General features: G+C 53.6%; 17 protein-coding genes across 18 annotated transcripts; 12 read left to right on the forward strand and 5 right to left on the reverse strand.

Annotated features, from left to right (window-relative positions):
• Window positions 1-29,888: 29,888 nt before the first annotated feature.
• On the forward strand, window positions 29,889-30,593 carry IUM83_04882 (putative secreted RxLR effector protein; the record flags this gene model as incomplete). Its single annotated transcript, XM_067928985.1, has 1 exon — window positions 29,889-30,593. The coding sequence occupies one exon, from the start codon at window positions 29,889-29,891 to the stop codon at window positions 30,591-30,593; it is 705 nt and encodes a 234-aa protein (XP_067796078.1).
• Window positions 30,594-30,724: 131 nt separating this feature from the next.
• IUM83_04883 (Selenoprotein O) lies at window positions 30,725-32,641 on the forward strand (the record flags this gene model as incomplete). Its single annotated transcript, XM_067928986.1, has 1 exon — window positions 30,725-32,641. One exon carries the CDS (start codon window positions 30,725-30,727, stop codon window positions 32,639-32,641), a length of 1,917 nt encoding a protein of 638 aa, XP_067796079.1.
• A 1,469-nt stretch (window positions 32,642-34,110) lies between these two features.
• On the forward strand, window positions 34,111-35,086 carry IUM83_04884 (Rhamnolipids biosynthesis 3-oxoacyl- reductase; the record flags this gene model as incomplete). Its single annotated transcript, XM_067928987.1, has 3 exons — window positions 34,111-34,314; window positions 34,384-34,522; window positions 34,590-35,086. The coding sequence occupies 3 exons, from the start codon at window positions 34,111-34,113 to the stop codon at window positions 35,084-35,086; spliced, it is 840 nt and encodes a 279-aa protein (XP_067796076.1).
• Window positions 35,087-37,151: 2,065 nt separating this feature from the next.
• On the reverse strand, window positions 37,152-37,562 carry IUM83_04885 (putative secreted RxLR effector protein; the record flags this gene model as incomplete). Its single annotated transcript, XM_067928988.1, has 1 exon — window positions 37,152-37,562. The coding sequence occupies one exon, from the start codon at window positions 37,560-37,562 to the stop codon at window positions 37,152-37,154; it is 411 nt and encodes a 136-aa protein (XP_067796077.1).
• Window positions 37,563-42,003: 4,441 nt separating this feature from the next.
• Window positions 42,004-42,972, forward strand: IUM83_04886 (Glycoside hydrolase; the record flags this gene model as incomplete). The annotated part of the gene is made up of 3 exons (XM_067928989.1): window positions 42,004-42,207; window positions 42,281-42,419; window positions 42,485-42,972. The coding sequence occupies 3 exons, from the start codon at window positions 42,004-42,006 to the stop codon at window positions 42,970-42,972; spliced, it is 831 nt and encodes a 276-aa protein (XP_067796074.1).
• A 24,178-nt stretch (window positions 42,973-67,150) lies between these two features.
• IUM83_04887 (putative thioredoxin) lies at window positions 67,151-67,419 on the forward strand (the record flags this gene model as incomplete). The annotated part of the gene is made up of 2 exons (XM_067928990.1): window positions 67,151-67,316; window positions 67,382-67,419. 2 exons carry the CDS (start codon window positions 67,151-67,153, stop codon window positions 67,417-67,419), a joined length of 204 nt encoding a protein of 67 aa, XP_067796075.1.
• A 404-nt stretch (window positions 67,420-67,823) lies between these two features.
• On the forward strand, window positions 67,824-68,798 carry IUM83_04888 (Glycoside hydrolase; the record flags this gene model as incomplete). The annotated part of the gene is made up of 3 exons (XM_067928991.1): window positions 67,824-68,027; window positions 68,097-68,235; window positions 68,302-68,798. The coding sequence occupies 3 exons, from the start codon at window positions 67,824-67,826 to the stop codon at window positions 68,796-68,798; spliced, it is 840 nt and encodes a 279-aa protein (XP_067796072.1).
• A 1,248-nt stretch (window positions 68,799-70,046) lies between these two features.
• IUM83_04889 (uncharacterized protein) lies at window positions 70,047-70,520 on the forward strand (the record flags this gene model as incomplete). Its single annotated transcript, XM_067928992.1, has 1 exon — window positions 70,047-70,520. The coding sequence occupies one exon, from the start codon at window positions 70,047-70,049 to the stop codon at window positions 70,518-70,520; it is 474 nt and encodes a 157-aa protein (XP_067796073.1).
• A 1,020-nt stretch (window positions 70,521-71,540) lies between these two features.
• IUM83_04890 (Kelch domain-containing protein 4) lies at window positions 71,541-71,957 on the reverse strand (the record flags this gene model as incomplete). Its single annotated transcript, XM_067928993.1, has 1 exon — window positions 71,541-71,957. The coding sequence occupies one exon, from the start codon at window positions 71,955-71,957 to the stop codon at window positions 71,541-71,543; it is 417 nt and encodes a 138-aa protein (XP_067796253.1).
• A 2,666-nt stretch (window positions 71,958-74,623) lies between these two features.
• Window positions 74,624-76,190, forward strand: IUM83_04891 (gdp-l-galactose phosphorylase 1-like; the record flags this gene model as incomplete). The annotated part of the gene is made up of 8 exons (XM_067928994.1): window positions 74,624-74,741; window positions 74,807-74,898; window positions 74,962-75,056; window positions 75,129-75,273; window positions 75,347-75,470; window positions 75,536-75,880; window positions 75,956-76,065; window positions 76,140-76,190. The coding sequence occupies 8 exons, from the start codon at window positions 74,624-74,626 to the stop codon at window positions 76,188-76,190; spliced, it is 1,080 nt and encodes a 359-aa protein (XP_067796252.1).
• A 222-nt stretch (window positions 76,191-76,412) lies between these two features.
• On the forward strand, window positions 76,413-77,540 carry IUM83_04892 (CILIATE-E2/CILIATE-E2-UNCLASSIFIED protein kinase; the record flags this gene model as incomplete). Its single annotated transcript, XM_067928995.1, has 1 exon — window positions 76,413-77,540. One exon carries the CDS (start codon window positions 76,413-76,415, stop codon window positions 77,538-77,540), a length of 1,128 nt encoding a protein of 375 aa, XP_067796254.1.
• Window positions 77,541-77,601: 61 nt separating this feature from the next.
• On the reverse strand, window positions 77,602-79,199 carry IUM83_04893 (Sirtuin family, catalytic core small domain; the record flags this gene model as incomplete). The annotated part of the gene is made up of 8 exons (XM_067928996.1): window positions 77,602-77,820; window positions 77,901-77,960; window positions 78,045-78,080; window positions 78,145-78,319; window positions 78,382-78,422; window positions 78,489-78,828; window positions 78,912-78,990; window positions 79,157-79,199. 8 exons carry the CDS (start codon window positions 79,197-79,199, stop codon window positions 77,602-77,604), a joined length of 993 nt encoding a protein of 330 aa, XP_067796204.1.
• A 14,818-nt stretch (window positions 79,200-94,017) lies between these two features.
• IUM83_04894 (Cyclin-like protein) lies at window positions 94,018-101,760 on the forward strand (the record flags this gene model as incomplete). 2 transcript variants are annotated; one of them, XM_067928997.1, is made up of 2 exons in its annotated part: window positions 94,018-94,389; window positions 100,558-101,760. In XM_067928997.1, the coding sequence occupies 2 exons, from the start codon at window positions 94,018-94,020 to the stop codon at window positions 101,758-101,760; spliced, it is 1,575 nt and encodes a 524-aa protein (XP_067796257.1). The 2 variants fall into 2 exon arrangements, with proteins under 2 accessions (XP_067796257.1, XP_067796256.1); XM_067928998.1 differs by lacking the exon at window positions 94,018-94,389 and having other exon boundaries at window positions 100,576-101,760.
• Window positions 101,761-101,917: 157 nt separating this feature from the next.
• IUM83_04895 (Transmembrane emp24 domain-containing protein 1) lies at window positions 101,918-102,907 on the reverse strand (the record flags this gene model as incomplete). The annotated part of the gene is made up of 4 exons (XM_067928999.1): window positions 101,918-102,054; window positions 102,130-102,237; window positions 102,311-102,414; window positions 102,501-102,907. The coding sequence occupies 4 exons, from the start codon at window positions 102,905-102,907 to the stop codon at window positions 101,918-101,920; spliced, it is 756 nt and encodes a 251-aa protein (XP_067796255.1).
• Window positions 102,908-103,039: 132 nt separating this feature from the next.
• Window positions 103,040-104,278, forward strand: IUM83_04896 (mitochondrial import inner membrane translocase subunit TIM50; the record flags this gene model as incomplete). The annotated part of the gene is made up of 2 exons (XM_067929000.1): window positions 103,040-103,594; window positions 103,676-104,278. The coding sequence occupies 2 exons, from the start codon at window positions 103,040-103,042 to the stop codon at window positions 104,276-104,278; spliced, it is 1,158 nt and encodes a 385-aa protein (XP_067796259.1).
• Window positions 104,279-105,043: 765 nt separating this feature from the next.
• On the reverse strand, window positions 105,044-106,390 carry IUM83_04897 (UPF0553 family protein; the record flags this gene model as incomplete). Its single annotated transcript, XM_067929001.1, has 6 exons — window positions 105,044-105,220; window positions 105,306-105,412; window positions 105,480-105,626; window positions 105,688-105,962; window positions 106,050-106,201; window positions 106,286-106,390. The coding sequence occupies 6 exons, from the start codon at window positions 106,388-106,390 to the stop codon at window positions 105,044-105,046; spliced, it is 963 nt and encodes a 320-aa protein (XP_067796258.1).
• A 4,377-nt stretch (window positions 106,391-110,767) lies between these two features.
• IUM83_04898 (Secreted RxLR effector peptide protein) lies at window positions 110,768-111,541 on the forward strand (the record flags this gene model as incomplete). The annotated part of the gene is made up of 1 exon (XM_067929002.1): window positions 110,768-111,541. The coding sequence occupies one exon, from the start codon at window positions 110,768-110,770 to the stop codon at window positions 111,539-111,541; it is 774 nt and encodes a 257-aa protein (XP_067796251.1).
• Between the last annotated feature and the right edge of the window lie 29,959 nt (window positions 111,542-141,500).

Here is a 141,500-nt window from a genome sequence, read left to right on the forward strand (position 1 = left end):
GAGAGCGCGGAAAACACGGGCACAGTCCTAAACCCGGTCTCGCATGGCGCGAGTCCGATGACATCCAACTCGATCTATCCCTAGACATTGGCGCAGATTCGGACATGTCAGAGCCTTCATCTCCGACAACCGAATTCCCAGGTGATACATTCGCACATCCGCCCAAGAGAATACAGAGCCGACGAAGTGGTTCACCACCAACGACGTCGTCACAATCCTGGAACTCACCCAACTTCTGGAGTCACCTCGATGAACTAGACCCGGAGTTGGAATGTTGTGTGTCGAATCCCGACGAAAATGGGGATTCGGGCTACCAAATCGTAGAAACCCGCATCAGACCGTCGGAACAGAGCACCAACAGCAACGAGTACACGTACTACTGTGGAGAAGCGAATTCCGGGAAATGGGTGATTGGGAGCAATCGGCAAAAAGATGGATCTTGACGGAGTCACTATACCGCGGAAGTGACACCCGAGAAGCCAGATCGAAGGAATCTGGTGATGCGGGTGGATCGAGGCTATCATATGTGTGTGGCGTCAAAGGGAGACTACTGGAAATACTACAAGATGACACATAAGACGTCTACATACGGCAGAGGGCCAGATCCGCACTATCGGAAGTGGTTGGATCCAGATCACATGTACCCATGTGGATCCAGACCCGGGTCACCTGTACCCAGGCGGATCTGAGCTTCTGTGGGATGACTAGGATACGCTAAGCGGTGGATGGAGCTTACGCCACCCAGATCAAGACAAATTAACCCAGATCAGGGACGGTGGGATCCGGATCACATGTACCCATGTGGATCCAGATCCAGATCACATGCACCCATACGGATCTGGGCCTCTGAGAGGTGGCAATGGCAAGTGAAGTGGAGAAAGGCGTTTGCGACGACCAAAGGACTCAAGATCAGCGAGGATCAGCGTGGATCCAGCGGATTTGGGAAAGGTGGATCCAGATCTCATGTACCCATGTGGATCTGGATCCGGATCCCGTACGCCAGAGCGGATCCAAGCCTCTGGTAGACGGCTAAGACGAGGAAAGTGAGGAAAGGAGGTCGCAACAGCACAGGGACCCCAGATCAACGCAGACCGACCCAGATCAAGGCACTTCGGAGATCAGCGGATCTGGATCTGAGAATCAGATCCGGATCTGGGAATCAGGTGGATCCGGATCTGGGGATCTGGGACTCAGTGGGTGATCTGGCGGCTACAGCTCAACGGAGGGAACAAGCGACGATGCAGTGAAGGTAGAGGTGGTCCGTAGAGCCGGCAGGTACAGATGGGAAGATAGTTCGGATTGGGTGATAGGATTTTGGGATAGGATTGGGCATAACCATAAATCAGAGTCGAATTTGCCTGGAAGTGCTCAAGTGGTCTGGACCCGCAGCGGGGAAACGCATATTGGCCCCGCTCGACGTACGCTGTGGAGATTGGATTTGGCTCCACACGCACCCCAAGATTACCAAGCGCCAGCAAGCGGCCCTCACCCCCCAAAGAGTCAAATTTGCCTTGGACAACGCAAGTGCCTTCGCCTTCGCCTGGAATCGGGATCGACATTGGCCCGCCAAGAAGCAGCAAGGTACTGGGTAGCAGATCTAGTGTTGGTTGAATAATCTGGATAATATATTGGCCAGATCAACCTTCCTAGTGAACTCCCTACAAGTGCAGATCAAGTAGTTAACGCCGGGTGATCCTTGATTCTCAACTACCCTGATCCCGCTATAGGAAGCGGTAAGTACGACAAAGGGCGACCTACCAAGTCGCAACAAGGGCCTACAACACACCACAAGGCGACCACTCGGCCGGATCCACATCCAGGCCGCCAGATCCAAGTCGGGAATCACTTGATCTGGACCAAGAACCGCGAGCAGAGTGAAGATTTCCGCGCTGCTCCACCGGATCCCCGCGTCTCGCCAAGACGTTCCTACGTCAACGCTTTGACTCTTCAGAAGTTACCAGAGGAGCAAGATCCAACCCTACCGACGGGTACACAAGGTGAGGAGTTCAGCACTGATCACGGATCATCGGAGTGCCCCCTCCGTTAGTCGGTGTCCGGGCGCTGTTGGGAAGTTGGATCTAGCATAATCGCAGATTTTGCTGATCCCGCTACACCACACTACCACGAAAAAAAGAAAAACAAGGTGAAACTATCGACGAACCCTATTACAGTCAGAGAATTGATTCCAGAGATGGCGGAAAACATCGTCAAATCAAAATTCTTTTTCGAACAAGAAAACAAAACCCTTCAGCAGGCATTAGAAGCAGAGGAAACGAAGGTTTTTTCGAGCGAAACGAGCTCCGAAAATGTGATGAAAGAGATTAACAAAAACCGTCTAGCTTTCTTGCTGAAAGCCGCACGGTGGATGCGCCAAAAATCAGATCTGATTGAAGAACTAGCGCGTGTGCACCTGTGGTTCCGCTGTGTGCACGGCTCAGTGACCAACGGCAACAAATTCACTACAAAATGGAAAAAACGGACTGGGCTTACTGCCCCGATATCCATACGGCGTTATTCAAAAGAACCGGAGAAATGCTGGTGAACATGACGGACGAGTCGAAACTATACGATATCTCTCTAGCACTGGCGCTGTTTGAACTGCTGTTGTATGCCGCAGCCCATGAGATCTTCAAAAACGACTTCTGGATCCAAACGTTAGCCTGCCACCTCAGACACCCGACTACTACACCCGAATGTACTAAGGGCTATCCTTCGCGCTGAGTGCGGACGGATCATTCTAGATCGAGTGACAAGCTCTGGGTGGACACACCCAATCCTGGCCACACTCATCCACCGGAGGAACAACCATGACTGGCTAGCAGAGGAAAAAGCGATGCTACAAATGCAAGTGCAGGATGGCAACATGCTGCTAGCAGCAGGCCCACTGTACATTGACTGCTAAGGGTTCGCTCTGGGAAAGCGTATCCATCTTGACCGTAAATACTAACGGTGTCAAGAAACATGGGTACAAACTGATTGACAAGACGATTTCTAACTACCACGTGACCTGCTTACAAGAGACGAAGTTTAGAGATGTTCATCATGCCAACAAATTTCAATTCCTTCTGAAAGCCACCTTCGACTGCAAATATTTCATATCAGACCGAAATGCCGTGCATACAACCACTCAGTTCTCTAGAAGTGGCGGAGTTGCAACCATAATCCATAACGATTTTCCTGGATTTGATTCAGCTGAAGAAATGGAAGATTGGACAATCCCCGGTCGTTACCTAGTAGTGCAAATACGGGTTCAAAACAAAGATCTATACATCCACAATGTGTATGCACCGGTCGACCCACAAGAAAATTATAACTTCTATGAGACCCTGTTGACACGGGACCTCAACCGTGGCGACGTACACTGGGTAATGGGAGACCTAAATGTGACCTTTAACCCACTTCTAGACTCGGCTACGGTGTCAGCTAGACATAACCAACCAAGACAGAGCGCTTTGGAGTGGATAGCTAGTCTAGGCGTATCTGATTGTTGGCGAATTCAACACCCAGAGCGCCGTGTCTTCACAGGACCACCACCCAGGAAAAACAGACTCGATTATTGCATTATGTCCGATACATTCATGTGGTATCGGGAAATGAAGCCAAGGCCAAAACCCAAAGGCGGGACGAGGGGCGAAGAAGACTCGAGGCGCCGGCGCTAACTGGCAAGTCACAACCCATCGCCAGTCATTGGACTAAACTCCCTGATCGCTGATTGGCCTAAATAGGCCGGTGACGATGACTCGTCGACGGTCCCAAGTCAAGCGCGGGCGGTTGCAGCTCGTTAAGTGCGGGGCGAACCTACTGGCAAGATCCGAACTTATGAGTCATCGGCGCCTGTCCCGAGTCGTCGGTGGCGTTTCAACGGCCGTTTGAGTCGTCGGTAACGCCGCCACGTCGCAGAGAAAGCGCCGAAGAGTCGTGAGTTACAACTGGCGGTCCAAAACGGACGCGTTTATACTTGATATTTGTATTGATCGATAGGAAACTTAAGAGAAGACAAGATAAGCCTTCGGGCAACAATAACAGAACAGCTTTTCCTCCCAACCACGCAAGGGCGACACCGGTGCCTGCAGTGAACGACCTGCAGCTCAAGGTAAACCTGGTAGGTAGGATTATGACTGTCGGTGGGCACATCTACTAGTGTAGCGTGTGTTCATTACTGGCAGGGCCAAGAGTTAGTGGCCGGTGTATTGATAGCGACGAGTCGTCGCCAGGAACTGGAGGAGCGAGAGCGCACTCCATTTATTTCTTCCCGCCGGAGTATAGCTCCGGCACCCTCGTATCACGCCGTAAAGGCCGGGACCCTTCCTTCTGAGGGCCTGCGAGGTATATTTTGTGTGTGAGAGCGTGCTAGCCTTTGCTCGTGGCTAGTGACGCTGAGTCTTCCGTCGGTCGACTAGCGGAAGCTCGGTGCACAGAGGAAACATCAACCCGGTGCAAGGGAAAGTTCCTGGGCCTTCAGGTTCTAACCCTAACAAGCCCATTGAGTCTTCGGTGACTCGGTGGGTGTTGTTGGTGGGGAAAGTGTGCCATATATAATTTAGCGCGTGTTCCTACACGACAACTGGTGCCGCGACCCGGGATTGGTGTGACCTTCTGTGTTTCGTGCTACTGCAGGTCGATCGACTTTACGAGCAACCAAGAAGAAGAAGAAGAACAAGAAAAGAAGAAAAAAGAGACGAAGAAAGAAGAAAATGGCGAAAGGATCACGTTCAGCGGTACCAGCAACTCCGATGAAGACTGGAGGAACGCGTGGCGACGACTCGACGGCGGCCCTGATCACGCCGCACCTCGACCCGATTGCTGAGCGGACCGTCAGCTTCGACGACTCGATGACTGGATCCGACGCCAAGGACGAAGAAATGGATGAAGACTACGACGATTACCTGGAGGAGAAGGCGCCTGCGCTAGCGGTGGTGACACCCGAGACTCCGGAAGATGCAGTGCTGTCTGCGGGACGCAGCGTGGGCACGCGCTCGTTGTCGCGAAACCTCGCGGTTGAGCTTGACGATGACACGCGTTCCGTGACGCGCAACCTCGCGGATGAACTGGATGATGTGGATGGCCCAGGGCCTGCATATGACGACTTGGAAGACTTTGAAGACGCCGCCGACGACTCGAGGTCACCAGTCCTGACGACTCAAGTGACCGAGCAAACCTCCGGTAACCGGCCGCCACTCAACGGTGACACGCCGGCGGCCAACAAGGTTCTCGGTCGACTATACGAAGAGATGAAGAAGAGCGACTGGGGTGAGCTATTCGAGCCAACGATGACTCGCCAGGCGGTTTGGGCCGATTTGTGTCACGAGTTGGCTCGCCCAGTGAGTTCGGTAACAATCGAACAAGTGGTGAAGGAAACCGAACGATTTCTGAAAGCATTGGGTCTTCGGCCTCTGGAGTACCCTTCGCCGTCGACTCTGGAGTGCTGGGTGCCGGCCGAAGCAGGCGCGGAGCTCTGGAAATGGAAGAAGCGACTCCGCACAGCCTTCGGCGTGAACTCGTTCACTCTGGACGACTCGCGGAAGACTCGTGCGACTCGCGAAGTGGTCGACCCGGCTAGCGTACCGCTGCCGACGACTCCGAAGAGGACAATCCGCGAAAACCCCAGCCGAAAACCCATCAGAGGGGTGTTTAGCGCGTCAGGAGAGCGATCCCCGTACTTTCAAGACTCCCACATGGTGACTCCACCAACTACGGGCTACTCAGACCGCGCTGGACGCACCACCGATGACTCAAAATCGGCCAGGGGCATGAAAAGCAACTCAAGACGGAGCACGAACCTCCGCAGCGGGCCCACCGACGACTCGTCGGACGAAGAAGCGGACTTTACCGGCGATGGAGGAGCGCAGATGGGCGAGTACCTGCGCCAAATCCGTGAGGTGACCGAATCCGAGTTGCTTAACGCGACTCCGAGGATCGAGGTGGCAACGCATCGCCCACTGGGGCAGATCAAGGCGTTTTCGGGCACCAGAAACAAGAGCGAGAACTCGATGCAATGGCTTCGCGCCTTTGTCTACGAGATGAAAGGAACACGAGCATCACCCAACGATTGGTGCATGCCTTTCGAGCTGAGTCTTCGGGACGGCGCTCTACATTGGTACCGACAACTACCCAAGAAGACCAAGCGAACGTGGAGCCTCTTAAGCGAAGCTTTCATCAAGTACTATTGCTCCCAGTTCAGCCAGTCAGCGGAGACTCGCTACTACTCAGCCAAGCGCGAAGACAAGGAACATGTTTGCGACTACCTAAACCGGCTCAATGGCTATACCAGGAACGCCGGAATTCGGTTTGAGAGCAACGGCCGCAAGGCACGCGACCACGTCAAGCGGTTCCTCGAGACTTGCGGCGACCGAGGACTCGAACGGCGCCTGTGCCACCTGCGCATCTCAGACATACATGAGTTGGAAGAGATGATCCAAGAGATACTGAAGATTGACGAGCGTAGTTCGTCCCGCGAGTCGTCGCTGCCTCACCCTCGAGCTCGGGATGCCTCCCGACGACGTGATGACAGACGTCGCGATGACTTGCGCCGCCACGAGCGCTCGGAGGACGCTCGCCGACGTGATGACCGCCGCCGCGACGACTCGCGGATGCTTACAACCGTCGCGACCGACGCGAACGAGATTATGAGCGTCGTCACGACGATTCACGCAATATGCCTCGCGTGAGCCTAGCTGAAGCATCTGTCGCTGACATCGTCGCCGAACTTCATGGACGGGACACGCGAGACACGCGGAGCGAGCTGCAGCAACAACGCCACAGATATGATGGCGACAGCAACAGCGAAGATGGAAGTGAACACGGCAGCGACGACTCACAACGTTTCGGCGAAGACTGGGGTGATAGCTATTCGTCAGACGAAAGCGACCACTACCTTGCGGCAGCCAATGACAACGAACGACGAGTTGCCGCCGAAGGCACGTACGCCCGGTCCGCCAACCGACAACCCTGGGGTGACTCAGCGGGGAGCAGCCAAGGCCGGGACAATCGGCTCCAGAACCGCAGTCACCGCGACGAGAGACCTCGCCAGTATGGACCGTGCGCGGCCTGCGGGGTCTCTATCACTCGGCGCACTACTGCCGACGTCGGTGCAAGCTGTGCAAACAAGTACACGACTCAGGAAAATGTGAAGTGTTCCAAGAAATCACCAAGATCATCAAGTCCAAGGTGGACAAGAAAGACCTCACACCCGAGCTCCAAGAACTCCTGTTTTCGGACCATTTAAACTAGGCAGCCCGCCAACTACGACTGGGTTGGCCCCAATCGGGCTGCCACAGTTAGCCGAGCCCGCAATTGAAGCCGAGTGCATCTTTGCATTTGTGGGCGAGTGCGAATGGACGAAGACTGAGCAAAACAACGACATGAAAACGACGGAATTGGAAAAGGAGAGAGGCGATTGCCTCGGTGGAGGTGTATGGTGTGAAGAAGACGACAACGAAGAGGTGGGAGATACCGCCGAAGACTGGCTGACAAGCGCAATACAGGAAGACTCGCGCCGACGACTCGTTCCAGAAGTGCGACTCTTAGCTGGAGAACGGATGGGATGGTGGTCGGCGCAGAAATTTGACAAGCGTGTAAGGATGCGGACACTGGTGAACGGAGCCGTGAACGACTCGCGCACGAGGATATTGCTGGACACCGGGGCAAACGTCAGTGTCATCTCGGAAAAACTTGCCAAGCGACTGAAACTCCGCGAAGTAGTGGGGCATGGACGTTGCATGGATGTACAAGGGATCACCAAGGGCAAGATGATGACGACTCGCCGAGCGAAGGTGAAAGTCACCCTTGGATGGGAGCGCGTTTATGTTTTGAAGTCTGGATAATGGATCACTGCGCCGGGGTAGAAGTGGTGCTTGGCACCGATTTTATGATCCCGGCCGGTATCCGACTGGACCTCCTAAACGCAACGGCCAAGCTCCCCGACGAGGTAATGATCCCGCTGATCAAGACTCAAAACATGATGGACGAGGCCGAAGGAAGCCACGTCGCGTACGGTCCGACGAAACCAATGCAAATACCGGGCCATGAATGGGACGAGTTCAAACTACAACGGCGACAACCCGAGCCGACGACTCACGTGCCGTGGATCCGCCGAACTGAGACGTTCATCCCGACTGTCACCAGGTTCTACAAGGGACGTCCGGTCAGGATTCGACTTACCAACGCCACGGATAGACTGGCGAGTTGTCCGGTACACTTCCCGGTGATAGTCTGGGTTCCAATTGGGTCGCTGCCGAAGACTGAAGGCTACGTGCGGCTAGAATCCGCAAAGTACAAGGAGTGGCAGGTACTCGCATACGCTGCCGCACGAGACAAGACACTACTCAAGTGGGAAGCTGAACTCTACCAACAATGGTTGGCCAAGCAGCCTCCAGCGGTGGAACAAGTGCGTTACCCGACACCCAAAGGTATCTTGCAGCGACCGGACAAAGACTCGGCCGAGAAACCACCCGTCAACAATGAACGTGACAGTGCCGACGACTCGTCGGTGACGGATGACTCAGAATGGATAGCGGAAGAACATCACCGACGACTCGACGCTACTGCCGGCAACTCGATGGGGGTGACGACGACTAACGATGAAGCCATGACTCCAGAAGCAGCTGGATCAGGACTGGAGACTGCTGAGTCGACGGTGCGCCGCGACGAAGACCGAGGACTAGAGTGCAGTCCGAAGAGGCATCCACCGATGACTCAGACTGCACCCAGCCGAGAAGCCGGAGACATCTCAACGACACTCGACCAGACGTTCATAGCAGTAATGCGTGTACTGGTCACGGAAGGTACCGTCGACAGTAACGACGAGACGGCGGAACACCCGGCAGCGGACATCGAACTGGAAGACTACGCGCATGAATTAGCGTTCCTCCCCGATTTATCGGAGCCAGAGCCGACTACACTCAACTACTCGGCGGCGAACGTCAAGAATCCCGAGTTGTCGGCAGACCAACAAGGGAGCCTGATCGAAGTACTCCGACGCCATGAAAGTATCATGATTGCAAGCGGGAATGCACTCCCACCGCCGGCATATGGCGTTGTCTGCGACATAGATGTGCAGGGCATGCGCCGATCAAACAGCGGGCCCGACGGATCCCATTCAAGCATCTCAAGAAATTGTACGAACTCCTCAAAGGACTGCTCAAGGCAGGGCTCATCGCGTTCTCGGACAGCCCGTGGGCCTCGCCAATCGTCATTGTCCTCAAGAAGAATGGCCAAGACATCCGCCTCTGCATCGACTACAAGATGGTCAACGCGGTAACGGCAATCCTGGATTACGCCATGCCGCTCGTCGACGACTTGCTCACAGACTTGGAGACTTATCTTTGGTTCTGCTCGCTCGACGCGGCCAGCGGATTCTGGGCCATCCTGATGACTCTACGTGCGCGCAAGATTTCGGCATTTGTGTGTCCTCTGGGGCATTTCGAGGTGGCTACGAATGCCTTTCGGCCTCAAGAACGCGCCGATGATCTACCAACGGATGATAGACAACGCATTGTGGGGATTTGTGCAACCTAAGGGCGGCTGGAACGCCTTTGCAGCGAAAATGAAGGCCGCCGAAGACTCGGCAGAACACTGCCGAGCGACTCGAGTCGTCGCCTCGCCTACCAGGCACTACAGCGACGACTCGAACCAAGTTTGCAGCTGCCCGCGATGACTCGAAGACAGCTGAACCCATTACTCGACTCATTAACAGCCCCGAAGCCGATATGTTTACGACCAACGAAGCCGACGAGTCGTCGCTGGTACCTGTGTTCGACCGGCGATCCTTCGTGGACGATATCTGTTTCGGTGGCGAAGACTTCGACAGTTGTTTGGCGACGCTGGATCGGCTCCTCAGTCGTTTTGAAGAGTGCCGGATCAGCGTCAGCTTTACCAAGAGTACTTTCGTGCAAGGACGCGTTGACTTTCTGTCCCATGAAGTGTCAAAAGACGGCATTCGGCCCGATCCGAAGAAGCTGGACGCGATAACTAAGCTGTCTTTCCCACGAACGAAGAAGGGAATGCAGTCTTTCCTAGGTGCGCTGAATTATTACAGCCGCTTCATCCAAGACTTCGCTGTCTACGGCGCGGCGCTGTACCAGCTGAAGGAAGACGATTTCGCGCCGGAGGGTGACCTCACAGTTGCCCGCCGGAGTTTCCAAGCTCTCCAAGACAAGGTTACGGCAGCGCCGATACTCCGCCACTTCGACCGCACCAGGACGTGCACATCATGCTGTTCGCAAACGAGTGGGCATTAAGCTCCACGCTGCTACAGCTGCATGATGACAAGTTGCACCCTGTCCGCTTCTGCGGACGTGTATTGAAGGAGGCCGAGATGAACTATCATGCGGCGGAAAAAGAGGTGCTAGCACTGTTGCTACTGCTGAAGACTTGCTACACTCAGTTGGCGGGACGGACAATACGGGTTTACACTCGCTTCTCCACCTTGGAGTGGATTACCAAGTCAAAGTCACTCTTTGGGAGAGCTGTACAATTCGCGGTATTGCTCTCCCGTGGCACCTGATCGTCCAACGAGTCAAGGAGAAGGACTGTGCCTTCACCCAGCTGCTCCAGTCGACGGTGACCAACTTCGTGGACCTCGATGACTCATTAGACCTGGTTGCCCCACCGACTAAAGGCTCACCGACGACTCGCATGGACCCAAACTTGCTCTATGCACGCCTACCGACGACTCATACAGGCTTCGTGGTCTCTTTCGATGGGTCAGCGAAGACTGAGAAGTACGGTGGTTACGGCAGTTGCTCATGGATCGTGTGGAGCCTTCCGGAGTGGAAAATAGTTATTGCAGCGAACGCTTACCTCGAGAAAACCACGGTCAATATCGCCGAGTACACCGGCATGAACAACGGCGTTCTCGCCGCGATCGAACACGGCGCCGAAGACTTAGTGATCGTGGGAGACTCGAGACTCGCGATCCAGCAATCCCTAGGGGTGATAGCTTGCCGGAAGGAATCACTGATGGCACAGCTGAATCATCACAAGGAGATCACAGCACGGTTGCGGTCAGTCAAATACCTGCACGTGGTACGCGGATACAATGCTGCCGCGGACTCGTTGGCAACAGAAGCCTTGGAGTCAAAAGTTTCCAAGGTCATTCTGAGTGAGACCCGGAAAGCAGAGTTGGCCGGACTCAATCGGATACAAGAAGTGATCTACGAGTCGCCGCCGCAAGGATCAGAAGCACAAAACCTGGTTCCAGGAGGCTCTCTTCAAACTCTGAGCGGCGTCTCGACCGTGAAACGCAAGACATTTGCTGATTTCGTACGTCCAGAACCTGGAATGCTACTGGCGATGACTCGGGCGCAGACCAAGAGCAAGAAAAAACATGTCCGATTCACACACGATAAGCCGAAGTCACCGCCGAAGACTCGACCTAACCGGAAACCTCCTGAAATTCAACCCCGGAAACGACCCAAGCTCCACCAGCAGCTCCTAACGCACAAGACATTGATCCTGTGGAAGTCCAAGAAGAAAGACGACGACGAATAGCTGCCGCTCAGGACGAAGAATTGCGATGGGCTAACCTGAAGACCCTGTTACGCGGAGAGGTGGAGAAACTTGGATACCGAGCCGCCAGAGATGCATGGAAAATCGCAGATAAGTTCGTATTGTCGGAAGACAATTTGCTACACTACATGGGAACGAGTCGTCGGCGTGAAGCTGAGTCGCAAGAGGAGATCTCGTTGCGTCTGGTGGTACCCACCACGATGATTCAAGAAGTGCTCCAGAATTGCCATGACTCGCTGGAAGGCGGCCATCAGGGTGTGGTGAGAACCTACCAGCGAGTCAAGCGAGATTACTACTGGTTGGGACTCTACACCGATGTGGAGAAGCACGTGAGATCGTGCCCCGATTGCAGCACCAGCAAGAGCCGCCCCCAACTGAAGGGATACTCTCCTGGCAACGTGCTGGCGGAACGACCTTTCCAGTTAGTGTCTATGGATTTTGTGATACCACTGCCGAAGACTCGGAGGGGCAACACAGCCTTGCTACTCTTCCAATGTTCCTTTACGGGTTTCATCATTGCGAAAGCCATGGCGGATACGAGCGCACTCAAGGTGGCACAAGCATTCGAAGAATGCATATACCGACGATTCGGTGCGCCATCACTTATCCGTCATGACCGCGACCCACGGTTCATGAGCGAAGTGTTCCAAGCGTTTGCAGAAATGATGCAGTCAAGGTCACGAGCAACGCTGAGTTACCGGCCGCAAGCCAACGGACAGCAAGAACGGTCAGTCAAGACTGTAATGCAATCCGTCAAGGTATACGCCGAAGACCCGCTCCAACAAGACTGGGATGAAATCGTGGAGCGCTTAGTCTTCGCCATCAACAACTCACAAGACACGACTCGGAAGGAAACACCATTCTACTTGGTGCACGGGTGGGATGCCCAGTCAACGCTGAAAGCCATGTCATCCTCGCTCCGACACGGCACGCCGAAGCAGTCAGACGCACTGGCGTGGCGCCGCGAAGTCAACAGACAACAGCAGATTGCTATGGAAATGGCCAAGGAATACCAGGCCACCGAGAAGACTCGCAGAGCCCGGGAACACAACGCCAAACTAAGTAGGAAAGAGAAGACAATACTGGCGAAGACTCGGGATCACGAGTCGTCGGCGGCGGCACAAGACCAACCGTCTACAGGACAAGACACCCCCGTCCCAAATCACCTGTCGCTCAAACCAAGTACGCATGTGCCACCGACGACTCGCGAGTCGTCGGCGGGTGCCCCGCACCAACCGTTTGTGGGACAGGGGGGGACATGTCTCTCGGGACAGGGTGGGTCCACCGAAGACTGGCGGAAATGAGCCGATTGCAGGCCGAAAATCAATGCTACCGGTCCCGTTCGATGTCGGCAGCAGGGTCTGGTTGTACATGGAGAGAGTCAAGCCCGGCCTTACCAAGAAACTGGCACACCGTTGGCATGGACCCTTCCGGATAAAAAAGAAGATCGAAGACTACGCCTTCGAACTCGAGTTACCGGACCGCAGTGGATACCGATTTTACCCAGTCGTCCATATATCCCGACTAAAGCTGGTTGATGAGTTTGGAGATCGACCGAAGACTCGCCTCGCGCCCGGACTCGTCGACGACACGCGACTAGACTTTGACGAAGAACTGCTCCCTGAAGATAGTTGGGAGCCAGACCACGTGGCAGGAGAGTATGAAGTTGAAGCCATCCTCGACGACCGTGTGCCGTTGTCCACGGGAACTGGAAAGAGCAGTGCGCGAGTTTAGAGTCAAATGGGTCGGCTACGATGAGCCGACGTGGGAGCCAGCCGCTAACCTTTCTTGCGGAGGGCTCCTCTATGATTACCTGCGGCGAAAACGAAGTGAACAGCGCCTGCAGATGGTTCAAGTTGCCGACGAAGACTAGGTGGCTATGAATCACCGCCATGACGACCTGTACTTGGGGCAACGCAGCCCAAGACCACAGACGAAAACAGCTACTGCAGTACTACTTTTTTGCATTTGAAAATTAAACGCTACCAAGATGGACAGCCAAACTCAACGGCAACTCAGAAGCGGAATTGGAAACGAAAACCAAATGGATAGAAGACGCTGCCGACGACTCGCTTGAACCCGACTTCAACTCAATCAGGATCGGAGGCAACGGCTGCCCGAGCCAAGACACCAAGCAAGCTCGAGTCATCGGAACCACCAGCAGCATCCAGAACTGGTCCTCCCGGAACAGACGCAGCAGTCGGCGAAGACTCAGACGCAGCAGGAACGCGAGCACCACCAAACTCGGCCACCCATTCTGAGCTCAATTCACCCGGCTGCAGCGACGAACTTGGAACAACTCGACGACCAACATCGACGCGCGAAGAACCAGCCGGGACAAAGAGCGGAGCCGACGGGTTGCATGGGACGAACGTGGTGTTGTAGGGTGCTGCTCCGGCACATCGATCCAGCCGTTCCGCCAAGGCTCCGCAGCATCCAGGGCAGCGACCTCGCTCAACCAGTCGGCAGTCTTGGGCTGCCAAGGCAAGTACTCCAGAGAATACCCAGGCATGGTCGGCTCAAGCATGAACTCGGGCTTCACCTCCGAGAAACTAGGATCCTGGCTGCTGCCCCACTTCCAGATGTAGGGGACCACCTTGGCGCGGAGACGGTCACTGCGTTTGTTGCGCTCGACCACGTACCTCGACCAGGCGGCTTTCAAAGTATCCAAGTCCTTCCTCGTCCGAGTCTTCCGCGCGGCAGTCCAGTCCATCATGTCCAAGTCAGCGGCAACTGCGGAGAACGTAGTCTCCACTGCCTTCGGAAGGATCCAGTGATCACGTTCCCAAAGCGAGAAGCCAAGGTCGACGTTGTCCGAGTCGCCGCTCCCACGAAAATTGCTCCAGTACCCCATCACTCGAGTCATCGGCGAAGCCCGCTGGGATACCTTGGAGTCGGGATCAAACTCTGAAGTGTCAAAAAGACACGCTTGAGACGGGAGTCGCCGGCGAAACTTCTGCCACGGATGATCAGGGTTTTGTAGTCCGCGAATGCCGCGATGCCTTCGGGACTGGAAATAATTCGGAGATCCCGGGGCACCGGTGCAGGCAACCGAGCATTTAGCATCTGGGTCCAGCACTTGAGAGCCCCAGGACGCGTAAAAGGCGGCTCGATGTACGGCACAGCCCACTTAGCCACTTGCTTGGAAAATCGGACGAGGGGTAACTGACCCCGCGCCGGCGACGGCACCATCGGATGACGCCGGGGGCTGGAATCTGACCCAGGGGTGGACGACGAAGTGGCGACGACTCGGCTGCTTCCGGAAGACGCAGACTGGCGTGGGACGGAAGAACGACGGGTTGTCGACGGTGACTCGTGTGAGTCTTCGGGGGGACAGGAGGTGTTTTCTTAGGCTCCACACCAGCACCTGAGATAGCTCCCGACGACTCAGAACCTGGGAGCTCCGAGAGAGAAGAGGATTGAGGGACGCCCACCGATAACTCAATCACTGATCCAACGACCAAATTCTCCGCCTCCGAACCAGTGTCCGGAAACCACTCGAGAGAAGCGCCAGAATCAACGTGAACTTGCTCGGAAGGAGGAGAAATAGTGCTCGACGAAACAGCATCTTCATCCGATGACTCCACCACACAAGACGGCTTGCGGGAAGGAACAACGGGTGAGCTGTCCGACGAAGACTTGGCAGCGACCCCGGAGAAGGCGGCACGAGCGGGCGAACCAGTAGATCGCTGAGAACGAGCCCATCGCCCCTGGGGTTTCCGCCTCGACTTGCCCTTGGACGACGAAACCCTGGAAGCACCCGGGGCTTGCACTGCCAACACGGGCGGAGACTCTGCGGCCGCAGGAACACTTCCGGAAGACTCGACAACCTCCACCTCCAATTCCAAGCGCTCACCATCTTGAGAAGGAGCCCGAGAACCACCAGGAGCTGTCACCGAAGACTCACGGCTACCACCTCGACGGGAAGAAGACGTACGAGAGCCACGGACAGCGGAAGCTGAGTCTTCGGCGGGGCAGCGAGGTCTCTTGCCCGGGCGACTGGCGGACGGACTGCGACGGAGTGACGAGGAACGAACCCGCTTTTGCGACGCCGGACGAGAAACAGAGCTTGACCGACGACGAACATGATGAGAACCGGCTTCCCTTTGCGAGGAACGCTTGCGTGAGCAACCAATCTGCGTAGCGCGCACAGCCCGGTCCGCTTCGATATCGGCAGCACGAGTTCCCGGCGTTGTCTTGTTCGCCTCAGCCGACCGCTCCTCCGACGACAACTCAACATGAGAGTCCGATTCCAGGAAAGCAGCACGGGCCAAGTCAACGGCAATGGCATCCTCGGTTCGAGACGGATCCGCATTGGCCAGCATGTCCTTGAGGACCCGCCGAGTCTCGTGGCTAATGTCCAGCAGGTCCCAGTTCAACTCGCCAGTCGACAAACCTGTAAAACATGAGTCATCGGCAGAATCAGAACACAAGCCAGCACATCCAGCAACACGACGACCGGTACGAACCTTCAGAGATCAGCACGAGGACGTCTGGATCCATGTCTTCAAACTTGACATGCGCCCGAAGAGTCCTGTTGGCGCGCGTGAGCCGCTTCACCTGCTCTTGAAGGTCTTCATTTCGGCGCTGGAGGCGAGTCGACGACGAGTCATCGCCGGCATCCAAGCGAGCCAGAAGATCGTGAAGACGCTTGCTCTGTGCAGTCGACGACGCCACAGCAGCCTTGAACACCGTCTGCTCGCGAGTGAGCTGTAGAGCCATGCGCTTGCACTCGTCGTCAGCAACTCTAACGCGGTTCTCCAAGCGGGCGGCCGTCTCGGTGTGCGCATCCACGGCTCCACGAAGACCCTCCATCTCCTGGAGGTAGTGAGCCTCCAGGACCCGCAGACGCTTGACCTCTTTCTTGGAGTGCTCGAGTTCCGCACGCGCTTGCTTGAGGAACACCATGGTGTTCTCGTGCTTGAACGACTCCTTCATCGCCGAGTTTTCGGCGGCAGCACGCGCAGCTTCAGCGGAGTGCAACTGACCTCGCATCACGGCCAAATCCAGATTGACGTCATCATGGACCCCCATGTTGGGCTGAGCCGCCGCCACCACGTCTTCCAGCGAGGCGAGCAGCGGCCAAGCGAGAGCCCACGTGGCGGTCCCCACGAATATTGGGACCCTGGTGCAGAGTGACATTGAGACGACCGATGAGATCCAACCGAGGACCCAACACCGCGATCACGCGCTCCGACGCCTCAGCACTGGCTTCCATGACGATTTGCTCAAGGGCCTCACGCGACACCGTGATCAGCGAGTCGTCGGTGGTGGAACGACTGGCCTCAGCGCTCAAAGTAGAGCACCGAGCAGCTAGCTCCGACGACTGGATCGAAACTGAGTCGCCGGCAGCACTACCAACAGGCACATCAACCAGGGAAGTATCCTGAGTGACAAGAAACGAAGGCAATAACTGTGAAGGTAAGCGAGAGCAGCTCAAGATCAAGGTGCCAGTCAACGAGACGTACCGAAGGAAGAGCCGGAGAGGTAGCCAGAGACGCGGACGACTCAGCAGAAGCGTCCAGCGAAGCTTGGCTCGGCGCATCGCCAACAGCGAGTGAGCCCAACTCCGGAGATGACAAGACAACCTGGGAAGCAGACGCACAAGCCGCCAGGCATCAGCATCCCACGTGAAGCTAACAAGAAAGCGTGAAGACGCCAGGAAACTCACCGTGGCCGAACTGGCCGTCGACTCAGCAGCGCTCTCATCCTCAGACACCGCCGACTGCGAGGGAGCAGGAGCAGCAGGCGAACCACCAGCACCAAGCGAGCTTCCTCGACCTGGCGAAGACTGACCAAGATACGAAGATCCGGGTTAGGAGTGAAGACGGCAAGAGAACAAGGAGAAGACGGCTTACCTGGAGCGAAGACCGAGATACACCGAGAGCCCTGAGGGCCGAGTTCACGGCGGACTGGGCAGCGCGCGAAGAACCAACCATGGCACAGGAGCACCCCGACGCTCACCAGCACGCGGCTCGAGTCGCAGTGGGGGCGGTTGTGGTATCGGGAAATGAAGCCAAGGCCAAAACCCAAAGGCGGGACGAGGGGCGAAGAAGACTCGAGGCGCCGGCGCTAACTGGCAAGTCACAACCCATCGCCAGTCATTGGACTAAACTCCCTGATCGCTGATTGGCCTAAATAGGCCGGTGACGATGACTCGTCGACGGTCCCAAGTCAAGCGCGGGCGGTTGCAGCTCGTTAAGTGCGGGGCGAACCTACTCGCAAGATCCGAACTTATGAGTCATCGGCGCCTGTCCCGAGTCGTCGGTGGCGTTTCAACGGCCGTTTGAGTCGTCGGTAACGCCGCCACGTCGCAGAGAAAGCGCCGAAGAGTCGTGAGTTACAACTGGCGGTCCAAAACGGACGCGTTTATACTTGATATTTGTATTGATCGATAGGAAACTTAAGAGAAGACAAGATAAGCCTTCGGGCAACAATAACAGAACAGCTTTTCCTCCCAACCACGCAAGGGCGACACCGGTGCCTGCAGTGAACGACCTGCAGCTCAAGGTAAACCTGGTAGGTAGGATTATGACTGTCGGTGGGCACATCTACTAGTGTAGCGTGTGTTCATCCCTGGCAGGGCCAAGAGTTAGTGGCCGGTGTATTGATAGCGACGAGTCGTCGCCAGGAACTGGAGGAGCGAGAGCGCACTCCATTTATTTCTTCCCGCCGGAGTATAGCTCCGGCACCCTCGTATCACGCCGTAAAAGGCCGGGACCCTTCCTTCTGAGGGCCTGCGAGGTATATTTTGTGTGTGAGAGCGTGCTAGCCTTTGCTCGTGGCTAGTGACGCTGAGTCTTCCGTCGGTCGACTAGCGGAAGCTCGGTGCACAGAGGAAACATCAACCCGGTGCAAGGGAAAGTTCCTGGGCCTTCAGGTTCTAACCCTAACAAGCCCATTGAGTCTTCGGTGACTCGGTGGGTGTTGTTGGTGGGGAAAGTGTGCCATATATAATTTAGCGCGTGTTCCTACACGACATTCACGACACGCTACTACGGATCATCACGCTACTTTCAAGTTCCTCACTCGGGTGATCATTTAGCACATAATGTCACCTTAAGGCAATGCCGCCAACCGCGAGGTAAAGGGTATTGGCGCCTCCCCACAAAAATGTTGGAATGTCCACTCATCAAAGAAGCAATCGAAACGAAGCAAAACTCCTCCTTCCAGACATACTTAACGCCAATAACCCTGGCTTAGTATGGGGAGGGTGGAAACGCCGAATGGCACACCAGTTAAAATCCCTGCAAGCAGTAATGGCGATCCAAGAAAATCAAGGCCTTCGAGCAGCGGAAAAATGCTTCGAACACAGCATGGAGAATTACGTCGATAATCCGTCACCCAGTGTCCATAACACTTATCAAGACGCAAAATCTGTCTATACAGAGTGGAAAGAACATGCGGCTCCACTCCAACAGGACTCTGCCTTTGATTTCCACGCGGGTAGCGTGGAGACATCAACCTCAGCATTTTTTCGACATCCTATTTCCCTACTGCGCCCTGTGCAGGTGACGTCAGTGAAATTAGAGTCGGGGGAAATATCCACCGACCCTCAAGAAGTGCAACAACGTTTTCGTTCCCACTGGGGGACAATTTTCGGAGACCCAACGAGTCCACTAGATGGAACTGTGATTGATGAAGAAAAGCGAGCGGCCTTGCTCGAGTCGATTAAATTGAAACTTTCAGGAGAAGATGTTGAAAAATTGGATAGTCCGATAACACCCGATGAACTCACAGCAGCTATCAAACACATGCGAAACAATTCTGCTCCAGGACTGGATGGGCTAACCCCAGCGTTTTACCAGACATCACCCGAGGTTTTTGGAAAAATACTATGCACAGTGTTTCAGTACCAACTAGACAGAAGGATTCTGCTACCTTCCCAACGAAAATCCTGTGTCACCCTTCTCTACAAGAAGGGAGACCGGAGCGATCCAGGCAACTACAGACCGATCGCACTTATGCCGGTAGACGTCAAAGTCCTATCGAAGGTGCTAACTTACCGCCTCAAAGAGGTTCTACCTACCATTACACACCCCGATCAAAAAGGATTTGTTTCTCGTAGATCACTACATCATCAACTACGCCTACTAAATGACCTCCAACATCATGCAACGAGGACTAACTCGGAAGCGATGGCTCTGTTCCTAGACTTCGAGAAGGCATATGACAGAGTGCTTTGGGAGTACCTCTTTTTTATTCTGGCAATCCTTGGCTTTGGCGAACGTTTTATCTCGTGGATTCGCCTCCTGTACAACAAACCTCTTGCATTGATTTTATTAAACGGGTTTCTACTACAACCTCTGCAAGTAACGCGAGGCGTGAAACAAGGCGATCCGCTGTCATCTCTTTTTTTCTTACTCTGTATTGAGCCACTTGGTAATCTTATCCGCCAACGCCAAGACCTTGGTGTACCGGTCAATGTACAAACCACGATAACTGGTCTATACTTTGCAGACGACTCGACATTGATAGCCACGAACCCGAATAGATTACGACAACAACTAGAACGGGTGCAAATCTAATGTCAAGGATCAGGAGCACGCCTCAACTTAAAAAAATCCGCGTTATTGCCACTAAACAAAAGGCAAACGTGTCCAATATCCCCCGAAGTTAAGTGTCTAGGCCTCAACGATTCAGTCAAATATTTAGGCATACCAATCGGCCAACACATATCGGATGACACAATAGTCGCTGAACTCAACAACAAATTCTACAGAGGGTTCGGAATATGGGGTCGGCGGGCGAGAACACTCCGGGGGCGGCTCCTACTAGTACACACTATGATACTCTCCGTACTTTGGCACTTCACCCCGCACACTACGATCCCAACTTCCTGCGTTCGGAGATGGCAGCGAATGTTGAATAAGTTTGTGCTGACCCGGAAAAATGAAGAGGACTCGACCTTCATTCAATTGGCTCCAACTGAGCGACTGTATCAACCGCGAAAGGCAGGCGGATTCCAACTTCCCCACCTGCAATCACAACTAAATGTACAACGACTCCAAATTCTCCAGCTGTTTCCGACGATGACAGAAGCTCCAGAGAAGGAAAACTGGCCATCCCTAGCAGCCACGTTCTTCGAGACGCTAACTCCATCCGTACCAGTAAACCACCCGCTAGACTTCCTGGACATCTCGCCTTCCAAGTTCAAGTGCCTGCTACGTATGGAGGCTCTGCCCCATTGGTGGACCGATACATGGAAGCTATGGCACAAGATCGAATGGCCCGCGAAAGGAGGACAGAACCGCCCTGTAAAAGCACTACTATGTGCCCCACCCTGGATATCAAAAACCCTCTCCTCCATTACACAACTCCACAAGGGCACAAACGAAACATTGCCACAATTGCGGAGCCGAAAAGGAGTTTCAGACTCCAGGTAGCCTAAAATCTACAATACGCTTGTATGAAAGATATTATTGACGACATTGGCAAACATCCATCAATTTCCACATTCCTAAGGAAAACCCTGGATCCTAGTAATACTAGTGTCCCTTTACAGACTCAGAAAAAGTGGCTCCGAAGTCTCCATAAAGAGATCATGCAAGTTATTTCCCAAGTGGAAGCAACACTAGGCAACTTGGAACTTCAAACAGACCAAGCGACGACTTTCCTTCCCAACTTAGGAGTCAAAACAGCCGCAAAAATATTCGCATTTCCTCACATACACCGGGACAAGGTGAAACAACTACTACAACCACAGCTGCTAAACCCCACCCAACATCCTATCTGCCAAGATCTATCTGCCACAACGTTAGAAGATGTTTCCGCCTTTGTGAGATTTGGACGGCAACACAGATCGTGTAGTAGGTCTAACTTGACTCACTACTTTAGCTTACACGTTGCGCAACGTGTATGAGGAAGCGTAAGTACTTAGTAATTACTTAGGTTAATTATATTTGAATACACAAATATAAGTTAAGTAAAAGGATTCCAAGTGACTTTGATTAGGTAAAATGAGAACTGTATTGTTTGTAAATTGATCTTCCTCTAAAATCTGCTAAAAACTGTTTATCATCTATGAAAGGGTTGGCAGCGGCTGGCTGTCAGAGCCCCGCTAATATGCATGTCTCTGATTGGTAGAAAGATGCTGCTTTCTACCAATAGGATCTTTGGGTATGTGTGGACCACTTACTGTGGTGGTCCACTTCAATGTATCCATCGGTGTGTCTTACACCAATGTGAGGAAGTATCCAAAACGTTTAACAGATAACCTATCTGTTAAATTCACAAGTGGCTTGCAGCCACTTGTACGTGTAACCCCGTTACAGATCGGAACTCCTGCCAATTTACGATGATCTATGTGGTGTCGAGAAATGCAGCCGAGACTGGGTGCGCAGAAGACTTGAGGCGCCGGCGCCAACTGGCAAGTCACAACCCATCGCCAGTCATTGGACCAAACTCCCCGATCGCTGATTGGCCTAAATAGGCCGGTGACAATGACTCGTCGACGGTCCCAAGTCAAGAGCGGGCGGTTGCAGCTCGCTAAGTACGGTGCGAACCTACTCGCAAGATCCGAACTTATGAGTCGTCGGCGCCTGTCCCGAGTCGTCGGTGGCGTTTCAGCGGCCGTTTGAGTCGTCGGTAATGCCACCACGTCGCAGGGAAAGCGCCGAAGAGTCATGAGTTACAACTGGCGGTCCAAAACGGACGCGTTTATACTTGATATTTGTATTGATCGATAGGAAACTTAAGAGAAGACAAGATAAGCCTTCGGGCAACAATAACAGAACAGCTTTTCCTCCCAACCACGCAAGGGCGACACCGGTGCCTGCAGTGAACGACCTGCAGCTCAAGGTAAACCTGGTAGGTAGGATTATGACTGTCGGTGGGCACATCTACTAGTGTAGCGTGTGTTCATCCCTGGCAGGGCCAAGAGTTAGTGGCCGGTGTATTGATAGCGACGAGTCGTCGCCAGGAACTGGAGGAGCGAGAGCGCACTCCATTTATTTCTTCCCGCCGGAGTATAGCTCCGGCACCCTCGTATCACGCCGTAAAAGGCCGGGACCCTTCCTTCTGAGGGCCTGCGAGGTATATTTTGTGTGTGAGAGCGTGCTAGCCTTTGCTCGTGGCTAGTGACGCTGAGTCTTCCGTCGGTCGACTAGCGGAAGCTCGGTGCACAGAGGAAACACCAACCCGGTGCAAGGGAAAGTTCCTGGGCCTTCAGGTTCTAACCCTAACAAGCCCATTGAGTCTTCGGTGACTTGGTGGGTGTTGTTGGTGGGGAAAGTGTGCCAATATATAATTCAGCGCGTGTCCCTACACGACAACTGGTGCCGCGACCTGGGATTGGTGTGACCTTCTGTGTTTCGTGCAACGGCAGGTCGATCGACTTTACGAGCAATAACCAAGAGGAGAAAGGAAGAATAAAAGAAGACGAGAAGAAGAATGGCGAAAGAATCACGTTCAGCGGCACCAGCAACCCCAATGAAGACTGGCGGAACGCGTGGCGACGACTCGACTGCGGCCCTGATCACGCCGCACCTCGACTCGATTGCTGAGCGGACCGTCAGCTTCGACGACTCGATGACTGGATCCGACGCCAAGGACGAAGACATGGATGATGACTACGACGACTACCTGGAGGAGACGGCGCCTGCGCCAGCGGTGGTGACACCCGAGACTCCGGAAGATGCAGTGCTGTCCGCAGGACGCAGCGTGGGCACGCGTTCGTCGTCGCGAAAATTCGCGGTTGAGCTTGACGATGACGCGCGCTCCGTTACGCGCAACCTCGCGAACGAACTGGATGATATGGATGGCCCTGGGCCAGTGTATGATGACTTGGAAGACTTTGAGGACGCCGCCGACGACTCAAGGTCACCGGTCCTGACGACTCAAATGACCGAGCAAACCTCCGGTAACCGCCGCTACACAACGGTGACACGCCAGCGGCCAACAAGGTTCTCGTTCGACTTTACGAAGAGATGAAGAAGAGCGACTGGGGTGAGCTATTCGAGCCAACGATGACTCGCCAAGCAGTTTGGGCCAATTTGTGTCACGAGTTGGCTCGCTCCGTGAGCTTCGTGACCATTGAACAAGTGGCGAAAGACACGGAGCGGTTCCTGAATGCATTGAGGCTTCGGCCCTCGCAACACCCCTCAGCGTCGACGCTAGCGTGCTGGGTGCCAGCTGAAGCAGGTGCGGAGCCCTGGAAGTGGAAGAAGCGGCTCCGCACAGCCTTTGGCGTGATCTCGTTCACGCTGGACGACTCACAGACGTCTCGTGCGACCCGCGAAGTCGTCGACCAGGCTAGCGTACTCCTGCCGACGACTCCAAAAAGGACAAACCTCGAAAACCGAAGCCAAAAACCCATTGGGTGGGTGTTCAGCGCGTCTGGGGAGCGATCCCCGTACTTTCGAGACCCCCACATGGTGACTCCACCACCTACGGGCAACTCGGACCGCGCTAGACGCACCACCGATGACTCAAAATCGGCCAGGAGCACGAGAAGCAGTTCAGGACGGAGCAGGGGCCGCCGCTACGAGCCCACCGACGACTCGTCGGACGAAGAAGCGGATTTTACCGGTGATGGAAGAGCGCAGATGGGCGAACACCTGCGTCAAATCCATGAAATGACCGAATTCGAGTTGCTGAACGCAACCCCAAGGATCGAAGTGGCAACACATCGATCACTGGGGCAGATCACAGCGTTCTCGGGCACCAGGAACAAGAGCGACAAGTCGATGCAATGGCTTCGCGCCTTTGTCTACGAGATGAAAGGGACGCGAGCATCACCCAATGAGTGGTGCATGCCTTTCGAGCTGAGTCTTCGGGACGGCGCTCTACATTGGTATCGACAACTGCCCAAGTAGACCAAGCGAACGTGGAGCCTCTTAAGCGAAGCTTTCATCAAATACTATTGCTCCCAGTTCAGCCAGTCAGCAGAGACTCGCTACTACTCAGCCAAGCGCGAAGACAAGGAACATGTTTGCGACTAGCTAAACCGGCTCAATGGCTATGCCAGGAACGCCGGAATTCGGTTTGAGAGCAACGGCCGCAAGGCACGCGACCACGTCAAGCGGTTCCTCGAGACTTGCGGTGACCGAGGACTCGAACGGCGCCTGTGCCACCTGCGCATCTCAGATATACATGAGTTGGAAGAGATGATCCAAGAGATATTGAAGATTGACGAGCGCAATTCGTCCCGCGAGTCGTCGCTGCCTCACTCTCGAGCTCGGGATACCTCCCGACGACGTGATGACAGACGTCGCGATGACTCGCGCCGCCACGAGCGCTCGGAAGACACTCGCCGACGTGATGACCGACGCGACGACTCGCGAGATGCATACAACCGCCGCGACGGACGCGAACGAGATTATGAGTGTCGTCGCGAAGACTCACGCAACATGCCTCGCGTGAACTTAGCTGAAGCATCTGTCGCCGAACTTCATGAACGGGACACGCGGGACACTCGGAGCGAGCTGCAGCAACAACGCTATAGATATAATGGCGACAGCAACCGTGAAGATGGAAGTGAACACGACAGCGACGACTCACAGCGTTGCGGCGAAGACTGGGGTGATAGTTATTCATCAGATGGAAGCGACCACTACCTTGCAGCAGCCAATGACAACGAACGACGAGTTGCCGCTGAAGGCACGTACGCCCGGTCTGCCAACCGACAACCCAGGGGTGACTCAGCGGGGCGCAGCCAAGGCCGGGACAATCGGCTCCAGAACCGCAGTCACCGCGACGAGAGACCTCGCCAGTATGGACCGTGCGCGGCCTGCGGGGGCTCTATCACTCGGCGCACTACTGTCGACGTCGGTGCAAGCTGTGCAAACAAGTACACGGCGCCGAAAAATGTGAAGTATTCCAAGAAATCACCAAGATCATCACGTCCAAGGTGGACAGGAAAGATCTCACGCCCGAGCTCCAAGAACTACTGTTTTCGGACCATTTAAACTAGGCAGCCCGCCAACTACGACTGGGTTGGTCCCAATCGGGCTGCCACAGTTAGCCGAGCCTGTGATTGAAGCGGAGTGTATCTACGCTTTCGTGGGCAAGAGCGAGTGGACGAAAAATGAGCAAGGCAACGATGTGATAACGACGGTGGTTGAAGAGGAGAGAGGCAGAAGCCTCGGTGAAGGTGTTACAAGTGGAGAAGATGACAATGAAGTGATTGGAGATACTGCCGATGACTCGCTGATAAGTGCAGTGCACGGAGACATGCCCCGACGACACGCTACTGCAGTGCGATTATTACCCGGCGAGCGTATGGGATGGTGGCCGGTGCAGAATTCCGACAAGAAAGCACGTGATGAGACCCTGCTCAAGTGGGAGGCTGAACGCTATCAACAGTGGTTAGTCAGACCACAACCGATAGTGGATCGACCGAGCTACCCCACGCCCAGGGGCATCATACGACGTCCAGAAGCGGTCGCTAAGGGGCAAAAAGGCGGAAATGTCGATGCTGACGACGGAAGTGACAACCCCGATGACTCGCCGGTGGAAGACGACTCGGAATCAGCAGTGCAAGAGCACTACCGGAACCCCCTTGCCACCGCCGACGACTCAGCGGAGGTGACCGACGCCGAAAAGGATGTTGCCATATCTTCGGAAGCACTTGAGGAAAACTCGAGCACTAGTGAGTCGACGGCGCATGGTGGCGAGGAAGTACAGAAGGCAAACGGAGCGCCGGAACATGTCTCGACGACTCAAACGATACCTGCCCGTGCCCCCGACGACTCATTGGCGATACCCGAACAGACATTTATCGCGACGATGTGTGACCAGCCCAATGTTCCCGACTCTGTTTTTTTATGTATACGGAGACTCTCGCCACTATACCGACGATTCACGCACAAGCTGAGGTGAAAAAGAAGCAGATCAGACCTCGCAGCAAGCCACCAAAGGCAAAGCCACCGTGGCCGACGACTCAAAACAAGTCGTCCGCCCACTGGTTGATTTACTCATACAAAGGACAAGAACACCGCGTTCCAGAAGCTCTCGTCGTACCAGGCAACCGCATCTGGCAGTACATGGAGCGGGGCAAATCACTGCCCACAAAAAAACAGGGGCATCCACACAACCATATGTTCCCAGCCGTGACCAAGTTCAAATGCGAGCTCGGGTCACCAGGTCACGATTTCAGTTGGAGCGGACATGCAATTATGACATTCAACTAACGTCCCGAGCCGCTCCAAGCGTCGCCGAAGACTCGCGACTTGGATTTGATGTTGGGCGTGATGCAATTGATGCCTCAAGCTCTCTTTCTCGAGTATGGGTGCCTAAAATCGTTTTGGACGACCGATCCTGGAGCCACTAGCGGTCAGCACCCGCAAATGGTCCTGGTTGTTGAAGCGGAATACTCGTCGTCACCATGACCTGTACTTGGGGTAATGCAGCCCAAGCCGCAGACGAAGATGACTACTGCAGTATTGCATGACTACATGGAGACTGAACGCGGCCAATTTGGATGGAAATCATAAATTCGATGGATTATTACAGACTACCACAGCCTAAAGACGACACTGATAACAGCGATTACTTTTACAAGCTGCCCCGGGAGTGCACAGGCGGCTCCCGACGACTCGGATGCCGGAACCAGCACGATGTTCACGGGTTCAACAAACTCATCCGCGTAATCAGCAGGTGTCAATCAAGTGATCAGCATATGCTTCTGGATAACCAGCTGGGTGACCAGAGACAGTTCGAGCGGTCACTGGGTGTCACGTTGTCAGCGTCAGCTGGAGCTCGCGGCTCTGAGCCTTCAGGACGTGCAATCGGCTAGTAGGGCACGTGCACCCTCAGATTCACCAAGCCGCAGAAGGAACTGAAGCTGCTCCGGAGTCGGTGCGGTGTTAGGTGCCATGGCGCTGTAGCAGAAAACCGCACCGATGACTCAGCTGCCGAAGACTCAGCAGCCGATGACCCTAGCTGCGGCGTGACTCTGCGAGTCGTCGGGAGTGATCGCTGCAGCTTTAGTACGAGCTGCTGCACCGACAACAGTGACTCGCGAAGACACACCTGCTTCACGGATACCTACTGTGGCATATTGCTGTGCCACCAAGTCAGAGATGGGTACATTCGTTGAGCCAAGGCGGGCAAAGCTAGCGAGATCTGTACGAGAGCGCTGGACATAACGAGCGTTGAAGCAGACACAAGGAACACCACGACGCTCGCCAGACAATGGTTCGCATAGTGGTGGGGGCAGTTGTGGTGTCGAGAAATGCAGCCGAGACTGGGTGCGCAGAAGACTTGAGGCGCCGGCGCCAACTGGCAAGTCACAACCCATCGCCAGTCATTGGACCAAACTCCCCGATCGCTGATTGGCCTAAATAGGCCGGTGACAATGACTCGTCGACGGTCCCAAGTCAAGCGCGGGCGGTTGCAGCTCGCTAAGTACGGTGCGAACCTACTCGCAAGATCCGAACTTATGAGTCGTCGGCGCCTGTCCCCAGTCGTCGGTGGCGTTTCAGCGGCCGTTTGAGGCGTCGGTAACGCCACCACGTCGCAGGGAAAGCGCCGAAGAGTCATGAGTTACAACTGGCGGTCCAAAACGGACGCGTTTATACTTGATATTTGTATTGATCGATAGGAAACTTAAGAGAAGACAGATAAGCCATTCGGGCAACAATAACGGAACAGCTTTTCGTCCCAACCACGCAAGGGCGACACCGGTGCCTGCAGTGAACGACCTGCAGCTCAAGGTAAACCTGGTAGGTAGGATTATGACTGTCGGTGGGCACATCTACTAGTGTAGCGTGTGTTCATCCCTGGCAGGGCCAAGAGTTAGCGGCCGGTGTATTGGTAGCGACGAGTCGTCGCCAGGAACTGGAGGAGCGAGAGCGCACTCCATTTATTTCTTCCCGCCGGAGTATAGCTCCGATACCCTCGTATCACGCCGTAAAAGGCCGGGACCCTTCCTTCTGAGGGCCTGCGAGGTATATTTTGTGTGAGAGAGCGTGCTAGCCTTTGCTCGTGGCTAGTGACGCTGAGTCTTCCGTCGGTCGACTAGCGGAAGTTCGGTGCACAGAGGAAACACCAACCCGGTGCAAGGGAAAGTTCCTGGGCCTTCAGGTTCTAACCCTAACTAGCCCATTGAGTCTTCGGTGACTTGGTGGGTGTTGTTGGTGGGGAAAGTGTGCCAATATATAATTCAGCGCGTGTTCCTACACGACATCTACAAATGCGCATCGCGCAACGTATTTTGCCTGTAAGTTCGCGCTTCTGGTTCCTCAAACATCTAGATCTAAATACCCAGTGCCGCCCTTATCCTACAGGCAACAACATAGAGACAGCAAAACATCTCTTCAAGGACTGCTCCAAGTCTGATGCACTGTGGAATGAACTGTGGAAAGGCTGGTGCCGCTTCTTTGAAGGGCCCCTTTCCTGGACAAACATTGTGTTGCCCCACAAGCTGCAAGTAGCACCACGCTGGAATAACCAACAAGCTGAGATTTTCACTATGGAATATGATCAGATGCATTACCCTCCACCACCGCTGGACAGACCGAAACCGGCTCTGCTTCGAGGGAATCGACCCTGAACTACTCAATACCACCCTTGCCGCGATTTACACAACATTCGGAGCTCACTACCGTCGGCTGCTTAGACAGACCGACAAACCGAATCAAAAGAACTTCACAAGCATTCTCAAAAAATTGGCAACATCCAGTTTCTTCGGGGAGTTCCAACGAAGAAACCACGATATATTCCGAGTACGTTATGTTCAGCTACATCTCACCCAACGGACAGGCATTGTATTCCAGACACTGATCGAATAAACGACAAGAAGATAGCACTACTACTTAGCAAATTGAGAAGACCACTAATTGGTAATCGACCATTCTTCCTTCCTTTCTTCGCAACAAATAAAAAAGGTTCGCAGCGTAATCATCATATAATCATTTCCTTTACAATTATTACCAAGTTTTCTTTGTACCGGTAATAGTGCATCCCCGACGGAGCAAGAGTTCAACCCACCATCCAGCTCCCTTGGCGTAGCCCGGTCTCTGGCCGGCCTGTAGCGTGGTCGCAACACATCCTACCTGTAACACGGTAACTTAGCCCCAACGGAGAAGTATACACCGGTACTCGTGTGCCCTATGACAAAGGATTATCCCAATGGAACCGAGGGTATCCAAGTAACCAGGTACTCCTCACAATCAAGCGGGATTTCCATACATGTACCTATCTATCCTGACTACTTTATCATCTTCCATTTCATTCGCCTCCCTCGTCCGCAAACAACTGATGATTGCATTGTATTAGCGCTAGCGAGAATAATCACCTGTACCTATCTATCCTATTAATAACAGGCTTACTTCACATCCCGTAATCGATTTTTCCAAGCCTGCGGTTGGTCGGTACTGGTACATCAATCAGTTCACAAGTTGCCCCCAAGCCTTCACAAAATACACCAGCCAACGGCAATGCGCTTCCAATTTGTGGTGCTATGGTTGGCAGTTGTAGCATCCCACGCAGAAGCTGCGGCGATAGCGCATCCCGACAAATCTGTTGTGGCTGACCAGCTACCGTTCGCTGCCGACAAGGAGTTCCCAGAGAGGGCTTTGAGAACCGACGACGAGGAGAGAGGTGGTGTTCCGGGATTGTCAACGCTCGCGGGGCTCTTGTCGAAGGCCGGTCCATCTGCTGAAAATCTCGCGAACAAGATTTGGCTGAGTGCTCGGACGAACCCGAAGCAGGTTTTCAATTCTTTACACCTCGCAGACGCCGGAGTTAAGCTCGAAGACAACCCGACTGTTCTGCAATGGCTCAAGTATGTGGAGATGTATCGAGCCAAGAAGTCGGGCCATGGTTGGCATGATAGTGACGTTTACTTCTTGCTGCTGCAGACCACGAACTCCGAAGCAGAGGTGGCCAAACTGTTTCAGTCTCTCACGGAGAACCCGAAGTTAGCGACACTCGGAAAGAACTTGCAGGAGACGCAATTTGCTTCGTGGATCTTCAAGAGCACGGACCCTCGCAGCATCCCAAGTGTGTTGGGGCTTCGGAACGCGGACCCAATCGTGGACAACTACGCCATTTATTTTAGTGCGCTCGCGAATAAGAGAGCGGCTACAGAGGGACAGAGAGTGTCACCCGATGAACTAGGTGCTTTGTTGGCAGCCCATTGATCCGATCTCCACCTAGCAACGAGGAGTAAAAGTGGATAACTTCAGCATACACACCCTGTGAAAAGCGATTTAACATTTCCATATCAACTTCGAGTTGTTAAACGGCATCCCCACACTTTCCTTTTGGCCCAATGATGGTACGCATGGCTGCCAACAACGGTCGCACGCGGCTCTCTCGGTCCCTGAGCGGCTGGAGGCGCCTCCCAACCGCGCACTTCGACAACGCGGTGCTGCGCGAGCTGCCGGTCGACGTGGATCCCAAGAACTTCGTGCGCAGCGCCGTGTCGGACGCGTGTTTCTCTCGAGTGGAGCCCACGCCCATCGCCAATCCGGAATTGGTAGTGACGTCTCCTAATACCCTTCTTTTAGCGGGGATAGAGCTAATTCAGGGTGACGACCAAGAAAATAGCGGCGGAATTAGCGACGATTTACAGCCTATCGACGCTTTAGTGCCCATTTTAGCCGGCAACGAGCTGCTGCCCGGGTCCGAGACTGCGGCCCAATGCTACTGCGGCCACCAGTTTGGGTTCTTCTCGGGCCAATTGGGGGACGGCGCTGCCCTTTATCTGGGCGAAATCGTCTCGGAAGGAGAGAGATGGGAGCTGCAACTCAAAGGCTCGGGGCTCACCCCGTACTCGCGCACGGCCGACGGCCGCAAAGTGCTGAGATCAACTCTGAGAGAGTTTCTGTGCAGTGAAAACATGTTCGCACTTGGGGTGCCCACGACCCGGGCGGGGAGTGTGGTCATGTCCAGAGAGACCCAAGTGCTCAGAGATATTTTCTACAACGGCAACGCCAAGATGGAGCCCACGGCGGTGGTGACACGAATCGCCAAAAGTTTTCTGAGGTTCGGGAGTTTTGAGATTTTCAAGGACCAGGACAAGCTCACGGGGCTGGCGGGCCCCAGCGCCCATTTGGAGAACAAGCACGAGATGATGGCCAAGATGTTGGATTTCACAATTCGACAGTACTACCCGGAAATCAACGGAGAGAAAAAATATGAAAAGTTTTTTGAAGAGGTGGTGCATCGCACGGCCAAGCTGGTGGCCAAGTGGCAGACACTGGGGTTCTGTCACGGAGTGTTGAACACGGACAACATGAGCATTGTGGGAGATACGCTAGACTACGGCCCGTTCGGGTTTATGGAGCACTTTGATTCGAAGCACATCTGCAACACCTCGGACGATAGAGGACGCTACCGCTACGAGGCGCAACCCGAGATTTGCAAGTGGAACTGCGGCGTGCTGGCTGACCAACTGGGACTGGTGACGGAGCGTGCTGGTCTGGAGCCGACTCTGGAGGCATTCGATACAGTTTATCAAGCCGAGTACATGCGCTTGATGAGGGAGAAACTGGGTCTATCACCTCTGCGCGGTGATGATGAAGAGGACAAAATGCTGGTTGACACGCTGTTTGACGTGCTCACCCACACGGGCGCGGACTTTACGTGCACCTTCAGATACCTTTCCGGACTCGACGTGTTCGACTCCGGGGATTTTCGTGAGCGTGTACTGAGCCAGCTCATGGGCGTCTCGGAGACTCTGGCTCAGCAGAAACGAAAGTTGGAGCAGGAATCTGGTGGCGTCTCTGATGCCCAGTTCGACATGATCGTAATGCTGCTTCAGGAGAATCCTGTGCGTGCTCGGCAATATGGTATCACGCACGAGCTAATTGCTCAAATGAAGGCCAATCGTGCAGCGAAGGAAATGCTAGATGCGACCACGGACGAAGAACGTATGGAAAGCATTCGCACAGCGTGGGAAGACTGGATAGACGTCTACATCTCGCGTGTCAAAGAGGAAGGCGATACTACGAGTGATGACGAACGTCGCCATCGAATGCTCAAGGCAAATCCGTTGTTCGTGCTGCGCAACCACGTTGCCCAAAGGGCCATCGACTTGGCGCATGAAGGCGACTACGATGGCGTGCAACACATTTTCGAGCTTCTGACACACCCGTTTGACGAACCGAGCGATGAAAGTGACCTGGAATATGCTCAGCCTCAAGATCCATCGACTGCTCCGCTTTGCGTCTCCTGCTCGTCGTAGATGATTTGGATTAGCAAGGCTGAGCTGGTGCATGGGCGGCGAAAACGAGAAGAGATTATGCAGTTTGGATCCGTGGCTTGACGACGCGATTCCTAAGGAATTTCCTATGCTGTGGATGAATTGGATTCGTTTGCTCAACGTTCTGGATTGACTACGGGGCAGAAACTGCAATGCCGATGACGGAAATCTATACAGTACATACTATACTGTACATGTACACAGCGTTTGTTCTTACTACGCACGCTACTCTTGTGTTCATTCATGACCTGCTTCCACTGTACCGTGCGGTCCGTACCCTCATTGATATGTATTATAGACGAGCTTTGACCACACAATTGCGCATTGATCGCTGGTTTCCGATAAATGTAGTCGGTCCTGCTTAGCCCGGGATTTGATGTTGGTTTATCATGCCGCGAGCGAATACTGTATCTTCCTCTGGATTTAGTTCAAGGGTTTCCCTGCAGTACTCGTAGCCTGTAGTCGCGGCCGCATCCTTCATTATGCGCGTTTGCTACGTTCTCCTTCGTGCTGTTACCACACTACTCGTAAGTGGGGATTCATCCTCAATCGAAGCCGAGGCGAAGATTGCAACGCCAGAAGACCCGGTTCAACCAATCCGAAGCGGTTTCCGAGTGTCGATAACATGGCAGATGACAACAACGAACTCAGCGAATAAAGAGCTGTCCTGGTACTGGGGAGGCTCACGACTTACCTCAACCCGAAGACGTTAGACTTGTGGCTCTACCTAGGAAGGAGGTTTGGAAGATTTTGAAACTGGACCGCTTGAAAGGGAAGGCGGTGAAACCTGGAAGCACAAGTACGACGTCCGCTACCTCAAGATGTGGAAGTATGCTGGCAAAATCACTGGAATTTCCTAGGCCAAGAGACCAACCGATCAAATGCGACCATGTTTCTGTTGTTCTTATAATACGTTTTACCGGTCAAATGGAGATGGCGTTGTTTCAAGCCTTAGCGACCAAAGAAAAAAGAAAGCGTCGTATGTACTGGTGCTCCTGGGTATTTGCTAAGCACTGCACACGGAGTAACCCATCGAGTGTCCGAGCGTATTTTTATTATAGCAACTGTATGGACGCCTACAAATCTCATAAACCTGCACAAAGACGAACAGGAGGTCTTCCTCGCCGAGACAAGAACAAGCGCGAGGTACTGGACATCATGGCGGCCACAGCGCTCTGCAACGGGTAGAACAGGCTCCCGAGGTAGAACTGCACCGCAGAACAGCGATGTACATGTACCACATATGTAGCCATGTTCGCTAGTACATGTAGAGGCATGTCAGCCTCTCGTTCACACGACTAGCGAAATGATCCTGCATCTGTCCAATCCAGAGATGCCACACGGAAGGGATCAGCTCGCTGGACCTCCTGGTCGACTGCATCAGCTCAGCAGAAGCTTCCCGACGTCGCAAAAGTCGTTCGACTTCGTGAGACCCACTCGAAAAGGAAATAATGAACTCGTTGAGTGGCGCCGAGCTGTTCAATGTCAAGGGTAAGGTGGTGATCGTCACGGGCGGCGGCAGCGGCATCGGCAAGATGATCGCCGACGGGTTTGTGCAGAACGGGGCCAAAGTGTACATCGCATCCCGCAGACTCGAGGTCTGCGAAGCCGTAGCCAAGGAGCTCAACGCCAAGGGACCCGGCGTTTGCATCCCGGTAAGAGGCATCTGAAATGAGGCAGTGCTGGTTGTTGCTACGTCTGACAAGATTCCGGTTGTATAATAGCTGCAAGTGGATTTGACCAGCGAGGAGCAGTGCAAGGCCTTCGCTGATGAGATCATCAAGCGCGAGTCTCGTCTTGATGTACTCATCAACAACTCGGGCGATGGAGCTGACACCCCCGTTGAAAGCACCCCAGCTTCCGGTAAGTTTCTTGACCATCGAAGGTCCAAATCTTGCTTTTGTTAACTTGTGTCGCCTTGTTGGTGCAGTGTGGAACGAGACGTTCGCCTTGAACGTGACGTCGGCCTACCTGCTCACGCGGTTCCTGCTGCCTCTGCTGGATGTGGCTGCCGAGTTTTCGGACATGGCTCGTGTGATCAACGTCGGGTCGATTGGCGGACTAATGCCGCAGAAGGTAAACACGATGGTGTACGACTCGTCCAAGGCGGCACTGCACCACTTAACTCGCGTACTGGCGGCGAAGCTGGCTCGTCGGCCGAACGGAGGTCATATTCTGGTGAACGCTATTACTCCGGGATACGTTCCGTCGAGACTAACGGAGGGAGTCGCGTACGTGACGGGCAAACCTTTCGATGAGATCAGCGACGCGATCCCTGTTGGGCGCATGGGCCAGGACTCGGATATGGCGGGACTGGCCATTTTCCTGGCGTCGAAGGCGTCGGGGTGGATTTCGGGACAGGTTATCACGGCCGATGGAGGTATGGTAGGCGCTGCGGAGACTGGAGTCGGCCCATCGAAGCTGTAGACGAAAACTGACGCTGAAGAATTCAACGCTTTCCCGAAACTTTTGCGAAGGGTCATCGAGTCTCTTTTGTTGGGAACGAGGTTTGTGCCCGACGCGGAGTTTTTAGGTAACGCACTTGAAATGCACTATCTCGATACCGATTGATTTCCCCAGGAGCAAGATTTCAAACTCGGGCTACGGAAGTCCTTTCCATTTTGCACAAAGGAAGATAAACAGTAGTAAAAAACAGTTCGCACGATGTCTACCTACATCGCCAATGTATAGCAGTCTTTAAAACTTGAGCTTCGGTTTTGGTAGGAACACAATTGACGCAATCATTATCGCATGGAAACCTTCGTTTTTCATTTTCTAACCGAGACCCACGAACAAGTTATGCGTCTCTTACCAGTACCAGTAGGTCTATAGTACCTCGCTCGCGTACCAGTACTGGACAACATTCCTACTACTACAGTAGTTATTATACTACGTGGTTCCGCAAGATTCACAGCGTCACTACATGTACTACTTCCTCGTTTCCTGCTCTAGGGGGTAGTGTACAGCACACTGCCACTAGTATGAACCGTTGGCTGAACATGTATTTAGTACTAGTAGTAGCTTCAGACAACAATCTGAACTCTCTGTCGTAGAGATTCCGCTATCTGCGTGCAGCTCAGTACATACTACCTCCGTTCGGAAATAGATGACCATTTCTAATCATATTTCAGCCTCTCCAACATAATTCCCCTTCTAAACCGATCGAGTTGAATTCTGAATCTCCCGCGCTTTCCCAGCTCACTGGCCACCACACACTGCTCACTGGCTTCTGGATTCATTTCGAAAGTTGGCGGATGGGGGAGATTACAGATAGTGAACGCCCGGCCGTCTGGGAAACCCTACTGCTTCGCAGCGTAGGAGGCGTGCTTACACGTGGGGAGATCGTCCGGGTTGCAATGTACTTCCACGTGAGCCGCCAAGTTGTCGAGCGCATTGGAAGCGTGGGATCAACTCGATGGGAGATCGAGTAGCAGCTGTGGTCAAGTCAAGAAAGAGTGCAAGATGGACCGCCGCCCCCCCCCCCCCCCCAACCTCGCCGACGCCACGCGCTGACGCTGCTGCGCCGAGGCCTGGAACGCTGGATTCGACCTTTCGTGCCCGGACCGATTCCCCCCGTGTCTCTCATGTACATGCGCTACGTGCCCCGCGCTCGACTTGGTGCGCGTCGTGTGCTGGAAGCGATGCGGGATCTGACGACGATGGAGGGCTCGGTTGCTGACGATGAGCGTGAGGCGAAAACTGAGAGCGTCGCTTGGACGGAGGGCTCGCGCCTCCCGCTGCCAGCGCCCATGGAGCATATCATGAAGTCTAATGGTGGAAATGATTACCGGCTCGAACATTTGCTAAGTACAAACTGATGCGAACGGACAGTCTTCCAACGTCATTGCCATGCGATGCAACATCTCTCAGCAAGAGGGATCCTCGTAGCACCCGAAGCCAAATCATGTGCCCCTCAAGTATGTAGGGAGATCTTAGATCCATTTTTGTGCGGCGGAACAAGAACGCCTGCGCCTCTCTGGACTGTGTCTTGCTTAGTGTCAACTCTAGATCTCCAGCCCTCCCACATTTTAACTCTCTGGACTGTGCCTCGCTTGGTGTCAACTCTAGATCTCCAGCACTCCCACAATTTTATAATCAGGAAAATGAACGAGGCGGAGCGCTGCGCAAAAAAAGAACAAGTGGTTATTTATTTCCGAACGGAGGTCAAAGCCGGCAGACTACCGGCGGTAATTACATAACGTGACACACGTTCTTCGTCACTTGCCCCTTATCTTACCTCGAGCAAGTCTCTTCAGCAGCGAGAGTGTCAGAAGGCAATTACACGTACTGTAGTACTCAGCGATTGTTTCCGCTTAGTGGCGTTGATGCTCGTTTTAAAACGCAGTTTGGGCGGAGCTTTTTCCGCATTCAGTCAAATCGCGTTATCACGAATTGGTCGAGATCACATAAAAGTTGTCTTCAGCAGCTTCTCGCAAAAAAAAGCATCGTGTTCATTGACCAAACGGTAAACTTCCGGGTGAGTTGTTGCTTCTCACCAGTTAAACAGACTATTTCTTCTACGGCGGTAGTAAGTCGAGTATCCGTTAACAACATCCCAGTCCACGTAATCACCCGCCGCCTCACGCTTCTTCATCATTGACTTAACCTCCCTGGGGTTCAGTCCGGCGCGGTACCACCTGCGGTATTTCTTCTTTGCGATGGCGTTGTCAAGCATGTACTCGAACAGACCCTTCTCTTCTTCGTTGTTGGTTTTCTCGTTCTTCTCGTCGGTGTTGACAGACCTCAGGTGTCGCTTGTCGTTTTGCTCAGCAGCAACCGCGCGAGCAACTTCGGAAGAAGTCAGGTGAGAAATCTCGTTGTTGTTGATTTCTGCCGCGGCCAAGCGATTGCCACCAGCGAACAGAGCGACTGCAGACACGAGAACAATATAAGCGAAACGCATGGCTCTTGAGACTTGTCACCGGAGAGTGAATCGCGAACTGAGTTTCCAAAACGGAGGCCTGCTTCACCTCGAACGATTGGTTTATGGCTGCACAGGATCCTTTTTCTGTCCGCAACCCAGGCAAAGCTCGGGATTGCAGGACGAACTGTACCCCTTTTCTTCAACTCGATCGTGGGAATCGGGAAAGGTAGGGCTCACGAAGCCACTTGTTGTTGTTGAATTACGTCTTCGCGTCAATCTGTCTTACTGGGAGCCTAGGTGTAAACTAGCTAGTCTCCGGCATAGGACATGTGCAGTGTACAGTTATATTACTTTGTTGATGCGGCGTGGTGGATAGGACTGCATCTGTATTTCGCAATGGCGGCGACTCACCACACTCCACTAAAAAAAACTACGGGGTCCACGCCGAATGAATGTTTTTCACTGTTAAAGGTTCTGGTACACGTACATACACCAAAGCTCCTTGACCCAAACCAGCACTATTATTAATAATATCTTGGTGTATTAAATTAATACGATTAATAAGACATGCGGACTACACATTGGCCCCGATCAAACAAAGCTAAGATCTGGAACCTGAGGGCCGTTCTTAACGGAGCGGGTGTGCGGTAGGCTCGGTAGGCCCGGGTAGCTGTGCACCGGCTCTGTGCAGCAGTCGGGACTACCTGGAGGGAATTTTCGATCACGGATCGGTAGTCTCCCTACGCACACCACGAGGGGGGTGTGTGCGCTGTCCGTGGTAGGCTGCCCAGATTCTGACTCCCCATCCAAATGGATCGCCCTCGAGAGTTGCTGCGCACCATTGTCTAGCCCAGCGCGAGCTCCTCTGAATAATCTTCTCTAAGGACAAGCGCCTGCGTCGCTGCAGCGACACACACGGCAATGTCATTCATCTCTTCATCACTGGACGAACTGCTCCATTCCTCGTCGTCCAAATCGACTAGCTGAGGGAACATACGTAGTATCTGCCACACTGTGGCCCACAGGGGGTTCGGGGCGTTTTGTGAATGCGACAATTTCTCGGACACAGGTACAGTCTGGTACAGCGGCCTACCGCCTGTACTCCGTCATTCTTAACGACGACGCGCAGAGTGGTACTCTCTACGCACACCGCACACCCAGCCTACCGCCCCGTTAAGAACGGCCCTGAGAAAAAGCCCCAGTTTCCCGCGTGTTCGGCTGTTATTAATAATATGCGGGCGAATCTACCGCACAATCATTTCGAACATTGATTTTGACAGGTGGCTGTCTTCACAGAAGAGGATTCATTTCGCAAGAAGCAAGCACCACTGAGACGATGTTGGTCTCCACGGCAAGTTTAACAGATGCGGCTTGACTCGCTGCTCAGACCACTTGCGGTTGGGGAAGGGGGCGGGGCCGGCGTGGGAGGTTCCGTCGGCGAGCCGCTCCCATGAAACGTCCCGTTGCTTGCGTCCATCGCTTCTGTGAGGGTGGGGGGATTCGGTGAGTTTGTGAACGCTGGCTGTGATATGTATTCGATTGTAGAAGTCCCAGATCCCAGCCCTGGGAAAAAGGTCATTTAAGCGAGGTTATTTATGGTGTGTTTAGTGGCCTCTTTTCAGGTTACAGGGCAAAAAGTGAACACGTTTTCCTTGGGACCTGGCAAAATGTCATTGATTTTTGTCAGGTTCCAAGCATTGTCTGAACAGCGCCATTGTGGAGTTAAGCGGCTTGGTACAGACAGCGACTTACCTAAGCCGGCATCGTAAATGCCATCCTTCTAAGGAAAACCGGCAAATAAAATGACATAAAACACGCAAATTCGTTTCATAAAACACACGTAAATTAATGTAGATTACTCAAATCATATGGCATACAAAGATGAACTCTACTGATTGAATATGATTGGCTGGTGAGTCGTTCTTGTCCATTGATCGAATTTGTCTGCCAGCTTTTTTTTTCTAAGTCGTTGTCTGTAATTGATGCGGGATCGTCAACACCGGCTGTTGCGGACACCATCCTGGGCTGAATCCTGCGCCTATATCATCGCGCCACTACGGCAACTGCCACGCTTCATATGGCACAACCGGATTCCTTCCTCAGGATACGCCCGAATTGCTCTGCGTAATCTTCATGCCGAAATGACGCGGCTGCGCTCTCAACTGTACTTTAAGCAGCGTCGCGCTGTCCAAATAGTAGAACACTATCCATGTTCGGCATTTTCTGGCACTGTACATGTACATGTACTTCCGCGAACACCTTTAGTCCTCCGTAAGCAAATAAATTTGGTGTGGACGCCGACGGACAACTATTGCAGTGGGTACGCGAGGGACGGACGCGGCGAGGACCAAGGAGTACATACAGTAGGTCATCTAGGGAGTTGGTCGGCACCTCGGCAAATATCGCATCTTTGGTGATAAAGTATAGATCCTCCCGAGACCATGCCAAATCGCACGAGGGACCTATTTACCTACAAAAGACTAGGTAATTCGGGATAATCTATGGGTTTTCGTGTGCAAATCAATCGCTCAAGAGAGGCAATGTAACTAGTTGAATATCACGCTTTTCACGAACTCCTGCACTTGAGCACTCCCATGCCAACTGTAACGCGCTTACGCTCGCTACCCTTCGATCTTATCCAAGTGCATCAACTCGAGCATGCACTGGTTCGATCGGGAGCGAGATCAACACGTAGAGGCGCGGGTTCTGAGCGAAGTATGAGGGGGCATACTGCTTGCTCGGTGTGGTAATGCACAGACATGGTATTGAATTGGTGCGAACATGAACCCGCTAGCATGCGAGGACACATCTCGGCATCTGTCCAGTCACCAGCGTACCGGTCGAGATCATTAACTGGGGTTCGTCAGTCGTCAGTGTGCAGGCAGCACTGGACACACTTACACTGGTATTTTGACTTTGTCTTGTATGTGGACATGGAAAAGTCTACGTAAATCGGCAGAACACACAGCTACACGCTGAAAAAACCGTGATTTGCTGGGAGATCGATTTAATCACTATATGCTTGCTGTCTCGAGAAAGATGTGTCTCCTCAGAGAACCACCACTTATTCGCGCAGTTAGGGGTATTTCACCATCTACCGGGTATCCCGCTGGGTTTATACCCGGTCCCAGTAAAAGACCCAGTCTTTGACCAGAATATGCCGAACATGGAAAGCGTTCAGAGTACAGCGGACGGTAAGGACAAGGGCAACAATTTCAACCTACACGTACAGAATTTTACACACAATTGTGGAGCCAGCGGGCGGTTGTGCTCAGCTTCGAAGTCTTCACGGGCAAGAACGAGCAGGACGCGACCAAGTAGCTATAATACATGTAGTGCCCGAGTAAGACGCGAGCGGTAATATAAGTGGGGCTGCGTGAGTGGCTCCGGCGCGGGGACTTTAGTTGAGTCTCCTGCGTCCAGTAAATCTTGATTGTTCAGTGTATATGCAACAGAAGACATACGTATGCAACCTGAGCAGGTGAACAACTTTACGTTTGCTTTCTCTTTAAACCAATCACTCTTGGCTGACCATGTTGTCGCAGTACATGCATAACGTCAAACACGGTTTATTTACGGCAGAAGCCGCAAACGCTGAAAATCGGGCTAGCCGTACCCGGCAGTACCAACTTGAGACAGAACTCGGATGGCGGTGGCCTTCATTCGGATAGCTGTGGATGGCCGACATTTTGAGTTCGGTTATTCCCGGAGAAACAGATGGATACTTTTCTGGTCCACGATAATATTTACAATTAAGACAATTGTTGCTCTTGAAAAAGTGTACCATGGTCGGCTTCATACCCATTGTACCTTGCCATATCTGGGCAGTAAGCCAGACATTAGAACCAACCTGGAAACATGATGCAAAATGTCAACTATCGCGCGAGTTTCCTCACCAGAGAAGAGCGTTACGACAAGCACTAGGCGATGCATGAATTCATGTTGTAGGGTTAGTACTGCAGCGAAAGTCACCAAGAGAAAGAGACATTTTCAACTGACGCGGAAGTTTTTAACCCAAAGTGATGGAAATGGTCCACAGATGACGCCAACGAACTTCATGTGAGTCATCTGGCGTTAGGTGGGAGTACATGTAGGAAGGCATTGCCTTCAGGGCAATCCACGGAGAGACGTGCCACTAGTTCGAGCAAAAACTGCACCTGGTGTCATTTGGGCAGCTCCGTTTGTCGCCCAAATTAGTCTACAAACGTAGATACTTGTATCAAGTCGATGAAGTGATGTGCTTGGAATCGCACGGAAGTGACTACAAGCCTTGATTTCGGGGGCGAACACTTCGTTCATTTTCATATCCCATTCACTTGTTATCAGATCCATCAGGACCAGCCTCACTTCTTGAAGACGTCAAAGTCAATTCCTCACATATCCAGTGGCCAAATAGCTCTGCCCAAAGCTCGTGAATTCAATCCCTTCACAATTGGTTTTGCCAGGCACCAACCAGAACTTCCAACACCTTCTCAGAGTCATGACCTCTTTGAACGTGGCTCAACTCTTCAATGTCAAGGACAAGGTGGTCATCGTCACGGGTGGCGGGCGTGGAATCGGCAAGATGATCGCGGATGGCTTCGTGCAGAATGGAGCGAAAGTGTACATCGCATCTCGCAACCTAGACGCCTGCCAAGCCACTACAGACGAGCTCAATGCCAAGGGCCCTGGCAATTGCGTCCCGGTAAGGGGAACATGAAGGGAGGAATGGCGATTAATCGATAACTTCATGTGTTATCATCGTGGCTTTCGCGCAGTTACAAGCGGACTTGTCCGGTGAGGAGGCGTGCAAGGCCTTGGCCGATGAAATCGCTAAGAGGGAGACTCGCGTTGATGTTCTTGTGAACAACTCGGCTATTGGAATCGAGACCCCCGTGGAGAGCACGCCAAAATCAGGTTTGTAAAACTTTTCTGTCGCGGTTTTGGAGAGCCTAATAGGACTAATGGTTTTGCATTTGCAGCTTGGAACGAGACTCTGTCGCTGAATGTAACGGCCCCTTACCTTCTGACGCGCTTCCTGCTTCCGCTTCTGGACGTTGCTGCAACGTCCACTGATGGAGCTCGCGTCATCAACGTTGGGTCCATCGCGGGTTTCATGCCGCAGAAGATCGACACCATCGTGTACGACACGTCGAAGGCCGCCGTCCATCATATGACACGCGCGCTAGCGGCCAAGTTGGCCCGCCGCCCAAATGGCGGCCATATTTTAGTGAATGCCATCGCACCGGGGTTGGTACCGTCAAAGATGACGGAGGGGATTGCGTATGTGACGGGCAAGCCCTTCGACAAAATAAAGCAGGAGATTCCGACGGAGAGCATGGGCCAAGACTCCGACATGGCCGGGTTGGCGATTTTCCTGGCGTCAAAAGCGTCGGGGTGGATATCTGGCCAGGTCATTACATGCGATGGGGGTATGGTTGGAGCCGCGGAGACTGGGGTGGGCCCGTAAACTAACACTCGGACACGCCAAGATGATGTAGCTCACAATATCATCGTTATATAGGCCGAAATAAACGCTGAGAATCTCTGACTTAATTGTCGCTGGATATTCCCATTGTAGTAAAATGTCTGCGATGTTTCTCGTTTCGATCCGTTTCAGACTCCTAGTGCATATTGCACCGAGTAACAGTAGTTATAGTACATTTCTATGATGAATTTGGCTCGACACTAGCGAAGACAGTGCGCTATTGAAGCTACAAAGGCAATGCATGCAGAGCGAGTAAATGTCGTCGTGGGTTGAAGTAATGCAGTGCGCACTTCTTGCTAATTCTGTCGGAAAAGTGTCGTCCTTGAATGTTCTATCCGATTCTATCCAGAGTTCTAGGACTTCTTAATCTTTCTCCGAGCACTTAGATGGACGGTGCTGACTTTCACCCTTCCACTATCCTACACTGCCGACATCACCAATCGATCGTGACTTAGACCAAAATAACGCTCCATGATCAAAATAATCAAGGGGATAAAGCAATGGTCCACAAAACCCTACTCCTGCGTCCCGTGTGGGATTTCCGTTCAAACCCCAATACTACCTGCGGTGAGCTGTACGATCTACGAACTATACGTTGCTACAAGCAATACTGTGCTTATTCTCAAAAGTGCTCATTACTCAAAAAGAGATTCATTTCAGCGCTTCTTCAGGGGACGCACACTTTGTTGTAGCCTCTAATGTAGTTAAGTATAATAACGCTATCTTCTTCAAGCGTCAGCAGATAAATACCCTTAAAGTCGTGGAGGGTGAAAAACACGCATGTTTGTACAGTACGGTAGACCATTTGGTTCGAACGTTGGAAGTTACCGCAGGTAAATCCCGGAGTTGTTTCGGGGAATGCGCGTTGTGCCAGGTCAATAAAACTGCTGGGAGTCTACGCAATAGTTGGAATGGGACAAAAATACTTTAATTATGTAATGTCGCGCTTCGTATGATGAACGAGGTGATTTCCCATTGATTCGGAGGGACTGGGTCGTCGACTTTACGGTGTACACACACCAAACAGTACTGTAAAGCAAAACTATGTAGGTGCACTGCAGACTCTATGCAACATCGATCGAAGCCTACCGAAAACGATACCCAGGATAGCTAATCCCGTTTTGATAGCTTCTCGTTTTGAATGTAGTTTTCTCGATTTGATCCTACAAATTCTCGATTTGACCGTGAAATGGTGTAGTTACCATCAATGGCGCACCCCTTGCCAAAGAGGGTGGGTTGCTTGACTGACGAAGCAGTGCCTGAGCAATGTATCCGTGCTACGAACGGCAACAAACGAGTTCCAGACAAGTGCTTTCAGTTAGTCTAGACATGTTTAAGGAGCCCACTATCGTTTATGCAGTGTTCATCCATTAGCCCATGATTTTATTAATGCGTAGTTTGAGGCGGAGGTGCAGTTTATTTACAACGTTTTGTAGCCAATGAATGTTGGGGCAATGATCAGTAATTCCAACATTTAACTCTATGCAACTCCAAACCTTCCCTGGAAGAAACCCGTGTAAGCGTCAATTTTGGTTTAGCACTTCGCGTAATTCACGAACCAACCAATTCTTTGTAAAGAGGGTTGGCAATTTGCCAAACTAAACCATTAAACGTGATCAAAACCCGCAACGCAGGCGTGAAATGCAATCATAGCTGTTTTTGGGTGTAGAATAATGTAATTATCTGACGAATACCTCGGACAATCTTGGATCATCGTGCAGCTCGGTCGAGCCAACTCATTCGTATTGTTGCTATAGCAAACCATACTTTGTATATACTTAGTACAAGTATGCATATTCCAGGCTTACTTGATAAAATTGTGTCTATTTGTCGCGTTGGGCCCGAAGAGTGTTTGTCGTTGAAGTGGGTGCGAGTGTTGGTCCTGTCGAGAAGCGCGGTAGTTGTGGTCGATGTGCGGGGTAGACGGTTTATTTAATACTGAATTGCTACTGCTAGCCTAACATGCATGCCTCGCTGTGCTCCTACGCGAGCACAGGGCTCTCTTTGCGTATTTCTGGGTTTTTCCTTGACTATGCGCTACCCTGCGTCTTTTTTGTTTTCTTTTCATTTCTTTTCTACTAAATGCATGTTCCATGTTTCTTTTTCATGTTTTTCCTACAAAATGCATGTTCACTGTGACGGCTGACCCTCTCGGGTAGCTGCCACAGGAACTTCAAGCCTCTGGCCGCGAGCAAGCAAGCCAGAGCCTTTGCGCCGCATCGCTCTGGCTTGCTTGCTCAGCAGGCCAGAGGTGGGCCTGACATCTCCCCCTGGTTGACTTCGCGTTGGCGGAGTCGATACTCATCCAGGAGTTGACGCCAATGCGAAACGTGCTTGATCTGCGCTTCGCTTTCCCAGGTTGCCTCATGCTCCGGCAACCTATGCCACTTCACGAGCCATTGACGTTTGCGACGTCTAGTTCGTTTCTTGAGCAGCTTCTCCACAATGTAGAGTTCTTTGTGGTGTTGTAGAACACACAAAATCGTCAAATGTGGATACTAGCCCAAACCACAACAATAGCCGAGCTAGTCGGCTCTTGTTGGCCTGCGCTGAGTTGCCCCAAGTTGCCCCAAGCGGTTCGGCCCTTCCGGGACAGAAGTGGCTCGCCTCCGCCGAGACCAAGTACCCCAAGCCAGTCAAATCACGGAGGTCAGCTGAGCTACCTGCCTCCGGGTTCAGAAATCCTGTACCCTCCACCAAAGGATGGACGACGGCGCGCGAGCGCTTTTACAGGTCGCCGGGGCAGAAGCAACCCGACTTGAAGAGTAACGGCACCCGGGCTGTCCGGCGTACCGGCTCGCCGACCTGGCGAGACTTGTTCCTTTCGCGCTTGGCGAGATTTGCCCAACCCGGGCCGACTTATCTCTTGGCGCTGCCAGTCGAGTACCCTCCAAGCTATGCCTCTCGGGTACCGACGGCAGGCATAACCCGACCCCGCGCAGTGACTTACGGAGAAGTGTACACGTGTGGTGGGCCTAGAAAATCCTGCTCTGTTTGTTCTTAAGTCTCCTGGGCGCCCTGAAAAGGCGCCTCCACTATTCCTAAGGTCCTATACAAATATCAAGTGAAATGGAGTGGTTTCGGATCTCGGCCGACCCTTCCCCCTCTCAGCAACGCTTCGATCGGCTGAGGCGGATAAGCTGTCCGGATAACTCGACGGACTCGGCGGGGCGACGCTAAGACTCGGCGGAGTGACCCTTGGACTCGGCGGAGCTCGTATCCGGACGGTACATTGTACCCTTGGATGGCTCTGTCTTATCCGGACGGTACATGGTACCGTTAGTCGAGTCCGGCGACTGAACTCATCTTGGTCTCAGCTGAGCTCCCTCCTGGACTCGGCTGTGGACTCCGTGCGCGTCTTCTGGTCGCCTCTAGTTAGCCCTTGGTTCTTGGCGCTCTCTCGACCTCGTAGCTGAGTTGCCTGGTCCTCTGGCTCACGCTAGCTCGGTACAACTCGGCTGACTGGTACAGTGTACCCACCCAGCCGAGTAGTACCGTCAGTTTCGCTTTTGGCTGTCTTGGTACCTTGTTCCACTTGGGTGCTCCACAAAACTGATGTTTCCTACACCACAACTGCCCCAGCCATGTTACGAGCCGGAGTGGTGAGTGACGTGGCTCATCTGGTGTGTCCCACACGAACTTCTCCCGTCCAGTCAAATTTGTCGCTCACATTCCCCACATCGAAGCTGGTCGGAACGACCGGAGCCTCCCTCGCTCCGTGAAGGTGAAGCCTTCGAACGACTCGACCCTTGGCTCACACCTTGTCTGACATGTGGTCTCTGTGCCCCACTATGTCTGTGCGGGTACAGATGCCTCTGTCGATGAGACCAGGCACCGCCGTCCGGCCAAATCAGTGTTCGGTTGTCAGCTCCTTCGCAGTCCGTGACGGTCCCGGCTGGACGAGGTGATGTCGGCTGGACCCACGCAACTCCTCTAAGCTCGACCGGGGTCGCCTTGGACACGTCCAGTCGAGATGGAACTCAGCGGCGCGAGGCTCCAGCATGTCCTCGACGACGTGGAATTCGGCGACGCTCGGTCCATCCGACTTCGATACGTCTAGACGAGCTGGAACTCGGCGGTGCGAGGCTCCAGCATGCATTCGCCGACGTGGAACTCGGCGACGCTTGTTCAAGCTGACTTCGACACGTCTAGCCGAGATGGAACTCGGCGGTGCGAGGCTCCAGCATTTCCCCGCCGACGTGGAACTCGGCGACGCTTGTTCAAGCTGACTTCGGCACGTCTAGCCGAGATGGAACTCGGCGGTTCGAGGCTCCAGCATGCATTCGCCGACGTGGAACTCGGCGACGCATGTTCAAGCTGACTTCGACACGTCTAGTCGAGTTGGAACTCGGCGATGCGAGGCTCCAGCATGCATTCGCCGACGTGGAACTCGGCGACGCTCGGTCGAGCCGACTTCGACACATCTAGCCGAGATGGAACTCGGCGGTTCGAGGCTCCAGCATGCATTCGCCGACGTGGAACTCGGCGACGCTTGTTCAAGCTGACTTCGGCACGTCTAGCCGAGATGGAACTCGGCGGTGCGAGGCTCCAGCATGCATTCGCCGACGTGGAACTCGGCGACGCATGTTCAAGCTGACTTCGACACGTCTAGTCGAGTTGGAACTCGGCGATGCGAGGCTCCAGCATGCATTCGCCGACGTGGAACTCGGCGACGCTTGTTCAAGCTGACTTCGACACATCTAGCCGAGATGGAACTCGGCGGTGCGAGGCTCCAGCATTTCCCCGCCGACGTGGAACTCGGCGACGCTCCGTCAAGCTGACTTCGACACGTCCAGTCGAGTTGGAACTCGGCGGCGCGAGGCTCCACCACGCTCTAGCCGACGTGGAACTCGGCGACGCTCGGTCAAGCTGACTTCGACACGCCCAGTCGAGTTGGAACTCGGCGGCGCGAGGCTCCACCACGCTCTAGCCGACGTGGAACTCGGCGACGCTCGGTCGAGCCGACTTCGACACGTCTAGCCGAGATGGAATTCGGCGGTGCGAGGCTCCAGCATTCCCTCGCCGACGTGGAACTCGGCGACGCTTGTTCAAGCTGACTTCGACACGTCTAGTCGAGTTGGAACTCGGCGATGCGAGGCCCCAGCATGCATTCGCCGACGTGGAACTCGGCGACGCTCGGTCGAGCCGACTTCGACACGTCTAGCCGAGATGGAACTCGGCGATGCGAGGCTCCAGCATGCATTCGCCGACGTGGAACTCGGCGACGCTTGTTCAAGCTGACTTCGACACGTCTAGTCGAGTTGGAACTCGGCGGTGCGAGGCTCCAGCATGCATTCGCCGACGTGGAACTCGGCGACGCTCGGTCGAGCCGACTTCGACACGTCTAGCCGAGATGGAACTCGGCGGTGCGAGGCTCCAGCATGCATTCGCCGACGTGGAACTCGGCGACGCTTGTTCAAGCTGACTTCGACACGTCTAGTCGAGTTGGAACTCGGCGATGCGAGGCTCCAGCATGCATTCGCCGACGTGGAACTCGGCGACGCTCGGTCGAGCCGACTTCGACACGTCTAGCCGAGATGGACCTCGGCGGTTCGAGGCTCCAGCATGCATTCGCCGACGTGGAACTCGGTGACGCTCGGTCGAGCCGACTTCGACACGTCCAGTCGAGATGGAACTCGGCGGCGCGAGGCTCCAGCATGCCCTCGCCGACGTGGAACTCGGCGACGCTCCGTCAAGCTGACTTCGACACGTCCAGTCGAGTTGGAACTCGGCGGCGCGAGGCTCCACCACGCTCTAGCCGACGTGGAACTCGGCGACGCTCGGTCGAGCCGACTTCGACACGTCCAGTCGAGTTGGAACTCGGCGGTGCGAGGCTCCAGCATGCCCTCGCCGACGTGGAACTCGGCGACGCTCGGTCCATCCGACTTCGACACGTCCAGTCGAGCTGGAACTCGGCGGCGCGAGGCTCCACCACGCTCCAGCCGACGTGGAACTCGGCGACGCTCGGTCAAGACGACTTCGACACGTCCAGCCGAGATTGGACTCGGCGATGCGAGGCTCCAGCATGCATTCGCCGACGTGGAACTCGGCGACGCTCGGTCGAGCCGACTTCGACACGTCTAGTCGAGTTGGAACTCGGCGATGCGAGGCTCCAACATGCATTCGCCGACGTGGAACTCGGCGACGCTCGGTCGAGCCGACTTCGACACGTCTAGCCGAGATGGAACTCGGCGGTGCGAGGCTCCAGCATTCCCTCGCCGACGTGGAACTCGGCGACGCTCGGCGACGCTCGGCTGAGGCGACTGCGACACGTCCAGTCATGTTGGAACTCGGCGGTGCGAGGCTCCAGCATGCCCTCGCCGACGTGGAACTCGGCGACGCTCGGTCGAGCCGACTTCGACACGTCTAGCCGAGATGGAACTCGGCGATGCGAGGCTCCAGCATGCATTCGCCGACGTGGAACTCGGCGACGCTTGTTCAAGCTGACTTCGACACGTCTAGTCGAGTTGGAACTCGGCGATGCGAGGCTCCAGCATGCATTCGCCGACGTGGAGCTCGGCGACGCTCGGTCGAGCCGACTTCGACACGTCTAGCCGAGATGGAACTCGGCGATGCGAGGCTCCAGCATGCATTCGCCGACGTGGAACTCGGCGACGCTTGTTCAAGCTGACTTCGATACGTCTAGTCGAGTTGGAACTCGGCGATGCGAGGCTCCAGCATGCATTCGCCGACGTGGAGCTCGGCGACGCTCGGTCGAGCCGACTTCGACACGTCTAGCCGAGATGGAACTCGGCGGTTCGAGGCTCCAGCATTCCCTCGCCGACGTGGAACTCGGCGACGCTTGTTCAAGCTGACTTCGACATGTCTAGTCGAGATTGAGCTCGACGACACCCAGCTCGCCATGCTCCAGCCGACGTTGACCTTAGCATCGGAGCGAGTCGGCACCACGTCAACAAGGTTCCTGAACTTCCATTCGTTCATTACGGACTCTCCGTTTCTCAGCGAAACCGACTTCTTCGGCTGGTTCTTCGCCTGCATCAGGTACGCCATGCTTTCACTCCATGCTTCTCGACTCAATCTCCACTCAACTCCATTTCGGTACCATGCAATCATAAAATCATACAGTTGACGCAGTATCCTTCATCGTCTCGACTCGGCCTGCTGTCTTCACCGAGTCGGCGGATCATCATTTGGTGCAATAGCTTTAGTTCACATCCGCAACTTGCACCAATTGCAGACGGATTTCACGTGTCTTATATTGCAGACAATCGAATGGCAAAGTGCCCCACGAGATGTCTGACAACAGTTCCCAATTCGGGCTTTTCCCACTCGATGCCCTCGTCGCTCTAAGTAATAGGGGCGGATGGTCCCCTGGAGCAACGTCTTGAATGTCGTCGTCCGCATCATCACCGAGCTCGGCTGCGAAGTTGCACTGGGCGGGACGCTAGTTACACACGTACCCAACCAGCGGCGAGATCTCACCGACTCCGCTAAGCAACTCGGCGATCAACTTCGCCTTGCCGAACTCGGCGTTTTCATCATCACCATCACTTCCTCGGTCTTGGGCAGTGTCCCCGCCTGACTGGACAGTGCCGGTCACTTCCATCGTCATGTCAATGCTCGGCTCACCAGCTGAGTTCGTCCTCGCGAGAGGCGAACCTCCAGCCGTCGCTGGGCTGGCCCAACTCGGCGGTGACCTTCCCTCGACCATCCTGCTCAGTACTCGAAACTTGGTTTACTTGGCACCAGCGAATTCAAGCACACTCTGCTCCCGGGTCGCGGCACCAGTTGTGGTGTTGTAGAACACACAAAATCGTCAAATGTGGATACTAGCCCAAACCACAACAATAGCCGAGCTAGTCGGCTCTTGTTGGCCTGCGCTGAGTTGCCCCAAGTTGCCCCAAGCGGTTCGGCCCTTCCGGGACAGAAGTGGCTCGCCTCCGCCGAGACCAAGTACCCCAAGCCAGTCAAATCACGGAGGTCAGCTGAGCTACCTGCCTCCGGGTTCAGAAATCCTGTACCCTCCACCAAAGGATGGACGACGGCGCGCGAGCGCTTTTACAGGTCGCCGGGGCAGAAGCAACCCGACTTGAAGAGTAACGGCACCCGGGCTGTCCGGCGTACCGGCTCGCCGACCTGGCGAGACTTGTTCCTTTCGCGCTTGGCGAGATTTGCCCAACCCGGGCCGACTTATCTCTTGGCGCTGCCAGTCGAGTACCCTCCAAGCTATGCCTCTCGGGTACCGACGGCAGGCATAATCCGACCCCGCGCAGTGACTTACGGAGAAGTGTACACGTGTGGTGGGCCTAGAAAATCCTGCTCTGTTTGTTCTTAAGTCTCCTGGGCGCCCTGAAAGGCGCCTCCACTATCCTAAGGTCCTATACAAATATCAAGTGAAATGGAGTGGTTTCGGATCTCGGCCGACCCTTCCCCCTCTCAGCAACGCTTCGATCGGCTGAGGCGGATAAGCTGTCCGGATAACTCGACGGACTCGGCGGGGCGACGCTAAGACTCGGCGGAGTGACCCTTGGACTCGGCGGAGCTCGTATCCGGACGGTACATTGTACCCTTGGATGGCTCTGTCTTATCCGGACGGTACATGGTACCGTTAGCCGAGTCCGGCGACTGAACTCGTCTTGGTCTCAGCTGAGCTCCCTCCTGGACTCGGCTGTGGACTCCGTGCGCGTCTTCTGATCGCCGCTAGTTAGCCCTTGGTTCTTGGCGCTCTCTCGACCTCGTAGGTGAGTTGCCTGGTCCTCTGGCTCACGCTAGCTCGGTACAACTCGGCTGACTGGTACAGTGTACCCACCCAACCGAGTAGTACCGTCAGTTTCGCTTTTGGCTGTCTTGGTACCTTGTTCCACTTGGGTGCTCCACAAAACTGATGTTTCCTACACCACATCTTCTCCAGTGTCCTCGTCCAAGATTAGAGGTACAGCCTTCGGAATCGGTCGATTCGGAAAATCCTCACGATTCGTTTGGTAATGGGTCAGTAACTCCACGTTGAATGTCGGATTAAGACGTTTCATCGTGCGCGGAAGTATCAACTTCGCCACGTTGTCGTTCACCATACGTTCAATCACGAACGGTCCAACCTTCTTAGCCGCTAATTTCGCTTTCTTCAATTCCGTGTTCTTGTTTACGGTTTTCAGCGGTAAGTTCTTCGTGTCGAGCAGCACTAAGTCACCCCTTTTAAAGACAACTTGTCTGCGCTTGCGATCGTAGTACTCCTTTTGTCTTGCTTGAGCTTCTTCCAAATTCTTCTGAGCACGTTCTACGATCTCCTGTCGCTCCTTCGCAAAGTTCTTCGCGAACTCCGCGAGCGTCACATCATTCTCCGATTGCAGCAGGTCTTTCATCTCCTCTGCCACAATGTTTGACACCTTAGGTCCTGTGTCAAGTTCGAATGGCGCGAACTTCGTAGACGCGTTGACGAGGGTCGAATGCGCATATTCGATAGTCCCTAGGTGCTTAACCCAATCGTCACCGTGATACGAGATCATGCATCTCAATGCATCTTCGAGCACGAGGTTCTGGCGCTCTGTCTGGCCATCTGCCTGAGCTCGGTGCGCAGTTGTCATGCTGAGTTTGATACCCATCAACTTCATCAATGACTTCCAAAAGTCCGAGATGAACTTCGAGTTGCGATCACTGATGATGACCTTCGGCAATCCGTGATGCCGAACAACTGCATCAAAGAATACTTTAGCCGTGTCCTTCGCGTCAGCTGTCGAATACGTTGGTGCATACTTCGCTCGCTTGGACAACTTGTCCACTGCAACTAGTATTGCATCAAACCCTTCCGACACTGACAAACCCGTGATGAAATCCATTGACACCACTTCCCAGCATTCCTTTGGCACTGGTATCGGCATCAGTAGTCCTTTTTTCTTCTGGCTACTGGACTTCCATCGTGCACAAGTCTCACATGTGCGAACGTATTCCCTTACGTCGCGGTCCATAGTCGGCCAGTAGTACCATTGCGCTGCTTTCAGGTACGTGCGTCGACTTCCAGGATGCGCGGACGTCTTTCCATCATGAAATTCGATCATGACATTTGTGCGAAGCTCTTTTACCTTCGGCACACAAAGTCGGTAGACAGTTTCGCCTTTCGTCTGTTTGAAAAACAGAAGCCCATTGTGCTTGACGAACTTCTCCTTTCCTGCTCCATTAGACCACTGTTGCTTGAAAGCAGGGTCTGATTCGTATCCTTCCTGAAACACTCTCTTCGTCTCAGGGGCCAAGTGCGGACTTACAAAATGATAGTCGACGCTGTTGACTTGCTGCTGTGCTACGCCAATCGGGCGACCCTCCCCCCGTAAGTCGACATCGTCGAGTAACAGGTGAGTATCATCCGTTGACAAGTTGCGCAACACTGCAGACTTAATACGGTGGTCATGAACTGGTGCGGCATTCTTCGCGCATTCGTCGTCGCAGTCATGAACCGTATACGTCACATCCGGAAGAGGTGCTTCTTTCTCCTCTTCGTCTTCCAGTCCATCCGGTGGAGGCCGTGAGAGCGCATCCGCTACAACGTTCATCTTACCTCGCACATGATGCAAAGTAAACGTGTATTGCGAAAAGTGCGTCAAAAAGCGAGCCATCTTTGGTGACACTCGTGGGTGATGCAACATCCACGAACGCGCTGCGTTGTCCGTGTAGACGTCGAATGGGCGTCCATGCAGATAGTGTCTCCACTTCTCCGTAGCCACTTTGATAGCTAGTAGCTCCTTCTCATACGTAGGCCATCCACGCTCATGTTTATCCAACTTCTTCGAATAGAAGGCAATCGGATGATCTGCTCCATCATACTTCTGTGACAGAACTCCACCAATGCAATGTCCTGACGCGTCCGTCGTCACGATAAACGGTCGCTCAAAGTCCGGCAACTTCAGCGTAGGCGCTTGCTGAAGTGCGAGCTTGAGATGCAAATACGCGTCCTCCACAGGCTTCGTCCAATTCCATGGCGCATCTCCCTTCGTCAAATCCCTCAACGGACGAGCAATCTCGGCAAAATCACAGATAAATCTGCGATAATATCCTGCCAAACCCAAGAAACTCAACAACTCCTTTCGATTCGTCGGAGTCGGATACTTGGCTATCGCTTCCGTTTTACGCGGGTCAACGCTTACTCCTGCCTGCGAGACAACATGTCCTAGGAAAGCCACTTCGGACTGACCAAACGAACACTTTGCCATGTGCGCAAAAAGCTTCTCGCGACGCAGTACCATACAAACTGCACGCAGATGCTCCACATGCTCTTCCATACTCTTCGAGAAGACGCAGATGTCATCGAGATACACGACGACAAATTCGTACTTGTCGAACAGCTTGTGCATGAGCCTGGACCATGTCCCTGGCATTCCAGCCACTCCCATGGGCGCTACACACCACTGATACGTTTCCTTGTGTGTTCGAAACGCAGTGTACGGACGACTTGACTTCACCACCAGCATTTGATGATATCCCTGCGCAAGGTCGATCAACGTGTAGATGACACAACCTACCATCTTATCGAACAACTCCTCGATTAATGGCAACGGGATCTTGGCAATGACAGTCACGCTGTTGAGATAGCGGTAGTCGAACACCCAACGCAACGGAATCTTCAAATTGCCGCTACGCAACCATTCAGCCCTTTTCGGCATTTGACCTGTGACTGGGTCCTTCTTCGGGATAGCGAAGATGTTCGAAACCCACGGCGAGTTCGACACTTCAATCCATCCTTTCTTCAACTTGTCTTTGACAAATTCTTCGAAAGCATCCTGTTCCATCTTCGACATGCGGAACGGTGCACGAGAGCTTGGTTGAGCCCCCTTCTTCAACGTCACTTCAAAGTTGACTTCACGCATCGGAGGCAATCCGTCTGGTAATTGCTCCGGAAACACATCGTTGAACTCCTTACCGACTACGTTGAAGATCGGTTCTGGAATTCCTTCCACTTCGGGCACAAGTTGTATCTTCACCCGAAACACCTGCTCATACTCGCCTTCCTTCAAGTTGTGCGAGAACGACGGTGCATCGACGTCGATGAATTGCATCCGGTCAGGTATGACAACCTCCTCCTTTTGCCAATCCACTTGAGGGTTGTAGTCCTTAAACCACGGTTTCTCCAAAATGACGTCGTGCGACTCCGGCAACTTCCATTCCACGAACTCGATCGCTGGAAAGAAGTACCCATCCATGCTCACTGGCGCTTCCACGTGTTTGACATCCGTCGCCGGTGTCAACGTGCCATCAAAGCGCTGAGCTTGAAGTCGTCTTGACAGAAGCACATTACTAGCCAAACCTGGCATAATCATGTTCGTGCTTGCACCCGTGTCCAACAGAATTCGGACATCTCTGCCATTGATGCGACCCTTCCTGATGAAAAGGTTACTCGTACGTTCGGACTTCACTGCGTTCACCTTCAAGGTCTCCGTTGTACTTGTTGGTTGCGATCCTTGCTGAACCAACTTCACTGGCTGCTTCTCAAGCAACTCAGCTTCCTGCTCTGGCGGCGATCCGCACACACCAGACTCCAATTCCGGTTGCATCGCATGCAAACTCGGTTCTTCAACTGGCTGCAGTCCACACGAGCCAGCATCTTCCGTCATTTCTGACGCTGCAGTGACAGTCTCTTCCACTTGTACACGTGCCTTGTCCATGAATGCCTGTAACTCATCCGCTTGTTCCTGGATGTCAGCCACACTCATAGTCACGCGATCCATGACGACAGTATCCACCTGTTCGTCATCCTCGAGGACCATGTTCATCCTCGGCTTACGCCCTTGATTACTGCCCGAGTTGTTGTACTTCGGCGCATTCCGCTTAGCCATTTGCGTCTGCTGCGGCTGTATCGGACATTGACGAGCCCGATGGGCGCTACTCCCGCACCGGAAACACAGGTTTCGGCGCATACATTCCTCCTTCGACGGTACCCTTACGTTGTCGATCTCCATCGGCACTGGTCCATCGTTGTTGCTCTTCGATCGTCTGTTGTCGTACGATCGGTACCTCGGTCTGTCGCGTGCTCCATCCGAGCGTCCACGATGCGCGTGAGACCGGTCATAGTCGAGCGCTACGGTAATAGCGTCGGTCAACGTTGCACTCCTGCGATACTGGACTTCCTCCCGAATACTTGACGGCAGACCACGCAAAAAATACATGATCTTGTGGTGTAGGAAACATCAGTTTTGTGGAGCACCCAAGTGGAACAGTGTACCAATTCCGCCTAATAGCGGAATCGACGGTACTACCCGGCTGGATGGGTACACTGTGCCAGTCCGCCGAGCTCGCGGTACCGAGACGGCCAGGAAAGCAGCACCGACGATACTACTCGGCTGGATGGTACCCGCCGAGCTCGCAGGCTTCACGAGCGCACTGCGGCCGACTGAATGGGAATCAAGAGCACCGGAGACCAAGGACGGGTGGCTCCACGCAAGGAGAAGACGCACGTACGGCGGGCCGAGTGCGGGGACGCTAGGAGACGCTCAGCCGAGTTCAAGGCAGTTTCCGGGCCTTGAGCTCGGCTAAACAGAGCTGCCGACCGCCCAGACGACGCGGTGCACGGCCAGAAGGCGCACAAGAGAACCAAGCGTGAGCCCGGCAAGCCCAGCAGCACTCAGCCGAGTCGGCGAGACCTCCCCGTCGAGCTCGCCGGGTTATCCGGACAACTTATCCGGCTCCGCCGAGTTCGAAGCGTCGCTGAGAGGGTGAAGGGTCGGCCGAGATCCGAAACCACTCCATTTCACTTGATATTTGTATAGGACCTTAGGAATAGTGGAGGCGCCTTTTCAGGGCGCCCAGGAGACTTAAGAACAAACAGAGCAGGATTTTCTAGGCCCACCACACGTGTACACTTCTCCGTAAGTCACTGCGCGGGGTCGGATTATGCCTGCCGTCGGTACCCGAGAGGCATAGCTTGGAGGGTACTCGACTGGCAGCGCCAAGAGATAAGTCGGCCCGGGTTGGGCAAATCTCGCCAAGCGCGAAAGGAACAAGTCTCGCCAGGTCGGCGAGCCGGTACGCCGGACAGCCCGGGTGCCGTTACTCTTCAAGTCGGGTTGCTTCTGCCCCGGCGACCTGTAAAAGCGCTCGCGCGCCGTCGTCCATCCTTTGGTGGAGGGTACAGGATTTCTGAACCCGGAGGCAGGTAGCTCAGCTGACCTCCGTGATTTGACTGGCTTGGGGTACTTGGTCTCGGCGGAGGCGAGCCACTTCTGTCCCGGAAGGGCCGAACCGCTTGGGGCAACTTGGGGCAACTCAGCGCAGGCCAACAAGAGCCGACTAGCTCGGCTATTGTTGTGGTTTGGGCTAGTATCCACATTTGACGATTTTGTGTGTTCTACAACACCACAATCTTGTCCAGTTCGCTCATCTCCTTGACTTGAGTAATCAGGTGCCTGAACTTGCTGATATAATCGGGCAAGTCTCGACACTGACGCTCCTTCAAGTCATTCATCTGGTCCCGAAGACGTTCTTGCAGATCCGGAGGCACGAACTCTTCCTCCAGCTTCAAAAAGAAGTCTTCCACACTCTTTACATCGTCCTTCTTGACGATGTACCACTGCGCGGCTCCATACTTCAGCGATCCCGCTAACACAGCCAAAATGCGTCCACTCAACTTACTATCCTTCCAGTCTATGCCCTTAGCTAAAAAGTACTGCTCCACCTGCTCCCGGTATAGTTGGAACGATTCCCCCCCCGTAGCAGGGCATTATATCCCATCCAGCGTTAACTGCGACAGCTGCCATGATTTGCGCAGCTCGTCGATCAATTCTGTCTGCTTCTCCATGGCCGCCAACATACTATGCATTAGTTGGGCCGGATCCGCCATCTTGAACACGCGAAAACTTCGTACTTTGTGTGTTCACCCTTGAAACTTGATACCGGTGGGAGCAATCTACTTTTAGGGGCACTGACTAAAAGAAAGTAAAAGAGAAAACCTGTTAAAGAAAATAGCCTACGCTACTTCCTAAAATTGGCCGAGTTATGCGCTGTGGGAGGTCTTGGACTTCTTCGATGCCTTTGAAGAGGTCGATGACACTTGAGAGGTCGATGACGCGTGAGAGGTCGAGCGGTGACGGTTGTCGTCCAGGTCTTCGCTTCGCCAAATTTTGCTGTGCCGGGCTACCAAGAACAAAACTGACTAACCGGCTTCGAGACTTATAGTGCTCGATTTATATGCGGTGCAGTCTTTTGAGAACAGTAGCTACTTGGGCAAATGGGCTGTCACCGGGGCCAGATGCAAAACAAATTTGCACCACGGCTGCCCTCCAGTTATTTCCCACGGTCAGCGTACAATAATAGGTTGCCCTATTAATGTACCAAAGTCTCCCCAACAGCTGGGTTGGTCACGCTGACGTGACACTTACACCTCAAGCTGAAAAGCCTCCCCTTGAGTGCCGTGCAGCAGCGAGCCTTCCCCGCAAGTGCTACCAGATGTCGCGTTGGGCCCGAAGAGTGTTTGTCGTTGAAGTGGGTGCGAGTGTTGGTCCTGTCGAGAAGCGCGGTAGTTGTGGTCGATGTGCGGGGTAGACGGTTTATTTAATACTGAATTGCTACTGCTAGCCTAACATGCATGCCTCGCTGTGCTCCTACGCGAGCACAGGGCTCTCTTTGCGTATTTCTGGGTTTTTCCTTGACTATGCGCTACCCTGCGTCTTTTTTGTTTTCTTTTCATTTCTTTTCTACTAAATGCATGTTCCATGTTTCTTTTTCATGTTTTTCCTACAAAATGCATGTTCACTGTGACGGCTGACCCTCTCGGGTAGCTGCCACAGGAACTTCAAGCCTCTGGCCGCGAGCAAGCAAGCCAGAGCCTTTGCGCCGCATCGCTCTGGCTTGCTTGCTCAGCAGGCCAGAGGTGGGCCTGACACTATTCGAAATTGGCCGATTGGTTACCGATTTCGACAAATTTGGCCGGGATTCACAAATCAAAGTTAGTTTCATAGAATACCCTCGGAGTGAACAAGTAAAAACTAAACGTGATAAAGAGAGCAGTACTCAAGCACGAATCTACCTCAGCGGCAAGCTAAGCAATCACAAATTAAAATCCAGAGCTGTTCCGGGCGAAGCACATCTTTGTTGATTATTAGTGAAAACAGAATGAGCCTCGCGCTCGCCCGTAGTGTTACTTAGGTGCGGTACATTTTGTTTTACCAACTTGTTGTAACCAACTCCAAATATAATAAATAAAAACATGGTCCACATTATATTTTAGGGATAATCCTTAGGATTAGGACGCTTCTCCCGACGTGACTTTGTTTTGTCCCGACGTGTATTACGATCTCAATTTCGTAATCATTCGCTCGACGTTTTCGTTTTTCGTTCAGATTCTGCCATACAGTTTGGAACTCGAGCTCGACTGCACAATAGGTCTCAAGAACGACTACCAAGAGCGCAATGCTGCAGTGGCACTGCGTGTTGCTGGCTGTAGTCACCTTCCTCTTAATCCCCAACGCTCTGTCAGCGGCAGTAGACGGGCAGCAGGCAGGTTTTCTACCTGACCAATTTCAAACGATCTCCGGTACCATCGACGGAAATAGGTTTCTCAGAGGCGCCTCCAAGGTTTCCGTCACGGAAGAGCGGTTGCCGAATATGGATATTATCATCAAAGACGCCGCCTCCAAGGCGAAGAAGGCAGTGATCTGGAAAATCAAGTTTGCTATTTGGAAGTATATCCTCGGACGAGACCTGTTGGAAACCGCATCATATTTTGTCACAACGAGTGAAGTTGAAGCCATCTTCTGGAACTGGCCAGCAGAGTGATGGTAGAAAGGCCGTAGCAGAGAGTCCGCACTCGGCGTGCCCTCAGTCCGAAAGTTCCCCTAAGAGTAACAAGTTGTTTGTGAGTGAGTTCGATCTGCGCTCCGTTAGGGTTACGAGCCCAAGCCCAAGTACACGCTACGCGCTGCGCTACACGTTGGTGAGCTGCACTACAACGACAAGATGTCATCCTCATCCGACTCAGACGACGATCGCCGCAAGAGCAAGACGGACAAGAAGTTCAGGATCAACTCCTCCGGCAATCCCGTCAACTGGGACGGCGAGAACTGGCCTTTCTACAAGAAGAGCATGAAGATCGTGTTCCAGAAGAGCTTGCTAGAGGACATAGCAAGCGGCAAGGTCACGGCAGACCCAACCTGGAGTCAAGAAAAGAAGGATGAACACACCAAGAAGCAAGCGAAGATCCAGATGCTGATCATGGGTTCGCTGACGACGAGACTCTCCCAGCAGTTGTTGGACCAGGACACTGGAACTGCTATGTGGGGCGAGCTCTGCAAGATCTACGAGGGGAAGAACAACGATGCCACCAAGGCGCAGAAAGTGTATCGCTTACAAGGTGAGCTGCACAGGACTCATCTGCGAACTAACGGAGACGTGCGTGGACACTTGTACACGATGTTCCGGATCAAAACGAGCTCAAGGAGCTTGGATCACCGTTGAGTGACCTTCAGATGGTGGACATGTTGCTGCGCAGCCTGCCGCAGCAGGTGTGCTACAACGAGCTTCGTAGAAAAGTGTTATTTAGCTCCAACATGAGTAAATACACACCAGAACTAGTGCGAGAATTGATTCTCACGGCTGAGACGCGCAACAAGGACTGGGAGAAGAATGCTTTTGGCAGTAACCAAGGCAAGAAGAAGCAAGGCACTGCTTCAAGTGGCCCAAAGGGCAAAACTACTGGTGATGGATCGAAGAAGAAGACGTCGAGGCCTGACGTCAAGTGCTTTAACTGTGGTGGCAAGGGCCATTACAAGAGCGATTGCCCCGACTTGGAAGAGAAATCCAGTGCGGAGAGAAAGGCAAGCGCGAAGATGGCACGCTCGGGTGAGAAACCCGTGAAGATCTCATCGGAGAAGACTGATGACGACAGCATCTGGGTGCACAAGCGTGACGTTGTCGTGGGAAAAGTTGTCAAGAGAGTCGCAAAGGATTGCGACGCAAGTCGTTGGTATTTCGACAGCGGAACTAACGCACACATTGTAGCGACAAAAGAATATTTTACTGTGCTGAACAACATGGAGGACAGTGATTGGAATCCAAATATTTCGGGGTTCGCAGATGGTGTTGACGCCAAGGCTGAAGGCTTTGGGACAATTCTTCTAGCTACTATGATTGATGAAGAGATGGTGTTCGTGTTCCTCGAAGACGTGCTATACGTACCAAAAGCTGGATGTAACCTCTTCTCACCAGGACAAGCACTGGAGCAAGGCTTCAAAATGTCGTGGGAGCAGGAAACAATGATGTTTGGTATGACGAAAGATGGCACAGAGGTGCTTCGTGCGGTGCATGAGCATCGACTGTGGGCTTTCAACGTGCACAATATTGGTGGCGTTAAGGTCGACAAGAAGACACCTGCTGTGAAGAAACAAATAGTGGCAAATTTTGCGGTGACAGACGGTGTCGAAGATATTGACGTCTGGCACGCGCGCTTGGGCCACATCTGCCCAGAGTATATTCGCCTAATGGTTGATCGCGGAATGGCCAAGGGCATCATGTTGAAGAGGCGTGGCAAGATGGATTGCACTGACTGCCATTTTGGTAAGCAACGACGCAAGACATTCAAGAAGAGCCTCGATCGCAACATTGTGAACGTGAATGACATGGTCTTCGCCGACTTATTGATTCCTGGACTACACAATGGCACGAAATATAGTGCTGTGTTAGTTGTGATGGACGGATTCTAGCGTTTTGTGACCACGTACCTGTTGAATTCGAAGACAGAAGATGAGGTGAACGGGTACATGAAGCAGTACATTGCGTGGGCTGAACGGCAGCACGGACGGGAAGTTGATACGGTAGTGACCCGTCGGTGGTGTGCTGAGGAAGAGTCTAGTGATGAGCAAGACGAAGCTATCGGACCGGTGAAGCAAGTGCTAACCGACAAGGGTGCAGAATTCTGCAACAAGACTATTGAGCACTGGTATGCTACGAAGGGCATAGTCCACACCAAGGTTGGTCCGAAGTCGTCTCAGTTGAACCTCGTGGAGCGAACACACCAGACTTTAATTGGAATGGTAAAGACAATGATGCATTACTCGGGGCTACCGAGATCGTTTTGGATGCATGCATTGCAAACTGCTGTTTACATTAAGAACCGAGTATTTTGCAAGGGCGCCGGACGAACCCCATACGAGATGATGTACGGTACTAAACCGGACATTCATCACATTCGTACCTTTGGGTCATTGGTATACTGTCACACGCCCGTGGCCAAACGCAAGAAACTGAGTGTGAACTGCAAGGTGGGTTTTCTCATTGGCTATCAAGAAGACGTTGTTGGCTGCCAGGTATATTTTCCTACCGAGCACCAAAAGGGCTTCGTGGCTGATGTGAAGGTGAACGAGGCGATTAAGTACAAAGACCGCTACGACAGCGGATTCAAGACAAAGGTGAACAGATGGTTACAGACGTTCGGCGAATTTCTTCGGGATGGAGACTTCGATGACGCAGAAAGTGACAGCGAAGCATCTCAACGAGCAGAGTGTGACGCCGAGTCCGTGCGTGACGATAGCAATGTCGAAATGCAAAGCGTTGCTGCAAGCATAGACGACCTCAACGAAGCTGAGCAAGTGCTGTGGAATGATATGGTGCGCAACAGCGCCCTTCCCAATGGAGACAGGAGCAGCTCTAGCAGTGAACTAGCGGAAAATGACCACCAACTATGGGATGATATTCTGCAGAACAGCTCTCTACCCGACTATGAGGATGCGTGTGCAACACAGGAGGACGAAAATGCGTGTGAAACGCAGGAGGACGAGGATGCAGAAGCTGTTCACGTTGTTGACAGCGTAGCTAGCATTGTTGTCCAAGCTGAGAGCGAAGTTGGTGATGATGCAGAAAGTGAATTTGATGAACATGATAATTATGTTGGCGAGTTAATTGATGAACTGGCAAGCCATGTGTCTGATCTGACTCCTGTTCCTGAAGAGAATGAGAGGGAGCTTGATGGCGACGATGACTACGATTATTTGTTCGACCCAAGCGATGATCACGAGGCACAGGATGATAACGGCGTAAGTGATGACGGGAGTGAACCGCCAGCACCAGCTGAAAATGGTGTTCTAGCAATTCCAACGCAAATGCTAATCGGAAAGGTGCATCCAAGAGACGAAGATATTCGTCATACGCATGACAAGAAGCGTACAAAGTTAAGGGCCAAACATGCAGCGGCAACAAGGCGCCCAGGACTTCGTGAAGTCCCAAAGAACCTTAAACCTGAACGATTCGAGGACTACGATGTGTGCTCAGCGTTCAAAGCACTACACGCAGATCGCCGTGGCAATGGTGGATTACGTGCTAGTGACATCAAGATCCCTAAGAACTATAGGCAAGCGATACGCTCCAAGCAAGCTATGTTCTGGCGTGAAGCTATGGATGCGGAGATGGCTGCCTTGAAAGACAAAGGAGTGTTAAGGCAGATTCCACGTTCAGGATTGCCTAGCGGGCAGCAGACCATCAAGACCATGTGGGTCTTCGATGTGAAGACAGATCATCTAGGTTACATTGTGAGGTACCGAGCACGCATAGTTGCACGTGGTGACAAACAGCGATTTGGTATTGACTTCACAGAGACATTTTCTCCGGTGGCACGAATGGCGACATTCAGGACGTTTGTTGCTGTGTGCATCATTTTGAAGTTGATGATCTACCAAGGAGACATTAACACGGCATACCTTAATGCTACGTTAGGTATAAAACAGTACCTGGAAGAGGTTGAAGGCTACCCGTGTGAAGATGACGGAATGATATATATCGTCGAAAAGGCTTTGTACGGGCTGCGCCAGTCCGGTAGAGAATGGAACAGCGAGGTGAATCGCTGGTTTGTGGACTACGGCTTCAAGCAGTGTGAGACCGAGCCGTGCCTCTACTTCTACGATCAAGACGGCGAATTCGCCATCGTACTTCTGTACGTTGATGACATACTGTGCGCGACGAACAACGTCGAGTTCAAGAAGAGAATGTTTGAGCAGTTAGACCAGGACTATGGACTAAAGGACCAAGGTCTTCTCAACACATACCTCGGTGTGCAGGTAGAACAGAACGCAGACTCCATTAAAATTCACCAGGCGAAGTACTGCGAAGAGATAATCGAGCGGTTCCATTTTGTGGACGCTCATCCAAGTAGGATCCCTATGGAGACGAACATGCGTTTGACTGTGAAAGACACTGATACGGATCGACGCAAAGAGAAACCCGTGAACGGCAAGAACTTCCCGTATCGTGAGCTGGTCGGATCCCTCATGTACTTGACTACCTGTACAAGACCAGATCTCGCGTTCTCCGTTGGACAGCTTAGCAGATACGTGCAAAACCCTACACAGCAGCACATTGGCGCCGCCAAGAGAGTGCTGAGGTACCTAGTTGGGACCAAGACGCAAGGAATTGTATACACCCGGAACAAGTCAGCAGAGCAAAAGCCCGAGTTAATTATTGATGGGTATTGCGACTCCGATTGGGGAAATGACCCTGACACACGCAAGAGCATCACAGGTTTTGTTCACTGCATGGCTGGTGGTGCAGTTTCGTGGGCATCAAGACGCCAAAGCATCGTGGCGCAATCGACCGCTGAGGCGGAGTATGTTGCAGCATGCGAAGCATGCATGGAAGCGAAGGCTACGCAACATGCTGATCCAAGTTTTTCCAGATTTGGAGTTCAGTTTTCGAATGGGCATCGATAACCAAGCAGCCTACGTAATGGCTACTAACCCAACCTACAGTCGCAGGACGCGACACATCGAGCTACGTTGGCACTACGTGCGTGACCAAGTGGCGAAGAAGACCGTGGTCTTGTGGAAGGTCAAGACGGACGTGAATCCATCCGATCTCATGACGAAGCCACTGGCCAGCGATAGGCTCGAAACATTGAGTGCTATGATCGGTTTATCTAAAGAGCATCTTCCTCAGTGACGAGTTTCACTTCGGAGGAGGGCGTGTTGGAAACCGCATCATCTTTTGTCACAACGAGTGAAGTTGAAGCCATCTTCTGGAACTGGCTAGCAGAGTGATGGTAGAAAGGCCGTAGCAGAGAGTCCGCACTCGGCGTGCCCTCAGTCCGAAAGTTCCCCTAAGAGTAACAAGTTGTTTGTGAGTGAGTTCGATCTGCGCTCCGTTAAGACCCACAAGCTGCGCGCCATAAACTAGGAATGGGAAATATGGGGTCGGCCGTATACTCGCACACGAATCATGAACAGTTGCAAGCGTACAGACGTTTCCATGGAGAGGTGTTGGCGTATCCGTAGGAATTTACTGAAAGGGACGCTCGGTACCCTGGCAATGTACCATGAATCGAGCGCCAAATCGGCTTCCAGAGATACGAAGACCGGAGCTTATTCCAAAAAGAAAATGTCTTGCAGACTAAAGTTGGTTACTAAGATCAATGTTAAATTCGGATTATCTATTCGTCAAATTCTCGAAGGTTCTAACTGTGGATTTGCAGGCTTATAGCAAGGAGACTCAGAATCGTCGAAAACCCGAAATTGACGAACAAGCTACTGTCGATATATGGCACTGTATCATCCGTTGGAGCAACGTCGTAAATTAGTACTTCTGAAGTACACAGGAAAGCTGTTGGTCCCAAGCGCGACCGACAACTTTATAGAATTTGATGGAGACAAATTATCTCGCTACGTACAAAACTTACACTGGTCTGAAGTTAATGTTCGTACTGTAAGCACTCAACTTCGGTAATAGAGATACCGTTGGCCCCTTCAGTGATTGGTTGCTGTAGAGCAGGGATCGCACAGTTGATGGAAGCGAAAAGCGGTACTGTTTTGCACGTTTACCACCATAATTTTCCGAACCCTTAGTTACTAAACTTTCTGGCCAGTACAATATTAGGCTAGTAATGTACAGTACTGGATAAAACCCTTTGTACCGCGGAAACGACCTATTTTACACTTAGAAGATGGTGACGTACCTACATTTGCGTTATAGTGTGGCTATGACACCTATGCTTTCGTTACGCGAAAATTTCCATCGTGCTTTGCGCTTTCGACATTGCTGTAGGCAGCATACCTGACGTATATCCAGCCGTTGGCCCCACCATTATGGTTATACTCGGTAGCATGTCTCAATGTAGGTGAAGCGTGGATAACGTCTGAGAGCGCACGGAACGTTACTACACTGTACTGCAGCCGATTGTTTTTTTACACCGATAGTGTATTGCGTCTCCTGGTGCAGCTTCAACCAAGAGTGTGATGATAAGGAGTATGTTTCAGCAAAGAACTCTTTTTCGAAGGTACAATCGAAAAACAGTGCACACATCAAAAAGCGATTTATTGGACTTCGTACAAAGTACGTTTTAACTACTGCTGGCAAAATCTAATTTGAGTTGAAGCCTTTTTAGCTTGCAACGACGAAGACGAGTTAGATTTATAGACGACAGTCCACAACGGTTGCGGCAGGATATTGGATGGGTAAAACGCAACTCGCTGCACGCAGCTCTACGGGTGAAGATCTGTACTCGCTTACGTTGCGCTCTGCTCTACAGCGCATTTTCTGTTGAGGATTTGTGAATGGCACGCGAAAGTAACAGGAGCGCAGGTTGCCCACTTTACAATTTTCCAAGGCAGCTGAACAAGCCATCCAAGCAGCCCAAGATTACCAGGGAAAATGAACTTCTTGACCTCGTTTGTCATGCTACTTGCTGTTGTGGCTGCTATTGCCACCCCGAGTGAAGCCCAGCATTGCCCAGCTTACATCTGCGGCAACGTCGGATCGGACAAAAACTTAGTAATCAGCAACTGTTGCACCTCGCAGCTCGTGATGACCTTCTCTGAATGCTGACAATCGAGTTGCACGGGCAGGGTGACCCGGTAGGTGCAGGACAGGTATAAATCCGAAAATGGTGGCCATGTGCAATCATTTCTGGTTTGGACGTGATGGTTAAATATAATTTTGTATTTATTTATTTATTTATTACTATTGAAACTACAGGTACGGGTACCCGAACTTCACGGAGGGACCTGCTTGGGTGCCCGATACCACATCGGTACACCAGTCGGACCAGGGATGGCAAAAAAAATATGGAAGGAGTTTTTCAAAATAAAAATATCGAAAAAATATTTTTATTTCCATTTTTATACATCAAACCCCGCTGAAACGGATCGCCTGGAGCACCGTATAACACAATAACTACCTGAATACTAGCCTCAACGCATACTGACGCCACCGCAGGGCTACTTCAGCTTCAAAGGTGGCGGAGCCGACCATGCCGATCGAGGTCAAGACACCTGAGGACTTCAGCGGCGCCATCGGCGAGAAGCAGCCGGCCACCGTGCAGTTCTCGGCGCCGCTGTGCGGTGGCTGCAAGATGGTGACCCCCCAAGGTGACGCAGCTGACGGAGAACGAGTTCCTGGCCGTCAAGTTCCTAAAGGTGAGCACCGAGGCGTTTGTAAGGAGATTGATGTGGACTGCTTCCCCACCTTCCGCGTGTGCAAGGACGGCGAGATGACTGCGTCGCACGTCAGCAAATATAGGGCCCCACCTAATAGAGCGCGGTTGTCAGATTGTGTCCGATACAAAACCGAAGTGTTTTATTTTCGTACTTACACGAATAAAAATAAAATATTTTTATTATATTTTTTTCACGGATAAAAATATTTAAATATTTTTTTTGCCATCCCTGGTCGGACGGGTAGGGTGACCCGTGAAACCTCTGTTTGAAACAGGGGTCGCATACAAACCACTGAGATGAAGCCATCACATGTATCCATATCTCAATGGGCAGGTAATGTATCGTACACCAACTTGCAGTTCCAGTTTTTTGTTTACGCTGACGTGTTCAAGTCGAGTCGAACAGATTCCAGTATTGAGCAGCTCGACCACAATCGATCCCGCCGCCTTCCGCGCACGTGCACAGCCAATCGACCCAACGAGAGCCATGAGCGCGCTCCAGCTGACGCAGCTCTTCGACGTGAAGGACAAGGTGGTGGTCATCACGGGCGGCGGCCGCGGCATCGGCAAGATGATGGCCGACGGCTTCGTGCAGAACGGCGCCACGGTCTACATCGCGTCGCGCCGCCTCGAGGCCTGCGCGGACACGGCCCGGGAGCTCAACGCCAAGGGCCCCGGCAAGTGCGTCCCGGTAGTAAACGACCCACTGCAATTGCCTGTTAGTAAGAGAGAAGGGGGCTGACAGAAGTTGTGCCAATAGCTGCAAGCCAATCTGCTGAGCGAGGCCGGCTGCAAGGCGCTGGCGGACGAGATCGCCCAGCGCGAGAGCAAGGTGGACGTACTCATCAACAACTCGGGCGTGTCTTGGGGCGGCGACTTCGACCACCACCCGGAGGCCGGTGCGGTGCTGCTGCAAAAATTATTTTTTTGTCTTGAAGTTGTGCTCACGTTTTTTTCTTAACCAGCATGGAACAAGGTGCTGACGGTGAACGTGACGTCACCCTTCCACCTGACCAAGTTCCTGCTGCCGCTGCTGGACGCGGCGGCCACGTCGTCCGACGCGGCGCGCGTCATCAACGTCGGCTCCGTGGCCGGCCTCATGCCGCAGCAGATCGACACCATCGCCTACGACACGTCCAAGGCCGCGATCCACCACATGACTCGCGTGCTAGCGGCCAAGCTGGCGCGTCGCCCCAACGGTGGCCACATCCTGGTGAACGCCATCGCGCCGGGCCTCGTGCCGTCCAAGATGTCGAAAGGCATCTCGGTCGTCACGGGCCTGGGCATGGACGACCTGGCCTCGGGCATCCCGATCCAGCGCTTCGGGCTGGACTCAGACATGGCGGGGCTAGCCATCTTCCTGTCGTCCAAGGCGTCCGGGTGGATCACGGGCATGGTCATCGCCTCGGACGGCGGGCAGGTGTACACGACGGAGACGGGAGTGGGTCCGGCAAAGCTGTAGGTGTGTGAGGGGTGTGACAACGAGTGGTTGGTTGCAGCATTGTGTCGAGAATCGTGATGAGGAGTAAGAAACAAGAAGGAAATATTGAACGACAGTGCGGGCAATATTCGCAGATACTCGAGTGAGAACTCGTGGTAGTCCTTGTACAGAGAACTTGGTCGAGACAAACCAAGCCGTCATGGATATTTCAATGGCCCGTTACCGTAATACTTCTGGTAAGCCAAGAGCTTCTCCCACTTCTCGTGTCCTTTGCCCATGACCCCCCCAAACTCGTCGGCCAACTGTGCTGGGGTCTTATCAGCTAGCTTCCACGCCACAAATTGAAGTTTCCACTTGGTTTTCATCCTGACTTTGTGCACCAAGTCCTTGATAGCGAGGTCGACATTGATGAGGCGTCTCTCTTCATTTTGGACGTCGCTGTTTACTTCCGTCTCGGGCCTTAGGAATCGCTTCGTGTTCTCACCGTTCCGTTCGCTGTTGAGAGTGTGCGAGTTGAGCAGTGGGGCGGTCTTCGATGCGGCTGCAGCAGTAGGTGACGCACTGCTGATAGCGACGAGGACATACACAGCCACTACGACAACGTGGTAGAGGCGCATAAGAACCTGGCAAATGAAAGCAGGAACTGGATTCGCGTGCGTTCTCGGAGGGGAATCGAAAAGTAGTGCGGGTGTCCACAACCACTTAGAACAGATCTGCTGTCGAAAGCAAATCTGAGGATCGACGCATAACGCTATGCCGATCGCTGAAATCCTGACCTGACGATTGATAACGCAGAAGTCGATTGCAAAACTGACTTCTTTTGGCGAAATTCACCAGTACTGTAGTACCATTATTTGTAAGTTTGGTTGTCCGGGGTAAAGGTTGACCTCCATCATATGAGTTTGGGGATTTGTACAAGTGTTGTGGATGCGTCTTTGCAAGCGTTTCTCTATGTGCCCACACGTTCTCTTCTTCTCCCTGCCATTTATCTGAACTGAGATGAGGTTACGGTGCCAATGCAACCTGAGGACAGCGAGATCAACGACACCTGTAGTATGTGCGGATTGCGGTTGTACTTCGAGCGATTGTTCAAGCAACAACCGTAAAGATGCTTAATAGAGAGTTTTCGCTGCGGCTCCCATTGCCATTCCCACAGCAAAGTAAACACAAACAGGGCACCTCTATGGGAAACCCCCTCCGCCACCCACAGAATTCGGAAATCTGTGGGAGCCTTTCCATTCCCAGAGTTGCCGCCTCCCACACGACCTCATGGCTGCAACGACTGTGGCTTCGAAGCCTGCCACCGAGCCACCTCGCTCGACAGCCCCACCACGCCGTAAGAACTACAGCGAAGAAGACGATGTCGCTCTGCTTCGCCAAGTGCTGCTTGACCGGCCTTTTGCTAAGCCACGGGGCAAAGTCATGCAGCACTGGGACAGTCTTGCTGCAACGCTCGTAGCCTCATCGGCCTTTTCGCGCAGTAAGCTAAGTGGCAAGAACGCACAATCACGCATGAACCAGCTTGTTCAAACTCACCGAGAGGCGATGAAGGAGGCGGAGCTACTGTCTGGCGTGGCGGAGGAGGTCACGGAGAGAGACCAGCTGCTTGATGAGCTTGTAGAGCTCCTCGATGATGCTAAACAGGAGCAAGAATGCAAAAAGCAAAACGAACAGAAGAAGCGCGAGCGAGACGAGGCAGCGTCGCTTGTGGCTCGCCGGGTAGCCATGGAGCGACTGGAGTAATCTTCGGCCGCTGACGAAGCCGGATCCCCACCGAAGAAGCATGTTCGCCTCGCCCAACTTACTATGGCCATGATGGAGATGAAGGAGCGTGACATAGCAGCTCGCAAAGAAGAACGAGCCGAAGAACGTCTGGATCACGCTCGTGAGAGAGCTGAGGACCGCGCAGAGCAAGCTCGTTTACGCGCCGACAAGAACGAGCGCATGGTGAAGTTGCTGGATGTGTTCACGCAACGCACGATGACCGCGATGCAGAGCAAGTAGGGAGCAGCAGTTGCGTTTATTGCACGGTTATCTAAGCCACGGCTAAATATACTTGCAACGAGGGCGGTGCTAACGCATAGAACGAGCTAATTTGATTCCCCTTGTAGTAGCAGCAATGACAGTTTGTCATGAGCATTGAGATCATGACGTACTTCCCCACTGGACTTAGTCTAATCTTGTTCGACATTTTGAAGTCGATGAATGCCCAGAGCGTCTTCAGTCTACCGAACGACCACTCGACACTCTCACGCACAGAACTCATTGCACTGTTGAATGCCTTTTCCCTAGTTGACGTACTTGCACCACGAAAACCGGATACAATATACCGGGATATACCGTAGGCCGGATCACCGTATACAGCATACCCACCAAAAATATCTTGGTTCTGCTCGAAATAGTCCAGCAGCTTGCTCTCGCGCAGCAAGGTGACATCGTGCCGTCGCCCTTCAATAGGACCCCAATAATGAAGCGCCAGCCCGTCTGGTGTCGTAATGCACTGGTAATTGAGACAGTGAATACGCTTGTGTCCCGAATACACTTGGCGCTGCAGGTTTTCGTTGCTTCCGGCGCGTGGTGATGGACGGCAAATTGCGTTCTTCGTTCCGTCAATGAAACCAAAGATGTTGGTCATTGGAGCACCTTTCTGGTTGATAGCATCGGCGTAGATAGCAATACGACTTTGAATTATATGCTTGTGAAAGTAAATTGTTTCTTCATATCTATCGAACAACACTTCAATTAGTAGAATGTTAGATTAAATCACCAGCTCCCCACATCATACAGCAATATAACCTTACCCATGTGCAGAACAATACGACTGAGCGCGCCCTCTGACCGTCCGAATGTCTTGCGCATGTCCGCTAGTCGCTTGGGGTAGCTGAGGCGGTGCAGTAGGATGCAGAGAGCTTCCGTCTTATGCACACAGTCACGATGCTTCGTCATCACCCACTCGGGCAGCTCGAACATCGAAGACAGCTGCAATATGCCCGCCACGTCGAAACGAAAGTCGAACTCGGCGTCCACATCCGTCGTAGCAGTGATGCAGAAGCGGATGTTAAGCACGACAGGGCGCTCGACGGGCGGGCGATAGAGAGCTGCAACCATAAGAACCATGGCGTCACTGCATCCTGTGTCCTCGAGTAGAGCGCACAGCAGAAGAATCTCGTCCGCCGTCATCTTCACTTGTTCAGGAGTGACTGGAAGCAAGGGGCTCAGCTTGAGCCTTCTATAAAGCATGACATGCTATTTAATAAGGTGATTTGCTGGGACTGGGAAACCGCGAAAAGTGGTTTTGATCTCCCATAGCCACACCTGAGAGACTATCTGGGAATGGGAAAGGAAAACTTGCAAAAACTCTCTAATGATCGTGGGTTACGCGAGATAATAATATCATATTAATTAACAATATGATATAATAATATTATTATAGACAAGTACACACGTGGCCACAGCATCACAAGAGCCGCGTTTATGGGGGGAAAAAGATCGTGGATGCGAAATTACCGTAGTCAGTAGAAACGCTCCCCTTCCAAAGAGAAGTTTTCGTTTTACATTGCGAACTACGAAAAATTCAATACTTAACTTTTCAAGTTAAGTTTCTCTTCCTCCTCCTTCTTCGTCTCCGGCAGTAACTAGGCATTGACGTATTAAACTGATATCTCGGGGGAGAGGAGTTTGCGTTTTGCCAACATGCGCTGCTCTTGGATTGCACTAACGAGTTTGTATGGATACATCTTACATGACCTGGAGTATCGTACTTCACTAAAATAATGCTTAAGACAAAATAACTGCAGATTGGTGATTTTCGCTCATTTTCTTTGTCTGAGGAAATTTTCTGAAAGCAAGACAGCCAAGTGCTCAAATCTCGATTTCCATAACAAATCCATATTTACCCCATATTTAACCCTTTAACTACTGGTCCAGTTAGAGGTCCACTGAGACCTCTACAAAGCGGCAATCCAACGCCCTTATTGGTCAATAATCACTACGGTTGCGGGACAGGCCACTGCAGGTCGCGGTAGAGGTCCATACAGACCTCTACCGTGTGCTAGCCAGGCCATTCGTTTGAGCCTCGTTGAGTGCGCGGCCAGCAGTATAAGCGCCATTCAGGTTTTTGACGATCTCCGAGCATGGAAAACAGGTTTAGCGGGGGATGGGAAGAACTCGAAAGCCAGCAGCAGTTCCGCATCGACGACATCGCCGTCGACTCGCTTGTCGATGAATGGGATAGATTGGTGCACGACGAGCCTCAGCTTGATGAACTTCAGCTAGACGAAGAAACTCAGCTAGATGACGAGTTTCAGCTTGACGGTTTTGCTCCGCAGAGCGACGAACAACCGCTAGACGACTACGACGTGCAGCTTGATAGCGATGGCGTCTGTATGACAAGCACACCAGGCCCACAATACGTCGACAGTCATGCAAAAGCCGCCACTCCAACGAACCAGCACGTGCTCAGCAGCTTCACCGACCTACTCACGGCCCCCAGCAACATGGGGTCGCTGCGTTGATCAATGCATACGCACTGCTGAAGCGATCGACCGATCAAGTGCCGACACTACGCGAGTTCAAGCGCAAAATTGTGGACACTCTGAGTCGAAACGAAAAAGCGCTTCGGCGCCAGCAGTCACGCCGACAGAAGAAGCGACAGCGTGAGACGATCGATGACGTTGTTGGTGCGGACACCTCGATGCATATCATTACACCCAACTCAACCAGGCACAGCAATGGCAAACTAAAATGCTATTTGTGTAGCCAAAGAGGGATCTCGAAGATATCCAAGTACGGCTGCACGAAGTGCGAGAGGGGCTTTCACGTCGAATGCTTCAGCGCCTTCCACTATCAAGACGTATTCAAAGCACGGTCGCCTGCACTTCGCGAGGCACTGGAGGCTGTATGCAGAGCAACGACCGATGACCCTGTAGCATTTACACGCAAACGTTTGAACAGGTCAATCACTAGTGTAGATGAGTTAGCGCTGCCATCAGCATGACAATGTACTTACATCCATTTTGTCCGGCCAAAGCTGCTGCAGCTTGCTGCTAATGCAAGCAGGAATATCGCCGTTCATGTTGCCATTCTCCGGTAAAGATACATGCGCTGGAGAGCAAGCCTGACAGCACGATTCCGCCGTCGTCTTCGCCACAGTTTCAGCAGCAGTCGCTGCCCTACATCCTTCAGCTCGCCGCCGTAGTGCTGCCAGTCGCACCCAAGCGCACCACACCGTCCACATGCGTCTGTGCTGTCTTGCATTCAGCTACGTTCCTACTGAGAAGTGGGGGAGGGGAGAAACAAGTTTGAAGGGAATGTTGTCTGGGAGGCCGCCAGCCACTCACTATTGGTTCAAAAATTCAAAATGCGCCAATATGGTTCGCGCAGGTAGAGGTCCATGTGGACCCCAAAGATTTGGCCCGGTAGTTAAAGGGTTAACCCCAAGAATAGGTCGTATCCCAGCTGCGATATATTTCATGAAAACGTCACTTGTATGCAAACGCTACAGAGTCGAAAGCGCTATAATAACTATCGCAAGCAAAATACCGGCAACTGCGATAGTGGCTGTCGGTATCGGGCAAGCTTGCACGAAATAGTTGAGCGGTAGATCCGGTTCAGCCTCGTACTACGTGTACAGCCAGCAGCTTTGGCGTCTGCACGTTATTATTGCGTGGCCACTGCGTTAACCCGAATCTGTCGGCCAATGTACTCGACTTGGAAAGATGCTTGGACGAGCTAACTGGTGCCTAAAACGACTCCATACCTCACACACTTCACCTCGGACCTCTCTGATGCCGTTCAAGTTGAAACGACCGCGATATGGACCGTCCACCCATTCGTGATTGGATGAGATGATGGCGCCGGGGGGCTTGGATGATATGATGGCGCCGGGGGGCTTGGATGAGATGATGGCGCCGGGGGGCTTGGACGAGCTGCTGCTGCGCCGATGGGATCTCGCAGTGTCTGGAGGTGCGTCGGGTGTGGGTGACGGAGGCGAGCGCTAGGGCATGAACTTACGTCCAGTGGGAGGGCAGGCGTCATGCGCACGGACGTGAACGACACATTTCGTCGTCGGGTTCCGGGGGAGTTGGGACTCGTGGTGCAGTTTAACCCGAGCCACCTCAAGGTGAGAGGGAGGGCCGACTTGGCAACGTTGGGAGCTCACTCCGAGTATTGTCATGCTTCTCAGAGCAAACGACCCGTGGATAAGCAACTTCTGGCCCCACCAACGCACGCGACACCGGACAAACCGAAAACAGGGGGGTTCAACTTCACAAAAGCCAAGTAAGACGTGAACCCAAGTAGTCAAACTGGCGTCGGGACGACTGATTTGCCCCCTTCCGTTTTGGTGACCAGATCACCTGAGTTTCTTGGCGGTTTGTGCTTTGTCACGGACGACGAGCAGCGTATCCCAGTTGTGCACCCCGTCGAGCTGAAAGAACGAGAGGGTGACACTAGCACTGAGGTGGAACACATCGTTCTTGTCAACGTGGCCCCTTTGGTACGAATTGACCTTCCAATGAGGTTGTGGCATGTAGTTTTAGCATTTTTACAATCCTACTGGATGTGAGCAGATGCGCGGCCACTTGCTGTTCGTTCCCGACATGAACAGCTTGCGACCGCAGAAAATGTCGGAGAAGTTCCTGTTGTATGCGCTGAGCATCTCGCAGGCAATGCAAAACGAGAACTTCACACTCGGTATGCCATGTTGGAGACCACAGCGTAACAAGAACTTGAACTGATCGTACTCACTGATTCAACAGGGTTCAATAGCGCTGGAGCTTGGTCGTCGGTGAACCATTTTCATTTCCAGGGTTACTTCTTTCCGTGTGTGGAAGGGGAGGCGAGTGCGACATTCCCTGTTGCGGCTCAACCTCGACAAGAGGTGTTTCGCGCTGATGGGGCAATCGTGAAAGTCATCCCGACCTGGAAGACCACTTGCTTCGTACTGGAACCTGAGCGCGCAGGGACTGATGTGACTCAAGTCGTCAAGATCGCATGGGCTCTCCTTGAGCTGCTGCAAGCCCAAGAAATTCCGCACAATCTCTTGGTTGTAGGCGAGGCGGTGTTTGTTTTTCCACGCCAGCAGCAACGCGAAAACGGAATCGGTTTGTTCCCTGATCATACATCCATCGATGGAAACGTGGACTCAACCTCCGATCATGCTGGTCGACTGCGCGTAGCCGTCGCTGAGTTGTCCGGGCTCGTTATTGCTGGGGATCAGGTGGCGTACGATAACCTTACGGAGGACATGTTCAACACCGTCCTGGAGAAAGAAGTTTCCCTCCCTCCGGTATGCTCCTGACCTCTCCCGAGCCTCGACTTGCATAACTCTAATGTTTGTTGTGCTTGTTGTCGGCATTGTAGAGTACAGAAGCAGTGCTCCTGGCCGAGTGGAAGGCGACATTTGGCCACTAGCTCGTCCAGCAAATGAGTGGAGGCGGATGCTTGTATATTCGTTTGGTAAATACCACCATCCTAGTTCCTGGTCTCATCATTAGTAGTATTTTTGGTACTTCTTGTCGCTATAAGCATCATTGGGATAATCAACAGGTGCGGTTTTGGTGCCATTGTGGCGCGGACCTTCACCAGAATAGCAACTGCTCGGCCGACGGGGGTCAACCAACGAAGGTGGTCTCCATGGGCTCCGGCTGCAGCTCCTTGAGTGGTGACAACACGCCTTTCGATCCCAAGGTCATCTCCGTAAAGCACTTTGAGATCCACAGAATTGTCGGCCAGGGTGGTTTTGGCAAAGTAAATGCTGTCATCCGGAAAAAGTCTAGTCCGACAAAGTGGCTCGCCATGAAGACCCTGTCAAAGGCCACGGTCATCAACCGAAACTCGGTCAGCATGATTTGGAACGAGCGAAATCTACTTACGCAGGTCCATAGCCCCTTAATCGTACGGATGCATCACACCTTTCAGGACCCTTACAACTGCTACGTCGTCATGGATCTGCTGCTCGGTGGAGATCTCAAATACCACCTTGAATTTACTCGCAAAGATGGGTTTCCAGATAGAGAAGCCAAGTTTTACACGGCAGGAGTTCTGCTGTCTCTGGAGTATTTACACAGCCTCAAGGTGCTACATCGAGATGTAAAACCCGAAAATATTATCCTCGACGAAAAAGGGTACCCACGGCTAACAGACCTCGGCATCTCAGTACAGACGTCCAATCTGCGTTTCCAGAGCCGTAGCGGGACAGTGGCGTACATGGCACCAGAGATTTTTCGGGGCTCTACAGAGCACGGAATGCCTTCGGATTACTTCAGTCTAGGAGTGTTGACGTACGAATTACTGCTAGGAAGGAGACCGTGGAATGGAGGCGTGCGGTCGCACCTGGAGAAGTGTCCGGACGTAATGAAAGAGTTTACAGAGAGCTCATACGACAAGTACTACCCGATTGAGCTTCTGGACTCCACGTCAGGTATCAATGCAAGGCTGTCACAATCCTGCCGCTCGTTTCTACGAGGATTGTTGCATCCGATCGAGTTTCAGCGCTTGGGTGCGGGTCCTGATGGTATTATTGAGATCAAGAAGCACGAATGGCTGCGCACTTTTGACTGGGATGGATATCTAGCACGCACACTAGCACCGCCCTTTGTTCCTGTCGTAGACGAAAAGAAGGCCAATTGTGATACTGCAGCCCAGGACTTCGACGACGTACTCAGTGTGAATTCGCGACCAGAGCGGATTTCAGCTGAAGACCAGGAGAAGTTTGTTGGTTTCGAGTACAACATCGACGCCACGAATCCGATCACGACATAGAACATAAAAAAAAACTTGTTTGTCTACCTGCTCTAGCTAGCATCTGCTCAACGTTTCCCACCTAAGCCTTTTGACGAAGGTTCGTAAGTTCCCGATCGATACCTTCTAAAGCCTCTAATCCCTTGGAACGGATAGGGACAAAGCGGTTGTTCGCAAGAATCAAAGGGTTGTCGCAAGTCGGAATGTCCGGGTTCACTCGGATGAGCGTGGCCTGTGGACGCCCGCATCCTTCGATCACATCGGCTACTACCATCTCGGTCTCTCTTCGGACGGACGGGACCTACAATGAAAGCGGTCAGGGTGGTCATTAGTGCAATGTTCGAGATATGCTACGGCAGTGGTCCCAGTTAGCGCACTTACGCGCGTTCCACAGCCAATTTCAAGGACAACAAGATTAAGTGTTGGATCCTCCTGCAGCATCTGCAATGAAATCAAAAGAGGCACAACGATAGTTTAATACATGTACGAGCAGATAGGTCCACGCTGCCATATTTATTCTCTTACCACCTCCATCACCGATTCCCACGCAATGTAGCCGTTCTGTAGCACAGCACCAAAACAGTTAGCACACAATTCCAAACCCAAACACTATCTCGACACTCACCTCTTCTGCTGTGTTTGCAATCCACTGTCTGTCATGGAACATGAGCACATTAGGGCGTCCTTTGCCTCCACACTCCGGACACGTCGTCGCTTCCGCGCCGGGCGCCTTCATGGTCGCCACATCCAGATCAAAGCGGAACTCCGCAGGCAGCTTCCAGATCTTCTCGCACGGCTCCCTGGCTCCCGTCTCGACATCCCCGCACACTGCCACGTCTCGACACTGCCGTGCAACTCATACACCTCCTTGCTGTCAAAGTCGCGATGGAAGTGCGAATCCACCTACACCCGCACCGAAAACCCATCAAAAACAACAAACCCCACCAACAAGCCATCGTATCTACTCACATTGGATGTGTAAACGAAGAACGGGTCGTTGGTCACGGAATCGGTCGTGACCCCCGCCGGCAGCGCCTCACACTGTTTCAGCCGGTCGAACGCGGCTCGGAAGCTCGCGCGCTTCTCGTCTGTATTGCTACCGGCGTTGGCGCTGCCTTTGTCCCTAATGGCGTCTCTCCACCGACGCAGTATCTGGTACCCGCGGTGGTGCTTGGTGTCCCTGTACGAGTTGGTGCAGCTGCCCCAGAAGCCGTAGAAAACCTCCTCGTCCTGCTCCAGCATGTACGGGTCGCACAGGTCCTGGTACTCCACGTCCATCTTCTCGTAGGCGGCCACCTTGGCGATGTCCCTGTTCGCAAGGTAAACAAAAAGTTACACTCGTCTGGTTTACCACTACGCTGTAACAAATGGAGTTTTGGCAGCATTCCGCACGCGTAGACGGGCAGCGACGAGTCGGCGGAGAAGCCTGCGCCTGTGGCAAGCAAGAGGAAGTCGGCAGCGGCCAGTTTCTCTGCGTGAAACACCAAAAGTTACGCGTGTTTCACGATTAGTTTACCGAAAAGTGTAAACTGAATGTTACAGGGTGATTGCGGCCGTTCTAGAGCGAGTTAGGCTGCGAACGACGCCACGTCGGGAAGAGGAGATGGCAGTGGATGCAAGGAAGCGCTCAGACGCACCTGCAGCCACGCGCCAGGACTGCTGCGGGTCGCCGCTTTCCATGGCCGGCCAATGTGGTGTAAATTACACCGTGCAATAGTGCCGTCGGCTGGACCAGAATAATTGTAGCAAAGGTACGCAAATTAGGAAATGGAAAAACAATAGGGTATCATTGACAAAGTTCGAGCGTATCATTGGATTGCCCTTACTGCAACCGGCTTCCGCGCTTACTGAGTGATGAGTTTGCCATTGAGTGTGTGTCTCCTGCCTGCACTCGCTCTTAGCTCCATATACCACCTCAATACGGCGGATTGCTTTGTGCCTACTCCCTGAACTTTCAGTACCTTGGCAGCGGTATTCGCGTTGGCGTTTCGAACTGCGAGCGGGATGATGTCCTTCACGAAGGCGATGACCTTCTCGCCTTTGCTCAAGTGGTAAACTTCACCCCCTCTCTCTTCGCCGCCGACAGTTGTAGTCGTGTCGGCCCTCACGAATCGGGGACCAGGGATTCGCTTCTCCCCGTCGTCGAATGCGCGAGCAACGCCGTTCTCCGAAACGTGATCTTGCTGGGCAGCTCTGGAAGTGTCGGCTCCGGCGAGGAGCGCATAGGTGATTAGTAGGACTACGTGGTTTAAACGCATGGCAGTGTCTTGGGCGATTCACTGCTGTGGTAAAAGTATTTGTGAAGTGTGTCTTGACGGCGGTAGGATAGAAGGCACCGGCTTTCATACCGACCGATCGAGCCCTGAAATTACCGCTATCAGGCTAGTATCAAAGCTTTCTTGAGTGCATCTGGACGTTTTTGGGGAGTTCAAGTCAAGAGAGCAAGTACAATACTGTATTGTTAGACCTGATTCGAGCCAAGTTAAACACTGATGACGTGCCAGGACTGCGGTTGTTGTTGTTTGGATTGCGTGATTTTCACGATAGATGAGTCCAGGACCCCAGCGATCAGTGTGGATAAAGCCGCACCCTTGCGGCTTTATTTCGTCCAGGGCTCTGTCGCGATTTGCTAGATAAAGCCGCAAGCAAATTCAAATAGCCGAATAGAGCCGGCCCTATAAAGCCGAAGATAACTCCGCGAGATTGGCTATACAACGGTATACGAGAGGCTATACCTACTTGTATACTCGGCTAATTTGTGTGGGGTTTGTGTTTCGGAAAGTTCCTGCTCAGGTGAGCACCACAACACAACCCCCCCCTCAAGTTCCCGTCCAAATCAGTATACAGCCAGCCTACTCATACAACAAGCCTACCCTGGCACGATGGGGCGCCTCCAGGGCTACGAGCGGCAGCAGTTCATTGAGACGGGCTTACCGAAGAAGGGCGACAGGCTCCAGCTTTGGTGCAAGCATTGTCATGCAGCTTACGGCGACGAACAAAGATCTGATCCTGCACCCGCGCCCAAGATCGTCATAGGGCGAGATACCAACTATGTGAGCCACCTCAAGCGTTGTGAGTACTTCCTTGAGGCAGTCACACTGCGCAAGGTTGTCCCTCCTCCCTTTGAATGTGTTACTCTTCACGAAGCGTTGATGCGCAGCGCCCTGCGGCCTATACCCAGACCCAATGTGGCGAGGACCCGACATCGGGGGGATGACGTCAGTGATAGTGTTTCGACGGCTGGAGTTTCCACGGCCAGCTCCGACAGCCCAATTAGGTACGATTTGTCCGGTAATGTCCGGATATTGGCCGCCACTTGCCCCACAAATAAAGCCGCGGCTTTATCGATAAAGCCGCGGCTAAATTATAAAGCCGATCGGCTAAAAAATCGATAAAGCCGAAAAGCCGAAAATAAAGCCGCGGCTTTATCCAACACTGCAGCGATTGCGTGAAACCCAAGTCGGGTTACCTGGCCACGCGGGTCGTCTTATACATGTATAGCAGGGTACATCATGTTGTAAGGAGAGCATGGGAGAGCAACAGCAATGGTGTGCATGTAGTAGAAGAGCTTTTTATGTGGTCTAATACATGGTAGCCATTAAAATCCTAAGGAACATTTCATCATCCCCACTACAGTGTACATGTAATTAAGGCTGTGAACGTTCAGCTTCACAATCGGTTTACGATCTGAACGTTCACGGGCGGTAAAGTCGTTTTAAACGCAACGTGAACCTCCGTGAACCTCCACATGATTTTGACTTGGAAAAACTATACTACGCGATTGTGTAAGAAACACTACCCAGCCATTCACCCAAGATGCTTGGTGCGGCGGCACTCTCCGCATTAGCGAGTGGCACGTAGGAGCCGACGAGGAGTACTGTTGCCTAGCCCCACCAGGTAGCCTTTCGCAGTGCTGGCCAAGCTCGCCTCGATATGCTGTTCAAGGTGTCCTGAGTTGAGCTACGCCATGATATGCAACGTACTGGATGACGTCTTCGAGCACAACGTACGGTGCATCACGTTGTCATCCGCACTTCTCAGACTAGCTGCAGGCCGACATCATATTGTGCTCGATCGACTGTTTGTTGAAATGTGTTGCTGCGATTGATGGGACGGCTGCTGTTGCTGCTGTGGACGGAGCTGCAGTTGTGGCTGAAGCGGCGAAAGAATACCATTGCTGATAGTTGGGGTGTGCTCGAGCTGCGATCTAGCTGCTTGCACCGGTAGTGCTGACGCCGACGCAGGACCGAATGAAAGTGAGCGATGCGCACGGCGATGCACTGATGGTACAGGAGGACAGGAGGACCTCGACGTAGATCGCCGCTTTGCGGCGTCTGGCAGTGAGTTGGTTTCCAGCCTTCCATAATGGAAATGAAGTGTCATTTCGATAGCTTTCGAGGTACAGACAACGACGCAGAAATCCGGCATCACTTAATGCCATCCTCCATAGTAAATAAGGGAATTTGCCAATTTAGTGCACTAGAAGCATATTAGTGCACTAATAGAAACGACCAATCACGCCAAAAACCTACGAGCTCTGGTATATTACTGGATGAAATATTCGAAACCGTAAAACCTGCCATTATGTATACAGCTCCTGTTGGCTAACTCTCGACCATCCGATTTGTCTCGTCTGCTTTTGCAGTTAGTACTAGTGGCATGAGCTTATCTATTTGACTATCACTACCAACTTGCCTCGCCCCGAGAATCATGACCAAGAAGCGCGGAGACTACACCAAAAGCAAGCTAAACTCTACCGCAAGCTAATTAAGTGGGTAGGCAAGCGCAAGAAAGGCGAATCGATGGAGTCTCAGTGACGTTGCTCTCAACCACGCCTGACAGCTGAGGCAGAGCAAAACCTTTGTGAGTGGATAATGGGGCGACAGCTTATCGGGAAGCCGGCCATGCGTGGGGAAATCAATTGCACACACAGATGAGCAGATAATCGTACCTTTATAACAGTGCGGAGAATTAACGTGTCCGAGGGGACTCGAACCCGCGACAACCCTGCTCCCCGTAGGGCCCTCATCAAGCCAGCGGCGTTAACCGACTGAGCTGTCAGCACTGTCGAAATGACAAATTATTTCCAAGATGCATATCCTTTCAATACTGATGTGTTTGCGTTTTTATCGTGTATTATAGGTTACCTAACCACTGAACGAAAGAAACACTGTCCCAGTTTGAGAATTGCTGGTTCATACAAATACTAAGATAAAAAGGAGCACTAAACTGGCAATCAGCAGGAAATAGGCCATTCACTACAGTCCATCCAAACTACCCAATAAGAGCCTCTCCATACCAGAATTACTCTGTGAAAGAGAGTAAACAAACACCTGTCTGGGCATGCATATTGCACACTGAAACTCATAGTAGACTCTCGGCTACCGCGCCTTGACTGATGCCCTTTGAAAAGTGCACTAAATTGGCAAATTCCCTTAGACGAACTCTGTGCAAGACAAAAAAATCCGGCAGGAAATGTCAATGGTCAAAACGTGGGTCAATTGTACAGAGACCGTTCATAAATGCATATGAATTTCAAAAAAAGGTATTCAATTTCAAATGGTTATTACCTAATACCTCCGGATACCTCGGAATAGCCTTTTCGAAGCTACGGATTACAGTTCTTGCTGTAATGGACTCCCATGCAATAGTTGAGTTAACCGCACGAATACGCTTTCCTTAGCAGTACCGCCAGTGCATCTACTACTACTGTTTCTAATCGCTGATTTTAGAGGCCCCATTACCCCCACATCAAGCGGCTTCCTCGATCTTGCACTCGGGTGCCAGGACCTGCAACTCAGGGAGCATAACCAACTGGTCTCGCAGCTGCGAGAGCAGCTCACTGTGTAGTGGGTCTAACTTGACTCACTACTTTAGCTTACACGTTGCGCAACGTGTATGAGGAAGCGTAAGTACTTAGTAATTACTTAGGTTAATTATATTTGAATACACAAATATAAGTTAAGTAAGAAAGGATTCCAAGTGACTTTGATTAGGTAAAATGAGAACTGTATTGTTTGTAAATTGATCTTCCTCTAAAAGCTGCTAAAACTGTTTATCATCTATGAAAGGGTTGGCAGCGGCTGGCTGTCAGAGCCCCGCTAATATGCATACTCTCTGATTGGTAGAAAGATGCTGCTTTCTACCAATAGGATCTTTTGGTATGTGTGGACCACTCACTGTGGTGGTCCACTTCAATGTATCCATCGGTGTGTCTTACACCAATGTGAGGAAGTATCCAAAACGTTTAACAGATAACCTATCTGTTAAATTCACAAGTGGCTTGCAGCCACTTGTACGTGTAACCCCGTTACACCATCCCCCCTTATAGGTTAGACGCGCGGGGTCCCCGCACGTCAATCTTTGGAATTGACCATTCGTCAATTCTCCGCGTTTGAGAAGAAATCCGCGCTCATTCAACGATGAGCGCGCCTCAGAAGAAGTCCGCAAAGTCGATGGGGAGTCATCTCTCCATCGACGACTACTTCGAACGCCAGAAGGCGAAGTACGGTGACGTCGTCGACTTCGACGACGACGATGAAGACATGGAGGGCGAGGAGGACTCGCCCTCAAAGCGTAAAGACTCAGTGTCGAGCGAATCGCTCGACCCTCACGCCAAGAACGTTCGCCCGCGTGAAGGGGGACGAATCGGACGCTTCGAGTTCGAAGCGTTCGCGTACTGAGAGTGATACCCCACTCGCTTCAGCTGGGGCTCTCAGTACTCCGCGCGCTGCTGCTGCAGCGCGTGATGTTAAAGCTCAAGGCTCTCCGCGCGCTGCGCCTGCAGCGCGCGATCCATGGATGCCGTCCGCGTCCGAGATCGCGGACCGGTTTGGGAACTCGGTACCTCCGAATGAGGTGCCGCTGTACGTATGCAGCGCCATCAAAGATGACGCTGTGGTTGCCGAGCTGCACTTTGATGCGGAAACGCATCAAAGGCGCGATACTACATCGGACTCTTTCATGAGCTCCGATGGTTTCTAAGCAAGAAGACCTCTTCTCGCAGCAAAGTGCCCGAATGGCAGGCACTTTGTCAAAGCTGGAACGCCTTTGTTGAGAACTTCAACAAGAGGCCGAGTGCTTACCGTGATCGGATTAAGCAAGCGCGTGATCGCTTCGAGACGTACTCGAAGCGTGGAAAGCTGGAGCAACTTCATGTTGCTGCTGAGGAGGCAAATGTGCCGTGCGCTGTGCCCGAGGGCTTTCAGTGCACGAAGTGCTTTCCAGGCGCGGTCCGCTTGAGCGACCGCGACCTGAACGGGTACACGTCGTTCCGTGTGCCCGAGAGTCTCAGAGCTCCGTGCTAAGTTCTTAGCACGTAAGGGTTCGGGCGCTAGCGATGATCGCAGCGCTCGTGTTACTTCCGCTGCGCCAGCGCGTACTGCTCTTCGTACGCCCTCACCATTTCCGGAACGTCCTCCAGCAAGACGTTCCGCGGCTCTATGTATCTCGATGGGGAGGAAATCCTCTCCAACGAATACGAAAACGAGCCCCTTGAGGGTTCGTTTTCGGGATACTATGGTCAACAATCCGCTCAACAATCCAGCGGGTTGAGCCGCGGGCGTCACGGATCGGCGGTGGCGGGGTGGGAACACGCCCGGGTATGATCAGCCCCGGGCTGATCAGTATGCGCCTCTCCACGACCGGGTGGCCGTCGTGGAGCGTCTGGCGCTGAGTTCGCCGCCCTGAAGCAGGAGCTGGCGAACCAGAAGGCCCAAGTCGCGGCGGTCTCGCAGACCGCCTCGAATATCCAGGTCGAGCTGGGGACCCAGATGAAGGGGTTGCTCCAGCGCGTCCGCGCGCTGGAGGAGAGGTTGCTCGTCGCCGAGGCCAAGTCCTCCGCTTCTGCCTCGGCTTCTGCCGAGGCTTCGGGTCAGCCGAGCTAGATGGCTCGTGCTGCCGGTATGGCTTCAGCCGTCCGACGTAAAAGGTCGGATGGAGGCGCATGCTAGACGGTATGTCTAGCGTGTATGCGTTGCCGTGCCGTGCCAACACAGTGAACGGCCCGATGAAGCGCGGAGCAAGCTTGCTTGCTCCGAAATCCGAAACTGCATGTCTAGGCAGGTTTTGTGTAGCTAACAAAACTAATGAACCAACTTTAAATTCATTTGTGTTGCCTCTGCCCGCATTGTCTGCGTTCAGCTTCTGTTGATCAACAGAAGCTGCTATTGTGTCTTGGACAAACCGAATCACGGCTTGTCGTTTGGTAAGGAAGTTTATTGCATCCGAGCTGAAGTCATTCAGCTCGCTCTCCGCTAGAGGCCCGGCCTCTGCGTGGTTCTTTGCGGTGTCTGCACCCTGCGCAGACCCGTGGTCGTTGGCCTTGTTGTTGGGGGAGTCTGCGCCCTGCGCAGACTCACGTGGTTTGTCCATTGTTGCAGCTGACACTGTGCAAGTGTCAGCGGTTTTCTGCGGCTGCTGTATTGCAGTCGTAGATCCTCCCCCACTTAAAGTGGGAGCCATCACTCCTAGTAAACTCGGTAGACGTGGATGCCGCATGGCATTCACGTAGAACGGTGTATGCCCTGTCGAGGCATGCACTGAGTTATTGATGGCAAACTCTGCCATCGGTAAGCACTCGCTCCAGTATTGGAACGAGTGAGCGTAGCTCTTCAACATATCGACGAGCACGCGATTCACGCGCTCGGTTTGACCGTCCGTCTGCGGATGATCCGCAGTCGACATGGAAAGCTGGCTCCCAAGAAGTGTAAAACACTTCTTGCCACAGGTGCGCTGTGAAGCGCGGGTCTCTGTCCGACACGATGTCGGACGGCATGCCATGGTGTTTGAACACCATGTCGACGAGCAGACGGGCCGTCTGCTTCGCGGTCACCTCTGCTGGCACCGCAGCAAGATGTACCATCTTGCTGAAACGGTCTACAAAGACCACAACACCGGTGTTCCTCCGCTGTCCGGGAAGACCAAAGATGAAGTCCAAAGACATGGATCTCCAACACTCCGACGGAGTCGGTAGTGATTAGCCTGCGCGAATGGCGCAGGCTTTACTTGCGCGACCGCATTATATACCCTCGCAAGCACGGATGTACTTGCGCACCTGCCACTTATACTGGTGGTGCCGGTAGAAGTCGCGCGTGAAGGACGTATGTCTTCACGTCCGAGATGACCGCAGTCGCATCGTGATACTCGCACATGATCCTGAGTCGCAGGTCATGGTCATTTGGCACGACAACGCGATCACGTTGTCGTCATTCCGAGTAGCAGTCCTTCGTTACACAGCGAGTGTGCACGCGCTCAGGTGCCCAGGCAGCTTCTGACGGACTTGTCAGAAGGCGCTGTGCCATAGGCCAGCAAGAGCTTCGCGTCCGCGTCGTGCGCGTACGCGGCCTTCACATCATCCAACAGAGATGATGTGGGTTTTGCTCGCGATCTTATGGCGTCAATGTCATTGACGTCAGCAGCTTCTGCATAGTCCGGCCGACGTGATAACGCGTCGGCCACTACATTCAATCTTCCGGGTTTGTATTCGACCCGGAAGTTGTACTCACAAAGAATGAGAGCCATCTCGCCATTCTTTGTGAAATGTAATGGCGACTTCACAGCGGTGCGCAGTGAAGCATGGTCGAACAGACCACAAAATGGTCTACTCCCCAAGCAATACACTCAGAACTTTGCGAGTGCATACTTCATGGCAAGGGAGTTCCTTGTCATGCACCGGATAGTTGCGCTCAGTTGGCTTCAGCTGACGCGATTGTGATGAACGACACGATCACGGCCCTCGTGATCGTGCTGCACTAACGCGCATCCGATCGCGAAGTCGGATGCGTCACATACGACGTGAAATGGGCGATCTTGGTCAGCCACCGCCAAGATCGGCGCCTCAATCAAGCCCACGCTTGACTGTATCAAGGCTGTTTGGCAGTCAGGTGTCCAGATCTCCACACAGCTTCTTTCTTAAGAAGTTGTGACAGCGGGCGGATCTTGCCCGCATAATCCTCCACGTACTTGCACAAGTACGGCCAAGGAACTGCCTCAGTTCCTTGACACTTGAAGGCGTTGGCCATTCATTGATCACCCTGACCTTTTCCGGGTCAGGGCGAACACCATTCTTCCCTACGAGACACCCGAGGACGGGTATCTCGCTCGCCCCGAATATACACTTCTTCAGGTTCGCGTAGAGCTTATGCTTTCGCATAAGCTCGAGTAGCTTTCGGAGATGCACCCGGTGCATCTCAATGACGGTCTTCCCGTCCACAGCCTGGCTGTGGATGAACACATCATCGAAGTAGCTCGGTGCGAAGTCGCGCACCGAGCGCAATAAGTGCGTCACGCACCTGTTGAAAGTCGCAGGGGCGTTCTTAAGTCCCTGTGGCATTACTAGCCATTCCCAGAGCATGCCGCTTGGCGTGCTCACTGCCGTGAGAGGGATATCGCTCTCACGCATTAGGATTTGATAGAATCCATCTCGCAAGTCGAGAGCACTGTAAACGGTGCTCCCGGCCATCGAATCGATGATAACATCTTTTCGCGGTATCGGCGTCTGCGCCGGTACCGTCGCATCGTTCAGCTTGTTATACGCATGAACGATGCGCCATCCGCCCTGTGGCTTTTTGACACAGAACGTCGGAGCACTGTGCGGGGACTTTGATTCCCGCACTTGTCCTGCTTTGCGACGACTTTCAAAGAAGTCGTCGATCGCTTTTACTTGTTCTCGCGGCAGTGGCCACTGCCGCGTAACACAATACTTCGTGCCCGGCACGAGATCAATCTCGTGCTGAATGCCCTTATCCTGCGGAAGTTCCGCAGGAATCTCTTCCGGGAGTACGTCTTTGTACTCCCTCAACAATTCGTAATAGGGACTCGACTTTAACGAGTCCCAACCTTGTTCTTCGAAGCGCTCTCGCTTCGTCTTTGCACTGAGACTGTCTTCACTCTCAGTTGTACTTCCCATGAAGAGCTGCCTCAGCTCTTCGCTCTCGCTCTCCGTTCTTTCGCTGTCCGAAAGAACGCAGACTTGCTCGATGCGTCCATCGTGCAAGTCGCGCGTGAAGCGCTTCCAGCTCATGGCTGGAAGCGAAGTCAACTCCGACGCCGTCGTCGGAGGACTAGCGAGTTCCATTTCACGATACTGGAATCCAGTATCGGTGCGCGTCAAGACGCTTAGCGTCTAGACGTCCGGCGTCACCGCCTCAGCCTGCCCAGCAGACTGTTCTTGTTGCGGCTCGATCCCGGACCGAGACTTGCGCAGCGTTCTTTGCATGCACCATCTTCTTGTTGTGCGGAGCCGGGCTCCGCACAGTTGTTCTTCTGGTCCAGGCCCGGCCGCGGACAGTTGTTCGCCGGCAGACCCTGTCTGCGGGCGCGCGATATCAAGCCCGGCTTCGTCGCATGGTGCTTCGTCGTGCAGCCCGGCTGCACGACAGCATGCAAATTGCGTCAGTGCGGTATGTTTGCAACCGTCCGCACTATTTGCAGCGTCAACTCCCGGAGTTGACAAGCCTTTGTCACCTCGACGCCATTCATTGGCGGAGCCCCTCATGACCGAGGGTGCGTCGGCTCCCGGAGCCGACGCGTCGTTGTCGACCTGACCGCTTCGGGTCAGGGACTGTCCCTTGCACGCTTGAACGTGGGTGTTGGTTCCCGGAACCAACACATCTTTTTCTTCCGACGTCGGCAGCATTGCCGACGTGGGTCTCACTTGTGCGCGCCCTCGCGCACTTCTTGGGCACTCCGGGACAGCAGCGTTAAGCGCTGTCTCGACTGGTGAGCCGCGCGCACCTGTTGGTGCGTGCGCTGCGGTAACAGGGCCATCGCTCTCTGTTCCGCTGTCGCATCCGAAGCGCACGAGCGTGCGCTTCTTCCAGTCTATCACCGGATCATGCCGTGCAAGCCACGGCATGCCCATTACCACGTCGAACTTATCGTCCAGGTCCAGGACGATAAAGTGTTCGACAAACACTCGTTGTTTGTACGAGAGGCGCACGTTCACGACGCGCTTCTCGGTCGTCACGATGGCATCTGTTGCCAGTCGTACCTCCAGAAGACTTCGCGGTACATTTACCTCCTCGAAGTCAAGTCTCGGCAGGCTTCGTAGTCGAACAAAGTTGTTCGACGCGCCTGAATCTACCAAAGCTCGAAGAGAGTCACTCGCTCTCTTCGAGTAAACCGTCAGGATGACTAGGTTCGACCTGTCATCTTGTTTCTTGCAGCGAGAGCTAGTCTCACTGGGGGCTGCAGTCCTCAGTGTCGCGTGCCCGATGTCGGCACGCGTGACTGCATTACCAGTAGGGCGCCCCGCGCCTACTGGATGTTCGCGTTTTTTGTTGGTCCGCGGCGATGCCTAGCATCGCCACGACGGCCTCCTGCAGGGGGCATGGGAGCTGTGCACTCCCGTGCAAAGTGACCGATCCTTCCGCAACGGAAGCATCGCACGTTACCTCCCTGCTGCTGGTAACCAGCAGTTGTTGCGTTCGAGAAGTCCATCGGTTCCGGACCTCCCGTCCTCGCTACCGGACGCGGTAGTGGTCTCGGCGCATTTGCATGGAGTTTAGCATACCGCAGGCTAAACGCTTCTTGCATGGCCCATCCATAAGTCCCTTCATGAACGTGACGACCTTGGTCGCCTCGTCAATTGGATTAGCCATGATATTTGAGACCAACTATCGTGCACGCTGCGCGTAAGCATGAACGTCATGCTTACCGTTGTGACGAGGTCCGAGCCAATTCTTGGCCAAGACCCATCAGTCAGAAGCCCAAACCCTACCACGTACCGGCCACATGTCACTTGAAACGTGGATATTTCTTGACCCAAGTCTGGTTTTTGTACATACTTCAAGTTGTGCTGGCTACATCTGGAAACTGAGCTCTGCGAACGTCGAGTTGCGGCGACCCCAGATCCCCAGGTCTGAGATTTGAATTCGGTCTGGAGTCCGAGGTCTGAGAATCGCTCTAGTGGCCACAGATCTGAGGTTCCAGGCCTTGAATCGGACTCTGGGCGAAGAGCTGAGCCCTGGCCTTCTGGATTTGTGATTTGAAGTCCCATGGTTGCTTAAGTCTCAGACCTCAGGTCTCAGATTGGTGATCTCACAGTTTGGAATGCCCGGAGTTCTGAGACCTGAGAGTGGTGGCAAAAGTCTGAGACATGGTGATTTGGAGTTCGGTCTGAGGTTTGCCTGTGGACCAGACCCTGAGATGTGCAGTCTGGGGTCTGGGAAGAGGGCGTGGCGTGCGGCGTCTGATTTCATCTCGGCTTTGGGGTGCCACAACTGAGATATGGAGTCAACATCGTAATTTTGCCCCAGCTCAGATTCCCAGACTCAGAGTCCCAGAAGTTGCACCAAAACTGAGACTCGTCAAATTGGTTGGACAGCCGGGATATGGAATCAACATCGTAATTTTGCCCCAGCTCAGATTCCCGGCCTCAGAGTCCCAGAATTCGAGCCAGAATTGAGACATGTCAAATCGGTTGGACAGCCGGGGTATGGAATCAACATCGTATTTTTGCCCCAGCTCAGGTTTTCAGCCCGGCAGTCCCTCAACTTGTGCCAAAACTGAGACACGGTGATTGTGGGCACAAGTTGGTGTCTGGATGCACGATGTTCGTGAGGATAAGTGGCAACTGGTGAAAGACAGCTGACGCTCCAAGCCTAAGACGTGACTAAAAGCCTACAGCGTGCCTGCAGAGCCCGAAGTATGATTTCGTGGCCTCGCATATGAAGTGGGTACACAAGCGATGGCTACATTGCCGGTCTGGGAGCTGCGGTAGTTGCTCTTTGGAGTTGGCGGTTGCCGCTTGGAAGGTCGCTCTGAAGGGTCGCCCCGTTGTGGCTTTTCGGCCCCTGGTGTCGGGCACACAAGATTCGGCCTGACCAGTCGCCTATGGATTTGGGCCAACGGGAGCCGCAGAATCTTGGCGTCATCCTGATTACACACTGATTTGTACCCAGAGTAATCAGTGTAATCAGGTGATGACAGACCAAGTCCGCCCAATCCCGGCCACAAGATCCTGGCGTAATCAGGATATCACTGATTTGCACCCAGGTGTAATCAGTGTAATCAAGTGATGACTGACCCAGACAGGCCAGCGGAAGGACGCCAAGGCAGCGACACGCATTCACGGGCGCCGCCAAGCCAGTAGCTTAGTGGGTGTCTCACCCTTGTTCAAGGTGTACCCAGGAGATGTTTGCACCCTTACTTGATAGGCCCTTTGTATGTGCATGTGCATGATAATAATCAGAGTTTGTTTTGCCCCGAAGATCGCAAGCTGCGGAGTTCGTCTTGCGCCGACGGGCGTGTTGCTACACAGGGACCAAGTCCCTGGCCCCGGCGGCGCGCGCAAGGTCAAGTGGAGTCGCTACGAGTGTTCTACGGTCAAGCTCAGCTAACTCCAAATAAATTCAAGTTCAACAACCAAGCCTTTTCGTGTTTCGGCCCGGTTTGCCTTCGTTGTTGTATTTCCACACGCGGGACATTGGTTTTGCTGGTTTTCGTGCTGGTTGGCTGGTTTCCTGGCGGTGCTTCATATTTTCGGGCGGAAGGTGCTCCGCTCTGAGGTTTCGGCAGAGCAACACCTGGGATAGTGGTTTCTGGGGTTGCTAGTGGTATCCGTGTGGCGCGAATAGTCTGGGATAGTGGTTCCCAGCTTCGCTGTGTCGCCTACATCAAGGCGTGGTGCGCGGAAGTCCCAGGGTGCAGAGCGAGAACCCTGGATCAAGGCAGGCTCAGACCGAGCCAACTCTCGGGGCCACTCTGGTCTGAGGGGCGAGTGAAGACCGTTGTGCGGCTCTCAGTCTGAGCCGCCGGAGGAAGTGTCGTGACTGGAAGCGACTCGAAGCCGGAGTCGCTGAGCAAGGAGGAGGCTGTTAAGGCCCAGAGTCCAAGGGCCTGAGAAGAGAAGTGGACTAAGTGTGTGTGGAGTGAACGTGTTTATATTCAAGAAAACGGGGCACAGCGGACTCAGCACGTGCGTACAAGGGCCTTCCAAGCAAGGAGCAAGCTTCGTCTGGGGGCATCTGGGAACTGTCGAGTTCGGAGGCAGCTGGTGTGGCCGACGCAAGTCTGGGCCCACAGCGTAGCCTTAGGAAGAACCAAGTCAAGGGATTGCAAGAGTGAGGAACACACGCCTCACCCAGCTTGGGATCTGAGATCTAATCTCAGATTCTGGGTTGAGTGGTCTGAGATCGAGGTCTAGCCGCAAGGCTATTCCCTGATTTTGGAGCCCGCATCGCCACACCGTGCTGAAGGTCGAGGAACTCCGCCCTCGACCGGAACTCGTTTTGCGGGGGCTCAAACGCTTGTCTGAGCTCCTCTTTGAATACTTCGTACGTGCTGAAGCACGTAGGATCGGAGAGTCGGCGCCCATACGCCCAACTCCTTGCGCGTCCGCCAAGGCAGGACATGGCGAACGCGACCTTCGACAGCGGGTCGACGGTGCGTCGAGCCGCTATGGCTGTGTCGAGTTCGACAAGCCACCGGAGGAGAGGCTCGCCCTCTCTTCCCACGTAATTGCTTACGCTCAATTTCAATGATTGAGCACGCGGTGTCGTCCCTGACGACGCCGTCACTGAGGAAGCAGCATCACGCTGCTCCTTCATGATGAATCCTAGAGCAACACCATGTTGCTCCGTCGGCGATAGCGTACGCAGCATCGTGGCTATCGCCGCTTCTCCAATTACTGTTGACAGTCGTTGGAGGGCTTCCCACTCTGGGTCGGACAGGTGGGGGCAGTCAGCGCGTGCAACATGCGTTGCAGGCGTATTGGAGCTCTCCATGGGCATCTCCGTGCTCATGTGGTTCTCCGCTCCGCGTTCGTACTCCTCGTACGAACGTCACGTAGTCGGTCGTTGGACGGACTACAAAGTGCTACCAGGTGTAGTGGGTCTAACTTGACTCACTACTTTTGCTTACACGTCGCGCTACGTGTATGAGGAAGCGTAGGAGTTTATTAATAATTTGAATTAATTATACTTGAGTCCACAAGTATAATATAAATCAAATAAAACACCAAGTAGGTAGTTTAAGGTAAAATGAGAACTGTATTGTTTGTAAATTGATCTTCCTCCTAAATCTGCTAAAATTGTTTATCATCTATGAAAGGGGTTGACAGCGGCTGGCTGTCAGAGCCCCACCAATATGCACGTCTCTAATTGGTAGAAATATGCTGCTTTCTACCAATAGGATCTTTGGGTAGGTGTGGACCACTCATTGTGGTGGCCTACTTCAATGTATCCATTGGTGTGACTTACACCAAGGTGAGGAAGTATCTAAAACTTTTAACAGATAACCTATCTGTTAAATTCACAAGTGGCTACAAGCCACTTGTGCGTGTAACCCCGTTACATCATCCCCCCTTAACGTTAAGCTTGCATCGATCTCTTTCTCTTTAATCGATCTCTCTTGTCTTGGAGCAGGCAACTGCAATAGCCGTTTGATGGCTCTGAAAATGTACCCGTCACTTCACACCGGACACCTCCAACGCCGCACTCCTTCCAGATTTCATCACTTTCGGATTTGGCGCGCCTCGGGCCCACGTGTCGAAGCGATGGGTGCAGAGGACGTCGATGCGCTGGTGGTGCTGACTGGTGCCTTTCTCAGACAGGAGGAAGCGCTGCACGAGGTGCGCAGGGAGGTGTACAACATGCTGGTGGAGGAGGCGTGGAAAATTGCCATGCAAAGCCGACACTACCTGACTATCCAGTGCCTGGACACGCCAAACGACTCCGCGTGGAAGATGCTGTACACGTACGGCAGCGACATCAATTTCCTGAACGCGACGAGCTTAACCAGGTATGATATTATCTTCGTGTCGCTAATGTTCTGCGCTACATCTAATACGTGCACGTTGTCAGGTCTGCTTTCGACCAGCTACTGCGGCGGTTTCGCCGCTTCTACTACATTTCACGCAGCACGTCACGTGGGCGCCCCCCGAAGCTACGCCACTACTGTAACGGGGTTACACGTACAAGTGGCTTGTAGCCACTTGTGAATTTAACAGATAGGGTATCTGTTAAAAGTTTAGATACTTCCTCACCTTGGTGTAAGTCACACCAATGGATACATTGAAGTGGGCCACCACAATGAGTGGTCCACACCTACCCAAAGATCCTATTGGTAGAAAGCAGCATCTTTCTACTAATTAGAGACGTGCATATTGGTGGGGCTCTGACAGCCAGCCGCTGTCAACCCCTTTCATAGATGATAAACAATTTTAGCAGATTTAGGAGGAAGATCAATTTACAAACAATACAGTTCTCATTTTACCTAATCTAAGTCACTTGGAGTCTTATCTGATTTAAATTATATTTGTGTATTCAAATATAATTAACTCAAGTAATTACTAAGTACTTACGCTTCCTCATACACGTAGCGCAACGCGTAAGCTAAAGTAGTGAGCCAACGTAGGCCCACTACAACCTGCCAAATTGATCGCATCAACCTCCCATTCGCTCCCCCGTTGACCTTTCAAGTCCATTCACGCGTAGTTTGAGCCCATCTGTGCCGATACGGGTGCAGGCTTTCGGCTGCGATCCAATTCACACGAACACAACCACGTGACAGCACACGCACATTGTTGGGGTTCGGTGATACGAGCAGAAACTCGATACTGGATCGACTTGGAGTCATGTCGGCGAGTAGGTTTCGCTGCCGGAAGTCGTTCACCCGGGCCTTAAGTTGCTGGGTGACCTCAGGAACATCCTTGAACTTTCTTGGCTTAACCGACTGGTGTCCACAACAATCTGTCAGCAGCTGGAAGCGTGTGAGGCTGTGTCAATCCCAAAATTTGGGATGGTGATGCCCAAATACGGGAATCACCCATAATGTGGGATCTGATGAATTGTGGAATACTTATTTCTGAGTGTGGACAAAGTTGTACCAGAATTATGGTGCCTATCTAGATTCTGCGACTTGTATGTCCAGAATTCTACAACGATTTTTTATGATTACGGACCCCTACAAATTACAAGAGCATGATCTGAGGTCGAACGCTGAACCCCTGAAAATAGATCTGTGTGGGCTAAGTTGATCCCGTTCCATGAAGTGCATTGGAACGCGAGCGATTCTGCCTATATTATCTGAGTATGGCGGGAATCGACTCCCAATTACAACTTGGGAACAGAGGCACTTCTCGTATTCCCCGTTGTTCTCCTGGAACACCGAATCCTAAAGTTCGCGTCCCAAGACTTGCAGCCCGCCATACCATGAACATCCTCGCCTCGAGGTTGCTTGGGACTCCAAAATCAGAAACATTTGCTCTCACTATGGTACCCACCAAGATTCAAGTTGCACCCCACAAGTCCAGCGATGTACCCAGTCTGGCTACCGCTTTGAACCCAGACCAGCGTTCCGCCGAAAGATCGCAGCTGCCGAAGAGTCGCTTAGGAAAGATCTTGTTCGCATGTGACCCTTAACCCAAACAGAGTTCGTTTTACTTTCAAGGGCGCAAGTGCTTCTTTCACAGCCCGGCTAGACGTTCTCCACGACAAAACACAAAGTATGTTAGGTAAGCGGTCCATTGCTTCGGCCTGGAAGTGACCTTATCTATTCCATTCCTGTATATCGGCGGATTGCATACCGTCTTTCGTTGTATATTTGCGGTTTATTGGGCCTGCGTCGAACTGAAGAAGTTGGCTACAGGGTAGATCGTTTTCCTCTCTCTCTCTGAGAGGTGGTGCGCGTCCCCAAGATTGACCAAGTGTCTTGGATCTGGACAAGTTGACTTGTATTTGGCCTTAGCCGTGGGCCTTGAGAAAGAAGAGAGGACAAGAAGTTTTTGTGCGACTGTATAACGTGTATAACACCATTTGAATTGGATTGTCTTAGCGTTAGCCCGACGTAGCTGTCTAAATTCACGGGGTCGATACTAACTCCTGGTGAAAAGAACCGCTACCCAAGTGATACACATCGTGCGCCTGACCGAAGCGTGTACTGGACAGCAACACACACCCTATGCCGTCCGACACCTGACACCCCGCTCGGTAGCTTGTGGACGGCGAACAAGGCCTATAACTGTTCTGGGCAAGAACACCGCAGCGCCTCTTCACAAGAGCGTTCCAATCTTGTGCTTCGTACGTAAAGTGTAATCGCGCTTGATTTGGCGGTTAAACCGCTCCGCCGGGTTGTTCGTGGTGGCATATCCGCTCGGGGTATGGAAGCACTGCCAGCGATGAAACTCGCTCTTTACCCTCACTCGCCTAAAGTAAACCCGAAAATCAGCCAACTCACTTTCACGCGACCACTCGACGAAAACAGTCGACCATTTTTCGGCATAAGTAGCTTGGTCAGCAGCAAAGTGAAGATCGTAAATGTCGGCTGTTCCACGCTCACACAACCGCTGGGAAACACCATTGGTCCGCTCGAATATTTTTACCATCACATGGTAGAAGCACATCAGGTACACGTAGTCCGAATCCATACCAAAGGCTTAATCAACAGCATTTCGCTGAGCCGTTTCCGCATCCGCCACGACGTATTTGACCAGAAGTTGCTTCCCAGTAACCGCTGTAAACACTTTCCGAAGCGCCGACAACGCCTTCACATACAGCTCCTCCAGTCTCTGGGAGGGGATGAACAGAGCCACCAGGTGGAATGAACGAATCATGTCTGTCCGAAACATCGCAAACAACAACGGGATATGACAGCTGGTTCAATTTGAAGGTGGCGTCCATGTGAAAAACGAATGATGCCGGATCGCGGGCGGCGTTCTGCAGCAGCCGCTTTAACGTCAGCCCCGTCAAAAATGGATGCTCGTCAGAACCGCTTCCGACATCTGGCCTTCCTTGTACACCCAAGCGAAAACGGCTGCATGTCGTTGGTTTCCGGTCCATACGCTAACGCATCGATCAGATCCAAAATGTCATCATAGTCGTCATTTCGATACAGCTTGGCCTTGGTGAATGTGGCAGTGAACCATTGAACTTGGTTCAGTGTCGGCAAATTAGTCTCCGACAAGCCGAAACGTCGAGCCATACCCATACAAATTCGCACTGGTTTCAACCCTTAAGTCGCCAATTCACGGCCGTATTCTTTGAGCCGATGTGTCAGCTTGGGATTTTGAGGGTCTCTTACGAGAGGCTCTTGGACACCCTCTCCATTATCGTCACACGATTTGAGTTCTTGGCATGCCATCACCTTCCCCATCCACTTACACGCGTCATGCGGTGTGGCGGCCTTGCAGGTTTCCGAGGAGCAGCGCACCAGTAAGTAGCGCACCTCATGTGGCCTTGTTAGGGTGCACACGACGCAAGGAACCAGTTGATTTTTCGCGATGATGAAGAACTTCATGTCCTCCATCAGCAGGTGGGAATATTCGCGAGTCATGTCGTTACAGATCGTCGTCCACGTGTACCTTGGGGACATCTTGAGGCGAGGGAGCTGTAGGGGGGGGGGGACGTACAGGGAGGAGGAGGAAGAGGGGAGGGGGCTTCGAGTATTGAGAAGTGAGATTGCCCCACGTCGGGCATGATACAGCACCAGGATACCATCCCGGTTGGCTGAAATTACCATAAATATCTACCGTGATGCGCTATAAATTGACTGGTGTGCAGCCACCAGTATTTGGTGTGTTCTTACATTTCGACGTGTGCCATGCACTGATTTTGTGTGGCTTAGTGCGAAATTAGTGTGTCGGATATCATTTTATGTGAAACCATATATATTCTGTGTGGCAGACCTTTTTCTTGTGTGATTTTACCGTTCTGTCAAGTGTAGCGGTCGCACGGATTTTTTCGTTACGCCGTCGTTGTCTGTATTGTGCACACTAAACCTTTTGTCCGCTCGGATTCCACGCTCTCACCGAGACTTTTGTCACTGGCTTCCCACGCCTCGCACTTTGTGTTTGATGCGCGCGCCCCGCAGCGTTTCTTTATCCGCGGCTGGAGATGGTGCGGGCAGTAGTGGTGGTGGGGGTGCCGTTATGCTCGGGTGCTTGCATCCAATATCTTCCATCTCGATGTGCATCCAAGACGCGTGCGCGCTGCGAGCGTTTGCTTCGGCTCGCTTTACAGACTGCCGGCGGGGAGGTTTGCCAACGACCACCAATTTACTCTGTGCTAAATCCACACTGGTCTAAATAAAAAATCAGGGAGAAACTCTAGCTTTGCAAGTTACTTTAGCTACTTCATACCTCTTTGCCTTACGCTGACGTCAACTTGGTCTGACAAGCGTGTAGTCGCTCCTCCGATAAGTACTTCGTAAATTATTTCATGTGCGGCAGCTGGCAGCTTTCCAGTCAGCCAGGGACGACTTTGCCTTTCAGCTTGTATGTATCCATGTTGTCAGCGTAAAACATCTTTACGATTCCATCCACAAAAGCTCAATGGTACTTTAGCTGCAAATACCATATGCATTTGCGGGCATTGTAAAGCACACGAAAAAATTACATCAGATACGTTGTGGAGTCAAATGGCAACACCCGCTGAAATCCCGTGAGTTGTGCATCTTCTGCGTCTTCCATTACGGCATTAACATGAGCGTAGCAGAAGGCCTCATTCGCGCCATCACCCGAACCAAGGCGGTCAGGTCAGCAACACGAGTGTGCCGCTCCACCACAACTTATTCTGAGCAGCATGCGTCATTTTACGGATATTTTGCAGCCAACCAGGAGAACACCCTTCTCTCACACAAGTCTCAAACTGTTCTTAATGTTAGCGCCGCGACTAGGGCCCTAAAAATCAAAAGTTGCTGATCGATGGCTTATTCGACAGCACGCATTCGATACCATCGGCGAAAGGGATCCCGCGTTTTATTTTCGATCTCGTGGTGACGATGGTGGTCATCCGTATGTCGGCAAAGGGACTGATGAGGATTCGTTTGGAGTTGGTGTCACCAGTCTCGTATTGGTCATCGTTTCTATTATGTACGCTTCTCAAAGCCTATACACAATTACACGTTGATGTCACATTCAAGTTAAGTGGTTTCGGTTACCCTGTCATCACATACGGCATCTCAGATTCCTCAAGGTCCTTCCAACTTTCAGCTATAACCGTGGTAAGTCGTCGAACAGGGATACATTTCTTCATTTGTGTAGTAGGAACGGCTTTGTGTGGAATTCGCAACCGACCGACGCAGGGTGCACATGATCGTTTTTGTTGTATGACACTGGATTTCGTTTCAAATCTTTACACAGCCACAGCTTCCAGACAATTTTACAGAAGCCATTCAACCTGCATATTTTACTCCCGCAACTTGTCCTCCGCCCTAGCGTGACCAATATCACACCATATTTTGCATCGGCGGACTGGATCTGTGTGACCTACACGTGTATAACAAAACTCCAAATCCTGGAATTCCGCTACATCTTCTGCCAAATCAAGGGTTCTGTACGAGCTCGCAACTATATGCTATCTGTGTCATTACGAACTGTGAGAACATGGAGTGACGCTTTACCATGGGTCCCTGTGAACACCAGCCCCAGCGTCAACGCCGATGCTAGAGCTTGGCTAACTACAGCACATCCTGCCGGACGATCGATGCTAAGGCCACGCGGCCCCTCCGCCCAGATCTCCCGTCTACCGCGTGCCCCTGTAGCGTGCCGACATATACCAAAGGCGGTATGCGTAGTCTTTGCTGACTGAGCGCAACCGAGATGGTGCTGCGTACCAAGGATGCAGAGTTTGTATGCGAGGCTTAGTTTTAGTATGATGCAAATGACAACTTAACGGAACGCTGCTCTCTGGCGGTGGCATCTCTCTCTCTCTCTCTCTCTCTCTCTCTCTCTCTTCTCACTTCAGCTTTTGCAGCTCAGCAGGCAGTGCGATATATATATATATATATAGAGAGAGAGCTACACTTGTCTTGTTGCGGCACTTTGCCCGGCACTCACATGTTTACAATTTTCCTACGAATCCTGCTATTCTCTGCCTAGAAGTAAGAGCTGTCTACAATGACAGTCACGCTTCGTAGCGATAAACAGTCGAGGAACAGTGCGGTGACACATTCCACGTCTCCTCATGAACGCCGATCTTCTCTCCAGCCCACAGTCTCCCCCAATCCCACTTTTAATTTGAAAATAACGGACCGAATTCACAATTATTAAAAACGTGTTTCCCAATTTGTTTTACATTATTATTTTTTGGCCTAAAAGCTAAAATACATCAACGTCATGGCGCCCGAACCTGAGGGCAAGTGGGTCTTCCCGGAGCTGCGCGCCGTGATTCTACAGGCGACACGGACGCCCGCGCCGGCGCCCGACGAAGCGGAGAAGGAGAACGCGCAGACAGAGAGCGCCGTGGTGTTCCGCACGCCGAGCCTGCTGCAGTCCGGGGTCCCGTGGCGCGTGGAGCAGCAGCTGCGACGCACCACCTGCGCCTTCGTGGAGCACTTGGCGCAGCTCCTGGAGATGCCCGAGGCGCCCAGCGTGACTGCGCAGCTGTTCGTCCAGAGGTTCTACATGCTACACTCGTTCGCGACCCACGACCGCTTCCTGGTGGCCACGGCGGCGCTCTTCCTGGCCGGCAAGACGGAGGAGTTCCCCATCAAGGTGCGCTACGTCACGGAGGCCTCCATGTTCCTGCTGTTGTGCAGAGAGCAGGCCCAGGAGAAGCTCATGATAAGGCACAAGGCCGCCGGAGGCTCCAAGACCAACGGGGCGTCGGCTCCGCGTCGCTCGCCGTCGCCCGCGCCGCCAGCCAAAAAGAAGCAGAAGCTGCTGGACTCCAAGGGCAAGCCGCTGGAGATGAGCTCGACGCTAGGCAACGACAAGGAAGCGGCTAATACCAAACATATTGAGTGGCTGAATGCGCTGCTGGAGGTCGTGGAGGTGGGCGAGGTGGAGGCCAATGCGAGCAAAGTGCTGCTGCTCGAGAGGATCCTCCTGCTCACGCTGTCGTTCGAGATCGGGGCGCCGCAGCCGTTCGCATACATCGCACCGCACATGGAGCGGATATTTGCGTTAGAGGCCATGCACCCGGACATCTCGTACGAGGATATTCGCCAGATCACCTTTTTGCTGGTTGCCGACGCAGTGAAGAGTGGACTGTGTCTGGCGTTCGACTGCATCGCACTTGCCGCCGGGGCAGTGTATCTGGCCTGCTTGTATCATCATCAAGTGGTGCCGAATGTTGCTACAGAGAAGAATGAACCGTGGTGGACAGTGCTGCAACTGCCGGAAAAGGAGCTGGAAGAGGTTGCGCGATGCTACTTGTGGCTGTATGAGGACGAGAATGGTCAGAAGAGTCGAGGACTTGGACCCGACTTCCTGGATCTGTGGACACGTTATCGACCAAACGATAACCGACCAGACCTTGAGTTTATCAAGGCATTAGATGCTGGCTTGCAGACGCCATAACAATCTGGAAGCTACCAGGAAGAAGAATACTTTTTGATGTCTATTAAATGTCACTGACCATTGCGAACGTCTTCAACGTGCGACGGATGTCTTCTCGCAGGTGGACGGTAGTCACCTTTCAGTTGTACTGAGGAACGCGATGCAATCATCAAGTCCTTCACACCCACGTCCTCGCCTTGCGAGGACTGTCCAGCAAACTCTTGATGTAGAACACTTGAAAGAAGCACACCACAAGGTACACAGCGCACTCCAGAGCTCCGTAGAACATCACGTGCTTGTTCATCTCCTCATCCACTGCAAAGACACCACCACAACGATATGAGTCACCTCCACGTGTTCCACAGGTCGACTCCAGCAAACAAGCGGGACCTTTGATATGCCTGTCTGTCCGAATGAGCTGCAGTCTCTGCTCGGACTCGAGCTCGCCGAGACGCACGTCCAAGTGCGACGCGTACTTGGCCAGCACACTCACGTGTTCTGCAGCAAAACATCCGAACACAACCGTCAGCTCGTGCACCATAGCAGCAATACCCCCTCCACCCTGCCGCACCTTTCTCGACCGGATGCTGCGACTGCAGCGTGTTGGTCACGTGCGTCACGAGCTTGCCGTCCGAGTCCGGGTTGCTGAAGCACAGTTCGTGTACGCCTGCTTGTCTGTAGCAGCCACCACGACCAATAATCAGATAAGTACCAATGATTGACCACTTCCTGCTCCGCAGCCCCACCCCCGCTCCACTCACTTGGGCGTGACGAGATACTGCCCCTCGGCGTCCCCCAGTCGGCGGAAGATCGTGACGCCCTCCGGGTTCTTGACCTCCAGGTCGATGTGCGAGTCGGCCGAGCTCACCACGTAGGCGCCGCCCAGCTCGTCGCCCTCGAACTTGGCGTCCTGGTAGAAGCACTCGCGGCTCTCGCCCTCCACGTAGAACGTCAGGCCCTCGGACGGGTCGAAGTCGAAACTCTCGACCGTGCGTGCCCTGGGCGCGTACTCGGCGCCCGCGCCGACACCGCGCGGCTTGTCGTCGTACGGGTCGAAGTGCGGGTCCTCCGCCACGGCCGCGGCCTCCGGGTCCAGCGCCGCGAAGTCTCCCTGCTGCGCCAGGATCCCCGGCAGCAGCAGCAGCAGTCCGTACAGCATCATCTTCATCTTGCGAATTGTGTCGTATATTTGTGCTCGCGGACCAAAATATTGTGACCTGTAACTGGTGTGGCACACACAAATTGACTTGTTGACTGGCGAGGCCATCCAGACCGCATATCTACGAGCCAAACCTTGAGGATGATGCTGAGGCTGGTGCTGCGCTACGCCCAGCGCGGCGCGCGGGCGTCCGCGGCTGTGGGCGCCACGCGTCGCCTGGTGCTGGCTGCGGAGGTGGCCGCGCCCTCGGCCGCGTCGGAGGCGCCCTCCGCGCTGGCCAAGGTGGGGCGCGACGTGCAGCTCAAGGTGGTGCCGCGCGCCGAGCGGCGGGCGGCGCGCAAGGCCGCCAAGCACTCGGCCGACGCCGCCGAGCATAAGGTGGTGCGCACGTCATCGCTGCCCGCGCGCATCTCGTTCGCGCTGCTGGCCGGCAGCATCTCGGGCTCCGTGCTGTGGCACTTCGTGCTGGACGACGGCGTCAAGACGCGCATCACGGAGGCGCTGGGCGCCACGCCCCTGGGCGATGTGTACGCGTTCCTGGCCAAGAAGGTGGAGGAGACGGTCAAGCCCTTCACCGACCCGTCCAGGCAGAAACTGCTGCCCGACTGGCCCATCCCGCAGGTGCCCGCGGACACGCCGCCCGTGCCCGTGCTGGTGCTGGACCTGGAGGACACGCTCGTGCACTCCGAGTGGAGCGTATGTCGCTGCCAGTGGTGCTGCAACATAGGCACAAAGATGGTGTTGTACTAATGTATTAGTTTATTGTTACCACTGCAGAGGAAGCACGGCTGGCGCCACGCCAAGCGACCCGGCGTGGACGAGTTCCTCGAGACGCTGTGCCAGTACTACGAGATCGTGATCTTCTCGCAGAACTACGGCGCCGAGGAGATCGTGCAGAAGCTGGACCCCAAGCAGTGCGCGCTGCACGTGCTGTCGCGCGACGCCACGCGGTACCTTAACGGCGCGCACGTCAAGGACCTGTCGAACCTGAACCGCGACCTGCGGCAGGTGGTGATTCTGGACGACGACCCGGCGGCCTACCAGCTGCAGCCGGAAAACGCCATTCCGGTCAAACCCTTCACAAACGGACGGGATCGCGATGACCACGAGCTCAAGGACCTCATCCCGTTCCTTAAGGCGCTGGCGTCGGAGCGCGTGCCCGACTTCCGCCAAGTAATCGGCGAGTTCCGTGACGAGGACGGCATGGTGCGTGACCTTGCCACCAAGTACGGCGCTCGCGTGCACCAGCTTGAGATGCAGAAGGAACAGAAGAAGAAGAAGGGCTTTGGTGGCTTCGTCCGGGGCCGGATGTCCCACCACCCCGCGTCGCCGAACGGAGGCGTTGCTGCTAGCGGTTTTGGCGGAAGCCCGCATGTTTAAGTGATCGTGTGATTCATAAAATCACGGGGTACATGTATGTGTGGCCTGATGCAGCAGCAATACAATGGGAAAAAAATTTAGCGCAGGACGTGGTGTCGTATATTACCAATACTTACTGGTGCCTAGCCAGGTTCAGTCACTTAATGAAGATGATCCACTTGACCAAGGCCCATGTCATGCCATAGGGCAACTACAGCCCTGGGCTAGGCACAGAAGTTGCATGACATCCTTTTCCCATTGACATGTGAAATTGACTGGTTCCACGGCGAGGTGTACATGTACAGTAAAACGTAGCCCCACACGGCGTAATTCCGTGCAGAACGAAGTTTTGATGCACGTCACGAGCTATTCCACAAGCCCGACCAATTCCCATGACACTCAGGCGTTCCGTGCGTCGCTCTCGGGCATGAAAATACGTACCGGCGGGAGTCTGCACTTCCATCTCGTCCACATCTGCACTCATTTCGTCATTTGAAGCTCTAGATAGCGCAGCAGCCACACTAGGGCACTTCGCGTGCATAGTTTCTTCCAGCGCATCTGAGACCCAACCAGCATCCAGCGTTCAGCTGCAAGTGCGAACGGTTCGGCTGTGTTGATGAGGGAGCAACTATCGCACTGGATAACGGTATTGGTGAACGTGGATTGAGTTGATGTTTGCAATCTCATTATCGACTGAACTCGATCGCGATTTTGAAGCAGCGTGTTCTCCGGAAGCTACTGACGACCTGTATTTGAAGTGAGCTACGTGTTCTAGCGCATTATTGGTTAGTAATAGATGCTCCATGTGCGATGATGCGGCAGCAGTTCCTGTTTGTTGTCCTCACCAATCTGCCACAGCAGCCAGTCGAGTTCAATCACTTCAAGTTGATACCCTCTGCTTGCCATGTGCTGATGGATCATTTCCACCGCTTGAATTGTGGCAGCACGAATTTCGAGCTCCATCTGTGAAATAATTTAGCAGATAGATAAGGGATCGTTTGATTCACTGCACGTCGCTAACCGAATACAAAGCAGAAAGCTTCCTCACCTCACTCCCAGCGGGGATTTCTGTTTTGCTGTCAACCATTTTTGACAGTTCTTCTGAATAAACCATCACGCCTTCCGGGCGAAGTACTTGCGGGACACGATAATCAGCTGGAGGATAAGAGACGTTCGTTAATTAGCAAAGGTAAAAACATTTTTTCGCAGAACAAGTTCCTACCGAACATCGTCAGTTTGCCAATATCGTGGAACGAGGCAACACCAGACGTGCGACGCCCATATGCAGCCCACACGTCGCCGACCAAAATCTGCGCTCGCTTGTAAAAATGCACTTGCTCGCCCTTATAAACAGCATGGTCTCGGAAACCTGGAACGCACTGAGATCAGCAACCCAACTACGAAATTGCAGTAGTATACCAAAACTCCACCTGGAAAATATGCCAGCACGAGTCGAATAGCATCAACCGCAGAGAAGTCCGCTTGTTTGATCAGGTTGATTGCAAGTCCATCGAAGAAGCGCTCCAACACTTCTCCCACTTCACGGACTTTACGACGGCGCTCATCCAACTGCGGAGGCGTGAAGGGGTGAAACCAAGACGCAACAATCTCATTGGTCACCTTAGCCAAGTTCGCAGCATCGAGAGCGCGTGGGTCCCGCAGCAACGCCATCTTCAGACCTCGTGCTAGATGCTCGTACTCCATACTATCGTTCACCAGCCAAAATATAATAAAGGTTAGAAAAACAATAAATCAATGAATAACATCAAAAAGTAGCCAAATAGAGCCGTACTTTTCAGTGGGCCAGAAGCAGAAATTGAGCGCGTCCAGCACGAACACGTATTGGCAGGTCAACGGGCCGTCCCGCGCCACGTCTTGGAAGTAGTGAAAGTCCCCGCTGTCCCACGTCACGACCCCCTGCTCATCCCCACCCAGCTTGTTGCCCTAACAGGAAGTATTATGGATAACACATATTAATAGTTTAATATTAAAAAAATGGATGGATGATACTGGAAATCCGATCCGTACCAGTTTAACCGCCAATCGCTCCACTGCCGCTGGGTCGATGCGCACGTGGACTGCGCGCTGCACCACGCGCGCTGTGGACTCTCGAACTAGCGCTGTAGGGTCCATGGCAGCGCAGCTGAAGGTTCTCAACAAGGGGTGGCGACCACCAAGGACACTCTTTGACAACCAGAGCATCCTATATAAGAGAATAGTGATGATCAGTATAGAGAGGTTTATTATTGTCCAATCAACTCCCGTTTGCTTAGCATCGGCACATCACTGATGCTCTGGGCGCAGTTCAAAGGAGCTATGTATCGGCCGAGTGAATAAGTGTGCATGTGACGTTGCATGTACATGTACATGTAGTATTGCTGTCGTGTGTAAGTAGACATCAAAAAGTAGCAGAGGACCCAATTGACGTGGGCATTCCACTTAATTAATCGGCGGATTAGGCGTACAGTAAGGCACACAATTCGATACATGTATTATTTTGGGACTCTGGGGATGGGATTTTCCCGGGATTCGTCCTGGGAACTTAGAACGGCCCTGACTCAGGGCCTGAGCACTGCTCGCGGGAACGAACAAAAAGCCTGCGAGCACGCCCCGTCGGGATTTGTCCATATGAATTCGATTCGACAGGGGAGCGCCAATCCCATGTTTTTTTTTGCAAAGCAGAGCGCCGCTCGAGCGACACGCAGCACCTACATGGGCACCACGAAGAGAACGCTTGTTCTGCCGGAATTCTTTTGCTACAATAGTACGTATATAGATATGATTTAATTAATTATCTATTTGTTATGTATCTCCTGCACGGATGCTCTCAGTGATAATAACCTCCAAGTCCAAACGGCCGACGGCCGTGGCGCTCCAGGACCCGGACGTGGTCATTGTCGTGTGCAATTCGAACACCAAGCACGAGTTCAACAGCGGCGAGTGCATGGAGCGCGTGCTGCAGTGCCAAGAGGCCGTCAAAGCGCTGCAGCGGCCTCCACGGCCTGACGCACCTGCACGACGCCACGGTGTCCTTGCGCCGAAGAACTCGACAGCATCAGCCGGCTCGATCTATCGCAACCGGAATGCTAAATCGTCTTGGCCTTCGTTTGTCACTCGTTGACACGCCGAAGTCTTCGTCTTTCATGCATCACCATCCTGTTCGGGTGGAGCTTTAGGCGGAAGCGGATATGGGGACGCCGGCCGCCACAACGTGAGCTCCGTCGCCGATGTGCGCGAGGAAGCTGGCGAGCTCCGGCAAGTCGGAGCCGACTTGTCGGCGAGGTGTCCGGCATCCACGAGATTCGGTGCGTGCTGCTGCTGCACGGGCGCCACAATGCAGCAGCCACAGCCACCGCCCACCATGTGGGCGACGCCCTCGCAGCCACGAGCCGTCTCGAACAGGTAATCAGCTCGTACGTGCTCACCTTGTAGTCGTCGCGCAGACTCGTGGCTCTTGAACACGAGCTTAATTGGTTCAGCGTACTGGCGCTCGCGGATGTGGTCACCGTGGGCTAGCCCCCCCCCCCCCCCCCCCCCCCGTGATCACGTGGCGCGTGCGGTGCGGGTCGCTCTCGGTGGTGGGTCTCTGCGTCTCTGCGCGTCGGTGGTGGCCTCCTCCGTTGCGATTATCTGTTCTGCCTAATGGAGGGGGAGGCGGTACAAACCCTGCTTGTTTCGGGCGTGCATGTATGTAGTGGGAGCTCTACAACCTTAAGCTATGTGCTCGATCGGCGAGAGCTCGCAAGTTGAGTTTTTTGTTTTTGTTTGGTACTACGAGTCGTGGGATGCGCATCTTGGGTTCAAGACTGTACTTCGTCTTGAACTTCGGCATCCGCGCCAAAACCCACGATACATCATATAAAATGTGCGATTACGGTACGAAACACCGATTGATTAGCCCTGGCAAATCTGGGACGGTCGGACCAATAGAGACTGCGAGTTAGCAAAGCTTGCAAAAATATTAATACTGGACAGATTACAAGTACGATGGTTGAGGCGAAGACCGCATTGTAAGCGTGGCAAAGACACCCTAAAGGAAAACAGCGCGGATGCCGGTTTGCAACCCATCGTCCGATCCGTAGACCCGACTCGGTCGGCGGGCCCGGTGTTAATCGCAAAACTAATATAAAATCATGCACAATATTAGGCAGAATTAGAATTAAATATACGTGTTGGGATCCCCGCTAAAACGCTGTACTTTAGCATATCTTAACGAGGTTGCGCAAGTCGATCCCTAGTATCTATCCCATCCGGTTAGAACTGGCACTTTTGACGAGACGACGCTTGGGATAACCTTAACTACTATATTGTATCAATAATAATATCACCAAGCATGGGTGCATTCCAGTCCCACGACACATACGGTGGTTTGCATGTCCGTCCTACATTATCGGCGATCTCGAAGATTGACCGAGAGCCTTCGCCACCGTGTAGGGCTGTGAACGTTCAGCTTCACAATCGGTTTACGATCTGAACGTTCACGGGCGGTAAAGTCGTTTTAAACGCACCGTGAACCTCCGTGAACCTCCGCATGATTTTGACTTGGAAAAACTATACTACGCGATTGTGTAAGAAACACTACGATTGTGTAAGAAACACTACCCAGCCTGTCAGCGCGGCGGCACTCTCCGCATTAGCGAGTGGCACGTAGGAGCCGATGAGGAGTACTGTTGCCTAGCCCCACCAGGTAGCCTTTCGCAGTGCTGGCCAAGTTCGCCTTGATATGCTGTTCAAGGTGTCCTGAGTTGAGCTACGCCATGATATGCAACGTACTGGACGACGTCTACGAGCACAACGTACGGCACATCACGTTGTCATCCGCACTTCTCAGACTAGCTGCAGGCCGACATCATATTGTGCTCGATCGACTGTTTGTTGAATGTGTTGCTGCGATTGATAGGACGGCTGCTGTTGCTGTTGTGGACGGAGCTGCAGTTGTGGCTGAAGCGGCGAAAGAATACCATTGCTGATAGTTGAGGTGTGCTCGAGCTGCGATCTAGCTGCTTGCACCGGTAGTGCTGACGCCGACGCAGGACCGAATGAAAGTGAGCGATGCGCACGGCGAGGCGCTGATGGTACAGGAGGGCCTCGACATAGATCGACGCTCTGCGGCGTCTGGCAGTGAGTTGGTTGCCAGCCTTCCATAATGGAAATGAAGTGTCATTTCGATCGCTTTCGAGGTACCTACATACTTCAAAACTGTATGTTCATGCTGAAGTCTAGTGTACCCATGCGGGAGGTTCACGGGGGGTAAAAGGAGGTTTGGAGAGGTTCAGAAACAGCAAAATCAAACCTCCGTAGTAGAGGTAAAGAAAGGGTTCGCGAACGTTCAGAGGCTGAACGTTCACACCTCTACCACCGTGCCATGTTGCCACTGGCAACCTTGAGTGCAGCAAAGCCCAAGATAGGGCAAGTCTGGCTTCTTCTCTTTACTTGCGAAGAAATAGGTACTTGTACGGTGCACACCATCCCACGTGTACCGTAACTAACTACATGTACGACATGTGTGCATGTACAGTAGTAACTTCATCTGACTACCTATATAATTCATGTACATAGAAGTTCAGATATCTGCTTCAATAAAGAACACAAAAAGCTATAACCCTAAATAGGGTACGAGTTGTGATTAGCCTACATACAAATATGGCTGTAATATTATATTGACTTTCAAAGTTTCTTTATAGAAGCAGAAGTCTGTACTTCAATTACACGTACAGTACTGTATGCATGTACATATTACATGTAATGTACTTATAACTTATACAATGGTATTTCTCATTCTTGGGGCCCTTCTATGTGCATTGTACCGGTTTTGGGATCGTATACCACGGTATTTCTCATGCATAGGGACCTACTATGTATAGCGCACTTTTTTTCCTTTTTGGGGAGCCACCACGAGATCGGCCTGGATCTCGCCAATCATGAAGTCCACCATCAAAGTGTTTGCGGCTCGTCCATGGAATGTCTGCTTTGAAAGCAGCTGTATGGTACTAGTACAGACAACCCCTTCGAATGCGCTTTGAAATACGCCCCGATCAAATCAGAACACGAATTTATATGTGAATCCGCTACATTGCATTCAGATATGATATACTGTTAATATAGATTAGTGAGGGGTTTGGGGAGCGGAAAACATCAAACTTGATATCCTTATTAAGCACATGTAAATATCAGGACTTCGTTAGTGAGAGTACAAGCACTGCACTGTCCGAATAATTATACCCTGTAAGCGCAATATCAGTACAGTCGTTTCTTTGTGCAGCGAGTCGTCTATTCGCGTCACTGTGCGGTAGAAGTATGAGAAAGTAGTGGTCGTGAATTGGCATTCCAACAACACCAGCTCCTATCTCATTCTCGAATTCGCCCTCCATCCCCGAAGTGTGTTGTCCGCCGGCCCAGGTCTCGTTTATGCGTCTGTCATCCATCCTGTTGGCAGTGTCGGCGGCCACCCTCCTCTCCAGTGGCAGCGCACTCTCTGCGGATGCCAACCAATGGACAAAGGTCTCCGCTATGGCGTCTCCAGGCCTCGGTGTGCTGGATGTAAGCCTCAACGCCGGTGACGAGAAGAGATCCCTGCGCGGCCTCGAAGTTGTGAATGAAGAGGGAGAGGAGAGGTTGGCCGGTGCCAACATGTTCAGCATTGAGAAACTCACCAGAGCGATGGACGACGCCAAATACGCGAAGAGGCTAATGCGACGGTGGAAGCGCCACGGAATCGAGATTGAACGAGCAAAGAGAATATTGAACAACACTAAACTCTCGAGGAACTCAAAGCTCAACGTCGTGTACCACAAGTACGCTGAGTGGCTCGATAAGCACTTCTCACGCGTGGGACCTGCTTCGGGCGGTAATAACCTGTTCCACCCGGCCAAACTTAAAAAGGCACTGAAGGACGACAAGTACGCGAAGAGCTTGTTCACGAAATGGGCAACGCACCAATACAAATCGGACGGTATGCTAGCAAAACTCAAGGCCGTCGGTCTCAAGGAACCCGAGTACAAGATGTTGTACAAGAATTACATCTCTTGGCTCAACGTCCATCACCCGAGCGATGCTACGAAAGAATTGGCGCGCGGGGACGACTTGTTTAAAGAGAGTATGCTCATTAAGGCGAGGAATAACGACGAGTACGCTGAGAGTTTGTTTAGGGCGTGGAAAACTAAAGGGCTTAACGTCCCTGAGAACCTTGAAAGCACGGTGGGCAATGTCGGCAACACTCTGCTCAAGAAGTACGACGCCTGGCTCGCAACGCACTTCCCGACGGTGAAAACCACTCGTTCGTGAAGTGCTCTCGTAGATGCGGCCTATTTTGGTTTGTACATGCCTACCACGTCAGCAAAGCATTAGCTTGGAACCCGCGTAACGACAATATACATGTCCTCGCCAAGAAACACGTACAGTAATCTTCGGCAATGTACAATACTATTCGTGCGTTCTGGAAGAACACGTGCAGGATCGATGAAATTCGTTCATTCATCCCCCGATCTTGCATAAAAAAAATCCCTTGATGCCGGACCTGCTCATGCAATGTGTGAGCTAGCAGATCGTGGAGGCGTTCAAGTGTAGTGAACGAGTTTCTGGCGCCTGTCAACACTCGAAAGCTCTTCGACGGATGCTGAGTGGGAAAGAAGCTACGTGCACATCTACTACAACTAACAGAGTATCCTGTATGTTTGTCTGTAAGTCCGTCCGTTCTCTATCTTGGGGGCTTAGCCTGCCGTAGAGCATCGTCGGGGGAGCGCCCTTCCCGCCTGGCGACAGTGTATTAGTAGCCTACCCTATGGCATCCCACCATCCTTTTGACTGGCTAATCTATGCCCGATATTACAAAAATAGCCTTGCGTTATATTTATTCGTGCTGTGATAGGCTGAAATTGCCACCCCGCTAAAATTTCTGTTTTTGAATTCGAATTCAGGCGCGGCGGAGCGACGCAGGGCGCGGACGTCGGACGCCGATGCGAGCCCCACAGGACGCGAGCGCCGCACAATCGACGACGGTGCAGCTGCGTCCGCGATATAGCAACCCGTATATGCGCTCTAAAGTTAATAGACGACGACCTTCTGGGCGTGAGATAAATACATAATATATTATTACTGATCTATGATTGGCGAAAACCCTCTCTGTTAGAATATATTGCTATTCGGGGTGCCACACACATTTCGCGATACAGCGCGCGAAATACAAGACGTGCGCTGGACAGGGGTGATCCCGGACCTTCAAGCACCTTCCACAGGACCTTCAAGCACGCAGGATCTTCAAGCATGTTGGACATTCGTGCACCGAGCGCGATCGCGTAGTAGTGGAGCGAGCTGGCACAGCGAGCGTAACGGGTTGGGACGAACGGTATATTCAGTAGTGGAGCGAGCTGGCACAGCGAGCGTAACGGATTACGATGAATGGGCCTTCAAGCGCGACCTGCCGGACCTTCAAGCACCGACCTGGCACAGCGAGCGTAACGGGTTGGGACGAACAGTATGGTAAGTAGTGGAGCGAGCTGGGACAGCGAGCGCAACGGGTTGCAATGAACGGTATGGTAAGTAGTGGCCTAGCGAACTGGCACAGCGAGTGTAACGGGTTGCGATAAATTGTCGATGAAGTACGCCGGACCTTCAAGCACTTCGGACCTGCAAGGCCGCAGGACCTACAAGTACCGAGCGCTATCCGTTGTAGTGGCGCGAGCTGGCACAGCGAGCGTAACGGGTTGTGACGAACGGTATATTCAGTAGTGGAGCGGGTTGGGACGAACGGTATATTCAGTAGTGGAGCAAGCTGGCACAGCGAGCGGAACGGGTTGCGAGCAACGGTATGTTCAGTAGTGGAGCGAGCTGGCACAGCGAGCGTAACGGGTTGAGACGAAAGGATTGCCAAGTAGCGTAACGGGTTGCGCCGAACTGTAAACCCACCGGAGCGATGCGGAGGGGGCTATGACAAATAGTGGAGCGAGCTGGAACAGCGAGCGTAACCGCCTATGACTAACCACACACACACCGCCGCGAAGCGGCGGCGATCGGCTAGTCCCCTACAACTAACAGAGTATCCTGTCAGTCTGTCCGTCAGTCCGTCCGTTCTCTGTCTTCGGGCCTTAGCCTACCGTAGAGCATCGTCCTACCGCCCTGCATTAACGCATTAGTAGCCTGCCCTATGGCATCCCACCATCTTCCGGACTGGCTTATTTTTGCGTGATATCTATTCGTCCTGTGATTGGCCGATTTGGGCTCTGCGCTAAAATTTCTTTTTTGAATTCGAATTCGGGCGCGGCGAAGCGACGCAGCGCGCGGACGTCGGGCGCCGCTACGAGCCCCACAGGACGCCAGCGCCGCACAGCGACGACGGTGCGCTGCGTACAAGGTATAGCAACCTGTTCATGCGCCCTAAAGTGAATAGAGGACGACCTTCTGGGCGTGAGATAAATACATAATATATTATTACTGCTCTGTGATTGGCCGAAACCCTCTCTGTTAGAATATATTGCTATTCGGGGTGCCACACACATTTCGCGATACAGCGCGCGAAATACAAGACGTGCGCTGGACAGGGGTGAGTCCGGACCTTCCAACACGACTCGCAGGACCTTCAAGCATCTCTTCATAGTATACCTCCACGCACATCAGACAGGACCTTCAAGCACCTCCCCTCGACCTTCAAGCACGTCCGACCTTCAAGCGCGACCTGCCGGACCTTCAAGAACGCTGGGCCTTCAAGCACTTGGACCTTCAAGCACGTCTCACCTTCAAGCCCGCAGGACCATCGAGCACGCTGGACATTCGAGCACCGAACGCGATCGCGTAGTAGTTCAGCGAGCTGGAACAGCGAGCGTAACGGGTTGGGACCAACAGGAAGTCCAGTAGTGGAGCGAGGTGGCACAGCGAGCGTAACGGGTTGCGACGAACAGTAGGCCAAGTAGTGGAGCGAGCTGGAACAGCGAGCGGCACGGGTTGGGATGAATGGTATGTTGAGTAGTAGAGCGAGCTGGAACAGCGAGCGTAACGGGTTTCAACGAACGGTATGTTCAGTAGTGGAGCGAGCTGGCACAGCGAGCGTAATGGATTGGGACGAACAGTAGGCTAAGTAGTGAAGCGAGCTGGAACAGCGAGCGTAACGGGTTGCGACGAACAGTAGGCCAAGTAGTGGAGCGAGCTGGAACAGCGAGCGTAACGCGCGGCTGGAACAGCGAGCGTAAATTCAGTAGTGGAGCGAGCTGGCACAGCGAGCGTAACGTGGGTTACAACGAACGGTATGTTCAGTAGTGGAGCGAGCTGGCACAGCGAGCGTAACGGGTTGAGACGAACAGTAGGCCAAGTAGTGGAGCGAGCTGGAACAGCGAGCGTAACGGGTTGGGACGAACAGTAGGCCAAGTAGTGGAGCGAGCTGGAACAGCGAGCGTAACGGGTTGAGACGAACGGTATGTTCAGTAGTGGAGCGAGCTGGCACAGCGAGCGTAACGTGTTGAGACGAACGGTATGATCAGTAGTAGAGCGAGCTGACACATGGAGCGTAACGGGTTACAACGAACGGTATGCCAAGTAGCGTAACGGGTTGCAACGAAGTGTACACCCGCCGGAGCGAAGCGGAGGGGGGATATGGCAATTAGTGGAGCGAGCTGGAACAGCGAGCGTAACCGGCTCTGACTAACCACACACCCACCGCCGCGAAGCGGCGGCGATCGGCTAGTCCCCTACAACTAACAGAGTCTCCGGTGTGTTTGTCCGTCAGTCCGTCCGTTCTCTGTCTTCGGGCATTAGCCTACCGTAGAGCATCGTCCTACCGCCCTGCATTAACGCATTAGTAACCTGCCCTATGGCATTTCACCATCTTCCGGACTGGCTTATATTTTTGCGTGATTTCTATTCGTGCTGTGATTGGCTGAAATTGCCTCCCCGGTAAAATTTCCGTTTTTGAATTCGAATTCGGGCGCGGCGGAGCGACGCAGCGCGCGGACGTCGGGCGCCACAGCGGACCCCACCGTCCGCGAGCGCCGCACAGCGACGACGGTGCGCTGCGTGCGCGACATAGCAACCTGTGCATGTGCGCGATAGCGCTATAAAGTAAATAGACGACGACCGTCTGTGCGTGAGCTAAATACATATTATATTATTACTGCTCTGTGATTGGCCGAAACCCTCTCTGTTAGAATATATTGCTATTCGGGGTGCCACACACATTTCGCGATACAGCGCGCGAAATACAAGACGTGCGCTGGCCAGGGGTGAACCCGGACCTTCAAACGCGACTCGCAGGACCTTGAAGCACGACCGACCGCCAAGCATGCTGGACATTCAAGCACCGAACGCGATCGTGTGTAGTGGAGCGAGCTGGAACAGCGAGCGTAACGGGTTGGGACAAACGGTATATTCAGTAGTGAAGCGAGCTGGCACAGCGAGCGTAACGGGTTGGGACGAACGGTATATTCAGTAGTGGAGCGAGCTGGCACAGCGAGCGTAACGGGTTGGGACGAACGGTATATTCAGTAGTGGAGCGAGCTGGCACAGCGAGCGTAACGGGTTGGGACGAACAGAACAGCGAGCGTAACGGGTTGCAACGAACGGTGTGCTCAGTATTGGAGCGAGCTGGCACAGCGAGCGTAACGGGTTGAGACGAACTGTAGCCAAGTCGTGAAGCGAGCTGGCACAGCAAACGTAACGGGTCGAGACGAACGGTATGTTCAGTAGCGTAACGGTTTAGACGAACTGTAGACCAAGTTGTGGAGCGAGCTGTACAGCGAGCGTAACGGGTTGCGAACGGTATCAGTAGTGAGCGAGCTGGAACAGCGAGCGTAACGGGTTGTGGCCAACAGGAAGTCAAGTAGTGGAGCGAGCTGGCACAGCGAGCGTAACGGGTTGTGACGAACAGTAGGCCAAGTAGTGGAGTGAGCTGGCACAGCGAGCGTAACGGGTTGGGACGAACGGTTTGTTCAGAGGTGGAGCGAGCCGGAACAGCGAGCGTAACGGGTTAGAACGAACGGTAAATCCACCAGAACAAAGCAGAGCGAGCTGGAACAGCGAGCGGAACGGGTTGCAACGGTATGGCAAGTAGTGGAGCGAGCTGGCACAGCGAGCGTAACGGGTTATGACGAACTGTACACCCGCCGGAGCGTAGCGGAGGGGGCTATGACAAATAGTGGAGCGAGCTGGAACAGCGAGCGTAACCGCCTATGACTAACCACACACACACCGCCGCGAAGCGGCGGCGATCGGCTAGTCCTACAACTAACAGAGTATCCTGTGTTTGTCTGTGTCCGTCCGTTCTCTGTCTTCGGCATTTGCCTACCGTAGAGCATCGTCCTACCGCCCTGCATTAACGCATTAGTAACCTGCCCTATGGCATCTCACCATCTTCCGGACTGGCTTATTTTTGCGTGATATCTATTCGTCCTGTGATTGGCTGATATTTCGTCTCCTTCACATTGGCGTTTTCAACTTCGAATTCGGGCGCGGCGGAGCGACGTAGCGTGCGGACGTCGGGCGCCACAGCGGACCCCACCGTCCGCGAGCGCCGCACAGCGACGACGGTGCGCTGTGTGCGCGACATAGCAACCTGTACATGTGCGCGATAGCGCTATAAAGTAAATAGAGGACGACCTTCTGGGCGTGAGCTAAATACATAATATATTATTACTGCTCTGTGATTGGCCGAAACCCTCTCTGTTAGAATATATTGCTATTCGGGGTGCCACACACATTTCGCGATACAGCGCGCGAAATACAAGACGTGCGCTGGACAGGGGTGAGTCCGGACCTTCAAACGCGACTTGCAGGACCTTCAAGCACATCCCGCCCGACGTTCAAGCATGCTGGACATTCAAGCACCGAACGCGATCGCGTAGTAGTGGAGCGAGCTGGCACAGCGAGCGTAACGGGTTGGGACGAACAGGAAGTCAAGTAGTGAAGCGAGCTGGCACAGCGAGCGTAACGGGTTGTGAGACGCGATGAATGGTCCTTCAAGCGCGACCTGCCCATAGTGGAGCGAGCTGGAACAGCGAGCGTAACGGGTTGGGACGAACGGTATATTCAGTAGTGGAGCGAGCTGGAACAGCGAGCGTAACGGGTTGTCCAGTAGTTGAGCGAGGTGGCACAGCGAGCGTAACGGGTTGTGCCAAATGGTAGGCAAAGTAGAGGAGCGAGCTGGCACAGCGAGCGTAACGGGTTGGGACGAACAGTAGGCAACGTAGTGAAGCGAGCTGGCACAGCGAGCGGAACGGGTTGCAACGAACGGTATGCCAAGTAGTGGAGCGAGCTGGAACAGCGAGCGTAACGGGTTGCGGAACAGGTGTTGAGACGAACGGTATATTCAGTAGTGGAGCGAGCTGGCACAGCGAGCGTAACGGGTTGGGACGAACGGTATATTCAGTAGTGGAGCGAGCTGGCACAGCGAGCGGAACGGGTTACAACGAACGGTATGCCAAGTAGCGTAACGGGTTGCGCCGAACTGTAGACCCGCCGGAACGATGCGGAGGGGGCTATGACAAATAGTGGAGCGAGCTGGAACAGCGAGCGTAACCGCCTATGACTAACCACACACACACCGCCGCGAAGCGGCGGCGATCGGCTAGTCCCCTACAACTAACCGAGTCTCCGGTGTGTTTGTCTGTAAATCCGTCCGTTCTCCGCCCTTGGGCATCTTAGCCTGCCGTAGAGCATCGTCCTACCGCCCTGCATTAGCGCATTAGTAACCTGCCCTATGGCATCTCACCATCTTCCGGACTGGCTTATTTTGCGTGATATCTATTCGTCCTGTGATTGGCCGGTTGATTTTGCCTCTGCGCTCACATTTCCTTTTTGAATTTCGCGCGGGCGGAGCGAGGAAGCGCTCGGACGTCGGGCGCTGCAGCGAGCCCCACAGGACGCGAGCGCCGCACAGGGACTAAGGTACGCTTAGCTACATAGTTTCCTAACTGTAATAGAAGTGTCGGTTTCGGGAGTTCCGCCTGTTGGGATAACTGGTACCTTCAGGGCAGTCGAGGTATTATAGTGTGGGATTAAGGGCGGCCTGGTGCCTACTCCGGTGGGGCCACGGGGGAGTTGCAGTGGGTTCCACGACACGGCCATGTAGTCGAGACTCCCCCGTTGGTGCACAGATGCCAGGCAGGCCGTCCCGAATCTGCAACATTGCTCTCTTGCTTGCACCCCGGGTTTAATTACCTTGGGGAATGGCATTTGGGTACTGCAGCTCTCCACTATACTGACCGTTACTTTCTCTAAAGTGGGTAGCAATACCCATTTTAAGATGATAAGAAAGACTGCAGCTGGCACCCGCCGCCGACGTAGGATTTCGCGTGCCCTTGCCGCAGCGACCGCTCTTGGGAGCCGCGACCCTGAGGTGCCCACGTCCGCCTGCCAGCGGCGTGGGAAATCTCATACCAATCCGGGGTAAATGGGGCAGATCTCGGCGAAGCCGGGTGACCTGCCTCATCTCCGGGCCAGTGGTCGTGTATGGGACCGGCGCTTTAGGTGGACGCACCTATTTGCGCTTCTGTGTCCGCGGCGGGGCGCGTGTATAGGACCCAGGAAATGGCGACGGTGTTCTTAGACTTTATGTCTAACGCGTCATGTGACTCTGTTGCGTGCGCGTAGGCAACAATGGGTCGAACGAAAAGGAAAAGGACGCGCGAGGAGATCGAGCAGGCCATGCGGGACAACGAGCGTATCAACGCAACCCCGGCTGCTCCAGAGGAGCCTGCGGCTAAAAAGCGCCGCCAAGCGCGTCGGAGGGCTAAACGATACAACTTAAACAAGGAATTTCAATCGCTTATCGTGACAGACACGGCCGCTACTGTCACGGCTGTCGAGAGTCACGTCGCGGTCGGAAACAGGCCTGCTGCGCCTCCACCAGTCCGCAGAGAACAGCCTCCGGTCCCGGTAGCGGCGCCCGTTGTTCCTACAGTTGCAGCGGCGATTGCCACCACAATTGAGCAAGCAGCCACCCTTACCTCGGCGGAGGCAGCGCGTAGGCGGCGCGCAGCAATGTCGGCTTCTCAAAAGGAGCGCACTCGAGCACGCGACCGAGAGAGAGCCCGAATTAGAAGGGCTAACATGACGGGATCCCAGCGCGAGCGTCAGAGACGTAGAGATGCAGAACGTCAACAGGCACGTCGAGCGTCAGTCCCGGAGGCCGAACGGAGCTCAGTGCGCGAAGAACATCGCTTACTACAGGCCAGTATAAGAGCTAACCAAACCGAGCAGCAAAGGGAGATCATTCAGGAGACCGATCGTCTACAACATGCACAACAACGACAGCAACAAACGCCTCATGAACGTGAAGAACGCCAGGAACGCGAGCGCGTTCGCCAGGAAGAACGTCGAGGAAACATGACTCAAGAGCAAGCTGAGACGGAGCGAGCAGCCACTCGAGAGTATCATGCCGTGCTTCGTGATGCTCTAGATGAAGAGCAGAGAGAGGAACAGCGGCAACAAGAGCGTATACGGCGCAGCACCCTTCGCAGAGGTCATGCACTCGCGAACCAGGAGGATTTCAGAGTTTCCATGCTCAGTGGCGCCAATATCGTCAATGGGCGCCACAGACTGCCTCCGACTAGGGTCTGCCCTCATTGCAACGCGTGGAAATGGCCTGCGGAGTCCAAGAAAGGCTGCTGTTTAGAGGGAGCGGTGCAACTACCCCCACTACCTGCTGCGCCACCGCGACTGCACCAGTTGTACACAGACCCCGAGTTTCGGCGCCGCATCCGTGCCTACAACCAAGTGTTCGCCTTCACATCTATTGGGGCTTCCTGTAGCAACCGGTACAACTTCAGGGACGTGAACCAAGACGAGAGCGTTGCTGGACAACGAGGCGTATACACGTATCGCATTCAAGGAGCCATGGGGCACTACCTGGGCTCTCTGCTTCCGCGTATCGATACGTTCACAAACGAGCCCATGCCTCCCAAGTTTGCCCAGATCTACATCGTCGATCCAGACATGCAACAGCGAGCGGAGCGACGCCGAGGTATCTTCGCTGACCTCGATTCTGGAACGCTGCTGGAGATCGAGCAAATGATGGAGGAGTGCAATCCGTTCGCGCAACAATATCTCAACTTCGCGGAGAAGCTGCGCGTCGACCAGGCTGCGGGAAAGGAGGTGGTTGATATGGTTTTCCGGCTACATGAAAAGAGGTCGAACCCGCGAACCCACAACCTACCCACGGTCTCGGAAGTTGGGGCGACTCTTATCGAGGATGGCAACTTGGACAGTCCGCGCGACATCCTTCTGTGTGCAAAAGATCACTCTCTGTTGCGCCTTTTCGAGACACACTCTGTGTATGACCCATTGCAGTACCCCCTACTTCTTCCGCATGGAGAACTGGGTTGGACCTACACAGACGTGTATGCGAACAACGTGGTGCGCAGAAAGAAACGTGAAATGTCCCTCCGCGAGCACGTAGCCTACCGGTTATTCCAGAAAGTCGGTGACGAGTCGGTACTGCACCAAGGTGGACGATTATTCCAGCAGTACTGCGTAGATCAACGAGCCAAGTGCGAGCAAGAACAACTGCGTTGGGTGGCATCCCATCAAGCTGAACTACGGGCCGATCAGTACAGCGGGGTTCAAGACGCGCTTCTAAGTGAAAACACGGCGGTTCTGCGCGAGGGAGAAGCTCTACTGACGGAATACAACCGCGAAACGGGGGCGTTACACCACCCAGATGAACCGCAGCGTCGCTCGGAACACTTCCTGGACCAAATCGGCAAGCGCATCGTTCTACCAGCTACGCATTCGGGGAGTCCGCGGGCCATGTACAAGTCTTACCAAGATTCCATGGCTATCGTGCGGGAGTACGGGAAACCGGACGTCTTCGTCACTATGACGTGCAATCCTACGTGGGACGAGATCCAGGAGAAGATACCGGAGCCAAACCAAAGCGCACAAGACCGCCCGGACATCGTAGCCCGCGTTTGGCAGCAGAAACTCGCGGCGATGCTGAAAGACTTGGATGAAGGCGTACTGGGACGTGTTCTGGCGAGGATCTACGTAGTGGAGTTCCAGAAGCGGGGCCTCCCACACGCACACATTCTGATTATTCTCGCAGACGAAGACAAGCCGCGTACAAAACAAATCATCGACAAGTTGTGCTCTTCGGAGCTCCCGGACGCCGAGATCAACCCCCAGCTGTACGAGACCATCCTCACTTGCATGATGCATGGTCCATGTGGCGCGGCGAACCCCTCCAGCCCCTGCATGAAGGACGGAAAGTGTACGAAGGGATACCCGAAGCCGTTGGTAGAGGTTACCCAAGGAAACGTGAACGGCTTTCCTGTCTGCAGACGTCGCCGCCGGCCTCCAGGAGTACTCAAGTTCAAGGGAAGGGAGTACGACAACGCCACCATTAACCAGTGGGTGGTTCCATACAACCCCTACCTATCACAGAAGTACAACTGCCATATCAACGTGGAGGTTTGTACGGCCCTCACAGCAGTCAAATACCTGTACAAGTACGTCTACAAGGGGTCCGACAAGGCTGTAATCACTGTGGAAACGGTGGGCGGGGAGTCGAATAGCGCAAGGATGGAGCCCAACGAGATTCTCCGGTTTCTGAACGCAAGATATATATCTCCGATAGAGGCATGTATGCGGCTTCTCGACTTCTCCGTTCAAGGCAAGACGCACTCCATTGTACAGCTGACGATCCACCTGGAGAACGAGCAATTCGTGACCTTCCGTTCGAGCGACAACCCGGATCGAGTTCTCACTCGCGGCCGCCACACGATGTTGACCCGCTTCTTCGAACTGTGCGCGAGTGAGGCCCCGGAGAACCAAGTTGCAAAGACCATGGTGTACCAAGACATTCCGAAGCTATTCCGCTGGGACGACAAGGCAAAGAGATGGGTTCGTCGCAAACAATACCAAGCGGCGCTTGGGCGGATGGTTCATGTGACCCCTCGGGACATGGAGCGGTTCTACATGCGTGTACTGCTGTGTCACCGCAAGGGACCTCAGTCCTTTGCCAAGCTTCGGACAGTGGATGGTGTTACGTATGCGTCGTACCGCCAAGCCGCACTCAAACTGGGCTACCTTGAAGACGACGCAGAATGGATTGCGTGTATGGAAGAAGCCGCTGCCTTCAAGATGCCGTACCAACTCCGCCAGCTCTTCGCGACGATCATCGTTTATTCTCAAGTTTCGGAGGTTCGCGTTCTGTGGAATCGATTCTACGAGGTTCTTTCTGAAGACTTCGCGTACACATACCGGGGCTTGGAAGGACAGGAGAAGGAAGACATGATCAGGTTCCACACACTCAAGGACCTTAACGACCTGCTCCAAATCAATGGCTACGTAGTGGCGGACTTTGACCTCCCTCAGCTGGATGACTACCCGCGGCTGGTGCTGGATTCGCTGCTGCGGAACAACCTCATTCGACGCGAACTGGAGGGGTACCAGCACTCTACCCTTCAAGCCATTGTGGACCAAGAAAGCCAGCTGAACGACGGCCAACGAGCTATTTACGACGAAATCATCCAGGCGGCCGAAGTACCAGTTCAAGGCAACAAGCTGTTCTTTATTGACGGCCCGGGAGGTACAGGAAAGTCAACTCTGCTGCGGCATATCCTGGCGAAGGTGCGACTGTCCGGGAAGATCGCGATTGCTGTGGCTTCGAGTGGAATTGCTTCGCTGTTGCTCATGGGTGGGCGCACAGCGCATTCAACGTTCAAGATACCTCTCAAGCTGAACGACAAGTCGACGTGTGCGATTTATAAACAATCGCGCCTCAAGATGTTGATCGAGCGGGCCAGTTTGGTTATCTGGGACGAAGCTCCGATGACTCACAGGCACGCCTTCGAAGCGGTCGACAGGTCTTTGCGTGACATCATGGGTAACGACCAGGAGCCTTTTGGAGGAAAAGTATTTGTACTTTCGGGTGACTTCCGACAGATTTTGCCGGTGGTAGTACGCGGCACACCAGCGGAGACCATCGACGCGTGTCTGAAGTCATCTACGCTATGGCGACACTTCAAGCAGCTGCATCTCACGGAAAACATGCGTGTACAATCGGCAAGTAACGAAAGCACCGCCGCAGAGCTCGCAGCTTTCTCGGAGTTTCTCCTACAAGTGGGAGAGGGTAGACACGAGGTCAACAGGTCCCTGGGCAGGGACTTTGTGAAGATTCCGCGCGATATGCTGATCGACAACATCTACGAAGAAGGAGACGACATTGAAGACGAAGAAATCGCACCTGGAGCTGTTCCACGGGGTTTGAAGAACATTATTGATAAGATGTACGCCGACATCAACGATCCCGAGGTTGCTACGGACGAGTACTTCGCCAACAGGACCATCTTGACGACTACCAACGCCGTGGTGCACCGCATCAACCAAGCTGTCTCGGAACGACTCTCCGGGGAGGCCCGCGAGTATCTGTCGGTGGATTCAGTGGATGACGACAACGAAGGAAACTTCTTCGAGCCGGAGGTGTTGCATTCGGTGACTATCAACGGTATTCCTCCACACAAGCTTACATTGAAGGAAGGCGCCCCAATTATGATGATGAGAAACCTGAACCCCGATTTGGGCCTCTGCAACGGAACGCGACTACGGGTTGTCCAGCTCAAGCCTCACGTTATTCATGCTACCATCATGACTGGCGAGCGCATTGGCCAAAACGTTCTAATTCCAAGGATCGTCTTCGTCAGCGATGGGGACGCGCGCGAGTTCCCCTTCCGCTTGCGACGCAAGCAGTTTCCAGTTGTACCAGCGTTCGCCATGACCATCAACAAAGCCCAAGGCCAAACCGTCCAGAACCTAGGTTTGTATCTGGCGACACCCTGCTTCTCCCACGGACAGCTCTATGTGGCGCTGTCGCGGGTTACATCCAGGTCCAAGTTCAAGGCTTTGATCGAGTATCCGGAGCTGGAGGAAGACGACGGTGCATACACTGACAACATTGTGTACAGGCAGATATTCGAAGATGCTTAGGCGGAGTAGGCATTCAGCAGTACACACTTCATAATTACATAAATACATGTCCTTTTGGAAGTGCGTTTCACTTTAGCAATGCATTCCTTTGACGAAACCATCGCCCGCCGGAGCGAAGCGGAGGCGGGCATACCCATACCCCAACGTCAAGCGTTGTATAAGCCAACCAACCAGCCCGCCGGAGCGAAGCGGAGGCGGGCGGTCCACACTACTGTGGCCAAACCCACACCCACCGCCGCGAAGCGGCGGCGCTCGGCTAGTCTACTACAACTAACAGAGTCTCCGGTGTGTTTGTCTGTCAGTCCGTCCGTTCTCTGTCTTCGGGCCTTAGCCTACCGTAGAGCATCGTCCTACCGCCCTGCATTAACGCATTAGTAACCTGCCCTATGGCATCTCACCATCTTCCGGACTGGCTTATTTTTGCGTGATATCTATTCGTCCTGTGATTGGCCGATTTGGGCTCCCCGCTAAAATTTCTGTTTTTGAATTCGAATTCAGGCGCGGCGAAGCGACGTAGCGTGCGGACGTCGGGCGCCGCTGCGAGCCCCACAGGACGCGAGCGCCGCACAGCGACGACGGTGCGCTGCGTCCGCGACATAGCAACCTGTACATGCGCCCTAAAGTAAATAGAGGACGACCTTCTGGGCGTGAGCTAAATACATAATATATTATTACTGCTCTGTGATTGGCCGAAACCCTCTCTGTTAGAATATATTGCTATTCGGGGTGCCACACACATTTCGCGATACAGCGCGCGAAATACAAGACGTGCGCTGGACAGGGGTGAGTCAGGACCTTCAAACGCGACTTGCAGGACCTTCAAGCACGCTGGACCTTCAAGCACCGTGCGCGATCGCGTAGTAGTGGAGCGAGCTGGCACAGCGAGCGTAACGGGTTGGGACGAACGGTATGTCGAGTAGTGGAGCGAGGTGGCACAGCGAGCGTAACGGGTTGCGACCAACAGTAGGCGAAGTAGTGGAGCGAGCTGGCACAGCGAGCGTAACGGAACGGGAGCTGGCACAGCGAGCGTAACGGGCGCAAATAACGGGTGCAGTAGAGCGAGCTGGCACAGCGAGCGTAACGGGTTAAAGCGGAGGGGCTACGGCAAATAGTGGAGCGAGCTGGTACAGCGAGCGTAACCGGCTGCGACTAACCACACACAAACCGCCGCGAAGCGGCGGCGATCGGCTAGTCTACTACAACTAACAGAGTCTCCAGTGTGTTTGTCTGTCCGAAGGTCCGTTCTCTGTCTTCGGGCCTTAGCCTACCATAGAGCATCGTCCTACCGCCCTGCATTAGCGCATTAGTAACCTGCCCTATGGCATCTCACCATCTTCCGGACTGGCTTATTTTTGCGTGTGATTGGCCGATTTTGCCTCAGCGCTCACATTTCCTTTTTTGAATTTCGCGGGCCGCGGAGCGAGGAAGCGCTCGGACGTCGGGCGCTGCAGCGAGCCCCACAGGACGCGAGCGCCGCACAGGGACTAAGGTACGCTTAGCTACATAGTTTCCTAACTGTAATAGAAGTGTCGGTTTCGGGAGTTCCGCCTGTTGGGATAACTGGTACCTTCAGGGCAGTCGAGGTATTATTGTGTGGGATTAAGGGCGGCCTGGTGCCTACTTCGGTGGGGCCACGGGGAGTTGCAGTGGGTTCCACGACACGGCCATGTAGTCGAGACTCCCCGTTGGTGCACAGATGCCAGGCAGGCCGTCCCGAATCTGCAACATTGCTCACTTACCTGCACCCCGGGTTTAATTACCTTGGGAATGGCATTTGGGTACTGCAGCTCTCCACTATACTGACCGTTACTTTCTCTAAAGTGGGTAGCAATACCCATTTTAAGATGATAAGAAAGACTGCAGCTGGCACCCGCCGCCGACGTAGGATTGCGCGTGCCCTTGCCGCAGCGACCGCTCTTGGGAGCCGCGACCCTGAGGTGCCCACGTCCGCCCGCCAGCGGCGTGGGAAATCTCATACCAATCCGGGGTAAATGGGGCAGATCTCGGCGAAGCCGGGTGACCTGCCTCATCTCCGGGCCAGTGGTCGTGTATGGGACCGGCGCTTTAGGTGGACGCACCTATTTGCGCTTCTGTGTCCGCGGCGGGGCGCGTGTATAGGACCCAGGAAATGGCGACGGTGTTCTTAGACTTTATGTCTAACGCGTCATGTGACTCTGTTGCGTGTACGCAGGCCAAAATGGGTCGAACGAAAAGGAAAAGGACGCGCTAGGAGATCGAGCAGGCCATGCGGGACAACGAGCGTATCAACGCAACCCCGGCTGCCCCAGAGGAGCCTGCTGCTAAAAAAGCGCCGCCAAGCGCGTCGGAGGGCTAAACGATACAACTTAAACAAGGAATTTCAAGCGCTTAACGTGACAGCCACAGCCGCTACTGTCACGGCTGTCGAGAGTCACGTTGCGGCCGGAACACGTCTATTGAGCCTCCACCAGTCCGCAGAGAACAGCCTCCGGTCCCGGTAGCGGCGCCTGTTGATTCTACAGTTGTAGCGGCCGATGTCAGCACAACGGAGCAAGTTCCCGACCCCGGCGGAGGCAGCGCGTAGGCGGCGCGCAGCAATGACGGCGTCTCAAACAGAACGACGCGAGCACGCGACAGAGAGAGAGCCCGAATTAGAAGGGCTAACATGACGGGATCCCAGCGCGAGCGTCAGAGACGTAGAGATGCAGAACGCCAACGGGCACGTCGAGCGTCAGTCCCGAGGCCGAACGGAGCTCAGTGCGCGAAGAACCGTTTACTACAGGCCAACAGAAGAGCTAACCAAACCGGAGCAACAAGGAGATCGTGACCGATCGTCTACAACATGCACAACAACGACAGCAACAAACCCTGATGAACGTGAAGAACGCCAGGAACGCGAGCGCGTTCGCCAGGAAGAACGTCGGGTAACATGACTCAAGAGCAAGCTGAAGCGGAGCGAGCAGCCACTCGAGAGTATCATGCTGAGGTTCGTGACGCTCTAGACGAAGAGCAGAGAGAGGAACAGCGGCAGCAAGAGCGTATCCGCCGCAGCACTCTTCGCAGAGGTCATGCACTCGCAAACCAAGAGGATTTCAGAGTCTCTATGCTCAGCGGCGACAATATCGTCAATGGGCGCCACAGACTGCCTCCGACTACGGTCTGCCCTCATTGCAACGCGTGGAAATGGCCTGCGGAGTCCAAGAAAGGCTGCTGTTTAGAGGGAGCGGTGCAACTACCCCCACTACCTGCTGCGCCACCGCGACTGCACCAGTTGTACACAGACGCCGAGTTTCGGCGCCGCATCCGTGCCTACAACCAAGTGTTTGCCTTCACGTCGATTGGGGCTTCCTGTAGCAACCGGTACAACTTCAGGGACGTGAACCAAGACGAGAGCGTTGCGGGACAACGAGGCGTATACACGTATCGCATTCAAGGAGCCATGGGGCACTACCTGGGCTCTCTACTTCCGCGTATCGATACGTTCACAAACGAGCCCATGCCTCCCAAGTTTGCCCAGATCTACATCGTCGATCCAGACATGCAACAGCGAGCGGAGCGACGCCGAGGTATCTTCGCTGACCTCGATTCTGGAACGCTGCTGGAGATCGAGCAAATGATGGAGGAGTGCAATCCGTTCGCGCAACAATATCTCAACTTCGCGGAGAAGCTGCGCGTCGACCAGGCTGCGGGAAAGGAGGTGGTTGATATGGTGTTCCGGCTACATGAAAGAGGTCGAACCCGCGAACCCACAACCTACCCACGGTCTCGGAAGTTGGGGCGACTCTTATCGAGGATGGCAACTTGGACAGTCCGCGCGACATCCTTCTGTGTGCAAAAGATCACTCTCTGTTGCGCCTTTTCGAGACACACTCTGTGTATGACCCGTTGCAGTACCCCTACTTCTTCCGCATGGAGAACTGGGTTGGACCTACACAGACGTGTATGCGAACAACGTGGTGCGCAGAAAGAAGCGTGAAATGTCCCTCCGCGAGCACGTAGCCTACCGGTTATTCCAGAAAGTCGGTGACGAGTCGGTACTGCACCAAGGTGGACGATTATTCCAGCAGTACTGCGTAGATCAACGAGCCAAGTGCGAGCAAGAGCAACTGCGTTGGGTGGCATCCCATCAAGCTGAACTACGGGCCGATCAGTACAGCGGGGTTCAAGACGCGCTTCTAAGTGAAAACACGGCGGTTCTGCGCGAGGGAGAAGCCCTATTGACGGAGTACAACCGCGAAACTGGGGCGTTACAGCACCCAGACGAACCGCAACGTCGCTCGGGACACTTCCTGGACCAAATCGGCAAGCGCATCGTTTTACCAGCTACGCATTCGGGGAGTCCGCGGGCCATGTACAAGTCTTACCAAGATTCCATGGCTATCGTGCGAGAGTACGGGAAACCGGACGTCTTCGTCACTATGACGTGCAATCCTACGTGGGAGGAGATCCAGGAGAAGATACCGGAGCCAAACCAAAGCGCACAAGACCGCCCGGACATCGTAGCCCGCGTTTGGCAGCAGAAACTCGCGGCGATGCTGAAAGACTTGGATGAAGGCGTACTGGGACGTGTTCTGCGAGGATCTACGTGGTGGAGTTCCAGAAGCGGGGCCTCCCACACGCACACATTCTGATTATTCTCGCAGACGAAGACAAGCCGCGTACAAGACAAATCATCGACAAGTTGTGCTCTTCGGAGCTCCCGGACGCCGAGATCAACCCCAGCTGTACGAGACCATCCTCACTTGCATGATGCATGGTCCATGTGGCGCGGCGAACCCTCCAGCCCCTGCATGAAGGACGGAAAGTGTACGAAGGGATACCCGAAGCCGTTGGTAGAGGTTACCCAAGGAAACGTGAACGGGTTTCCTGTCTGCAGACGTCGCCGCCGGCCTCCAGGAGTACTCAAGTTCAAGGGAAGGGAGTACGACAACGCCACCATTAACCAGTGGGTGGTCCCGTACAACCCTACCTTTCGCAGAAGTACAACTGCCATATCAACGTGGAGGTTTGTACGGCCCTCACGGCGGTCAAATACCTGTACAAGTACGTCTACAAGGGGTCCGACAAGGCTGTAATAACTGTGGAAACGGTTGGCGGGGAGTCGAATAGCGCAAGGATGGAGCCCAACGAGATTCTCCGGTTTCTGAACGCAAGGTATATATCTCCGATAGAGGCATGTATGCGGCTTCTCGACTTCTCCGTTCAAGGCAAGACGCACTCCATCGTACAACTGACGATCCACCTGGAGAACGAGCAATTCGTGACCTTCCGTTCGAGCGACAACCCGGATCGAGTTCTCACTCGCGGCCGCCACACGATGTTGACCCGCTTCTTCGAACTGTGCGCGAGTGAGGCCCCGGAGAACCAAGTTGCAAAGACCATGGTGTACCAAGACATTCCGAAGCTATTCCGATGGGATGACAAGGCAAAGAAATGGGTTCGTCGCAAACAATACCAAGCGGCGCTTGGGCGGATGGTTCATGTGACCCCTCGGGACATGGAGCGGTTCTACATGCGTGTACTGCTGTGTCACCGCAGGACCTCAGTCCTTTGCCAAGCTTCGGACAGTGGATGGTGTTACGTATGCGTCGTACCGCCAAGCCGCACTCAAACTGGGCTACCTTGAAGACGACGCAGAATGGATTGCGTGTATGGAAGAAGCCGCTGCCTTCAAGATGCCGTACCAACTCCGCCAGCTCTTCGCGACGATCATTGTTTATTCTCAAGTTTCGGAGGTTCGCGTTCTGTGGAATCGATTCTACGAGGTTCTTTCTGAAGACTTCGCGCACACATACCGGGGCTTGGAAGGACAGGAGAAGGAAGACATGATCAGGTTCCACACACTCAAGGACCTTAACGACCTGCTCCAAATCAATGGCTACGTAGTGGCGGACTTTGACCTCCCTCAGCTGGATGACTACCCGCGGCTGGTGCTGGATTCGCTGCTGCGGAACAACCTCATTCGACGCGAACTGGAGGGGTACCAGCACTCTACCCTTCAAGCCATTGTGGACCAAGAAAGCCAGCTGAACGACGGCCAACGAGCTATTTACGACGAAATCATCCAGGCGGCCGAAGCACCAGTTCAAGGCAACAAGCTGTTCTTTATTGACGGCCCGGGAGGTACAGGAAAGTCAACTCTGCTGCGGCATATCCTGGCGAAGGTGCGACTGTCCGGGAAGATCGCGATTGCTGTGGCTTCGAGTGGAATTGCTTCGCTGTTGCTCATGGGTGGGCGCACAGCGCATTCAACGTTCAAGATACCTCTCAAGCTGAACGACAAGTCGACGTGTGCGATTTATAAACAATCGCGCCTCAAGATGTTGATCGAGCGGGCCAGTTTGGTTATCTGGGACGAAGCTCCGATGACTCACAGGCACGCCTTCGAAGCGGTCGACAGGTCTTTGCGTGACATCATGGGTAACGACCAGGAGCCTTTTGGAGGAAAAGTATTTGTACTTTCGGGTGACTTCCGACAGATTTTGCCGGTGGTAGTACGCGGCACACCAGCGGAGACCATCGACGCGTGTCTGAAGTCATCTACGCTATGGCGACACTTCAAGCAGCTGCATCTCACGGAAAACATGCGTGTACAATCGGCAAGTAACGAAAGCACCGCCGCAGAGCTCGCAGCTTTCTCGGAGTTTCTCCTACAAGTGGAGAGGGTAGACACGAGGTCAACAGGTCCCTGGGCAGGGACTTTGTGAAGATTCCGCGCGATATGCTGATCGACAACATCTACGAAGAAGGAGACGACATTGAAGACGAAGAAATCACACCTGGAGCTGTTCCACGGGGTTTGAAGAACATTATTGATAAGATGTACGCCGACATCAACGATCCCGAGGTTGCTACGGACGAGTACTTCGCCAACAGGACCATCTTGACGACTACCAACGCTGTGGTGCACCGCATCAACCAAGCTGTCTCGGAACGACGCTTCGGGAGGCCGACGAATATCGGTCGGTAGATTCAGTGGATGACGACAACGAAGGAAACTTCTTCGAGCCGGAGGTGTTGCATTCGGTGACTATCAACGGTATTCCTCCACACAAGCTTACATTGAAGGAAGGCGCCCCAATTATGATGATGAGAAACCTGAACCCCGACTTGGGCCTCTGCAACGGAACGCGACTACGGGTTGTCCAGCTCAAGCCTCACGTCATTCATGCTACCATCATGACTGGCGAGCGCATAGGCCAAAACGTTCTAATTCCAAGGATCGTCTTCGTCAGCGATGGGGACGCGCGCGAGTTCCCCTTCCGCTTGCGACGCAAGCAGTTTCCAGTTGTACCAGCGTTCGCCATGACCATCAACAAAGCCCAAGGCCAAACCGTCCAGAACCTAGGTTTGTATCTGGCGACACCCTGCTTCTCCCACGGACAGCTCTATGTGGCGCTGTCGAGAGTTACATCCAGGTCCAAGTTCAAGGCTTTGATCGAGTATCCGGAGCTGGAGGAAGACGACGGTGCATACACTGACAACATTGTGTACAGGCAGATATTCGAAGATGCTTAGGCGGAGTAGGCATTCAGCAGTACACACTTCATAATTACATAAATACATGTCCTTTTGGAAGTGCGTTTCAGTTTAGCAATGCATTCCTTTGACGAAACCATCGCCCGCCGGAGCGAAGCGGAGGCGGGCATACCCATACCCCAACGTCAAGCGTTGTATAAGCAAACCAACCAGCCCGCCGGAGCGAAGCGGAGGCGGGCGGCCCACACTACTGTGGCCAAACCCACACCCACCGCCGCGAAGCGGCGGCGCTCGGCTAGTCCCCTACAACTAACAGAGTATCCTGTCAGTCTGTCTGTGTCCGTCGTTCTCTGTCCCTTGGGGCCTTAGCCTGCCGTAGCGCATCGCCCTACCGCCCTGCATTAGCGCATTAGTAACCTGCCCTATGGCATCCCACCATCTTTGACTGCTGGCATTGCCTCCCGCTAAAATTTCTGTTTTGAATTCGAATTCGGGCGCGGCGAAGCGAGGAAGCGCGCGGACGTCGGGCGCCGCTGCGAGCCCCACAGGACGCGAGCGCCGCACAGCGACGACGGTGCGCTGTGTGTGCGACATAGTAGCCTGAACATGCGCCCTAAAGTCAATAAAGTGAATAGAGGACGACCTTCTGGGCGTAAGCTAAATACATAATATATTATTACTGCTCTGTGATTGGCCGAAACCCTCTCTGTTAGAATACATTGCTATTCGGGGTGCCACACACATTTCGCGATACAGCGCGCGAAATACAAGACGTGCGCTGGACAGGGGTGAACCCGGACCTTCAAACGCGACTTGCAGGAACTTTAAGCACGCAGGACCTTCAAGCACGCCGAACCTTCAAGCATGCTGGACATTCGAGCACCGAACGCGATCGCGTAGTAGTGGAGCGAGCTGGCACAGCGAGCGTAACGGGTTGGGACGAACGGTATGTTCAGTAGTGAAGCGAGCTGGCACAGCGAGCGTAACGGGTTAAATAAGCGTAACTTTATCTGTAACGGGTAAGCGAGCTGGAAACAGCGAGCGTAACGGTGGAGCGAGCTGGCACAGCGAGCGTAACCACCGCCGCGAAGCGGCGGCGATTCAGCCTACCGCCCTGCATTAGCGCATTAGTAACCTGCCCTATGGCATCTCACCATCTTCCGGACTGGCTTATCTTTGCGAAATTACAACGCATAGCCATGCGATGTGATTGGCCGATTTGCCTCAGCTCACATTTCCTTTTGAATTCCGCGCGCGGCGGAGCGAGGAAGCGCTCGGACGTCGGGCGCTGCGAGCCCCACAGGACGCGAGCGCCGCACAGGGACTAAGGTACGCTTAGCTACATAGTTTCCTAACTGTAATAGAAGTGTCGGTTTCGGGAGTTCCGCCTGTTGGGATAACTGGTACCTTCAGGGCAGTCGAGGTATTATAGTGTGGGATTAAGGGCGGCCTGGTGCCTACTCCGGTGGGGCCACGGGGAGTTGCAGTGGGTTCCACGACACGGCCATGTAGTCGAGACTCCCCGTTGGTGCACAGATGCCAGGCAGGCCGTCCCGAATCTGCAACATTGCTCTCTTGCTTGCATCCCGGGTTTAATTACCTTGGAGAATGGCATTTGGGTACTGCAGCTCTCCACTATACTGACCGTTACTTTCTCTAAAGTGGGTAGCAATACCCATTTTAAGATGATAAGAAAGACTGCAGCTGGCACCCGCCGCCGACGTAGGATTGCGCGTGCCCTTGCCGCAGCGACCGCTCTTGGGAGCCGCGACCCTGAGGTGCCCACGTCCGCCCGCCAGCGGCGTGGGAAATCTCATACCAATCCGGGGTAAATGGGGCAGATCTCGGCGAAGCCGGGTGACCTGCCTCATCTCCGGGCCAGTGGTCGTGTATGGGACCGGCGCTTTAGGTGGACGCACCTATTTGCGCTTCTGTGTCCGCGGCGGGGCGCGTGTATAGGACCTGGAAATGGCGACGGTGTTCTTAGACTTTATGTCTAACGCGTCATGTGACTCTGTTGCGTGTACGCAGGTCAAAATGGGTCGAGTCAAAAGGAAAAGGACGCGCGAGGAGATCGAGCAGGCCATGCGGGACAACGAGCGTATCAACGCAACTCCCGCTGCCCCAGAGGAGCCTGCCGCTAAAAAGCGTCGCCAAGCGCGTCGAAGGTCTAAACGATACAACTTAAACAAGGAATTTCAAGCGCTGAACGTGACAGCCACAGCCACTACTGTCACGGCGGGCGAGAGTCACGTTGCGGCCGGGAATACGTCTGTTGAGCCCCCACCAGCCCGCAGAGAACAACCTTCGGTCCCGGCGGCGGCGTCTGTTGCTTCAACAGTTGTAGTGGCGGATACCAGCACAACGGAGCAAGTTCGTGGCCCGACCCCAGCGGAGCTAGCGCGTAGGCGACGCGCAGCAATGACAGCGTCTCAGACAGAACGCACGCGAGCCCGCGACAGAGAGCGAGCCCGAGTTAGAAGGGCTAACATGACCGGATCCCAGCGCGAGCGTCAGAGACGTAGAGCTGCAGAACTCCAACGTGCACGTCGAGCGTCAGTCCCCGAAGCCGAACGGAGCTCAGTTCGCGAAGAAAACCGTTTAGGACGGGCCAACAGAAGATCTAACCAAACGGAGCAACAACGGGAGATCGTGCAGGAGATCGATCGTCTACAACATGCACAACAACGACAGCAGGAAACGCCTGATGAACGTGAAGATCGCCAGGAACGCGAGCGCGTTCGACAGGAAGAACGTCGAGGTAACATGACGCAAGAGCAAGCTGAGATGGAGCGAGCAGCCACTCGAGAATACCATGCCGTGCTTCGTGACGCTCTAGACGAAGAGCAGAGAGAGGAACAGCGGCAACAAGAGCGTATACGGCGCAGCACTCTTCGCAGAGGCCATGCACTCGCGAACCAGGAGGATTTCAGAGTCTCCATGCTCAGTGGCGCCAATATCGTCGATGGGCGCCACAGACTGCCTCCGACTACGGTCTGCCCTCATTGCAACGCGTGGAAATGGCCTGCGGAGTCCAAGAAAGGCTGCTGTTTAGAGGGAGCGGTGCAGCTACCTTCACTACCTGCCGCTCCTCCGCGATTGCACCAGTTGTACACGGACGCCGAGTTTCGGCGCCGCATCCGTGCCTACAACCAAGTGTTTGCCTTCACGTCCATTGGGGCTTCCTGTAGCAGCCGGTACAACTTCAGGGACGTGAACCAAGACGAGAGCGTTGCGGGACAACGAGGCGTATACACGTATCGCATTCAAGGAGCCATGGGTCACTACCTGGGCTCTCTACTTCCGCGTATCGATACGTTCACAAATGAGCCCATGCCTCCCAAGTTTGCCCAGATCTACATCGTCGATCCAGACATGCAACAGCGAGCGGAGCGACGCCGAGGTATCTTCGCTGACCTCGATTCTGGAACGCTGCTGGAGATCGAGCAAATGATGGAGGAGTGCAATCCGTTCGCGCAACAATATCTCAACTTCGCGGAGAAGCTGCGCGCCGACCAGGCAGCAGGAAAGGAGGTGGTTGATATGGTGTTCCGGCTACACGAAAAGAGGTCGAACCCGCGAACTCACAACCTCCCACGGTCTCGGAAGTTGGGGCGACTCTTATCGAGGATGGCAACTTGGACAGCCCGCGCGACATCCTTCTGTGTGCAAAAGATCACTCTCTGTTGCGCCTTTTCGAGACACACTCTGTGTACGACCCGTTGCAGTATCCCCTACTTCTTCCGCATGGAGAACTGGGTTGGACCTACACAGACGTGTATGCGAACAACGTGGTGCGCAGAAAGAAGCGTGAAATGTCCCTCCGCGAGCACGTAGCCTACCGGTTATTCCAGAAAGTCGGTGACGAGTCGGTACTGCACCAAGGTGGACGATTATTCCAGCAGTACTGCGTAGATCAACGAGCCAAGTGCGAGCAAGAACAACTGCGTTGGGTGGCATCCCATCAAGCTGAACTACGGGCCGATCAGTACAGCGGGGTTCAAGACGCGCTTCTAAGTGAAAACACGGCGGTTCTGCGCGAGGGAGAAGCTCTACTAACGGAATACAACCGCGAAACGGGGGCGCTCCAGCACCCAGACGAACCGCAACGTCGCTCGGGACACTTTCTGGACCAAATCGGCAAGCGCATCGTTTTACCAGCTACGCATTCGGGGAGTCCGCGGGCCATGTACAAGTCTTACCAAGATTCCATGGCTATCGTGCGCGAGTACGGTAAACCGGACGTCTTCGTCACTATGACGTGCAATCCTACGTGGGAGGAGATCCAGGAGAAGATACCGGAGCCAAACCAAAGCGCACAAGACCGCCCGGACATCGTAGCCCGCGTTTGGCAGCAGAAACTCGCGGCGATGCTGAAAGACTTGGATGAAGGCGTACTGGGACGTGTTCTTGCGAGGATCTACGTGGTGGAGTTCCAGAAGCGGGGCCTCCCACACGCACACATTCTTATCATTCTCGCAGACGAAGACAAGCCGCGTACAAGACAAATCATCGACAAGTTGTGCTCTTCGGAGCTCCCGGACGCCGAGATCAACCCCCAGCTGTACGAGACCATCCTCACTTGCATGATGCATGGTCCATGTGGCGCGGCGAACCCCTCCAGCCCCTGCATGAAGGACGGAAAGTGCACGAAGGGATACCCGAAGCCGTTGGTAGAGGTTACCCAAGGAAACGTGAACGGGTTTCCTGTCTGCAGACGTCGCCGCCGGCCACCGGGAGTACTCAAGTTCAAGGGAAGGGAGTACGACAACGCCACCATTAACCAATGGGTGGTCCCGTACAATCCCTACCTTTCGCAGAAGTACAACTGCCATATCAACGTGGAGGTTTGTACGGCCCTCACGGCGGTCAAATATCTGTACAAGTACGTCTACAAGGGGTCCGACAAGGCTGTAATCACTGTGGAAACGGTGGGCGGGGAGTCGAATAGCGCAAGGATGGAGCCCAACGAGATTCTCCGGTTTCTGAACGCAAGGTATATATCTCCGATAGAGGCATGTATGCGGCTTCTCGACTTCTCCGTTCAAGGCAAGACGCACTCCATTGTACAGCTGACGATTCACCTGGAGAACGAGCAATTCGTGACCTTCCGTTCGAGCGACAACCCGGATCGAGTTCTCACGCGCGGTCGCCACTCGATGTTGACCCGCTTCTTCGAACTGTGCGCGAGTGAGGCCCCGGAGAACCAAGTTGCAAAGACCATGGTGTACCAAGACATTCCGAAGCTATTCCGATGGGATGACAAGGCAAAGAAATGGGTTCGTCGCAAACAATACCAAGCGGCGCTTGGGCGGATGGTTCATGTGACCCCTCGGGACATGGAGAGGTTCTACATGCGTGTACTGCTGTGTCACCGCAAGGGACCTCAGTCCTTTGCCAAGCTTCGGACAGTGGATGGTGTTACGTATGCGTCGTACCGCCAAGCCGCACTCAAACTGGGCTACCTTGAAGACGACGCAGAATGGATTGCGTGTATGGAAGAAGCCGCTGCCTTCAAGATGCCGTACCAACTCCGCCAGCTCTTCGCGACGATCATTGTTTATTCTCAAGTTTCGGAGGTTCGCGTACTGTGGAATCGATTCTACGAGGTTCTTTCTGAAGACTTCGCGCACACATACCGGGGCTTGGAAGGACAGGAGAAGGAAGACATGATCAGGTTCCACACACTCAAGGACCTTAACGACCTGCTCCAGATCAATGGCTACGTAGTGGCGGACTTTGACCTCCCTCAGCTGGATGACTACCCGCGGCTGGTGCTGGATTCGCTGCTGCGGAACAACCTCATTCGACGCGAACTGGAGGGGTACCAGCACTCTACCCTTCAAGCCATTGTGGACCAAGAAAGCCAGCTGAACGACGGCCAACGAGCTATTTACGACGAAATCATCCAGGCGGCCGAAGCACCAGTTCAAGGCAACAAGCTGTTCTTTATTGACGGCCCGGGAGGTACAGGAAAGTCAACTCTGCTGCGGCATATCCTGGCGAAGGTGCGACTGTCCGGGAAGATCGCGATTGCTGTGGCTTCGAGTGGAATTGCTTCGCTGTTGCTCATGGGTGGGCGCACAGCGCATTCAACGTTCAAGATACCTCTCAAGCTGAACGACAAGTCGACGTGTGCGATTTATAAACAGTCGCGCCTCAAGATGTTGATCGAGCGGGCCAGTTTGGTTATCTGGGACGAAGCTCCGATGACTCACAGGCACGCCTTCGAAGCGGTCGACAGGTCTTTGCGTGACATCATGGGTAACGACCAGGAGCCTTTTGGAGGAAAAGTATTTGTACTTTCGGGTGACTTCCGCCAGATTTTGCCGGTGGTAGTGCGCGGCACACCAGCGGAGACCATCGACGCGTGTCTGAAGTCATCTACGCTATGGCGACACTTCAGGCAGCTGCATCTCACGGAAAACATGCGTGTACAATCGGCAAGTAACGAAAGCACCGCCGCAGAGCTCGCGGCTTTCTCGGAGTTTCTCCTACAAGTGGGAGAGGGTAGACACGAGGTCAACAGGTCCCTGGGCAGGGACTTTGTGAAGATTCCGCGCGATATGCTGATCGACAACATCTACGAAGAAGGAGACGACATTGAAGACGAAGAAATCACACCTGGAGCTGTTCCACGGGGTTTGAAGAACATTATTGATAAGATGTACGCCGACATCAACGATCCCGAGGTTGCTACGGACGAGTACTTCGCCAACAGGACCATCTTGACAACTACCAACGCCGTGGTGCACCGCATCAACCAAGCCGTCTCTGAACGACTCTCCGGGGAGGCCCGCGAGTATCTATCGGTGGATTCAGTGGATGACGACAACGAAGGAAACTTCTTCGAGCCGGAGGTGTTGCATTCGGTGACTATCAACGGTATTCCTCCACACAAACTTACATTGAAGGAAGGCGCACCAATTATGATGATGCGAAACCTGAACCCCGACTTGGGCCTCTGCAACGGAACGCGACTACGGGTTGTCCAGCTCAAGCCTCACGTCATTCATGCTACCATCATGACTGGCGAGCGCCTCGGCCAAAACGTTCTAATTCCAAGGATCGTCTTCGTCAGCGATGGGGACGCGCGCGAGTTCCCCTTCCGCTTGCGACGCAAGCAGTTTCCAGTTGTACCAGCGTTCGCCATGACCATCAACAAAGCCCAAGGCCAAACCGTCCAGAACCTAGGTTTGTATCTGGCGACACCCTGCTTCTCCCACGGACAGCTCTATGTGGCGCTGTCGCGGGTTACATCCAGGTCCAAGTTCAAGGCTTTGATCGAGTATCCGGAGCTGGAGGAAGACGACGGTGCATACACTGACAACATTGTGTACAGGCAGATATTCGAAGATGCTTAGGCGGAGTAGGCATTCAGCAGTACACACTTCATAATTACATAAATACATGTCCTTTTGGAAGTGCGTTTCACATTAGCAATGCATTCCGTTGACGAAACCATCGCCCGCCGGAGCGAAGCGGAGGCGGGCGGTCCACACTACTGTGGCCAAACCCACACCCACCGCCGCGAAGCGGCGGCGCTCGGCTAGTCCCCTACAACTAACCGAGTCTCCAGTCTGTTTGTCTGTCCGTAAGTCCGTTCTCTGTCTTTGGGCCTTAGCCTGTCGTAGCGCATCGTCCTACCGCCCTGCATTAACGCATTAGTAGCCTGCCCTATGGCATCCCACCATCTTCCCGACTGGCTTATTTTTGCGTGATATCTATTCGTGCTGTGATTGGCCGGTTGATTTGCCTCAGCTTCACATTTCCTTTTTTGAATTCCGCGCGCGGCGGAGCGAGGAAGCGCTCGGACGTCGGGCGCCGCTGCGAGCCCCACAGGACCCGAGCGCCGCACAGGGACTCAGGTACGCTTAGCTACATAGTTTCCTAACTGTAATAGAAGTGTCGGTTTCGGGAGTTCCGCCTGTTGGGATAACTGGTACCTTCAGGGCAGTCGAGGTATTATAGTGTGGGATTAAGGGCGGCCTGGTGCCTACTCCGGTGGGGCCACGGGGGAGTTGTAGTGGGTTCCACGACACGGCCATGTAGTCGAGACTCCCCCGTTGGTGCACAGATGCCAGGCAGGCCGTCCCGAATCTGCAACATTGCTCACTTACCTGCACCCCGGGTTTAATTACCTTGGGGAATGGCATTTGGGTACTGCAGCTCTCCACTATACTGACCGTTACTTTCTCTAAAGTGGGTAGCAATACCCATTTTAAGATGATAAGAAAGACTGCAGCTGGCACCCGCCGCCGACGTAGGATTGCGCGTGCCCTTGCCGCAGCGACCGCTCTTGGGAGCCGCGACCCTGAGGTGCCCACGTCCGCCCGCCAGCGGCGTGGGAAATCTCATACCAATCCGGGGTAAATGGGGCAGATCTCGGCGAAGCCGGGTGACCTGCCTCATCTCCGGGCCAGTGGTCGTGTATGGGACCGGCGCTTTAGGTGGACGCACCTATTTGCGCTTCTGTGTCCGCGGCGGGGCGCGTGTATAGGACCCAGGAAATGGCGACGGTGTTCTTAGACTTTATGTCTAACGCGCCATGTGACTCTGTTGCGTGTGCGTAGGTCAAAATGGGTCGAGTCAAAAAGAAAAGGACGCGCGAGGAGATCGAGCAGGCCATGCGGGACAATGAGCGTATCAACGCAACTCCCGCTGCCCCAGAGGAGCCTGCCGCTAAAAAGCGTCGCCAAGCGCGTCGAAGGTCTAAACGATACAACTTAAACAAGGAATTTCAAGCGCTTAACGTGACAGCCACAGCCACTACTGTCACGGCGGGCGAGAGTCACGTTGCGGCCGGGAATACGTCTGTTGAGCCCCCACCAGCCCGCAGAGAACAACCTTCGGTCCCGGCGGCGGCGTCTGTTGCTTCAACAGTTGTAGCGGCGGATACCAGCACAACGGAGCAAGTTCGTGGCCCGACCCCGGCGGAGCTAGCGCGTAGGCGACGCGCAGCAATGACAGCGTCTCAGACAGAACGCACGCGAGCCCGCGACAGAGAGCGAGCCCGAGTTAGAAGGGCTAACATGACAGGATCTCAGCGCGAGCGTCAAAGACGTAGAGCTACAGAACTCCAACGTGCACGTCGAGCGTCAGTCCCCGAGGCCGAACGGAGTTCAGTGCGCGAAGAAAACCGTTTAGGACGGGCCAATAGAAGATCTAACCAAACGGAGCAACAACGGGAGATCGTGCAGGAGACCGATCGTCTACAACATGCACAACAACGACAGCAGGAAACGCCTGATGAACGTGAAGATCGCCAGGAACGCGAGCGCGTTCGCCAGGAAGAACGTCGAGGTAACATGACGCAAGAGCAAGCTGAGATGGAGCGAGCAGCCACTCGAGAATACCATGCCGTGCTTCGTGACGCTCTAGACGAAGAGCAGAGAGAAGAACGGCGGCAACAAGAGCGTATACGACGCAGCACTCTTCGCAGAGGTCATGCGCTTGCGAACCAGGAGGATTTCAGAGTCTCCATACTTAGCGGCGACAACATCGTCAATGGGCGTCACAGACTGCCTCCGACTACGGTCTGTCCTCATTGCAACGCGTGGAAGTGGCCTGCAGAGTCCAAGAAAGGCTGTTGTTTAGAGGGGGCGGTGCAGCTACCTTCACTACCAGCTGCGCCTCCGCGATTGCACCAGTTGTACACGGACGCCGAGTTTCGGCGCCGCATCCGTGCCTACAACCAAGTGTTTGCCTTCACGTCGATTGGGGCTTCCTGTAGCAACCGGTACAACTTCAGGGACGTAAACCAAGACGAGAGCGTTGCGGGACAACGAGGCGTATACACGTATCGCATTCAAGGAGCCATGGGGCACTATCTGGGCTCTCTACTTCCGCGTATCGATACGTTCACAAACGAGCCCATGCC

The sequence above is a fragment of the Phytophthora cinnamomi genome (genome assembly GCF_018691715.1).
Source record: "Phytophthora cinnamomi strain GKB4 chromosome Unknown Contig17, whole genome shotgun sequence".
NCBI lineage: Eukaryota > Oomycota > Peronosporomycetes > Peronosporales > Peronosporaceae > Phytophthora > Phytophthora cinnamomi.